Source organism: Salvelinus namaycush, chromosome 19 (assembly GCF_016432855.1).
Source record: "Salvelinus namaycush isolate Seneca chromosome 19, SaNama_1.0, whole genome shotgun sequence".
NCBI classification, from domain to species: domain Eukaryota; kingdom Metazoa; phylum Chordata; class Actinopteri; order Salmoniformes; family Salmonidae; genus Salvelinus; species Salvelinus namaycush.
Window position 1 is genome coordinate 23965066 of NC_052325.1, and position 143036 is coordinate 24108101.

Here is a 143036-nt window from a genome sequence, read left to right on the forward strand (position 1 = left end):
ACACAATCGTGTCTCGGAGCTCTACAGACAGCTTAGTGGAGTCTGCCACTAGCACAGTCAGTGTAGTCAGCTCAGCTATCCCCATTGAGACCATGTCTGTGCCTCGACCTAGGTTGGGCAAAACTAAACATGGCGGTGTTCGCCTTAGCAATCTCACTAGGATAAAGACCTCCTCCATTCCTGCCAATATTGAAAGAGATCGTGATACCTCAATTCTCAAAATAGGGCTACTTAATGTTAGATCCCTCACTTCAAAGGCAGTTATAGTCAATGAACTAATCACTGATCATAATCTTGATGTGATTGGCCTGACTGAAACGTGGCTTAAGCCTGATGAATTTACTGTGTTAAATGAGGCCTCACCTCCTGGTTACACTAGTGACCATATCCCCCGTGCATCCCGCAAAGGCGGAGGTGTTGCTAACATTTACGATAGCAAATTTCAATTTACAAAAACATTTTCGTCTTTTGAGCTTCTAGTCATGAAATCTATGCAGCCTACTCAATCACTTTTTATAGCTACTGTTTACAGGCCTCCTGGGCCATATATAGCGTTCCTCACTGAGTTCCCTGAATTCCTATCGGACCTTGTAGTCATAGCAGATAATATTCAAATTTTTGGTGATTTTAATATTCACATGGAAAAGTCCACAGACCCACTCCAAAAGGCTTTCGGAGCCATCATCGACTCAGTGGGTTTTGTCCAACATGTCTCTGGACCTACTCACTGTCACAGTCATACTCTGGACCTAGTTTTGTCCCATGGAATAAATGTTGTAGATCTTAATGTTTTTCCTCATAAACCTGGACTATCGGACCACCATTTTATTACGTTTGCAATCGCAACAAATAATCTGCTCAGACCCCAACCAAGGAGCATCAAAAGTCGTGCTATAAATTCTCAGACAACACAAAGATTCCTTGATGCCCTTCCAGACTCCCTCTGCCTACCCAAGGACATCAGAGGACAAAAATCAGTTAACCACCTAACTGAGGAACTCAATTTAACCTTGCGCAATACCCTAGATGCAGTTGCACCCCTAAAAACTAATCATTTGTCATAAGAAACTAGCTCCCTGGTATAAAGAAAATACCCAAGCTCTGAAGCAAGCTTCCAGAAAATTGGAACGGAAATGGCGCCACACCAAACTGGAAGTCTTCCGACTAGCTTGGAAAGACAGTACCGTGCAGTATCGAAGAGCCCTCACTGCTGCTCGATCATCCTATTTTTCCAACTTAATTGAGGAAAATAAGAACAATCCGAAATGTATTTTTGATACTGTCGCAAAGCTAACTAAAAAGCAGCATTCCCCAAGTGAGGATGGCTTTCACTTCAGCAGTAATAAATTCATGAACTTCTTTGAGGAAAAGATCATGATCATTAGAAAGCAAATTACGGACTCCTCTTTAAATCTGCGTATTCCTCCAAAGCTCAGCTGTCCTGAGTCTGCACAACTCTGCCAGGACCTAGGATCAAGAGAGACACTCAAGTGTTTTAGTACTATATCTCTTGACACAATGATGAAAATAATCATGGCCTCTAAACCTTCAAGCTGCATACTGGACCCTATTCCAACTAAACTACTGAAAGAGCTGCTTCCTGTGCTTGGCCGTCCTATGTTGAACATAATAAACGGCTCTCTATCCACCGCATGTGTACCAAACTCACTAAAAGTGGCAGTAATAAAGCCTCTCTTGAAAAAACCAAACCTTGACCCAGAAAATATAAAAAAACTATCGGCCTATATCGAATCTTCCATTCCTCTCAAAAATTTTAGAAAAAGCTGTTGCGCTGCAACTCACTGCCTTCCTGAAGACAAACAATGTATACGAAATGCTTCAGTCTGGTTTTAGACCCCATCATAGCACTGAGACTGCACTTGTGAAGGTGGTAAATGACCTTTTAATGGTGTCAGACCGAGGCTCTGCATCTGTCCTCGTGCTCCTAGACCTTAGTACTGCTTTTGATACCATCGATCACAACATTCTTTTGGAGAGATTGGAAACCCAAATTGGTCTACACGGACAAGTTCTGGCCTGGTTTAGATCTTATCTGTCGGAAAGATATCAGTTTGTGAATGGTTTGTCCTCTGACAAATCAACTGTACATTTCGGTGTTCCTCAAGGTTCCGTTTTAGGGCCACTATATATTTTAACTCTTGGGGATGTCATTCGAAAACATAATGTTAACTTTCACTGCTATGCGGATGACACACAGCTGTACATTTCAATGAAACATGGTGAAGCCCCAAAATTGCACTCGCTAGAAGCCTGTGTTTCAGACATAAGGAAGTGGATGGCTGCAAACGTTCTACTTTTAAACTCGAACAAAACAGAGATGCTTGTTCTAGGTCCCAAGAAACAAAGAGATCTTCTATTGAATCTGACAATTAATCTTGATGGATGTAAAGTCGTCTCAAATAAAACTGTGAAGGACCTCGGCGTTACTCTGGACCCTGATCTCTCTTTTGACGAACATATCAAGACTGTTTCATGGACAGCTTTTTTCCATCTACGTAACATTGCAAAAATCAGAAACTTTCTGTCCAAAAATGATGCAGAAAAATTAATCCATGCTTTTGTTACTTCTAGGTTAGACTACTGCAATGCTCTACTTTCCGGCTACCCAGATAAAGCACTAAATAAACTTCAGTTAGTGCTAAATACGGCTGCTAGAATCAAAAAATGTGATCATATTACTCCAGTGCTAGCCTCCCTACACTGGCTTCCTGTTAAGGCAAGGGCTGATTTCAAGGTTTTACTGCTAACCTACAAAGCATTACATGGGCTTGCTCCTACCTATCTTTCCGATTTGGTCCTGCCGTACATACCTACACGTACGCTACGGTCACAAGACGCAGGCCTCCTAATTGTCCCTAGAATTTCTAAGCAAACAGCTGGAGGCAGGGCTTTCTCCTATAGAGCTCCATTTTTATGGAATGGTCTGCCTACCCATGTGAGAGACGCAGACTCGGTCTCAACTTTTAAGTCTTTACTGAAGACTCATCTCTTCAGTGGGTCATATGATTGAGTGTAGTCTGGCCCAGGAGTGTGAAGGTGAACGGAAAGGCTCTGGAGCAATGAACCGCCCTTGCTGTCTCTGCCTGGCCGGTTCCCCTCTCTCCACTGGGATTCTCTGCCTCTAACCCTACTACAGGGGCTGAGTCACTGGCTTACTGGTGCTCTTTCATGCCGTCCCTAGGAGGGGTGCGTCACTTGAGTGGGTTGAGTCACTGACGTGGTCTTCCTATCTGGGTTGGCGCCCCCCCTTGGGTTGTGCCATGGCGGAGATCTTTGTGGGCTATACTCGGCCTTGTCTCAGGATGGTAAGTTGGTGGTTGAAGATATCCCTCTAGTGGTGTGGGGCCTGTGCTTTGGCAAAGTGGGTGGGGTTATATCCTTCCTGTTTGGCCCTGTCCGGGGGTATCATCGGATGGGGCCACAGTGTCTCCTGACCCCTCCTGTCTCAGCCTCCAGTATTTATGCTGCAGTAGTTTATGTGTCGGGGGGCTAGGGTCAGTTTGTTATATCTGGAGTACTTCTCCTGTCTTATCCGGTGTCCTGTGTGAATTTAAGTATGCTCTCTCTAATTCTCTCTTTCTCTCTTTCTTTCTCTCTCTCGGAGGACCTGAGCCCTAGGACCATGCCTCAGGACTACCTGGCATGATGACTCCTTGCTGTCCCCAGCCCACCTGGCCGTGCTGCTGCTCCAGTTTCAACTGTTCTGCCTGCGGCTATGGAACCCTGACCTGTTCACCGGACGTGCTACCTGTCCCAGACCTTCTGTTTTCAACTCTCTAGAGACCGCAGGAGCGGTAGAGATACTCTTAATGATCGGCTATGAAAAGCAAACTGACATTTACTCCTGAGGTGCTGACTTGCTGCACCCTCGACAACTACTGTGATTATTATTATTTGACCATGCTGGTCATTTATGAACATTTGAACATCTTGGCCATGTTCTGTTATAATCTCCACCCGGCACAGCCAGAAGAGGACTGGCCACCCCTCATAGCCTGGTTCCTCTCTAGGTTTCTTCCTAGGTTTTGGCCTTTCTAGGGAGTTTTTCCGAGCCACCATGCTTCTACACCTGCATTGCTTGCTGTTTAGGGTTTTACGCTGGGTTTCTGTACAGCACTTTGAGATATCAGCTGATGTAAGAAGGGCTATATAAATAAATTTGATTTGACCTGAGCTCAATTTTTGTGACAATGCGGAGGGCTCAGTATACAGTGCATTCAGAAGTATTCAGACCCCTTGACTTTTTCTCATTTTGTTACGTTACCACCTTATTCTAAAATTATTTATATGATGGGTCTCATAGCAAATGGTCTGAATACTTATGTAAATAAGGTATTTCTGTTGAATTTTTTTTTATACATTTGCTAAAATTTCTAAAAACCTGTTTTCGCTTTGTCATTATGGGGTAAATTGATGAGGGATCTTTTTTAGAATAAGGCAGTAACGTAACAAAATGTGGAAAAAGTCAAGGGGTCTGAATACTTTCCAAATGCACTATATACGGAGCCCTCCGCATTGTCACAAATTTGGGAGGTGCAAGGCGATGCAGCATGGAGGCTACGGAATTGCATTACACCCTCCATACGGAGCCTCCGACCATATTTTCAGATCGAGCATAAATGGGCTTTTATTAAAAAATGTCATCCTAACTGCTCTTGCATGTCAACTATGCATGTCTGCATAGCCAGGCGCTAAAATAAAACTTGGTTCTATTTGAGACACTTGAAGCACTGCCAGGCCTGCGTTTCCCATCTCCTCGTTGTTTTTATGACCATATACCAATGTGGGTGTTTGAAAGATGATTGAGGTTCACATTCCAGTCCAGTTGGTTGCAGTAATGCACCTTAAAGTTGGTTGCCAACCGCCATATAAAATCCACAGAAGAAGAAGAGGACAACTACGAGAGATTACTAGAAACTGACTAGGTGTGGATTAATTGTAGGAGTAGAGAATTCCAAAAAATGTCTTTTTAAATTTTAGGTAAAATAACAACCCAATTTTTATATTCAAGGACAAATTAGCTAGCGACATCAAGCTAGCTGGCTAAATGTCCATGAATGTTTCGACCTGTCCAAAATAATATAGCTGGTTCAGAGTTCGTGTTGATATTTCAACCTGTGTCCTGCGCGAGTCTGATGGAGATAGACAACGCGAGCTGGTGTGGTCATCATGTTAAGTCATCTGTGAAATGGTAAACAAAGAAAAGGGTTAACGGATACCCCCCCCCCCCCCCCATTTGGAAATGGGCGGAGACTCAACCCACCAGCGGCAAGTGGGCGGAGACCTCAACTGGCAACGCGTTGATCACAGCAGGGGACTGAAGAACAAACTTGTTAGGTAAGGGGTAAGCTATTCTAGTGAGCTGGAATTCTATTCTACATTTAGGCCAAACTTGTACCTACATTTAATTTTATCAAGGGAATTGTTACACACCAAATAAGGGTTTATAACGGATGGAAAAGTATTGGAAAACAAGAACCAAGGATGTCGGCTATGGGTGAACTACGGACAACATGATAGGCTGGCTCTGCATAACTATTTGCAAAAATCACAGCTCTTGACTCTGAACCCAGTATTTAAAAAATATTGTTTTGTTTCTGTTATGTGGAATACTTCTGAGGGACAATGAATTGTAATGTTTGTTTAGAGGCCGCGTAACATTATCGGCCCAATTCGCTTTGCTGGAGTTTAAATGTGACAAAGACTTGTTCACTACTCTGCACGGACGGGGAGGACAGAACGTGGATCTATCGAAAGGTTTGACTGTAGACTTTAGTGCCACAAACGTTCCAGAAAACTTATCGAAACGAGACTTTTGAATAACGTTCCAATACGAGGAAATGATGTGGAACCCGTGGCGGCAGTTGTACCGTACAGCTCTTGGCTGCATGATTCTGGAAATATTTATTCACAATGTTGCACAAGGTAAGAACGTTTTTATTAAATGCTTTGATACCCAGTTTTCGCGAAACTTGTCTTGTAATGGCCTATACTGGCAGTATTCCACGGGAAAGTGCTGACTAGTTTTCGTTTTAGAAGGCAATCGCACGATACGTGTATTAACATCTGGCCAGTTGTTACAGTAGCCGCAAATATCCTGCAACAATGTTGCCATATACACTACAAAACCACAAAAGGGTAACAACGTTATTTAGTTATCAGTCTTTCTCTTTGAAATGTTTGAGATTATTGTCATGTTGCATTGAAGTATAAATCATATGTATTTGAATTATATAGGCTATTTCTAAACGGAGGTCATCAGTTATAGTTATTTAATCGCTTCAAAGGTCTATGTTTCACTCTGACGTGTAAGAAATAATTCAAGACTAAATTGTGATTTGGCAAATCCTACCTGCGCGCTTTAGCACGAATCAAACTGAATGTAATGTGTCAAATAGTAGGCTATTGCATTACATCGTTTATTAGGATGTGACTGTATTACATATGTCCTGAGTTTCATTGGCTGGTAATCAAATGTCATGAATGATCAAATAGAATCTCTGGAACAATGTTGGTTACTTTGACTTTTTCTACTTTCAGGTCTGAATGTGTGTATGAGTGGCAGCGCTATGTCTTGTGAAGAATGCCTCATCATCCATCCAAGCTGTGCCTGGTGTGCGCAAGAGGTAGGGCACGTGCCACATTCCTCCAACTTGTTGGGTTTATGATGCACCACGTGGTGACAGTAGTAATCCTCACACTACATTTCTAAATGTGACATACTGAACCCAATAGCTGGCTGAGTGTGAGTGAGGTGAGGACTCTCATATGGTTGTGTAATATTCTATAAACTCAGGAGTGATGATGGCATGTTGTTTCAAAGAGGCAAAACATGTGTACCAGTGCAGTTCTGGAACCATTGTTGATCTCTGTTTATAGTGGAGTGTCTACATACCTCCTGTTATGAAGGACCTAGAACTAAAATAATAAGATAAAATATTCCCCCCTCCTCTATTTACCCTTACCATACTCAACTGAAGCCAGGGCTGAGTCAGACCAGTGTGTACAAACTCTACACTGGATGACAGGCGCTATTTGTTTTGTTCTTCCGTCAGAAGTTTGGCAGTGCGAGGACCCTGACGTCGCGGTGTGACCTGCGTCAGAACCTGCAGAAGAGGGGCTGTGAAGCCCATCATATGGAGAGTCCCAGTAGCAGCACCACGGTAGTGAAGAGCGAACCCCTCAGCTCCAAAGGCTCCGGGCCTACCCAGTATGATGTCATCCAGATCATGCCCCAGAAGATCTCCCTCAGTCTCCGACCAGGTAATCCTCCATTCCTAGCCTAGTAGTCCATTTGTTTGTTTCATGTATGGCATGAAAACAGTAGGAATTACCTACTTTACATGCAATATAAGGTAAGCCTAGTTCACCATCTCAGACCACAATGTGCTGCCAAGGCAACAGAGTTTGAACCTAAGGATTTGGAGAGTCCTGAGCTGTATGTAGAAGAAAATATCATATTAAAAACGTTAAAAGACAACCTAGCAGAACAGTTTGTGTGCTGATTGATTTGTCAGCCTACTAAAGCAATGACACGTTATCCATATCCCCTCCCACAAGGTGACCAGACATCGTTCAAAGTGCAGGTGCGTCAAGTGGAGGACTACCCAGTGGACCTGTACTACCTGATGGACCTGTCTCTGTCCATGAAGGATGACCTGGACACCATCAGGAACCTGGGCACCAAACTGGCTGATGAGATGAGGAAACTCACCAGCAACTTTAGACTGGGCTTCGGATCCTTTGTCGACAAGAACATGTCCCCCTTCTCCTACACGGCCCGCAAGTACCAGGACAACCCCTGCAATGGGTGAGGACTCAGAAAGGGCACTACTGCTACTGACTTACAGTAGCATGGTCATGGGTTTGGGTGTAGGATTGAGAATCAAAAATGAGGATTGCAGTTTAATTTTGGGTCCATGTTGTGACTGGTTTTTGCTGTGCAAGTGCAGATTTCTATTTTACTAAGAAACTGTCACCAACGGACACATAATGGACACTGTCCTCATACTGTAGGGTTAGTGATGCTGAGGCTTGTTGTGGATGATGATGGCAGGCTGAAAGGAAACAGAATAAAACATAGAGGTTGAAAAGCAGCCGCCCACACATCACACACACACCACATTTTCCCCAGAGGTGAGATACCGCTGCACTAACTTACTGACATCATCACACATCACTTCCCAGCTAGGTTATTCCCTGGGTCCTGCGTGTGGACTGTGTGTGTCGCAGTCAAAGAGCCAGTACTGCTGGAAAACATTAAAGGGGCAGAGGACAGATCATAACATCTGGGCCTCTCGTCCTTAACACAGCCCTGCCCTCTCCCCCTTGCAAAAACAAGCTATACAAATGACTCAAATTCAGGATCTGTGTTTCCTCCAGGATGAAGGGTGTGTTAGAATGTCCCCGAGGTCTTCCTCTTGGGGAAACTGTTTTATTTACATTACGTACACATCCTCAATGTAGCCAACAGACCTAGGTTGAAACAGTATTTCAAATAGTTTGCCTGAAGGAGAGCCTGTGTGGATGTGCCAGATGGGCAGGGTTGGCACTTTTGGGACCATTTCATTGGTTCCGTTTGGGACAGACGAGCTCAATCGAACGCAGAAAAACAATGCCAGGTCTGTTACATGCATAGCATCCTCTATGTAGTTAAACATTTTATTTAAACCTTTCTCTCTCCACAGATACAAACTGTTCCCCAGCTGTGTCCCCTCCTTCGGGTTTCGCCACCTCCTCTCCTTGACTGACAAAGTGGATCGCTTCAACGAGGAAGTGCAGAAACAGATGGTGTCTCGCAACAGAGACGCTCCGGAGGGAGGCTTCGATGCCATCCTGCAGGCTGCCGTCTGTAAGGTGAGCTGAGGCCATGGTGCGACTAAAGGGACGTGACTGACTGGCATGTCAACCTGTAACCCTAACCTTAACCCTGATCTAACCCTAACCAATCAGGACCAGGTCTGCTGTAAGTTAAGTCATTTTAGTTTTTTCCCTGTGAGCTGTCAGTCAGGCAGACATGATGGATTTAGGCCCCGGTAGTGTTCATTGGCACACACAATGGAAAACTAAAATGAGCATTTTTTATTGGGACAAGTCTAGGTAGCTCCTTCCTGTTCCTGGTTAGTTTTTTTTCACTGTTGGCCTAATAAACCCAAGTCACAAACACTATTGACCAGGGGGTTGAACAGGAATTGTAGTCTTGTGCAGCTGTTTAAATAAGGAGATAACTGACTCACTAACAGAGAAACAGGCCCAGTCATATCCCAGTGTTGGGCTGTTGTCTGAACAGGAGTTAATTGTTTTTACTGGAAGAGAATGTCTTCCCTCCCAGCTCTACCATGTAATTGGGTATAGCACCTTGGATTGGACAGTTTGGTGGTTGGTCAAAACTTTTTTGATATCTTTGTTTCACTTACTGTGAATGATGAATAATTTGAATTGTTGACCAATTGAAGAATATTCAGCTATATGTGCCTCTTTGTTCCCCTGTAAAAGGAACGTAAATAGCAAATGGGCATGGTAACATGTCCCACATGCTGAACTACAACTTAAGCCAAAACACATTCGAAGTATGGCATAGCTGAATATGACAGGAATGTATCTAGCATGCTAGCATGTTATTCAAAAAGACTCTGTATGCCAACTCACATCTCTTTCTATTGTATACTGTGGCACATAATGTATTGAGCTGGGCGTCACATGGGTGCCTTTATATACCTACACACTGGTGAAAGGTCAGGTTTGTTTAGTGTCATGCCATTACTCATCACTGTGTTGAGACTAATGCGCTCTCTGCTTCTGTACTCTTTTGTTGGCCTCTGCTTCCTGTTGACAATGGCCTTGTTCTGGATAAAACACTTGTGTTACTCTCCTTGTTTATCTGTGGGTCAGTGGATATCAAGCTGGTGGAAAGTGATAGGGTTTTCCTTTCCTGGTCTTAGTGAAGTGATATTGTTTTATAGGGTCTGGAACTGTTACTCTCTGTATAGCTGAGAGTTTGTGTTGTTGTGCCAAGGTCTTTTACAAACTCTTTATAGAACAGTTAATTCTCAAATAAATTCCATAAACAATTTCTCAATAACTGTCTAGGATCAGTTGAGGAACACGCCTCTTTTTTGTTATTAAGCCTGCATGTTCACATCTGTTTTGATCTCATGGACTTATCTCCTGTGCATTTATACATAGCCTACAATGGAGGGGACTAATTTAGACCCCAGTTAGGTGTCTCTAAGACTTTCAGTGATGTGACCATCTCTTTTCCCCTGTGCAGGAGAGGATAGGCTGGAGGAAGGAGGCCTTCCACCTGCTGGTGTTTGCCACAGACGATGTGCCTCACCTGGCCTTGGACGGTAAGCTGGGGGGGCTGGTCCAGCCCCATGATGGGGAGTGCCACATGAATGAGAAGAATGAGTACAGTGGCTCCACCAACATGGTAAGACAAGAGTCATGGTTACCATAGAGCTATAACATCACTGTCATTATAACGTGGTTACTATAGAGCTATAGCATCACTGACATCATTATAACATGGTTACTATAGAGATATAGCATCACTGACACCATAATAGTGTTACTATAGAGCAATAACATCACTGACATCATTATAACATGGTTACTCTCGAGCTGTAACATTACTGACATCATTATAACATGGTTACTCTCGAGCTGTAACATCACTGACATCATTATAACATGGTTACTCTCGAGCTGTAACATCACTGACATCATTATAACATGGTTACTCTCGAGCTGTAACATCACTGACATCATTATAACATGGTTACTCTATAGCTGTAACATCACTGACATTATAACATGGTTACTCTCGAGCTAGAACATCACTGACATCATTATAACATGGTTACTCTCGAGCTGTAACATCACTGACAGCATTATAACATGGTTACTCTAGAGCTGTAACATCACTGACATCATTATAACATGGTTACTCTCGAGCTGTAACATCACTGACATCATTATAACATGGTTACTCTAGAGCTGTAACATTACTGACATTATAACATGGTTACTCTCGAGCTAGAACATCATTGATGTCATTGTAACATGGTTACAATAGTGCTATAACACCACTGACATCATTATAACATGGTTACTCTCGAGCTATAACATTACTCACATCATTATAACATGGTTACTCTCGAGCTAGAACATCATTGACGTCATTGTAACATGGTTACTATAGTGCTATAACACCACTGACATCATTATAACATGCTTACTCTCGAACTATAACATTACTGACATCATTATAACATGGTTACTCTCGAGCTGTAACATCACTGACATCATTATAACATGGTTACTCTCGAGCTGTAACATCACTGACATCATTATAACATGGTTACTCTATAGCTGTAACATCACTGACATTATAACATGGTTACTCTCGAGCTAGAACATCACTGACATCATTATAACATGGTTACTCTCGAGCTGTAACATCACTGACAGCATTATAACATGGTTACTCTAGAGCTGTAACATTACTGACATTATAACATGGTTACTCTCGAGCTAGAACATCATTGATGTCATTGTAACATGGTTACAATAGTGATATAACACCACTGACATCATTATAACATGGTTACTCTCGAGCTATAACATTACTCACATCATTATAACATGGTTACTCTCGAGCTAGAACATCATTGACGTCATTGTAACATGGTTACTATAGTGCTATAACACCACTGACATCATTATAACATGGTTACTCTCGAACTATAACATTACTGACATCATTATAACATGGTTACTCTCGAGCTAGAAGATCATTGATGTCATTGTAACATGGTTACAATAGTGCTATAACACCACTGACATCATTATAACATGGTTACTATAGTGCTATAACATCACTGACATCATTATAACATGGTTACTCTCGAGCTGTAACATCACTGACATCATTATAACATGGTTATTATCCACATTGCCATTGTGATATATTGCTTGGGTTATTCAATGGATATTGAAATTCTCTACTCAAGTGGCACCTCTCAAGAATGGACTTTGGTTTGCTTTGCTATGAGGTAAAGATAACTTCTCAGGCACATTTTCGCTGCTGGTCTGATTCTTTGACGACCAGAGCCGAGCTATGTTTCTAAGAGGAAGAATGCAGTGTATTCTTTGAAGTATACTGGTTTGCTGAGTCTGCCTGGCTCTGCTTCCACTGGAGCTCCTGCTTACTTTATTGGGAACTCACTTCATGTCTTATTGCAGCTGCTTATCTCCTGACAGCCATAGGAAGTGCAAGTTAAAAGCTGTAATTATCTCAGGGAAAGGTCAATTTAGACAACAGTTAGGCTGAGAGCTCAGCAATGGTCCCATGTGGCTCAGTTGGTCGAGCATGGTGTGTTTCCTGTGTGGCTCAGTTGGTAGAGCATGGTGTGTTTCCTGTGTGGCTCAGTTGGTCGAGCATGGTGTGTTTCCTGTGTGGCTCAGTTGGTAGAGCATGGTGTGTTTCCTGTGTGGCTCAGTTGGTCGAGCATGGTGTGTTTCCTGTGTGGCTCAGTTGGTCGAGCATGGTGTGTTTCCTGTGTGGCTCAGTTGGTAGAGCATGGTGTGTTTCCTGTGTGGCTCAGTTGGTCGAGCATGGTGTGTTTCCTGTGTGGCTCAGTTGGTAGAGCATGGCAGTTGCAACGCCAGCGTTGTGGGTTCGATTCCCACAGGGGACAAGTACGATAATGCTGTGGATAAGAGCGTCTGCTAAATTACTATAATGTTAAATGTCTTGAGCGAGAACATAAAGAAATTCTACAAGCCATGCTAAGCAGATTATACTTTTTTTCATTTAGTTTAATTTAAACAAAGATATATTCATGCACACAGTTTGAGTTTACATAGCTATAGCTATTTGTCCAAAGAGCTAATGCAATGAAAACATAATTAACATCATGTGAATTTCAATCAATCCAACTCAATAATATGAAAATTGGCTAAGTGAATAAAAGTATTCTGATATTCTGGTGGTTTCTCCCGGAATCGCTAAATGTTTCTATAGTTATTTGCTCTGTGTCATTGGATGCTCTGGGCATTGTAGTCATGTTACATCTGATCGCATTAAGTTCAGTGGAGGTACTCCAACACAAATCCAAAGAATTCACCATCCGTGGATCCTCAGCAACAGGCTAAGTAGGTTTCTCCTCTCTCATCTGATTGTGGGACGAACGGAATACACACTTCCTAGAACAGAGCTCTGTTTTTCAGGGAAACCGTTGAACTGGAGAAGGTGCAGAGGCAAATGTTTGTCACGGTCCATTTCAAGTGTAAATCTCACTGTTGATTGATTTGGATGTACACAATGATAAAGACTTACTGAAGCCAAAAATCTCAAATCTGATTGTGAGAAAGTGATTATTTATTCAATGCTTAAACATTTTCACTCATTCATACCTTGACTATAGCGAACATATGACTTAAGTGGAAGTTAGGATTCACATTTAATGCACAACTCTAGTGTAAATTCATAGGTCTAAACCACTTCAGTGTTCTTTGTCCTTTCTGCTGGTGAGAAAGGAAATGTCAGGGGACTCTAACGTAAACACTACACTGGAATCAGGGGAGCAATCGCTTCTCTTCACTAACTTCCTGACGGGGTGAGATGGAAGCTAAACTATGGAGAACTTTAGAAATGCCTCTAACATAAGATGTTTCTATGTATCCATGTCTCTGTAGGACTACCCCTCTCTGGCTCTACTGGGAGAGAAGCTGGCTGCAAACAACATCTATCTCATCTTCGCTGTGACAAAAAGGCTCTATGTCATTTACAAGGTATATTTTTTTATTGAATTGTATGTTCAGTATTGAGATTAGCTGTGTGTTTGGTGTTTATGGTGTGTACTGTTTGGTGTGTACAGTTTGGTATGTATAGGGGCCTTTATTGTGTGAATTCCTGCAAATATTTGTTTATTTAATAACATTTCTCCTATCTTGTGTTTATGCAGAATTTTACAGCACTGATACCTGGAACCACAGTGGAGATTCTGGATCAGGACTCCAAGAACATCATACAACTCATCGTTAACGCCTACAATGTAAGTAAAGGAGGGTTCTCTTCCATTTGCAGCACAGATTGTGTGTGCTTTAGAAGAAAAGAGGGTTTCGGCTGTCCTCTTTTGAAACGGATGTTGGTTGAAAACATTTTGAAACTGAGGGAAAATGACAGGTATTCCCTGAACTTGTCGTTTTTCCTTTTTGTGCCCTACTGAACATGACCCTGGTCTCTAGAGGAGAAGAGGAAGTATTGAATGTTCATGTTTTAACATTAGAGATGGATACCCTCACCCAGCCCTTCTATTTAGTGTGGGGTTCTGGGGGTTTACTTCTGTCACACGCTACAGCCCTGTGTCTGTAACTCTGCACTAGTCTAGCACTTTATGGTCACAAAACAAGAAGCAGGTTTATGGCCCAAATCCCAAGACTGAGACCCTCCTGTTACTCCCCAGTCCACCACACAGGAAATAGATTCCAGCATTCCAGTACTTTGAAGGAAGGATTCTGGAAGGGGCTGAAAAGGGTTCTAGAAGGGCTGAAAGGCATCCACATTCTTGTGTATTTTTTAATTATTGTGTATTTTAATCCAAGGAGTCAATTTGAGGGACAGAAGAGAAACTCATTGTGCAGCAGGTTTAGTTTTTCATAAGGTTGATAAATATTTGTCCTGGCAACATTGCTGAGATGGTTCTAATTGAGGTCACTGCTATGCTGGAAAAACGGCAACAGACTGGTGTGCTAGGAGATGTGCATCTTGTCCTTGTTTAGAATTGTAATTTCATTTTCCCTTGTTTGTATGGAACAAGAAACGACACATTTATGGAAAAAATAAGACCAGAGATTTAAATCCCCACCACACTAATTGATGGGTCATGCTAAATCTATAATCTTCATTATACCAAAGTTAAGCCGGGGCCTCTAATGATCTTGAATTATAATTTGACGTTAATGTTTATGATTGTCATAGCAGACAATCTCCTAATCCATTCTCAAATCATCCATCCTCCTTCGATCTTGTATTATTGTGCTGTGGTCTGTTGACTAAAACCTGACTCTAGGTCACCGTATATCTACTTTGCCACGGTGGTTCCTGTTTGGCCATAGAAGGGATCTTAAAGCCAGTCTGATTTGAGTGGTTAAGCTACATTGCCCCAGCCCCATTTCTCAGCTTACCAAACAAAGTGGCATTCAGGCTGTTGAAATGACAGATTGTGTCTTTAATGTGCTGCAGGAAGGCAGTTACTGTAAATAATTCACTCTTTTGTACTAGTTGAGAGAAAACAACATTTAAGGGATGAAATAATGTCTTTCTCTGTGTATTTTGAATATTTTTTCTTGTTTTAGTCAAGTTTTCCTTAAAAACAATTCCAATCAAGCCGTGTCATTTTTGTCAGTCAAGCTTTTTTACTTTCTGTGATTGAGAGGAACAACTTGTTTTTGCATAGTTAAGTCCACAAGAGTTGATTCTAGAACTGGTAATTATGGCAAACAAAGTGTTGAGAATGTCAAATATGGATGACCACCAACGAGCAAAGTGTTGCCTATATTCTGTACATCTATTCACTTATCAAGATACCACAACATTGGCTTCGTAGCACGGTCTTTATTGAGGGTGGTGCGGTTTCAATGCAAAAGCAATTTAGCTATTTCAACACATTTTGTTATCAGAGAAGAAAAAGTCATTCTCAGTTCATTGTGTTCTTTTCCCAATATAGGCCAAAGCAAGGCAGAGATCAATCATGGCTATCTGTCTGTCAGTCAGGCATGGTTCAATCAGTCATGGGTATATGCCAGCCTGGCGTGGTTCTGATAACACTCCTGTCACAGTTCTGTAGCTGTGATGCGTTGGAGAGAACACATACTCTCGTAAAATACAGACACGGCTGGCACGTAGCGGAAAAGCCACGCTATTGTACACACACTCCGTATCCATGCCAACCGAACCACTGTGGGGTAGGATCATAAAAGACAGAATAAACCATTATAAACCTTGCTTAACCAAGGAATTTTATTCTCTCTCCTATTCTCCATGTTTCTCTCTTTTCCATCCCAACTGCTAACAGAAACAGATTGGATTACAGGCTCTTACTGGTTTCATTATAAAATGCTGAGTGGTGGTGTTTCTGAGTGGATCCAATGCCAGGGGCACTGGAAGAATGTAACTAGGGTTGCACATTTTGGGGAATATTCAGGGGTGGAAACTTCCCGTGGGAATTAACGGGAATATATGGGAATTAATATTAATACCATTTAAATGTTGTCACGTTCTGACCTTTATTTCCTTTGTTTTGTCTTTATTTAGTATGGTCAGGGCGTGAGTTGGGGTGGGCAGTCTATGTGTGTATTTCTGTGTTTTCCTATTTCTGTGTTTGGCCTGATATGGTTCTCAATCAGAGGCAGGTGTTTTGTGTTGTCTCTGATTGGGAACCATATTTAGGTAGCCTGTTTTGTGTTGGGTTTTGTGGGTGGTTGTCTTCAGTCTTCTTGTGTCTGCACCAGACAGAACTGTTTCGGTTTTTTCACATTTGTTGTTTTTTGTATTTTGAGTGTTCACTTTTATTAAATCAAGGTGAATAATTACCACGCTGCACATTGGTCCTCCGATCCTTCTAATTTCTCCTCCTCAGACGAGGAGGAAGACGAAAGCCGTTACAAATGTAGATGTTTTTTGCATTGGATATATTTACCATATCATATGAAGACAGAGACATAAACCTTTTACCTTATCATAAGTAGACATAATTGCAAATTATTAAATCCTTCCAATAGAAATAAAAAAAACTATTTAGTTACGAATTGAACTTTAATTAAATGAGTTGACTCTTCACATGGGATGATTTCACTGAACAACAAAGAAAGGGAATATTGAATGATCCCCAATGATCCATCGCATCTCCCAAAAAACATTTTCAACATGCATCTGTAAAATGATAGTCTAGAGACTAAGGCTTTGGTTGTTTTCCTCTCAGGCTTCCATGTCTTCACCCTGGACCTCCTCAATGTCCACCTCTTGAACATCAGACTCTGAGGCCTCATCTTCACTGTCACTTTCCAACCTTGTTGAGGATGGCTCGTTGTCAGGCTCAAAAAGCCTCAAATTTGCCCAGATGGCCACCAATTTTTCAACCCTTGTATTGGTCAGCCTATTGCGTGCTTTGGTGTGTGTGTGTGTTCCCAAACAAGGACGAGTTGCGCTCTGAGGCAGCTGATGTTGGTGGGATTTGGATGATGGAGGCAACAGGGGAAAGAGCCTCAGATCCACAAAGTCCCTTCCACCAGGTGGCTGATGCAATATGGCAGTCGTGCCAACATATCTCATCTCCATCCCAAAGCTCTTGCTTGGAAGTGCACTTCGCCAGACTGCCAAGAACCTTGCCCTCATCCAGGCCAAGGTGGTAAGACACGGTAGTGATGACACCATTGGCCTTGTTGATCTCTGCATCAGACAGGATGCTCTTGCCAGCATAATTGGGGTCCAACATGTACGCTGCGTCATGTATGGGCTTAAGGCAGAAGTCTTCACGCTTTTTGATGTATTTCAGAACTGCAGTTTCCTCTGCTTGGAGCAACAGTGAAGTGGGCAGGGCAATACGGATTTCTTCTCTTACATCTGCAAGGAGAGTATGAACATCAGACAGGATGGCATTGTCTCCCTCAATCCGTGCAATGGTTACTGCTATAGGTTTCAGGAGTTTCAGGCTGCTTACCACTCTCTCCCAAAATACATCATCCAGGAGGATCCTCTTGATGGGGCTGTCCATATCGGCAGGCTGTGATATGGCCATTTCTTGGAGAGACTCCTTCCCCTCCAAGAGACTGTCAAACATGATGACAACACCACCCCAATGGGTGTTGCTGGGCAGCTTCAATGTGGTGCTCTTATTCTTCTCACTTTGCTTGGTGAGGTAGATTGCTGCTATAACTTGATGACCCTTCACATACCTAACCATTTCCTTAGCTCTCTTGTAGAGTGTATCCATTGTGTCCAGTGCCATGATGTCCTTGAGGAGCAGATTCAATGCATGAGCAGCACAGCCAATGGGTGTGATATGAGGGTAGGACTCCTCCACTTTAGACCAAGCGGCCTTCATGTTCGCAGCATTGTCTGTCACCAGTGCAAATACCTGCTGTGGTCCAAGGTCATTGATGACTGCCTTCAGCTCATCTGCAATGTAGAGACCGGTGTGTCTGTTGTCCCTTGTGTCTGTGCTCTGGTTGAGGGGTGGAGATGATGTAGTTAGTTATTCCTTGCCCACAAACATTCGACCACCCATCAGAGATGTCTGCTTTCTCTATGATTTGCTTGACCTTCACTTGAACTCTGTTGAACTCTGCATCCAGCAAATGAGTAGATAAAGCATGTCTGGTTGGAGGGCTGTCTGGTTGGAGGGCTGTATGCTGGGCGAAGAACATCCAGAAATCTCTTCCAATACACATTGCCTGTGAGCATCAGGGGTGAACCAGTTGTATACACAGCTCGAGCAAGACATTCATCAGCATTTCTCTGACTACGTTCCTCCATTGAGTAAAAAAAACTTCTGATTCCAGGAGGACCATTAGCTGTTAATATCGATAAGGTGTCTGATTCCTAATTTTCACCTCGAATAGAAGTAGAGGGACTTTTGTCAGAGGTTGCTTGTTGTGAGCGCTGAGGGAACTTTATGCGCTTAGCCATATGATTCTGCATCTTTATTGCATTCTTCACATATGATTTGGCACAGTATTTGCAAATGTACACAGCTTTTCCTTCTACATTAGCTGGAGTGAAACGTCTCCACATATCAGATAGTGCCCGTGGCATTTTCCTGTAAAGATTAGAAAAACATTTGTAAAAAGAAATAAAAAATAATACAATTCCATGTACAGATAAATAGTTAAGCAGTTAGATTAAACAACTCCTTTGTAAGATAAATGTTTTAAAATGAAACATGTATGGAAACAGGTGAATTAACACTCCTCAGTTAGCAGGCTCAAGCAAGCTAAAATCCACAAGGTAGCAAAAACTAACTAGCAGAAATTGTTAACAAGTTAGAAATGATTTAAACACACTTTGCTGTAGGCTACTATTTACTAGTTAACAAAAAATAATGTATGTCATATAAAATACACTGTTCAAAAAAATAAAGGGAACACTTAAACAACACAATGTAACTCCAAGTCAATCACACTTCTGTGAAATCAAACTGTCCACTTAGGAAGCAACACTGATTGACAATAAATTTCACATGCTGTTGTGCAAATGGAATAGACAACAGGTGGAAATTATAGGCAATTAGCAAGACACCCCCAATAAAGGAGTGGTTCTGCAGGTGGTGACCACAGACCACTTATCCTATGCTTCCTGGCTGATGTTTTGGTCACTTTTGAATGCTAGCGGTGCTTTCACTCTAGTGGTAGCATGAGACGGAGTCTACAACCCACACAAGTGGCTCAGGTAGTGCAGCTCATCCAGGATGGCACATCAATGCGAGCTGTGGCAAGAAGGTTTGCTGTGTCTGTCAGCGTAGTGTCCAGAGCATGGAGGCGCTACCAGGAGACAGGCCAGTACATCAGGAGACGTGGAGGAGGCTGTAGGAGGGCAACAACCCAGCAGCAGGATTGCTACCTCCGCCTTTGTGCAAGGAGGAGCAGGAGGAGCACTGCCAGAGCCCTGCAAAATGACCTCCAGCAGGCCACAAATGTGCATGTGTCTGCTCAAACGGTCAGAAACAGACTCCATGAGGGTGGTATGAGGGCCCGACGTCCACAGGTGGGGGTTGTGCTTACAGCCCAACACCGTGCAGGACGTTTGGCATTTGCCAGAGAACACCAAGATTGGCAAATTCGCCACTGGCGCCCTGTGCTCTTCACAGATTAAAGCAGGTTCACACTGAGCACATGTGACAGACGTGACAGAGTCTGGAGACGCCGTGGAGAACGTTCTGCTGCCTGCAACATCCTCCAGCATGACCGGTTTGGCGGTGGGTCAGTCATGGTGTGGGGTGGCATTTCTTTGGGGGGCCGCACAGCCCTCCATGTGCTCGCCAGAGGTAGCCTGACTGCCATTAGGTACCGAGATGAGATCCTCAGACCCCTTGTGAGACCATATGCTGGTGCGGTTGGCCCTGGGTTCCTCCTAATGCAAGACAATGCTAGACCTCATGTGGCTGGAGTGTGTCAGCAGTTCCTGCAAGAGGAAGGCATTGATGCTATGGACTGGCCCGCCCGTTCCCCAGACCTGAATCCAATTGAGCACATCTGGGACATCATGTCTCGCTCCATCCACCAACGCCACGTTGCACCACAGACTGTCCAGGAGTTGGCGGATGCTTTAGTCCAGGTCTGGGAGGAGATCCCTCAGGAGACCATCCGCCACCTCATCAGGAGCATGCCCAGGCGTTGTAGGGAGGTCGTACAGGCACGTGGAGGCCACACACACTACTGAGCCTCATTTTGACTTGTTTTAAGGACATTACATCAAAGTTGGATCAGCCTGTAGTGTGGTTTTCCACTTGAATTTTGAGTGTGACTCCAAATCCAGACCTCCATGGGTTGATACATTTGATTTCCATTGATAATTTTTGTGTGATTTTGTTGTCAGCACATTCAACTATGTAAAGAAAAAAGTATTTAATAAGAATATTTCATTCATTCAGATCTAGGATGTATTATTTTAGTGTTCCCTTTATTTTTTTGAGCAGTGTATATTCACCACACCCAGTATTGTAATCAAAACTTACCAGAAAGCATGTAGTCCTTGGCTCAGACAGTGTAGTAGTGAGGACTCAATAGCATCTCATTAGTGTGCAAGATCTTGAGAAACAGCTGTACATGTGATGGAAGAGTGCACTGCGCATGTGATGGAAGAATGCACTGTACATGTGATGGAAGAATGCACTGTGCATGCAGAGGGTTGCAATTCCATTGAATTGGGGATATTTTAACCATAATATGCCACAAGACCTAGAATTGCCTTGTGTATATCCCACAAAAAAGCTTCACTGTTATCAGCTAACTTTTTTTATGAATTTAAGCAACATTCCCAAAATTCCCGGGCTTAACTTCCCATGGAACATTTCCTGAAATTCCAGAAATGTACCGGAAAGTTTCCGAACCTTTGCAACCCTAAATGTAACATTCAAATAGTATAGAAACCACCAGGGAACCTCTGTGCCAACTCTAATATACAGAGAAACTTTAACTCTCATGTGATCTATTGATTAGTCTTTGATCAGACTTGTGTTTGGATAGTTGACCAGTGGACCATCTGTCTTGTTTTCAAATAAATCAAACATTTACTACTTTGATGTAAAGGTCAAAAGTACTTATTCATAAGGGTCTGTGTTTTTGTGTTCAAGGCATATGCTTTTGTGAGTTTATTCAAGCCTCTCTCTGTCTGTGTCCTCCCTCCAGAACATCCGGTCCAAGGTGGAGCTGACCGTGTGGGATCAACCTGAAGACCTCAGTCTGTCCTTCACTGCCACCTGTCAGGACGGACAGCCTCTCCCAGGCCTCAGGAAGTGTGCCGACCTCAAGATTGGAGACACGGTGAGTCTTACATAGGCCTCCCGGCTTTCCATGGATTTTCGCTATGTGGCCAAGCTGGAAAGTCAAAATTGTCTGTATCTTAAAAATGTATACTGAACAAAAATATGAATGCAACATGTGAAGTGTTGGTCCCATTTTTCACGAGCTGAAATAAAATATCCCAGAAATGTTCCATATGCACAAAAAGCTTATTTCTCTAAAATGTTGTGTACAAATTTGTTTACATCCCTGTTGTGAGCATTTCTTCTTTGCCAAGATAATCCATCCACCTGACAGGTGTGGTATATCAAGAAGCTGATTAAACAGCATGATCATTACACAGGTGCACCTTGTGCTGGGGACAATAAAAGGCTACTTTAAAATGTGCAGTTTTGTCACAACACAATGCCACAGATGTCTCAAGTTTTAAGGGAGCATGAAATTAGCATGCTGACTACAGGAATGTCCAACAGAGTTGTTGCCAGATAATTTAATGTTAATTTCTCGATCAACGTCGTTTAAGATAATTTGGCAGTACATCCAACCAGCCTCACAACCGCAGACCACGTGTAACCACTCCAGCCCAGGACCTCCACATCCATCTTCTTCACCTGCGGGATTGTCTGAGGAGGGTGGGTGCTGAGGAGTATTTCTGTCTGCAATAATGCCCTTTTGTGGGGAAAAACTCATTCTGATTGGCTGGGCCTGGCTCCCCAGTGCGTGGACCTGGTTCCCAAGTGGGTGAGCCTATGTCTTCCCAGGCCCACCCATGGCTGCGCCCCTGCACAGTCATGTGAAATCCATTTCAATTGACTGATTTCCTTCTATGAATTGTAATTCAGTAAAATATTTGAAATTGTTTCATGTTGCGTTTTATATTTTTGTTCAGTATACATTACCAGTCAACAGTTTGGACACACCTACTCATTCAAGGGTTTTTCTTTATTTTTACTATTTTCTACATTGTAGAATAATAGTGAAGACATCAAAACTAGGAAATAACACATGTAGTAACCAAAAAGGTTTTAAACAAACAAACAAACAAATCCAAATATATTTTATATTTGGGTTAGCTTGGCCCCAGTGGTGTACTGGGCCGTATTCACTACCCTCTGTAGTGCCTTGCGGTCGGATGCCGAGCAGTTGCCATACCAGGCAGTGATGCAACCCATCAGGATGCTCTTGATGGTGCAGCTGTAGATCCTTTTGAGGATCTGAGGACCCATGCCAAATCTTTTCAGTCTCCTGGGGGAGAATAGGTTCTGTCGTGCCCTTTTCACGACTTTCTTGGTGTGCTTGGACAATGTTAGTTTGTTGGTGATGTGGACGCCAAGGAACTTGAAGCTCTCAACCTGCTCCACTACAGCCCCGTCGATGAGAATGGTGGCGTGCTCAGTCCTCCTTTTGCTGTAGTCCACAATCATCTCCTTTGTCTTGATAACATTTGGCCCATGGTGTGTTCTTGCCATTTTAGATGGAATGCATTCTTCTCTTCCTTTGTTTCAGAAAAACAATACTCTAAGAAACGTAAGGGGACGTGGGATCACTGCACATCTTAATCGCTTTGAATTCTGCACTGTTTAAATCCTCAGGCTTGTCTATATTGATAGAGGAGCCTGAGGATTTTCAAATCTTGAGGCTCCTCTAAAATCAGATTTTTAGGACAGAAATGTCAGGGCTTTTTTACTTCTTTGAAATCTCAAGTCACCAAAAATAAAGAATATTCTGCAACACCATGGGCCAAAACGTTATTGGTATGGCATTTTATTGTTAGTGCATTGTTGGTTAAGGGCTTGTAAGTAAGCGTTTCACCTCAAGGTCTACACCTGTTGTATTCGGCGCATGTGACAAATAACATTTTATTCGATATATTGGCCTCAATTAGAGATTTGTACAGGATCTATTGAAACTCTTAGCGTGGGGCTACACGCCAACACGCAGAGGTCCGACCCTGTGGAATTGTTCTTCCCAAAGCCCCAGTGTCTCCCTCACTCCCTTACTGATTCCTTATTTGTCTTAATTGAATGTAGGGACGGGGAGTCGGGGACTGGGGATTGAGGCTGAATGAATAATGGTAGTGAATGGGGGGAATCCCATCTCTCTATTGCCAGGGTGATGGGTCTTGTGGAATTGTTCTTCCCAAAGCCCCAGTGTCTCCCTCACTGATTCTTATTTGTCTTAATTGAATGTAGGGATGGGGAATGGGGATGGCGGCTGAATGAATAATGGTAGTGAATGGGGGGGAATCACATCTCTCTATGGCCAGGGTGATGGGTCTAACTCGGTCTTTTGTTCTGCAGCGGGGGATTTTGCTGTGCAGATCTCTGAGTGCCAATCTGTCCTCCTAAAGAGAACATGAAGCAGCTGAAAGCCCAGGGGCTCGTTACCAATGAATCTATCCTCGATTCCTTGCATCATCTCTCCTCGCCTCCTTCTCAAATCGCATTGGAGGAGATGATCTAGGCTCCCTCCCCTCTGACCTTGTCCTCCAATGCCTTTTGAGAAGGAGGTGAGGAAAGAGGACATGAGGAATCAAGGAAAAACCTATTGTGAAAGCATCCCAGGTGTCAGTCACATGGGATGTGTCCCAGATGGCACCCTATTCCCTATGTAGCGCACTACTTTTCACCACGGCCCATTGTGCTCTGGTTAAAAGTAGTGCCATTTATAGGTAATACGGTGCCATTTGGGACGTAACCAGGGTCTCTTGCTGCAGCCTCGCTGGGGGGCCTGATGCTGCATGTCAATGTCCTCACGACAAGAGTTTGTTGGTGAAACCAAAGGCGATGGAAGAACAAAGATCACATGGTAACAGACGTGTGTTAACTCCAGTGTAGAAAGTTAAGTCCATATTCTATTTAAGGCAACACTCTCTCAAACCCTGAAGAGTACTAAATATGTCCCATACGTACAAACAGATTAGGCTGTTAACTTCTAGTTCCTCCCAAACCCGGATCCGGGAGCACCCCCATCAGTAAAAAAGCTGACTAGCATAGCCTAGCATAGCGTCACAAGTAAATACTAGCATCTAAATATCATTAAATCACAAGTCCAAGACACCAGATGAAAGATACACTTCTTGTGAATCCAGCCATCATTTCTGATTTTTAAAATGTTTTACAGGGAAGACACAATATGTAAATCTATTAGCTAACCACGTTAGCAAAAGACACCACTTTTCTTACTCCACCATTTTTTTAATGCATCAGTAGCTATCACAAATTCGACCAAATAAAGATATAAATAGCCACTAACCAAGAAACAACTTTATCAGATGACAGTCTGATAACATATTTATTGTATAGCATATGTTTTGTTAGAAAAATGTGCATATTTCAGGTATAAATCATAGTTTACCATTGCAGCCACCATCACAACTCTCCCCAAAGCGACTAGAATAACTACAGAGAGCAACGTGTATTACCTAATTACTCATCATAAAACATTTCTTAAAAATACACAGCGTACAGCAATTGAAAGACACAGATCTTGTGAATCCAGACAATATTTCAGATTTTCTAAGGGTTTTACAGCGAAAACACAATATAGCGTTATATTAGCTTAGCACATGTGCAAACATCACCCCAGCATTGATTCAAGGCAAAAAGAGCGATAACGTATAAACCACCAAAAGATATTAATTTTTTCACTAACCTTCTCAGAATTCTTCAGATGACAGTCCTATAACATCATATTACACAATGCATATAGAGTTTGTTCGAAAATGTGCATATTTAGCGGCACAAATCGTGGTTATACAATGAGAAAAGTAGCAAAGCTGCCCAGAAAATGGCAGGAGAAATCTTTGAAGAGGCACCTAATCTAATCAGTAACTATTCCAAAACTTGACTAAAAAATACAGGTTGGACAGCAATTGAAAGACAAATTAGTTCTTAATGCAATCGCTGGGTTACATTTTTAAAATTAACGTTACTTCAAGCATACAGCGTGCGCTAAAGCGAGACCGCACCATAATTCATGGCGGAATTATTATCTGACATTTGTCAACATAAGTACGAATTAACAGCATAAAGACTGCTTACTATTAGCTGAGCTTCCATCAGAATCTTGGGCAAGGTGTCCTTTCTCCAGAACAATCGTCTTTGGGTTGAAAGATGTCCTCTTGTCCGGTCGAAATAGCCGCTAATGTTAGCCGCCAACTGGAGTGGTGTCCAACTCGTGAAAGCGCATGGCAAAGAAATCCCAGAAAATCGCAATAAACTGCTATAAACTGCTATAAGTCGGTTTAAATTAACTACCTTATGATGTCTTTAACACCTATAACGAATAAAAACATGACCGGAGATATAGAACTACTAAAACGAAAGCGTTTGCAGGACGCCATTGTGATGTCTTCATGCGTCAAGCGCACTGTTGAAAAGGACGGTCCTTCCGTTCCACGGTCCTATATAAGGTCCCAGATTGCGCAATCGACTCCATTCAAATTCTCACCGCTTACTGACATCTAGAGGAAGGCGTATGCAGTGCATGTAGCCCCATAGCTTGCATGGGGACTTATAAACTGACCCTAGAACAGGGACCTCGATTTCTGAAATCTCACTCCCTGACAGGAAATGTGCTGCAGAATGAGTTCTGTTTCACTCAGAGAAATAATTCAAACGGTTTTAGAAACTAGAGAGTGTTTTCTATCCAATAGTAATAATAATATGCATATTGTACGAGCAAGAATTGAGTACGAGGCAGTTTAATTTGGGAACTCATTTTTCCAAGATCGAAATATCACCCCCCATAGGCTCAAGAGGTTTTAAGACTACACCAACACACTCCCTGTCTATCAGGCTCTGTCTCTCAGGGAGTATGTTGTTGAATGCCACGGTGAAGGAGACAAAGTACAGTCTAAAGGCATTTTAATCGCATACTGCAGGACATTTCTCCTTGGTAACAATGAACAACTTCTTCAGGGTTAGGAGAATCTAATAGAATTTACCACATATAATTTTGTCTTGAAATTCACAGAGTACTATCAAATGTCATTGTCAAATATGAGAATAGTTTTCCCCTGAGTAAAGGAGATTGTCCTGCTGGGCTACCGTTTACAACATCTTCTTAAAATTAGTGTGTTTTGGCAGCCAGCGTATCACAGCTGTATCAACTTTTGCTCATGCACGCAAGCACACACACCGCATCTGCTACACCCCCCCCCCCCCCCCACACACTTAATTTCTCTCAACCTCTGAGCTAACAGGCCAACTGTGTAACGCAGTCAACTCTTTCATTGAGACAAACTGGTGAATCATCTGCTGCTCCCTCTACTCCACTTCTCTATTCCAGCCCTCTCTCCCAATCACAGCAGTGATGTCCTGTGATTTGCAGATGGATATGGCAGCTCTGCTTCTAGCTCCTAAGCAACTTTGCTTAGGAGCTATTTTATTTTTTGTGTGTTATTCCTTACATTATTATCCCAGAATTAGTTTTCTGTTATTACATACAGCCAGAAAGAACTTTTGGATATCATAGCGGCGGTAACTCACCAGCATTACGACCAGGAGTGCGACTTTCCTGAGTTGGATCCTTTGTTCGTACCCCGCAGGGCAATTGAACTTGTTCCAGAGGCTGCTCCGAAACACTGCCGGCGGGGAAGAGGTATTCGGAGTGGACTTCTAGTCCGACTCGGGAGGCGTGCACACCATCCACCGCTTTCGAATATATTACTTGCTGGTGTTGAGTCTCTGGATAATAAAGTGGATGAGCTCAGGGCGAGGATCTCTTTTCAGAGAGACATCAGGGATTGTGGCATACTCTGTTAGACGGGAACATGGCTCTCTCGGGATGTACTGTCCCCGTCCATACAGCCATCTGGGTTCTCAGTACATTGCGCAGACAGGAATAAAGAACTCTCCGGAAAGAAGAAAGGAGGGGGTGTATGTTTCATGATTAACTACTCATGGTGTGATTGTGCTACCGTACAGAAACTCAAGTCCTTCTGTTCACCTGCCCTATAATACCTCAAAATCAAATGCCGACCGTATTTCCTCCCAAGAGAATTCTCTTCGGTTATAGTCACAGCCGTGTATATTCCCCCTCAAGCCGATACCACGACGGCCCTCAAAGAACTACACTGGACTTTATGCAAACTGGCAACCACATATCCCGAGGCTGCATTTATTATAGCTGGGGATTTTAACAAAGCAAATTTGAGGAAAATGCTACCGAAGTTCTACCAACACCTTGACTGTAGTACTCACGCTGGTAAAACATTGGACCACTGCTACTCAACTTTTTGAAAATGCCTACAAGGCCCTCTCCCGCCCTCCCTTCAGCAAATCTGCTTTTCCCTTCCTATAGGCAGAAACTCAAACAGGAGGTACCTGTGCTAAGGTCTATTCAACGCTGGTCTGACCAATCGGAATCCATGCTTAAATATTGTTTTGATCACACACACTGGAATATGTTCCGGGTAGCCTCTAAGAATAACATCGACGGATACAGTGACTGAGTTCATCAGGAAATGTATAGGGGATGTTGTACCCACTGTGACTATTAAAACCTACCCAAACCAGAAACCGTGGATAGATGGCAGCATTCGCACAAAACTGAAAGTGCGAACCACTGCATTTAACCATGGCAAGGTGACTGGGAATATGGCCAAATACAAACAGTGTAGTTATTCCCTCCGTAAGGCAATCAAACAGACAAAACGTCAGTACAGAGACACAAAGTGGAGTCACAATTCAACAACATGAGACGTATGTGGCAGGGTCTACAGACAATCACGGACTACAAAGGGAAAACCAGCCACGTTGCGGACAGGTGTCTTGCTTCCGGACAAGCTAAACACCTTCTTCGTCCGCTTTGAGGATAACACAATGGACTGTGGGCTCTCCTTCTCTGTGGCCGACGTGAGTGAGACATTTAAGCGTGTTAACCCTCGCAAGCTGCCGGCCCAGACGGCATCCCTAGCTGCGTCCTCAGAGCATGCGCACACCAGCTGGCTGGTGTGTTTACGGATATATTCAATCAATCCCTATACCAGTGCTGTCCCCACATGCTTTAAGATAGGCACCATTGTTCCTGTTCCCAAGAAAGCCAATATAACTGAACTAAATGACTATCGCCCTGTAGCACTCACTTCTGTCATCATGAAGTGATTTGACAGACTAGTCAAGGATAATATTACCTCCACCCTAACTGTCACCCTTGACCCACTTCAATTTTCTTACCGCCCCAATAGGTCCACAGACGATACAATCGCCATCACACTGCCCTATCCCATCTGGACAAGAGGAATACCTATGTAAGAATGCTGTTCATTGACTACAGCTCAGCATTCAACACCATAGTACCCTCCAAACTCATCATTAAGCTGGAGTCCCTGGGTCTTGACCCCACCTTGTGCAACTGGGTCCTGGACTTCCTGACGGGTCGCCCCCAGGTGGCGAGGGTAGGAAGTAACATCTCCACTGCGCTGATTCTCAACACTGGGGCCCCACAAGGGTGCGTTCTCAGCCCCCCTCCTGTTCACCCACGACTGCGTGGCCATTCACACCTCCAACTCAGTCATCAAGTTTGCAGACGACACAACAGTGGTAGGCTTGATTGCCAACAGCAACGAGACAGCCTACATGGAGGAAGTGAGGGCCCTCGGAGTGTGGTGTCAGGAAAATAACCTCTCACTCAATGTCAGCAAAACAAAAGAGATGATCGTGGACTTCAGGGAACAGCAAAGGGAGCACCCCCCTATCAACATCAACGTGACAGCAGTGGAGAAGGTGGAAAGTTTTTCACAGTGCCCTATCCCATCTGGACAAGGGGAATACCTATGTACGAATGCTGTTCATTGACTATAGCTCAGCATTCAACACCATATTTCCCTCCAAGCTCATCATTAAGCTTGGGGCCTTGGGTCTGAACCCCGCCCTGTGCAACTGGGTCCTGGACTTCCTGACGGGTCGACCCCCAGGTGGTGAAGGTAGGAAACAACACCTCCACTTCGCTGATCCGCAACACTGGGGCCCCACAAGGGTGCGTGCCTAGCCCCCTCTTGTACTCCCTGTTCACCCATGACTGCATGGCCTGGCACGTCTCCAACACAACAGTAGTAGGCCTGATGACCAACAATGATGAGACAGCTTACAGGGAAGAGGGGAGTGCCCTGGGAGACTGGTGCCAGGAAAATAAATAATCTCTCACTCAACGTCAACAAAACAAAGGAGTTCATCGTGGACTTCAGGAAACAGCAGAGGGAGCATGCCCCTATCCACATCGATGGGACCGCAGTGGAGAAGGTGGAAAGCTTCAAGTTCCTTGGCGTACACATCACTGACGATCTGAAATGGTCCACCCACACAGACAGTGTGGTGAAGAAGGCACAACAGTGCCTCTTCAAACTCAGGAGGCTGAAGATATTTGGCTTGGCCCCTAAAACCCTCACAAACTTTTAGAGATGCACAATTGAGAGCATCCTGTCGGGCTATATCACCACCTAGTACGGCAACTGCACCGCCCGCAGCGGCAGGGCTCTCCATAGGGTGGTGTGGTCTGCCAAACGCATCACCGGGGGCAAACTACCTGCCCCCCAGGACTGAAAACAGCTCTTATCTCAAGGCCATCAGACCTGTTAAATAGCCATCACTAGCCGGCTTCCACCCAGTTAAGCAATCCTGCACCTTAGAGGCTGATGCCCTATATACAGTTGAAGTCAGAAGTTTCATACACCTTAGCCAAATACATTTAAACTCAGTTTTTCACAATTCCTGACATTTAATCCTAGTAAAAATTCCCTGTCTTAGGTCAGTTCGGATCACCACTTTATTTTAAGAATGTGAAATGTCAGAATAATAGTAGAGAGAATGATTTATTTCAGCTTTTATTTCTTTCATCACATTCCCAGTGGGTCAGAATTTTACATGCAATCAATTAGTATTTGGTAGCATTGCCTTTAAATTGTTTAACTTGGGTCAAACGTTTCGGGTAGCCTTCCACAAGCTTCCCACAACAAGTTGGGTGAATCTTGGCCCATTCCTATCAGAAGCTTCTAAAGCCATGAAATCATTTTCTGGAATTTTCCAAGCTGTTTAAAGGCACAGTCAACTTAGTGTATTTAAACTTCTGACCCACTGGAATTGTGATACAGTGAAATAATCTGTCTGTAAACAATTGTTGAAAAAAATACTTGTCATGCACAAAGTAGATGTCCTAACCGACTTGCCAAAACTATAGTTTGTTCACAAGAAATTTGTGGAGTGGTTGAAAAACAAGTTTTAATTACTCCAACCTAAGTGTATGTAAACTTCCGACTTCAACTGTACATAGACATGGAATCACTGGCCATTTTAATAATGGAACACTAGCCACTTTAATAATGTTTAAATAATGTTTACATACTGCTTTACTCACCTCATGTGTATATAGTGTATTCTATTCTACTGTATTTTAGTCAATGCCACGCCGACATTGCTCAATCTAATATTTATATATTTCCATTCTTTTACTTTTAGATGTGTGTGTATTGTGAATTGTTTTTAGATACTACTGCACTGTTGGAGCTAGGAACACAAGCATTTCGCTACACCCATAATAACATTTGCTAAATATGTGTATGTGACCAATAGACTTTATTTGATTTGGTTCCCCGTCTTTTTACTCCAGCAGCTTTATCTCATAGCTACTAGTTTCCCTAATGAGCCAGTGTTTGAATGAGCTAAGTTCCTCGTGACTCACATGTCCCTTAAATCTCATTACCTCGTTAGGAAGAGGACTAGCTGTAGTGAACAAGGAAGAGCGACGGTCGGACAGGCTTTCCATGTTTTACGCTGTAGTGAACAAGGAAGAGCGACGGTCGGACAGGCTTTCCATGTTTTACGCTGTAGTGAACAAGGAAGAGCGACGGTCGGACAGGCTTTCCATGTTTTACGCTGTAGTGAACAAGGAAGAGCGACGGTCGGACAGGCTTTCCATGTTTTACGCTGTAGTGAACAAGGAAGAGCGACGGTCAGACAGGCTTTCCATGTTTTACGCTGTAGTGAACAAGGAAGAGCGACGGTCGGACAGGCTTTCTATGTGTTGCGCTGTAGTGGACGAGATTGAGAGACTGGCTGACAGGTCTTCCATGTGTTATGCTGTAGTGGACGAGGTAGAGGGACTGCCCAGGAGAAACGTCCCACAATTCTGCAGTCATGTCCTCTACATATCACCAACTGGTGTGATAACTCCAGCATGGTGGAAGTGTCGACCCACTGTTCACCTGTCTTGGAATACCTGATGGTCAAATGCTGACCCTTCTACCTCACGAGGGAGTTTTCAGTTGTTATCATGACTTGCATACATTCCACCTCAGGACAAGAAAAATAACAAGCTGGCACTTAACGAACTGTACAAGGCTATAAACAAGCAACAAAATCTACATCCAGAGGCTGCCTTTCTGGTTGCCGGTGATTATTATTCCGCATCACTGAGACAAGTGATGCCCAACTTCCATCAATACGTCTCCAACGCCACTAGGGGCGATAAAGTCCTAAACCACTGTTATTCTACCCATAAACAAGCATACAAGGCCCTCCCTCGTCCGGCATTCGGCAATTCAGATCATGACTCCCTACTCCTGCTTGCTGTTTACAAGCAGAAACTCAAACAGGAAGTACCCGTGACTCGCTCCATTGAGAAATGATCACCAGAATCTGAGATTATTCTAAAGGACTGCTTTGCTACCGCTGATTGGAATATGTTTAGAGACTCTGCCGATAACATTGACGTGCCTACCACCTCAGTCACCAGCTTCATTAGAAAGTGTGTTGGCGATGTTGTCTCCACGGTGAGGGTTCGCTGCTTCCCCCATCAAAAAACCCTGGATTAACCCAGATGTTGGCGGTAAACTAAAGGACAGGGCTACCAGACACAGAGCTATTGTAGACAACCCTGAGGCTACGGCCGAGGACAGGAATAAGTACAAGAAGTCCTGTTATGACCTCCGCAAAGTCATCAAGTGTGAGAAAGGACAATATAGGAATAAGGTGGAATCATACTACACAGCCTCCGACGCCCACCGCATGTGGCAGGGGCTACAGTCCATTATGGATTACAAAGGAAGACGGCTGTATGCACGCGTTGACAACAACAACATCGTGCCGGGTGTGAGGGCCGTCACCGACTTAGAGGATTGGGTGATCTCGCTCTCTGTGGCTGACATGAGGAAGGTCTTTAAACAGGTCAACACTTGCGGGGCCCGATGGTATTCCAGGGCGCATTCTCAGAGCTTGTGCAGAACTGCTAGCAAGCATATTCATGGTGATTTTCAACCCGTTTATCTTATATCCTGTTGCCTAGTCACCTTATCCGTATACATATCTACCTCCATCACCCCTGAACATTGTAAATGTGGTATTGGAACTGACCCTGTATATAGTATACTTACCCCTATACATATCTACCTCCATCACTCCAGTATTCCTGCACATTGTAAATATGTATTGGAACTGACCCTGTATATACTATGCTTACTTACTTACTTACTGTGTTCTTCATATTTCTTCTTATTTCTTGTTTTTTTCCGGTCTTACAGTGTTGTTGATTGTTAGGTTTTGAGTTTGCAAGAAAGGCTTTTCACTGTACTTAAACGTTGAGTGAACCTTCTCAGACAAGTCATTGGACTTCTTCTAGTGCTGCATGTGTTACTCTCATATTGTTGGCCATATTGTGTCGATTCGTTTTCCTCCTTGCTGAACTTTGGTGATTAAAGGAACCATACTTCTCCAGAGATATGTTTGGTTGAACGTATTGAAAAGTCAACCACATTTCTTATGAGTTCTATTAGATGTTATTGAAGTCGATCCTTATGTTTTCTGCATTTCCCCATTTTTTTGTTTCGTCTGTTTGTTTCGTTTTGCCTCTGGCACTTTAGAATACACTCCAAGGTTTCATGGAAGGTAATGATATGAAACTGACATGTATTCTGTCGTTTTGTAGATTTATGGTAATATCTATTTAACTGGGGGAATTCACGCCAGTATCCCATCTAAATGGAGTGAAACCACAAAGATTAACATTGCCTCATCTACGACAGCCAGTGTGTGGATGGTTGCTGTGTTGTTCAGCTACACATTCACGGACACACACACACACACACACACACACACACACACACACACACACACACACACACACACACACACACACACACACACACACACACACACACACTGGAGATGGTTGCTGTGGCAGTTGAGGTACACACACACTGGAGATGGTTGCTGTGCAGTTGAGGTACAGAGAGACAAACACTAACCCTGCACAGTAACAGTTCATGTTGAGACAGGCCATGCTAAAGGGAGGGTGGTGTGTCTCTCTTGTTCAGACTTCCTTCCTAAGAGCAATCAAATGGGTGGAGGTCCTGTTCTTTCTGTGTCATCTGCTCAAATTGGCTGATTAATCAACTGACTGAGCCACATCAACTCTCCTCTGAACTCTATCCGCCCTCTCTTCTCTGAACTCTATCTCTTTATCTTGCTCTTCCCCTTTCCCTCTGAACTTGCTGTCTCTGTCTCAGTGTGTGTCTCTGTCTTGGTGTGTGTCTGAGTTAATTAAGTCCACATGTATAAAAAACAGCTTGCAGGTCATATGTAATACACAGTCCTGTCCCAGCCAAGCCTAATGAAAGCAGAATAGGTTCTGAGTCATATGGAGGAAGATAGTGAAAATGTAATGGTTCCAGGTCAAGGAGGCCATTTAAAAATCCACTTATGAATAATAGTCACTATGACATTGTTTTTTGTAAAGCCCAACTCCTTGATTGAGAAGTGTTCTCAAATTGTGGCACATTTGTTTTCTCTAGTCCAGTCCATATACTGACCCTGTTGTACTGTTCTTCTTTCTTCCAGGTGTCCTTCAACGTGAGTGTAGACGCCAGAGGCTGCCCCGCCCCAGGTACCCAGCAGAGCTTCACCATCAAGCCTGTGGGCTTCAAGGATCGTCTGGAGGTGTCTGTGGACTACCGCTGTGACTGTGGCTGCACCGACCAGACCCAGGCTAACAGTACCCACTGCAGCTCCATTGGACAGTACACTTGTGGTATCTGCCGCTGTGACCCGGGCTACCTGGGTGCCCGCTGTGAGTGCCAGGAGGGTGAGGCTGGCAGCATGTACCTGAGCGCCTGCAGGCAGGCTGAGGGGATGCAGATCTGTGGTGGGAGAGGGGAGTGCAGCTGTAACCAGTGCCTCTGCTATGATTCAGAGTTCGGGAAAATCTACGGGACCTTCTGCGAGTGTGACGACTTCTCCTGCGCCCGACACAAGGGCATCCTCTGCTCGGGTATGTGTATCCTGACAAACAGTAGTGCTTCATACAGTACTTGATATATGTGCAGAAAGAAACCTTGAACAAACCTTCCAAGAGCCTTACATGTGTGGTTATTTAGGGTGTTTCTAAGTTGGCTTGTGCTTTCATGATGATGCAAAGTTAATGTTTCACTATCTTATCTTTCTCTGGGCTGTGTTTTCTTGGCTTTAACGCTGAGTGCTCTAGAACCCAGGAGAGTTGTGGTGGGTGTGTGCAGGATTCAGGAATACTTTCTAGTACCAGAACCAGAGCTGAAAGATCCATTTTGTGTTCCGTTCTTAACAGAACTATTCTCCTCCGACCACCAACATTCTCCGCATCTTTCTTTCATTATTTTTGTTCCCCAGAGCATAAATGTACTCTTTTGATTTAAAGATGCACTGATGTCAACCACAAATGATGTCAACTTGTCTCCATCCTGAAGGCCCTGCTTTATGCCCATGCATTAGATGTCTGTTACGCTGGTCGGCAGGCAGGGTTGCTAGCTGGGCGTATAACTGACTTAGTGACACACTAAACAGGCTGTCCTATTAGATTCCCAGAACATCAGGTCCAGTGCAAGCAGCCTCTGTGCATTTTGGGTCGAAGACCTGCTGGATGTTGGCCCAGGCCCCCTGGTTCATACCCAAGCTAACAGCTGTTCCACCAAATCACAGAGAGAGCTTTGTAACAGAGGCCTCGCTCAGTGCTTTGTGTATTCCCAAATACTGTTGTGGTTATACCCAGTTAAAGTGCCTTGTTTAATTTATTCAGCAGAGGCGAATACACAATGGCCATTTGTTGTTTGTCGGTTGGACCTTAAGCTGGCCCTCTGGGTGGCATGTTAACTGGGATGGGAGGGGGGGGGGGGGGGGGGGGGGGGTAATTTAAATGTTAACAGTCCAGTACGCTCTGTGGCCCCCCGCACTCTCTCTGTCACTCTCACACACACACACACACACACACACACACACACACACACACACACACACACACACACACACACACACACACACACACACACACACACACACACACACACACACACACACACACACACACACACACACACACACACATACACTTCTCCTCTCTGTTCATGGTTCTCAGTCTATAATGAGTTCCTAATGATTCAGAATGATAGTCCTCTCCCACACTTCTCTGGCATGGTTACTTAATCGCTGAGGAGTATAAACACTAAACGATGTTGTAAAAATATTCTGTGTACCAGCACTGGTCTCCTAAACCCACAGATGGTTATGGGAAGGTTCTGCCTGCTCTGTAGCGAGACCAGTTCTCCTCCTGTTAAATGCTTTAAAACAGCATTGTACACGGTTTAGATTTGTTCCGCTGCGCTGATAAAAGCTAATTTGCTAAGCTGTGTTGTGTTGAGAAGAGCACGCTGGTTTGGATTGAACTGCAGTCGGATCCAGACTGATTAACTGCTGAAAGGCATTCGGCTTGAGGAAATACATTGGTGCGGTGTCCTGGATGGGTTCTCTTTTCTAGCTCAAAGCATTTTCATTCTGCCAGCCTTTACATCATTACAGCGAGGTCTGGAAGTCATCTGGAAGGGAATCTTGTTGTTTTTGAAACAGTACTGCACCACCTTATCAGTATAAAGGAGCAGTAGGTACCAGCCTTACTGATCTGACACCGCTATTTGGGCAGAACTCACCCGTGTCGGTATTGAACATTAAATAGGTATTTGTAGGAACCACTGTTAGTATTTTTTAAAAAGCGGCAGGTAGCCTAGTGGTTAGAGTGTTGTGCCGGTAACCGAAAGGTTGCTAGATCAAATCCCTGAGCTGACAAGGTAAAAATCTGTTGTTCTGCCCCTGAACAAGGCAGTTAACCCACTGTTCCTAGGCTGTCATTGTAAATAATAATTTGTTCTTAACTGACTTGCCTAGTTAAATAAAATGAGCGTTCGCAGGTGACGGGCTCGATCTTAAAATCTCTCAAATCAAATTTTATTTATCACATGTGCCGAATACAACAGATGTAGATCTTATCGTGAAATGCTTATTTAGAAGCCCTTGCAGTTCAAGAAATAGAGTTATGCATTTACTAAATAAACAAAAGTTTTTCAAAATCGTAAAATCAAAAAGTAACACAAGAAAATTACATAACAATAACGAGGCTAAGTGCAGGGGGTACCGGTACCGAGTCAATGTGCGGGAGTACAGGTTAGTCCATGTCATTTGTAAAGTGACTATGCATAGATAATTAACAGCGAGTAGCAGCAGTGTAAAAACAAACGGGGTGGGGTGTCAATGTAAATAGTGGCCATTTTCCAGGTGGCCATTTTATTAATTGTACAGCAGTCTTATGGCTTGGGGGTAGAAGCTGTTAAGGAGTCTTTTGGTCCTAGACTTGGTGCTCCAGTAGCAGAGAGAACAGTCTATGACTTGGGTGACTGGAGTGTTTGACAATTTTTTGAGCCTTCCTCTGACCCTACCTAGTATATAGGTCCTAGATGTCAGGAAGCTTGGCCCCAGTGATGCACTGGGCCGCACACAACACTCTGTTTGCGGCCCTTACGGTCAGATGCCAAGCAGTTGCCATACCAGGCGGTGATGCAACTGATCAGGATGCTCTCGATGGTGCAGCTATAGGATCTGGGGACCCATGCCAAATCTTCTCAGTCTCCTGAACGCAGTCGTGGGTGAACAGGGAGTACAGGAGGGGCCTAAGCACGCACCCCTGAGGGGCCCCAGTGTTGAGACACATCGTGGCAGATGTGTTGTTGCCTACCATTCATTCAATCAATCAATCAAATTTATTTATAAAGCCCTTCTTACATCAGCTGATGTAACAAAGTGCTGTACAAAAACCCAGCCTGAAACCCCAAACAGCAAGCAATGCAGGTGTAGAAGCACGGTGGCTAGGGAAAAACTCCCTAGAAAGGCCGGAACCTAGGAAGAAACCCAGAGAGGAGAGAGAGGAGAGAGAGGAGAGAGAGAGAGGAGAGAGAGAGGAGAGAGAGAGAGAGAGAGAGAGAGAGAGAGAGAGAGAGAGAGAGAGAGAGAGAGAGAGAGAGAGAGAGAGAGAGAGAGAGAGAGAGAGAGAGAGAGAGAGAGAGAGAGAGAGAGAGAGAGACCCACCCCGGACAGGAAGATCACGTCAGTGACTCAACCCACTCAAGTGACGTACCCTCTCAACCCACTCAAGTTTTTTTCCCTCTGGTTGCATGTGACATGATGGTAGAAAATTAGGTAAAACAGATTTAAGGTTGCCTGCAATAAAGTCCCCGGCCACTAGGAACGCCGCTTCTGGATGAGCATTTTCTTGTTTGCTTATGGCCTTGTACAGCTCGGTAAGTGCTGTCTTAGTGCCAGCATCGGTTTGTGGTGGTAAATAGATGGCTACGAATAATACAAATGAGAACTCTCTTGGTAGAGAGTGTGGTCTACAGCTTATCATAAGCTACTCTACCTCAGGCGAGCAATACCTCGAGACTTCTTTAGTATTAGACATTGCGCACCAGCAGTTATTGACAAATAGACACACACCCCCGCCCCTCGTCTTATCAGATTTAGCTGCTCTGTCCTGCCGATGCACCGAGGAGCCAGCCAGCGTCGTTTAGCCATGTCTCTGTGAAACATAACATATTACACTTTTTAATGTCCCGTTGGTAGGATAGTCTTAATCGTAGATCGTCCAATTTGTTTTCCAATGATTGCACGTTGGCCAATAATACGGAGGGTAGTGGTGGTTTACCTACTCATCTTCAAATTCTTACAATGCACCCCGCCCTCCTCCCCCTTTTTCTCTGTCTTTCGCTATTCTGATTTGCAGAAGCTATTTTCGGTCATAAGAGACTGTACTGTAGCAGCAACAGTATGTACAAAATGAGTTACAAACAATGCGAAATAATAGCACATTTGGTTAGGAGCCCGTAAAACGGCAGCCCCCCCCCTCAGCGCCTCTCCAATTCTTTGAGATTAGTGCAATGAAGGCGAGGAAATTAGGAAAGGACAGAGTGTTTAGACCATTGAGAAAGGGCGAATGACACCAGCATACTTGCCCTCCTCAGGGTTTAGACCTACAGGAGGACCTACAGGAGGCTGTTGGGGTCAGGGGTTAGAGAGCAGACCTACAGGAGGATGTGGGGGTCAGGGTTTAGAGAGCAGACCTACAGGAGGATGTGGGGGTCAGGGTTTAGAGAGCAGACCTACAGGAGGATGTGGGGGTCAGGGTTTAGAGAGCAGACCTACAGGAGGATGTGGGGGTCAGGGTTTAGAGAGCAGACCTACAGGAAGATGTGGGGGTCAGGGTTTAGAGAGCAGACCTACAGGAGGATGTGGGGGTCAGGGTTTAGAGAGCAGACCTACAGGAGGATGTGGGGGTCAGGGTTTAGAGAGCAGACCTACAGGAGGCTGTTGGGATCAGGGTTTAGAGAGCAGACCTACAGGAGGATGTGGGGGTCAGGGGTTAGAGAGCAGACCTACAGGAGGATGTGGGGGTCAGGGTTTAGAGAGCAGACTTACAGGAGGATGTGGGGGTCAGGGTTTAGAGAGCAGACCTACAGGAGGATGTGGGGGTCAGGGTTTAGAGAGCAGACCTACAGGAGGCTGTTGGGGTCAGGGGTTAGAGAGCAGACCTACAGGAGGATGTGGGGGTCAGGGGTTAGAGAGCAGACCTACAGGAGGATGTGGGGGTCAGGGTTTAGAGAGCAGACCTACAGGAGGATGTGGGGGTCAGGGTTTAGAGAGCAGACCTACAGGAGGATGTGGGGGTCAGGGTTTAGAGAGCAGACCTACAGGAGGATGTGGGGGTCAGGGTTTAGAGAGCAGACCTACAGGAGGATGTGGGGGTCAGGGTTTAGAGAGCAGACCTACAGGAGGATGTGGGGGTCAGGGTTTAGAGAGCAGACCTACAGGAAGATGTGGGGGTCAGGGTTTAGAGAGCAGACCTACAGGAGGATGTGGGGGTCAGGGTTTAGAGAGCAGACCTACAGGAGGCTGTTGGGGTCAGGGGTTAGAGAGCAGACCTACAGGAGGATGTGGGGGTCAGGGTTTAGAGAGCAGAACTACAGGAGGATGTGGGGGTCAGGGGTTAGAGAGCAGAACTACAGGAGGATGTGGAGGTCAGGGTTTAGAGAGCAGAACTACAGGAGGATGTGGGGGTCAGGGGTTAGAGAGCAGAACTACAGGAGGATGTGGAGGTCAGGGTTTAGAGAGCAGAACTACAGGAGGATGTGGGGGTCAGGGGTTAGAGAGCAGAACTACAGGAGGATGTGGAGGTCAGGGTTTAGAGAGCAGAACTACAGGAGGATGTGGGGGTCAGGGGTTAGAGAGCAGAACTACAGGAGGATGTGGAGGTCAGGGTTTAGAGAGCAGAACTACAGGAGGATGTGGGGGTCAGGGGTTAGAGAGCAGAACTACAGGAGGATGTGGAGGTCAGGGGTTAGAGAGCAGAACTACAGGAGGATGTGGAGGTCAGGGTTTAGAGAGCAGAACTACAGGAGGATGTGGGGGTCAGGGTTTAGAGAGCAGACCTACAGGAGGATGTGGGGGTCAGGGTTTAGAGCAGACTTACAGGTGGCCAAGCGGATCGAGTTAGCAGCCAGGACAACATTAGGAAGGGGAAGCAGCTCCTCCTCTCTAGGGCCTAGACCATCTTCCCTCTCTTTGACTCTTCCCCCCTTCACTCCCTCCGTTTGATGTGACTACTGTGTCACTGGGCCAAAAGGCATGCCAGGACCAGGCCAGAACCCTTCCTGCAAGGGGATTGGTTCCTGCTTACGCAATAAAAGACAGCTGTGGAGTGAGACAGAAGTGGACCCAGCTCTGAGGTTGTACCGTAGTAGTTTTTTAAACAGAAATGTTTTACTGCAATTTTAAAAACAAAGATACCTGACTCTGCCAACCTGTACCATCTTCTATTTGTGTTTCTGGAATGTTGTTATAAACAGTAATTGAGCTTTTACCTACACTATTTCATTATCTATTGTCACTGTAAAGTGACTTTTCATGATCCTGGTTTATGTTTTTGGATATGTTGTTTCTTTCTGCTCCTGGATAGCCTCTTGATCTTGTTTGCCCTGGCCGTCTCTGAGTAGAGTGTGAGTGAGGATGACAGACTGGCGGAGGCCAGGCGCGCTCCACACCCAGCGGTTGCTGTTGTCATGTCTGTGCTGCCTGGTGCTGGTGCTTTGGGGATGCAAGGTAGTGCCAAGCCAACCCTCCATAGTGCCTAGCCGCCTACACAGTTGTGCTTTCTGGCCAGTGACTGTCAGCTCTAAAACCCTGAACCAATTTCACCCACATAAAACCCATTATTCAATCAACTGGTGTATGTAATGTAGTTGGCAATGGTTCAATGCAATATTTCAAGGACTTTGCTTGAATGGAAGATTTGAGTTGGTAGGGGTGGTTCAGGTGAGGTGTGTGGAGATGTTTATTCACAAAGTTCCACCTTACCCTCTGATAGGATAGAGGGAATTTTCACAATATTTATGTACGGAACTAACGGTAAGTTCCTAGAGCGTAAGAAGCTAGGGGTTGGACAAGGTACTGATACTGAGCACACATTGAAAGAATATCTTATGACTGTGCAAGGACAGCCCTGTTCTTTGTGACTTTGTGAGTGGCCTGTAGAACGGGGTCAGGTCAGGGGCATTAATCTGCCTCTAAAGTTACTTTGACTGACAGGAGCAACGATGGGGCAGGGGTGGTGTCAGTACCCTCTTATGGGGCCGCACTGTGTTGTGTGTGTGTTGGTTCTGCTGATCTGTGCTCTCGAGACTAATGGTCTATGTATTTCTCTGTATTCACATGCAATCTAACCTTGGTGTCTTCTGAGGCCTGTGCTGAGTCTGTCAGGATAATGAAGTGTAGACAGATGGGTACGGTATGGATATAATTAGTCTCTGTACTGTATCACTTACAGTAAAGCGACAACCAACGGGGGGGGGGGGGGGGGGGGTGTAAAATAGACGCCAAGAGGGAGTTAAAAGATGTTCATTGAGGCAATGGTAGACTTTCTTAGCTTCTTTCTGTGCATGCATGGATCAGCTAAGTCTGTGTGTGAAAGCCATTGGCTGCCTTTGACAAGGCCTGTCTCAGTAAACCTAGACGCTGTAGTCTTCTGCTCTGTCACATCTACAGCAGGTTCTCAGTAACAATCTAACTGCTCAATAGCACCAAATGCCAGGAATAGCTTGGCTTCGTTTCCAGACTTTCCAGACCGCAAACCCTTTCTCTCCATAAATCGGCAGCCTCGGATTCTTGTAGAAGCTGTGTAGAGATGGAGGACAAACAGTAAATGGGAACATGTGTTTATTTGTGTGTGTGCGAGTGCGCCTGTGTGTGACCCTCTGCCTGGCACGACCGTGACTGTGCCTTACTGAAATGAGAGCATCTGGCCAACTTCCAATCCCTCTCTGACATGGTTAGCCTATTTGAAAAAATAGTTATCCTAGCTTGTAACTAGTCCAATGTTTGCAAAACATTTAGCACACGCAAGCACTTTGGTTTTATTGCTTGACGTGTCAAAATTATCCTTTATCCTACAGCTTCTCCTATTCTCCTCCTCAGCCAGACACTTCCAGAGCTTTGTGCGAAGGAACTATCTGCAAAGACAGGATTCTGAGATCAAATTGTATTTGTCACATGCGCCGAATACAACAGGTGTAGTAGACCTTACCATTAAATGCTGAATACAACAGGTGTAGTAGACCTTACCGTGAAATGCCGAATACAACAGGTGTAGTAGACCTTACCGTGAAATGCTGAATACAACAGGTGTAGTAGACCTTACCGTGAAATGCTGAATACAACAGGTGTAGTAGACCTTACCGTGAAATGCTGAATACAACAGGTGTAGTAGACCTTACCGTGAAATGCCGAATACAACAGGTGTAGTAGACCTTACCGTGAAATGCTGAATACAACAGGTGTAGTAGACCTTACCGTGAAATGCTGAATATAACAGGTGTAGTAGACCTTACCGTGAAATGCCGAATACAACAGGTGTAGTAGACCTTACCGTGAAATGCTGAATACAACAGGTGTAGTAGACCTTACCGTGAAATGCTGAATACAACAGGTGTAGTAGACATTACCGTGAAATACTTACTTACAAGCCCTTAACCAACAATGCAGTTTTAAGAAAATAGAGTTAAGAAAATATTTACTAAATAAAGTAAATGATTTGCTTTAAAGTTCCGAATCCTCATTGTTTTGAATGGTGTCAACAATTAGTATGTTGTATTGTTTTGAACTTAACAACATGAATTGGGGTATTTAGAGTACTATACAAGTAGAGAACATTCAACTGAACAAGGCAATCAGTAACTACATTTCAACAAAAATGCAGATAGTTGTCTAGTTAAATAAAAAATAAAAGAACCTTATAGTCCCAAGCTCTATCAAAAAGACTACAGACATGCTAAACACCATCTGTGGGGTGGTGCCAGAGGCATAAGGGGTACAGTAAGATCCAGTAACCCATAAGCAGAGAGGTAGTAGTTTGGGTTTTATCTACCTGCCTAGGGACTACTGTTGAAAATTAGCTGGCTGGCTAAATCCGGCACATTCACAGAAAGTATTAATATGTATTGTCGTAATGCTGTCTGATCTAGTCTGTATGAAAAGCATTCAGCGATATACAGTGGGATTAGTGTGGTAGTCCAAAAAGAACAGGCCTAACTAGAACAAAGCTAATACCAGTACTCAAGATGTCCCAATCACCATCATGATTTTTAACTCCTGCTAATACCAACTGTAGCACCTACTCTTTCTGTAGTAGTAGTCGTCTGATTTCATTCAATCACTTTTGTTTTTGATTGGAACATAGTTTGAGCAGGATCTGAGTTTCTACAAGGCTAAAGCAGAAGTTCATTAAACATTTTGGCACAGCTGTGGAGTCAATTAGTGCTTTATTTGTTGTAAATTGAACACACAGCAATTAGTAGTCAATCTGTTTTGGGTTAATGCTTGACAACATGTAAACTACAGAGCTCAGCAAAGAGCTGTGAGCACAAACGTGCCTAACATATTGCTGTACGTATGTGTGTGTTTGATCGTTTTGTCCCTTACCCAGTGTCTCCCTCCCCTCTCCCTTGCTAGGCCCCTGAAACTCCCTCATCCCCTCCCAACCCCCCTCAAACCTGACTGAACCTGACCAGGATAAAGAGCCATACTCCCTCAGGATTGTTGTTTCTCCACTCTCTCCTTTAACTATAGATACAATAGAAGCCACTCTCCTCCCGTGCCTGCTGTGTTTGGGGCTGGTCTTGCCTCTTAGAAATACTTAAAATACAAGGATCTCCCTCTCAACCCCCCATGCCTGTCATGTAGTAAAGAACCCCAAAAGCACTGCAGGTGTTGCTGCTGGAAACCTACAGCTCTCTCTCTCTCTGCACCATCTGGGTGTATTTGATGAGTGGTACTCCAAGACTTGCATCCCAAATGACACTGTATTCCCTATGTAGTACACTACTTTTGACCAGGGCCCGGACACACCCCACGAAACGTGTGCTGCTTAGAGGAGAGTCTCTCTAAAATATGCAGTGAAATGTGACACAGGAAAAGGGGCCAGATCTCTTCTCAGAGCTTCTCTTTAGTCCATTGTTCTGCTTTAGTAGGTAGAGGGTTAACCGCTGCTGCTGCTGCAGGCCCTCTCTGTACACATCAAACACTGTGGCCCACAGGGCATGTAGGCTACTTCCACGTCACGGCAAGGATCTGAGGTTACTGCCCCTAGGCCAGACAGAAAGCAGAATAGTGGTTTTTGGACCGACAGGTAGCAGAATAGTGTAGTTATAGGACAGACCGGAAGCAGAATAGTGTATTTATATCAACCCAAACCATCACACTCCTCCTTTTCTCTGGATATATGTAATTGTACAACAAATGGCTGTCATGACTACCTCTTTGTAGATACATGTATGCAGCTGTGATTACCTTGGCTATCAAAGGGCATTGTTATTATCATATTCATGATATCGGCTGTTCCTACTGTACATTATTTGTTAGATAGATTGACAATAACTTTTAATAAGTGTGTACACTGAGTGTACAAAACATTAGGAACACCTTCCTATTATTGAGTAGCACTCCCTTTTGCCTTCATAACAGCCTCAATTTGTCGGGGCATGGACTCTACAAGTTTTCGAAAGCATTCAACAGGGATGCTGGCCGATGTTGACTCCAGTGCTTCCCACAGTTGTGTTAAGTTGGCTGGACGGCCTTTGTGTGGTGGACCATTCTTGATACACATGGGAAACTGTTGAGTGTTAAAAACCCAGCAGCGTTGCAGTTCTTGACACAAACCGGTGTGCCTGGCACCTACTACCATACCCGTTCAAAGTCACTTAAATCTGTTGTCTTGCCCATTCACCCTCTGAATGACACACACACACAATCAATGTATCAGTTGTCTCAAGGCTTAAACATCCTTATTTAACCCGTCTCCTCCCCTTCATCTACACTAAAGTTGATTTTAACAAGTGACATCAATAAGGATTCATAGCTTTCACCTGGATTCACCTGGTCAGTCTGTCATGGAAAGAGCAGGTGTTCCTAATGTTTTGTACACTCGGTGTATACGTCATCTGAGGGATTTTTGTGATAATTCTAGTTGCTTGTGGTGGACTTCAAATTATGATTTCAGCCCTTTCTTAGACAAGGTTATTTCACGAGAGGAATTATCTTGTCACGACTTCCGCTGAAATCGGCTCCTCTCCTTGTTCGGGCGGTGTTCGGCGATCGACGTCACCGGCTTTCTAGCCATCGCCGCTCCCTTTTTCATACTTCCATTTGTTTTGTCTTGTTCCATACACACCTGGTTTTCAGTCCCTAATCACACTGCATGTATTTAGTCCTCTGTTCCCCTCCATGTCTTTGTGTGAAATTGTTTGATGTATGTGGGTTTTGTCACGCGCTATACTTTTGGTTTATGTTCTGTGTTTTGGGCACGTTTATGTTCTTATGTGCTTTCATTTGGACCGGAATAAAAAGAGAGCCTATTAACCACACTCTGCTCTCCTGCACCTGACTTCGCCTCCCGTAGACACGTAACATATCTCCTATGGCATGTCACTAAACTGTCATTTGTAATACAGTATAACAGGTCACTGTTATACAGGTCACTGTTATATCACAACAATTCACAAAACATTTCCACCTGAGCAAAGTCAGTAACTTTACGTTCTCCCCGAACCTCAGGTGGGAAGAGTTCACAGTATTTGCTTTTCATTTTGTGGGCTCAACGCATGTTTTGAAAACGTATTCTAAACTCTACTGTCTTTATGACGTGGCAGTATTCTGGGTGGTGCCTCAGCCCTCATAAGTCGTCGCAGGTCACAGGTTCAACCCATGGATCTGGACTCTTAAATAGAACTCTATTGCTTGGAAGAAGATGAAAAACCACAGCTTTGTAAATGGTACTCTTGGAGTTCTATGGCACCTCAGATCCACAGACCCTCAGATCCACAGACCCTCAGATCCACAGACCCTCAGACCTCAGATCCACAGACCCTCAGATCCACAGACCCTCAGATCCACAGACCCTCAGATCCACAGACCCTCAGACCCTCAGATCCACAGATCTACAGACCATCAGATCCTCAGATCAGGGTGCTAGAGAAAGAAGTAAATAGAGGAATGGGAAGGAAAGCCTGCTTTCAGTCTCTATTATTTATCCAGATACCAGTCACTTTCTCCTAATCCCCGCTTATATGTACATATCTAAGTCAAATACTCCACTATCCCTACACATTGGAAACGTGGTATTGGCACTGACCCAGTATATAGCTTTCTCTTATTTATTGTGTTTGATGTGTTGTACCTGCCCATTCATGATCCTTCTGTGTTTCGGTAGATAGGGGTTCATATTTGGAGTGATGTATTGGAACTGCACAATTAATCAAATTCACATCAAAATCACAATATTGACAATATGCAATATTCATATTGCAAGAGATCCATATCGCATGCAATATTGTGAAAGGCATCTCAGCCACTTGTAACGTCAGCTTTTATAGTTTATAATTGTTTTTCTTCTTCTTGCGGCTGCTTCCCTCACACACCAATCTCCGCCCCCCGTGACTCAAGCAGCGCAGTTCCTCCTCTACGCAACTCCCTAGCATACAGGTAGGCCGTATGATCCTGCAACTCCCTAGCATACAGGTAGGCCGTATGATCCTGCAACTCCCTAGCATACAGGTAGGCCGTATGATCCTGCAACTCCCTAGCATACAGGTAGGCCGTATGATCCTGCAACTCCCTAGCATACAGGTAGGCTGTATGATCCTGCAACTCCCTAGCATACAGGTAGGCCGTATGATCCTGCAACTCCCTAGCATACAGGTAGGCCGTATGATCCTGCAACTCCCTAGCATACAGGTAGGCCGTATGATCCTGCAACTCCCTAGCATACAGGTAGGCCGTATGATCCTGCAACTCCCTAGCATACAGGTAGGCCGTATGATCCTGCAACTCCCTAGCATACAGGTAGGCCGTATGATCCTGCAACTCCCTAGCATACAGGTAGGCCGTATGATCCTGCAACTCCCTAGCATACAGGTAGGCCGTATGATCCTGCAACTCCCTAGCATACAGGTAGGCCGTATGATCCTGCAACTCCCTAGCATACAGGTAGGCTGTATGATCCTGCAACTCCCTAGCATACAGGTAGGCTGTATGATCCTGCAACTCCCTAGCATACAGGTAGGCTGTATGATCCTGCAACTCCCTAGCATACAGGTAGGCTGTATGATCCTGCAACTCCCTAGCATACAGGTAGGCTGTATGATCCTGCAACTCCCTAGCATACAGGTAGGCCGTATGATCCTGCAACTCCCTAGCATACAGGTAGGCCGTATGATCCTGCAACTCCCTAGCATACAGGTAGGCTGTATGATCCTGCAACTCCCTAGCATACAGGTAGGCTGTATGATCCTGCATGATCTGAACTCCAGAGAAGTGACAGTGTGACATGATATCCCTAGTTGATATTGACTACTAACATGAATGACTTTCAGCTCAAAATGCAGGTCTAAAACGCTATTTATTTCTCTTTTATTTTTGAAAATGCATCACAATTTATGGCTTTAATGACATGCTACATTTGTGCAGAGATTGTAGACACATATTCGTCCTGTGCGCGTGTTCATGCAAGCTTTGAACAACACCTGTTTTAGATGTTGCGGGTTAAAATGTTTGTGAACCACTGCGCTTGCATACAGATTGCTGATTTTCTGTACAGCTATAACATCGGGTGCAGCGCAAATGTCAAGTCGTAGGGAGAGAGAGGATTGCCATCAATAAATGTATAATTCATAAATATTTATTACATATTCCAGAAATCTAGTGACTATATTTTCTGAAGTTTTTGCTGATGAGCACCAAAGCTTGGCTCAGCATACAAGAGGCAGCTTGTCGTGGCCTGCATACTTGCTTAACACACATTTTTCTGTTGAAGTCTGTGTTAGTGTTATCCTCTGAGAGAGAAGAGGGGCGCAGATGTTCCAGTTGTCTTCATTTATCTCTGGAAGTCCAATAACTCGTTGTACTGGTGTAGCAGGTAGTCTTGCGGTTAAGAGCGTTGTGCCAGTAACCGAAAAGTCTCTGGTTCTCCGAGCTGACAAGGTGAGAAATCTGTCAATGTGAGAAATCTGTCGGTACCCTTGAGCAAGGCATTTAACCCAAATTGCTCTGGATAAGAGCGTCTGCTAAATGACTGAAATGTAAAACATGCAAATGTACTGAACAAACGTCGGAGCAGAGTCAAATACATCAATACATTGGAGCTCAGTCTGCAGCATATGGGAGGAATTTGGAAGGTAGCTAGGCTATATAAAGCAGGTGTATTGAGCCAACTGTGTGGTAGGGAACAGTCCCTAACCACCACCACAGTACTCTGCCTCTAGTCTAGTGTGTCACAGCTGGATCCACACCCAGTGTCCTTGGTAACTGAGAAAGTTAGGTCCCCCTATAGCTCCTTCCTGGGCCCTTGATTAGGGATATTTCAGACATTGTTTACATTTGAGCCTGTGTGTGTTTCTATGAGGATCATCGGTCGACCTTGGCAGTGCCTCTTCTGCCTCTTCTGGTTTCAGGCAGTGAGCTGTTGAAGATGCATTGCCCTATGTTGCGCAGTTGAAGAAGCGTTGGCCTATGTTACGCTTTTGAAGAAGCGTTGCCCTATGTTACGCTTTTGAAGAAGCGTTGCCCTATGTTACGCTTTTGAAGAAGCGTTGGCCTATGTTGCGCAGTTGAAGAAGCGTTGCCCTATGTTGCGCAGTTGAAGAAGCGTTGCCCTATGTTGCGCAGTTGAAGAAGCGTTGCCCTATGTTGCGCAGTTGAAGAAGCGTTGCCCTATGTTGCGCAGTTGAAGAAGCGTTGCCCTATGTTGCGCAGTTAAAGAAGCGTTGCCCTATGTTGCGCAGTTGAAGAAGCGTTGCCCTATGTTGCGCAGTTGAAGAAGCGTTGCCCTATGTTGCGCAGTTGAAGAAGCGTTTCCCTATGTTGCGCAGTTGAAGAAGCGTTGCCCTATGTTGCGCAGTTGAAGAAGCGTTGCCCTATGTTGCGCAGTTGAAGAAGCGTTGCCCTATGTTGCGCAGTTAAAGAAGCGTTGGCCTATGTTACGCTTTTGAAGAAGCGTTGCCCTATGTTTATGTTAGTTAAAGAAGCGTTGGCCTATGTTACGCAGTTGAAGAAGCGTTGCCCTATGTTGCGCAGTTGAAGAAGCGTTTCCCTATGTTGTGCAGTTGAAGAAGCGTTGGCCTATGTTACGCAGTTGAAGAAGCGTTGCCCTATGTTGCGCAGTTAAAGAAGCGTTGCCCTATGTTGCGCAGTTGAAGAAGCGTTACCCTATGTTACGCTTTTGAAGAAGCGTTGCCCTATGTTGCGCAGTTGAAGAAGCGTTGCCCTATGTTGCGCAGTTAAAGAAGCGTTGCCCTATGTTGCGCAGTTGAAGAAGCGTTTCCCTATGTTGCGCAGTTGAAGAAGCGTTGCCCTATGTTGCGCAGTTGAAGAAGCGTTTCCCTATGTTGCGCAGTTGAAGAAGCGTTGCCCTATGTTGCGCAGTTAAAGAAGCGTTGCCCTATGTTGCGCAGTTGAAGAAGCGTTGGCCTATGTTACGCTTTTGAAGAAGCGTTGCCCTATGTTGCGCAGTTGAAGAAGCGTTGCCCTATGTTGCGCAGTTGAAGAAGCGTTGCCCTATGTTGCGCAGTTGAAGAAGCGTTTCCCTATGTTGCGCAGTTGAAGAAGCGTTGCCCTATGTTGCGCAGTTGAAGAAGCGTTGCCCTATGTTGCGCAGTTGAAGAAGCGTTGCCCTATGTTGCGCAGTTAAAGAAGCGTTGGCCTATGTTACGCTTTTGAAGAAGCGTTGCCCTATGTTGCGCAGTTGAAGAAGCGTTGGCCTATGTTACGCAGTTGAAGAAGCGTTGCCCTATGTTGCGCAGTTAAAGAAGCGTTGCCCTATGTTGCGCAGTTGAAGAAGCGTTGGCCTATGTTACGCTTTTGAAGAAGCGTTGCCCTATGTTGCGCAGTTGAAGAAGCGTTGCCCTATGTTGCGCAGTTAAAGAAGCGTTGCCCTATGTTGCGCAGTTGAAGAAGCGTTGGCCTATGTTACGCTTTTGAAGAAGCGTTGCCCTATGTTGCGCAGTTGAAGAAGCGTTGCCCTATGTTGCGCAGTTGAAGAAGCGTTGCTTTATGTTACGCAGTTGAAGAAGCGTTGCTTTATGTTGCGCAGTTGAAGAAGCGTTGCTTTATGTTACGCAGTTGAAGAAGCGTTGCTTTATGTTACGCAGTTGAAGAAGCGTTGCTTTATGTTGCGCAGTTGAAGAAGCGCTGCCCTATGTTGCGCAGTTGAAGAAGCGTTGTCCTATGTTACGCAGTTGAAGAAGCGTTGCCCTATGTTACGCAGTTGAAGAAGCGTTGCCCTATGTTACGCAGTTGAAGAAGCGTTGCCCTATGTTGCGCAGTTGAAGAAGCGTTTCCCTATGTTACGCAGTTGAAGAAGCGTTGCCCTATGTTACGCAGTTGAAGAAGCGTTGCCCTATGTTACGCAGTTGAAGAAGCGTTGCCCTATGTTGCGCAGTTGAAGAAGCGTTGCCCTATGTTGCGCAGTTGAAGAAGCGTTGGCCTATGTTACGCAGTTGAAGAAGCGTTTCCCTATGTTGCGCAGTTGAAGAAGCGTTTCCCTATGTTGCGCAGTTGAAGAAGCGTTGCCCTATATTGCGCAGTTGAAGAAGCGTTGGCCTATGTTACGCAGTTGAAGAAGCGTTGGCCTATGTTGCGCAGTTGAAGAAGCGTTGCCCTATGTTGCGCAGTTGAAGAAGCGTTGGCCTATGTTGCGCAGTTGAAGAAGCGTTGCTTTATGTTACGCAGTTGAAGAAGCGTTGCCCTATGTTACGCAGTTGAAGAAGCGTTTCCCTATGTTGCGCAGTTGAAGAAGTGTTGGCCTATGTTACGCAGTTGAAGAAGCGTTGGCCTATGTTGCGCAGTTGAAGAAGCGTTGGCCTATGTTACGCAGTTGAAGAAGCGTTTCCCTATGTTGCGCAGTTGAAGAAGCGTTTCCCTATGTTGCGCAGTTGAAGAAGTGTTGGCCTATGTTGCGCAGTTGAAGAAGCGTTGGCCTATGTTACGCAGTTGAAGAAGCGTTGGCCTATGTTACGCAGTTGAAGAAGCGTTGCCCTATGTTGCGCAGTTGAAGAAGCGTTGGCCTATGTTGCGCAGTTGAAGAAGCGTTGCCCTATGTTGCGCAGTTGAAGAAGTGTTGCCCTATGTTACGCAGTTGAAGAAGCGCTGCCCTATGTTGCGCAGTTGAAGAAGCGTTGGCCTATGTTGCGCAGTTGAAGAAGCGTTGCTTTATGTTACGCAGTTGAAGAAGCGTTGCCCTATGTTGCGCAGTTGAAGAAGCGTTGCCCTATGTTGCGCAGTTGAAGAAGCGTTGCCCTATGTTGCGCAGTTGAAGAAACGTTGCCCTATGTTGCGCAGTTGAAGAAGCGTTGCCCTATGTTGCGCAGTTGAAGAAGCGTTGGCCTATGTTGCGCAGTTGAAGAAGCGTTGGCCTATGTTGCGCAGTTGAAGAAGCGTTGCTTTATGTTACGCAGTTGAAGAAGCGTTGCCCTATGTTGCGCAGTTGAAGAAGCGTTGCCCTATGTTGCGCAGTTGAAGAAGCGTTGCGCTGTTGAAGAAACGGATGCTGACAGTAGAGCAGATGTTGTGCTGTTGACAACACCTGGCTGACTATCTCACAGACACACACACACACAGTCTTGTACAGCTAACCTTGTGGGGACACACAATTCAGTCCCATTCAAAATCCTATTTTCCCTAACCCCTAAATTGTACCCTAACCCTAAAACTAGCCCTAGCTCCTAACCCTAAAACTAGCCCTAGCTCCTAACCCTAACCCTAAAAGTAGCCCTAGCTCCTAACCCTAACCCTAAAAGTAGCCCTAGCTCCTAACCCTAGCTCCTAACCCTAGCCCTTAACGTAATTCTAACACTAATTCTAACCTTAACCATAAACCCCCTAGAAATAGCATTTGACCTCGTGGGCACTAACAAAATGTCCCCAGTTGGTCAAATTTTTGTTTGCTTATTATTTATGTGGGGACTTCTGGTCCCCACAAGAATAGATAAACAAGTACACACACACACACACACACACACACACACACACATACACACACACACACACACACACACACACACACACACACACACACACACACACACACACACACACACACACACACACACACACACACACACACTCCTGGCAGTGCCTCAAGTCTGGTGTAACAGACAGACACACTGCTGCCTTCCCTCTCACTGACGGAGAGCATTAGCTTCTCCCAGGCCCAGCCATAGTCCTCTCTGTTAAACTAGGCTATAGCAACACGCTGGATCACCCACTCACAGCCCTGTCATAACACAGTGGACATCACACATTCCTCTCAACTCGGTCTGTGTTTTCCTTTGTCTCCAAGTCACACCATCCACAGATTCTACTTATTTCCCACAGCTGTCTGTCTCAGAGCATGAGTATAAGTACTTTTTTTATTTCTGTGATGTTTAAGATGTTCCACTTCGTGTCATAGGACACAGCAAGGAGGATTTGACCTCAAAAACAGTTAATCTCATTTGGTATTTTCCCTATGCTGAAACTGGATGTCATTTATTACCATTCCCCCTCTCCCCAAGTTAGCTTTTTCTCTCCCAATGTAGCAACATCAAATATGAGCAGCACTGACCTTGAGGCGTTGGGAGACAGACGGTACAAATACTCCCTGTGTGTTATCTCTGACTGTGTAATCTAGGGCACTGCTGCCTGCCTGCTACACTGCTGCCTGCCTGCTACACTGCTGCCTGCCTGCTCAAGTAGCAGGGGGGTTGGCAACTGGCTACACAGAAGGAGCCGTTAGACTGTATACAGACTGTATCGTGCCTTATTCAGAACAGACTCACTTTCTAGTAAAATGTTAACATTTCTCTCTGACTTTGACTTCTAATTAAACTGAAGGCCGAGGAGCTGTAGCTGGAGCCGTAGCAGAGACTCCACTCTATAAAATATGTTAGTAATGCCACTATAACCCCCTTCTTGGGGTACAACGTGTGCTGAGTTTCATTATCTATCTGGGGTTTGTATCTTGTCCAACTGAAACCTTTGGGAATTGATGTATGATGTGAAGGATTATTGGATTGATTGCATAGGCCTGTCTTGACTTGCAAGCTTTAGTTGAAATTGACAAGTCTCACAGTACAGTTTCCTTCACTGAAGTGGAAAAGAGCTGGCTGATATGTTTACAGAAGCCACCGTCACGTTGTTGAGACATTGCAGTGCTCAGTGCTTACAATCTGTCTGCTTCTCAGTTTTTTTGTGTGGCTTTTCTCCCTCATCGTGAAACCAACTCAGTACTCGTTGGCAGCGTGCTGACTGTCCGGGAGTGCAGTGTTTCGATGTGGTGTCATAATGGGGAATTGAGAATGTCCCTACAGATCAGCCTCATGGTAAATCTAAATTCTCTTTTGATGGCTTTTGTATGGTGCGTGTGTAGAGCAGCCAGAACCCCAAAGCCGGCAGACAGTAAAAATAAGCTATCTCCTCCCATTGCTCTAAACAAGATTTGTAGAAAGGCAGATTGTTTGTGTATCCACAGCAGGGTCCTTATAAATGAACACAGACGCAATGTATTCTGGTTTGAAGCCTTGTTTACCTTTGTTCTACTTCGCTATTGGATAACAAAATGAATCGCTTACTCATCACAAGCCAGTTCTTTATAAGCCAGCTCTTTATGGGGATAGCCAGCTCTTTATGGGGATAGCCAACTCTTTATGGGGATAGCTAGCTCTTTATGGGGATAGCCAGCTCTTTATGGGGATAGACAGCTCTTTATGGGGATAGACAGCTCTTTATGGGGATAGCCAGCTCTTTATGGGGATAGCCAGCTCTTTATGGGGATAGCCAGCTCTTTATGGGGATAGCCAGCTCTTTATGGGGATAGCCAGCTCTTTGTGGGGATAGCCAGCTCTTTATGGGGATAGCCAACTCTTTATGGGGATAGCCAGCTCTTTATGGGGATAGCCAGCTCTTTATGGGGATAGCCAGCTCTTTATGGGGATAGCCAGCTCTTTATGGGGATAGCCAGCTCTTTATGGGGATAGCCAGTTCTTTATAAGCCAGCTCTTTATGGGGATAGCCAGCTCTTTATGGGGATAGCCAGCTCTTTATGGGGATAGCCAGCTCTTTATGGGGATAGCCAGCTCTTTATGGGGATAGCCAGCTCTTTATGGGGATAGCCAGCTCTTTGTGGGGATAGCCAGCTCTTTATGGGGATAGCCAACTCTTTATGGGGATAGACAGCTCTTTATGGGGATAGCCAGCTCTTTATGGGGATAGCCAGCTCTTTATGGGGATAGCCAGCTCTTTATGGGGATAGCCAGCTCTTTATGGGGATAGCCAGCTCTTTGTGGGGATAGCCAGCTCTTTGTACTGTAGAGACCTAAGTACTCTGCGACTGCGAGACATATCTAATTTGAAAACAAATAATTAAGTTGGGTGGTTATGGCGGTATTGTTCTGCTGTCAAAGCCTTCATTAGAGGCAGTATTTTGAAAATACTTCCCATACAAAGGGAGTGGCCCAGTGCAATAATAGATGTATCTAGCCCTTTGAAGATAGTTTTAAAGCATGCTACGACAGTAGTCCTCATTTTGTCTTTCAACATTTCAAAATAGCATGATTGACTCGGACTCCACGCGTACTTTAAATACATTTCAGAATATATTTTTTCTGTACATCAAAATGCTCCTCCCAATAATATCAATGACAAGGCCTTTTCCCATATCTCGTAAACGGATCATAAAGGAGGCGTGTCTTTAAACAGGCACCTACGTCTCCAGTCTGTGACACTGTGTAGCGCAGCAAGGCCCCGTTGTAGGTAGGTAGGGGTAAAGTGACTATGCATAGATAATAAACAGCGAGTAGCAGAAGTGTAAAAACAAAGGGGGGTCAATGCAAATAGTCAGCCCTACTACTGGAGTGCAGAAGGGCCCAGCTTCCATCCTGACCTATTGACTTACTTGATAATATTATGTTACTTACCTACTTCCTCTACACAATATCTCCCCATCTCATCTCAGCCCTACCATGAATCAGCCCTACTTCCCTGGGCCGAGGTTTGACATCATCCAAAGATGTTTATTTTTCTCCCTTAGTGACTATCCTCGTTCATCACACCACTGTGCTCAACTGAGAGCAGGAACTTCAGGAAGTGTATTTCCTGCTGCTACACACGAGTCGTGGTAGGGGCACTGCGGTATATATGAACTAGAGACGGCGTCCAAGATGGACAGCCGTTGTTTTCAATGTAATCTACTCACGTTCACATATGCCGTTTCGTGGTTGTCTAGATCCGATTTTAAAGAGCCCATAATGCCTGCATAGTAGCACTCAGTGCGCACTGGAGATGTCATGATGTCATCCAGAAAAATGACAGACATTGGATGAATATAAAATGTTAAAATAGTCTGTGAGTGATGGAAAAAATTGTCCTCAAAGACAATTACTTGAATAATTTAATGGGTGTTTTGTATACAAAGGTGATGACTAATGTGTCTTATTGGGACGAAGAACATGGCTGACGTTTTACATTCTCCCAACCAATTGTGATATTTTGTCATTTTTTTGCGTAATGTTGCTGCTACCGTCTCATATGACGGTAAAAATAACTTCTGGACATCAGAATAGCGATTACTCACCACGGACTGGAATAAACTTTTTCCTTTAACGAGTCCGACGAGAATGATATCCTGATTTCACTGGAACAGGCCCAGATCCACACCTTTTGCATGAAGAAAAGATGCCGGAAAAGGGGCCGCAGATCAGGGATACTTCTGAGAATCCGGAGGCGAGCAAGTAAACTCCCACTGCCTTCCATTCTTCTGGCTAACGTGCAATCATTGGAAAATAAAATTGATGACCTACGATTAAGATTATCCTACCAACGGGACATTAAAAACCATAACATCTTATGTTTCACCGAGACGTGGCTGAACGAAGATACGGACAATATAGAGCTGGCGGGATTTTCAATGCACCGCTAGAACAGAGACGCTAACTCTGGTAAGACGAGGGGTGGGGGTGTGTGTCTTTTTGTCAATAACAGCTGGTGCGCAATGTCTAATATTAAAGAAGTCTCTAGGTATTGCTCGCCTGAAGTAGAGTACCTTATGATAAGCTGTAGACCACACTATCTACCAAGAGAGTTCTCATCTGTACTATTCGTAGCCGTCTATTTACCACCACAAAACGAAGCTGGCACTAAGATCGCTTTCAACCAACTCTATAAGGCCATAAGCAAAGCCATGAAGTGCTTTGAAAGGCTGGTCATGGCTCACATCAAATCATTGTGGACTGATTGTGATTGTGGACTACAGGAAAAGGCTACAGGAAAAGGACTACAGGAAAAGGCGGGCCGAACAGGCCCCCATTAACATCGACGGGGTTGTAGTGGAGAGGGCACGAAGAAACATTTTCCCCCTCAAGAGACTGAAAAGATTTGGTAGGAGTTCCCAGATCCTCAAAAAGTTTGACAGCTGTGCCATCGAGAGCATCCTGACCGGTTGCATCACCGCCTGGTTTGGCAGGCGGTGATGCAGAGGGTAGTGCGAACGGCCCAGTACATCACGGGGGCCAAGCTTCCTGCCATCCAGACCTATATAATAGGCAGTGTCATAAAATTGTCAGAAACTCCAGTCACCCAAGTTATTGACTGTTTTCTCTGCTGCCGCACGGCAATCAGTACCGGAGCGCCGGGTCTTGGACCAAGAGGCTCCTCAACAGCTTCTACCCCCAAGCCATAAGACTGCTGAACAATTCATAAAATCAATTTACATTGACTCCCCCCTCCCTCACTTTTGTACACTGCTGCTACTCGCTGTTTGTTTGTTACCTATGCATAGTCACTTCGCCCCCACCTACATGTACAGATTACCTCAACTAGCCTGTACCCCCGCACACTGACTCGGTACCGGTGCCCCCTGTATATAGCCTTGTTATTGTTAATCTTATTGTATTACTTTTTATGACTACTTTTTATTTTAGTCTACTTGGTAACTATTTTCTTCTTCTTGAACTGCGCTTTTGGTTAAGGGCGTGTAAGTAAGCATTTCACGGTGAAGTCTATACTTGTTGTATTCGGCATGTGACAAATAAAGTTTGATTTAGATTTATTTGCAATTTTCTGATTTGACTTCTTTATGGGGGCCGTCTATTGGATTTGTATTTTTTGCTTAATACCAAATGTTTCCTCTGGGTTCTTCTAGACCGGAACCCTGGGGCATTGGGTTGGGGAGTGCAGAGGCCATGTTTTCACTAGGAATGGAAGTAAGTCATGGGTCCTCAGATCGGTCCTCAGATCCTCAAAAGGTTTTATAGCTGCACCATCGAGAGCATCCTGACGGGTTGCATCACTGCCTGGTATGGCAACTGCTCGGCCGGTGACCGCAAGGGACTACAGAGGATAGTGCGTACGGCCCAGTACATCACCGGGGCCAAGCTTCCTGCCATCCAGGACCTCTGTACCAGGCGGTGTCAGAGGAGGGCCCTGAAAATGGTCAGACTCCAGCCACCGTAGTCATAGACTGTTCTCTCTGCTACCGCACGGCAAGCGGTACCGGAGCGCCAAGTCTAGGTCCAAGAGGCTTCTAAACAGCTTCTACCCCCAAGCCATAAGAACAGCTAATCAAATGGCTACCCAGACTATTTGCATTCCCCCCCTTTCCCCTTATATGCTGCTGCTACTCTCTGTTATCATCTATGCATAGTCACTTTAATAACTCTACCTACATGTACATATTACCTCTACACCGGTGCCCCCGCACATTGACTCTGTACCGGTACCCCCTGTATATAGCCCCGGTATTGTTATTTACAGCTGCTCTTTAATTATTTGTTATTCTTATCTCATACTTTTTTGGGGGGGGGGGTATTTTCTTAAAACTGCATTGTTGGTTAAGGGCTTGTAAGTAAGCATTTCACTGTAAGGTCTACTACACCTGTTGTATTCGGCACATGTGACAAATAAGATTTGATTTGAAGTTACTGTCTCTGGAGGAAGTCTGGCTGACTATCAGCATGGAGAGCTTCTAGTATCCCTGTATGGCCACGGCAACACCATGTAGGGGTGATGTATTCTGGGTTATAATCAGGGGTGAAAGTAAGCCGGTCTGATACCGTCAAATTAAATTGTGGGGGTACAACGTCCTGGTAAAACATGAGACTATCACAATAATTAAAACAACGTTTCCAAGACAACGTTTCCATTACACCCATTATCATTACCGCATGTCAGACTTGTCAAAGATGAGCGAATAGACTCAAATGCAGTGTGGGTCTATGACAGCACTGAAATGTTGCCAAGGCAGAGATGAGTGACCAAGAGGCACGCGCGCAGCAGTGTGTATGCATCAATTCAGGTTACAAGACTTGTGTAGGCCTAATGAAGGACAATCACTGAATGTCATTCATTAAAGTGTTTGGTGTTTTGTAAGTGATGTCTCTTTGCATTTATCAAATTGCACTGTATGGATGCCGGCATTATTTTAGAGTGGAGTAGCCTACAAGTTGGACACTGAATGTGGGTCTCACATATAGCCTATTATAATGTTAACTCCTGCAGAATGAAGTGTTCCTCGCAGTAAAATGATAGACCTAATGTTAATTTCTCAGAAACAGGAGTGTGGAAATATGATTTCTTTCTTTCAGCCATTTGAGAGAATGCGAATGTGCTCTTAGGGATATGTTGTGTAGCCTAAACGTGCAATTTCTTTCAGTAACATAACAGCTGACAGTATTTCATTTTCAACCACATAACATATGCATCCAAGATGAACTGAAATACTATCAAAAACATGTTCTATCTTTTTCACAGCTTTTCATTTTCTTCAAACTGGTCGAACTGCCTGGTCCCTAAACGTCCTAAACGACATTATTCTGGTGAGCAAGGCTTTTAGTATTCTAGACAAGCATCAAGCTATGACGAGAAGCTGCATGTATCTAATTATAGACAAGTTGACTAACGAATAGCCTACCAAATGTTGTCAAATATAAGCAGAAAAAATATCTAAATGAGGCTATACTTGTATTCCTGCAACATCTGTTTTTCCGCCGTTCCTGAGTAACGTAGCCTACATGGCCATTTTGAAGTAATTGTTTGACAATCAGATGAAAACATTATGACTGGTTGTGTTTTTTGCCACATTATAAGGTAGGCTAATACATTTTAAAAGTTAAGCGACAAATCTTTACTATTAGGCCCATAGAGATCCTATTAATTTAATATAGATTCTATATGTCATTCTATGATTAGGCCCATAGAGATCCTATTAATTTAATATAGATTCTATATGCCATTCTATGATTAGGCCCATAGAGATCCTATTAAATTAATAGAGATTCTATATGTCATTCTATGATTAGGCCCATAGAGATCCTATTAAATTAATAGAGATTCTATATGTCATTCTATGATTAGGCCCATAGAGATCCTATTAAATTAATAGAGATTCTATATGTCGTTCTATGATTAGGCCCATTAAAAAGAACGTGTGCGAACATAGGAGGTCCCCGTACCAGGAAGACATTACATCTACTTTCACCCATGGTTGTAATTGGGGTTACTGAGTTATTTAGGGTCATCCTACAGAGCAGGCTTTCTACAGGGTAGGTCTTAAAGCTGATGATACTCTAAAAAAATTTGGGGGCAATATTGCCTAACAGTGTTGCTGGCAACGGAGTGGGGTATGAGACACTAGAGCACTGATGAGCAATGAGCAACATGAATAATACATTTCATATGAAGCATATTTCAACTTAACTTGATTTCCTCCATTTAGTCATCTCCTATAGCTTGTTCCCAATTGACTGCCACATCTGTACTGGAATTTATCAGCTAACTAACAAGGCATAAAGAAGTGGGCATCAACTCAACCTACTGCCAGTCAAGTCAATGGTGACATAAGGATAACTAGACATTTTACTTTACAATTCTAAGCTGGGAAGTTTAAATGGTATTCATCCAGCTAGCCAGCTAGTTAAACGTACAATTTTTTTAAATCTAAAACGAAATGTAAAATCTACATGGCTAGCTAGCTGGATAAGAGCATCTGCTAAATTACTAAAATGTATACAGTACCAGTCAAACGTTTGGACACACCTATTCATTCAAGGGTTTTTCTTTATTTTTTACTATTTTCTACATTGTAGAATTATAGTGAAGACATCAAAACTATGAAATCACACATGGAATCATGTAGTAACTGAAAAAGTGTTAAACAAATCCAAATATATTTTAGATTCTTCAAAGTAGCCACCCTTTGACTTGATGACAGCTTTGCACACTCTTGGCATTCTCTCAACCAGCTTCATGAAGTAGTCACCTGGAATGCATTTCAATTAACAGGTGTGCCTTGTTAATTTGTGGAATTTATTTCCTTAATGCTTTTGAGACAATCAGTTGTGTTGTGACAAGATAGGGGTGTTATACAGAAGATTTCCCTATTTGGTAAAATACCAAGTCAGTTAAGAACAAATTCTTATTTACAATGATGGTCTACCCCTGCCAAACCCTAACCTGGACAACGCTGGGCCAACAGATGATGTTTGAAATCTTTCTACCCTTTTAAAAGCTAGAATCCTTAATGGTGAAACGGCTACGTCCGTTTGCGATATTACAACAACAAGGAAGTTACAGCAAACAACGAACACAGTTTTTTCCCCTCGGACATCATTGCATGCATGATAGAAGAGCACAAAATGTACCTTATTTATTATTATATTTTTAATTTATTTTTATGTACCATGCTGCGCGACGCTCCTCAATAACAATGGTGGTGGGGCCAGTGGCACTGTTTCCCTCTACTGCAGATTCCATCTTTAATGGAGGGCTTAACATTTCACTGACACGTTATTATTTTTAGCTGTAATGTTTTCCTTAAAATAATATTTAGGTCCATAAATGAGCAACAGAATGAAAAGCAGCAAAGAGGGCTAAAGTTGATGCTTTCAACGAGGCTCACACCAGTTCTAAAGCAGCTGTTAACTGATGTGGGTCTTCTGACAGAAAAGCCAGCTGAGCACAATCAATTGAATGACTGCTGCCCTCCCATTTATGATTTCTCATTCTTTCTCTCTCTCATTCTTTCTCTTAATCCCCCGCTCTCTCTCTCTCTCTCTCTCTCTCTCTCTCTCTCTCTCTCTCTCTCTCTCTCTCTCTCTCTCTCTCTCTCTCTCTCTCTCTCTCTCTCTCTCTCTCTCTCTCTCTCTCTCTCTCTCTCTCTCTCTCTCTCTCTCTCTCTCTCTCTCTCTCTCTCTCTCTCTCTTAGAAATCTCTCTTAGAAATCTCTCTTTTTTCCCTCCTCTCTCGCCCTCTCTCTTTCTCTGTGTCATGAGAAGACACCAGAGCAGTGAGTCAAGCAGGTGTATGGACACTCAGGCAGCAGACAGTAAATATTTGGAAAAGCACAGCAGTTGGTCCAGAAACGGCCTGCAAAATGTTTCTACCATTTGTTTTAAAGCAGAATCTCTCCACTCCTTCAAACTTAGACATCCATAGGCTCTCTCTCTTGCATCGACCATTCTCTACTCCACACTTACCAGCCTCTCTAACATTTCTTAGAAATCAGCCAACCTAATACTCAATGCATTCAAACCCTATACTTCATCCTACACTATATATACATTAGTATGTGGACACCTCTTCAAATTAGAGGATTTGGCTATTTCAGCCATAGCTGTTGCTGACAGGTGTATAAAATCGAGCACACAGTCATGCAATCTCTGTAGATAAACATTGTCAGTAGAATGGCCTTACTGAAGAGCTCAGTGACTTTCAATGTAGACCATCATAGGGACCGCTGAAGCTCGTAGCACATTAAAATCATATGTCCTCGGTTGCAACACTAACTACCGAGTTCCAAACTGGATCAGAAAGCCACGTCAGGACAAGAACCGTTTGTGGGGAGCTTCAGGAAATGGGTTTCTGTGGCCGAGCAGCCGCACACAAGCATAAGATCATGCGCAATGCCAAGCATTGGGGTGTAAAGCTCGCTGCCATTGGACTCTGGAGCAGTGGAAACACGTTCTCTGTAGTGATGAAACGCGCTTCACCATCTGGCAGTCCAACGCTACCTGCCCCAATGCATAGTGCCAACTGTAAAGGAGGAGGAATAATGGTCTGGGACTGTTTTTCATGGTTCGGGCCCCTTAGTTCCCGCAAAGGGAAATCTTAATGCTACAGCATACAATGGCATTCTAGACAATTCTGTGCTTCCAACTTTGTGGCAACAGTTTGGGGAAGGCCATTTCCTGTTTCAGCCTGACAATGCCCCCGTGCACAAAGCGAGGTGCATACGGAAATGGTTTGTCGAGATCGGTGTGGAAGAACTTGACTGGCCTACACAGAACCCTGACCTCAACCCCATCGAACACCTTTGGGATGAATTAGAACGCTGACTGCGAGCTAGGCCTAATCGCTCAACCTCAGTGCCCGACCTCACTAATGGTCTTGTGGCTGAATGGAAGCAAGTCCCCGCCGCAATGTTCCAACATCTAGTGGAAAGCCTTCTCAGAAGAGTGGAGGCTGTTATAGCAGCAAAGGGGGCACCAACTCCATATTAATGCCTATGATTTTGGAATGAAATGTTCGACGAGCAGTTGTCCACATACTTTTGTGTATATATTATCCCATATTCCAGCCCTATATTTTCAGTGCTATTAAACCCCAGCAATGAAGGAAGCAACACTCTCCTCTCAGCCCAACCTGCCACTTTACACTTTACTTCTGTTTTAGTTACTCTCTTGTTGTCTTTCCCTCTCTCTCTCTCCCTCTCTGTGGGTGGATCTGCACTCCCCCATGTGTGATTTGGTTGCTTTGCCTTGGCCTAGGGCCCTGGACTGAACTAAGCTGAGCTTGGCTTTGGCTGTGAAAGGGATAGGCTGCTAGATGTTAGTTGATCCTTTCATGCATGTCCCTTCTCTGTCACGAGAGGTTGTTGCTGGGCTTTGGCTGTGAAAGGGATAGACAACACGTTGGTTGGTACTTTTCTGCCCTTCTCTCTCTCCATGGCGCTCAGTCAGAGAGGGCATTAATGCGAGGTGTGCATTAAGTTAATTAACTCACTGACCTGCAACCTGCCAGGGAGAGAGAGCATGCAGAGCTGGGATAGAAGGAGAAAAAATGGCTGCGGATAGCTGCTGCAGCGTGCCAAGCTTGTCTGCCTGAGATTAAGTGGGCTGGCGCTCCCCTCACTACGGCTCTGTTTATCTGGGGCTATGTCTGATCTCTCAGACACATTAATACTGGCCTGGTGTCAGGATGACCAGGTCATTAGTAAGGGGGAAAATGTATATATAATGCTGATGAATAACAACAACACAAGACTATTGCTGAAGTCCCAAATGGCACCCTATTCCCTGTATAATGCACTACTTCTGACCAGAGCCCCATGGTCTCTGGTCAAAAGTAGTGCACTAAATAGGGAATTGGGTGCCACTTGAGACGTATACTATGATGATTAACAGCACCAGAGCAGTACCCATGCATTACGCCAAACATGCATCTGGTTCAGGGTGTGAGAAGAATTTATTGATGATTTTAGAATGTGTGCTAGTTGGTGTTTCTATTCTTTATTTCTACCCCAGTAACACCACACTACGCTATGCTTTTTCACTGCATGTCTGTTGGTGACCCATGCCCAATGGAGAATCTCCGATATCCATTGTAAGTGGGGATTTTTGTCCATAAATCCAGAAAATGACCCATAGCATTGTAGCACCTGATGTTATACCTACAGTAATCTCGGAGACCGAGAACTAAAATCTTGCTTAATTGCGTCAGATGCTCGATTAAATTCTGGGGGGAGTTGTGTTAGAAAAGATACTAGAATGAGGAGCAGAAGCAGTGCAGTACACTCTCAGGGGGAAAAAGCTATGTAGAGCCATTTGTCCCTGTAGGTGAACCCTCCTATAAAGGTTCCAGATGGAACCCTTTCGGGTCCGATAAAACCCTTTTTGATTAGAAATAGCACCCTTTGAATGGTTCTATTTGGAACCAGAGGTTCTATGTGGAACTAAAAGGGATTCAAAATGATTCGGGGTATTTGGAAATAGCCACGGGATGGTTTTTCAGTACTGCTTTGCTTGGTAACAGCAGAGAATCCCCTCCTGGACCAAGAGCCTTGCTGTCTAATATTTGTTCTGTGCGTGTAGCAAACTGTGACTAGCAGTTTTTAGTCACTTGTATAACTGTATGAGCTGGGATGTCTCTCCTACAAATACTTTAGGTCAGAGGCTGTATAAAATGTTCGCAATGCGCTTGTTAGCATATATTTTTCTATGGGATTTGACATGATTTTGTTAGCATTGCTACCCTTCGTTTTACAGGCTCAGCGGGGTTTGAAAATATTGGCCCTTGATTTGAGTGCCAGTATTACCGAATATCCCAGGATGGCACAAGAAGGTATGACAATCTGGAGACCGTCCAAGCTTAGTAAAGGCGAGAACAACTATGAAATCGTGATTTGTCTAAATTATCAGTGACAGAAAAACGTTGTACCAAACAAAGTTCCTTGTTAGTGGTTACATCCCACAGTCTGTTGACAAACACTACCATACCATTTATGTTACATGTGTCTATCTACAAAATAATATTCAGTTCCAGTCAACAGTTTGGATACACCTACTCATTCAAGGGTTGTTCTTTATTTGTACTATTTTCTACAGTGTAGAATAATAGTGAAGACATCAAAACTCTAAAATAATACATATGGAATCATGTAGTAACCAAAAAAGTGTTAAACAAAAAAATATATATTTATATTTTAGATTCTTCAAAGTAGCCACCCTTTTCCTTGATGACAGCTTTGCACACTCTTGGCATTCTCTCAACCAGCTTCACCTGGAATGCTTTTCCAAAAGTCTTCAGTTCCCACATATGCTGAGAACCTGATGGCTGCATTTTCTTCACTCTGCGGTCCAACTCATCCCAAACCATCTCAATTGGGTTGAGGTCGGGTGATTGTGGAGGCCAGGTCATCTGATGCAGCACTCCATCACTCTCCTTGGTCAAATAGCCCTTACACATTCTGGAGGTGTGTTGGGTCAGTGTCCGGTTGAAAAACAAATGATAGTCCCACTAAGCGCAAACCAGATGGGATGGCGTATAGCTGCAGAATGCTGTGGTAGCCATGTTGGTTAAGTGTGCCTTGAATTCTAAATAAATCACAGACAGTGTCACCAGCAAAGCACCATCACACCACCTCCTCCATGCTTCACTGTGGGAACCACATATGCAGAGATCATCCGTTCACGTACTCTGCGTCTCACAAAGACACGGCAGTTGGAACCACAAATCTCACATTTGGACTCATCCGACCAAAGGGCAGATTTCTACCCGTCTAATGTCCATTGCTTGTGTTTCTTGGCCCAAGCAAGTCTCTTCTTCTTAATGGTGTCCTTTAGTAGTGGTTTCTTTGCAGCAATTCGACCATGAAGGCCTGATTCACACAGTCTTCTCTGAACAGTTGATGTTGAGATGTGTCTGTTACTTGAACTCTGTAAAGCATTTATTTGGGCTGCAATTTCTGAGGCTGGTAACTCTAATGAACCTGTCCTCTGCAGCAGAGTTAACTCTGGCTCTTCCTTTCCTGTGGCGGCCCTCATGAGAGCCAGTTTCATCATAGCGCTTGATGGTTTTTGCGACGGCACTTGAAGAAACGTTAGAAGTTCTTGACATTTTCCGGGTTGACTGACCTTCATGTCGTAAAGTAATGATGGACTGTAATTTTTCTTTGCGTATTTGAACTGTTCTTGCCATTTGGTAAAATACTTGGTCTTTTGTCAAATGGGGCTATCTTCTGTATACCACCCCTACCTTGTCACAACACAACTGATTGGCTCAAACGCATTAAGAAGAATAAAAATTCCAAAAGTGAACATTTAACACCTGTTAAAATTGAAATGCATTCCAGGTGACTACCTCATGAAGCTGGTCGGGAGAATGCCTTGTTGACAGCTTTTTGCACACTTTTGGCAAAGGGTGTCTACTTTGAAGAATCTCAAATATAAAATATACTTTGATTAATGTAACACTTTTTTGCTTACTACATGATTCCATATGTGTTATTTCATAGTTTTGATGTCTTCACTATTATTCTACAATGTAGAAAATAGTGAAAAAATAAAGGGACTGGTACTGTACCTACAACCCAAGTGAATTCAGGCATTGTGAGGTAGATGATTAATGTTCCTCTCTATCTACATTCTGTAGCTAGCTGGTCCTATGATGTAAATGGTCACAAAGGGACAAGAGTTAGTTAGTAGGGCTCTGTGAGCATGAGTCAACCACTGCTGATCTTACAAAGGAAGTCCTCAAATGGTATCAAAGATCCTGATGCTATCAGATGAAGTACTTGATATCCCTGACTGGGGTGTTAAATACAGGATTACACAGCATTAAACCAGCTCTACTGATCCTCATCTAGATGTTCTGGGAACCACACACACACATTTAATAATGAGCAGCAGAGCAGAGAGCGATGGAAGAAACAGCTGTGATGGCAGCGCGTCAGGACTTGCCTCTTACCGTAGAAGCCGTAACATTGAGACAGTAGTGTGCCAGGTAGACAGTCAAGTGGGCATTACCTCCAAGATTAATCTACTGTAATCTGTCTGTGTCCTAAATGGTACACTATTCCCTTTAAAGTGCACTACGTTTCTACCATAGACCTGGGTCCAGGTCAAAAATAGTGCACTATAAAGGGAGCTTCAGTCTCTACCTATGAACTTTCCAGAGGTGCAGTGCTCTCTCCTAAGGACATGTTCCCAGGCCTCAGCCACCAGACTCAGGAGGCACCCATACCTCATGGTTGTGTGCACACACACACAGTTTTGTATTGCTATCCTTGTGGGAACCAAATAATTGATTCCCATCTAAAAATCCTATTTTCCCTAATCCTAAATCTAAATCTAACCCTTAACCTAACCATAACCCTAATCAACCGTAAGTCTAACCTTAACCCCTAACCCTAAAACTATACCTAACCCTAACTCCAAACCTAACTTTAACCTCTAACCCTAACCCCAACCTTAATACTAACCCTAACCGTAACCCTAAACCTAACCCCTGAGCCCAAAATAGCATTTTTTTCACATGGGACCGGGACAATGTTCCATGTTTTACTATCCTTGTGAGGACCTCTGGTACCCACAAGGATAGTAAAACAAAAACACACACACACACACCCATCATGGTTGTGCTTCTGGCCACCACCAGTGACCAACAGTCATTGAGCGCGGCGACGTGACCGTAAACCACAGGAACAATTTAATCTGACCAGACTCAACTTTTCCACCTCTTAAAATATGGTCCTTATTAACAATAGTACACGCCCTTTAAACAGGCCCTGGTGTAAATGTCTTAAGTTACTACTCACTCAGGGCAATTTGGGGCAAATATGAATAAAGAAAAGCAAATTCCACTTACTAGAAACTTCTTACACACGTCATACAGTGCCTTCAGAAAGTATTCACCCCCTTGACTTTTTCCACATTGTTGCGTTACAGCCTGAATTTAAAATGGACTAAATTGAGATTCTGTGTCACTGGTTTACACACAATACCCCATCATTTCAAAGTGGAATTATGTTGTTGTTTTTTTATATTACAAATTCATTAAAAATGTAAAGCTGAAATGTCTTGAGTCAATAAGTATTCAACCCCTTTGTTATGGTAAGCCTAAATACGTTCAGGAGTAACAATGTGCTGAACAAGTCACTTAAGTTGCATTCGCTCTGTGTGCAATAATAGTGTTTAACATGATTTTTAAATTACTACCTTATCTCTGCACCCCACACAATTATCTGTAAAATCCCTCAGTTGAGTAGTGATTTTCAAAAACATATTCAACCACAAAGACCAGGGAGGTTTTCCAATGCCTCGCAAAGAAGGGTACCTATTGGTAAATGGGTAAGACAATCAACTAAGCAGACATTGAATATCCCTTTGAGCATGGTGAAGTTATTAATTACACTTTGGATGGTGTATCAATACACCCAGTCACTACAAAGATACAGTCGTCCTTTCTAACTCAGTTGCTAGAGGAATAAAACCGATCAGGGATTTCACCATAAGGCCAATGGTGACTTTAAAACAGTTAGAGTTTATTGGCTGTGATAGGAGAAAACTGCAGATGGATCAACAACATTGTAGTTACTCCGCAATACTAACCTAATTGACAGAGTGAAAAGAAGGAAGCCTATACCGAATAAAAATATTTCAAAACATTCGGCCTGTTTGCAACAAGACACTAAGGTAATACTGTAAAAGCAATTCACTTTTTGTCCTGAATACAAAGTGTTATGTTTGGGGCAAATCCAATACAACACATTACTGAGTAATTTTGAAGCATAGTGGTGGCTGCATCAAGTTATGGGTATGCTTGTAATTGTTAAGAACTGGGGAGTTTTTCAGGATAAAAAAAAACAAACAAAATGGAACTAAGCACAGGTAAAATCCTAGAGGAAAGCCCGGTTGTCTGCTGTCCACCAGATACTGGGAGATGAATTCACCTTTCAGTAGGACAATAACCTAAAACAAAAGGCCACATCTACACTGGAGTTGCTTACCAAGAAGTCAGTGAATGTTCCCGAATGGCTGAGTTACAGTGTTGACTTAAATCTACTTGAAAATCTATGGCAAGACCTGAATATGGTTGTCTAACAATGATCAACAACCAATTTGACAGAGCTTGAAGAATTTTGAGAAGAATAATGGGCAAAGTTTGCACAATACAATTGTGAAATCTCTTGAAGACTTACCCAGAAAGACTCACAGCTGTAATCGCTGCCAAAGGTGTGTTTCATTTTCAATACATGTTTTCACTTTGTCATTATGGGGTATTGTGTGGAGATGGGTAAGAAAAAATCTATTTAATCCATTTTGAATTCAGGCTGTAACACAGCAAGATATGGAATAAGTCAAGGGGTATGAATAGTTTCTGAAGGCACTGTATATGTTTACGATCAAATTGAAAGGGCTTTACCGACTGTCCTCTTTCATTTTGAAAAGCGTATTTTAGGCTTTGTCTTTTTATTGCTTTTAGGCACCATCTTTCCGAGGGGCACTTCAAGCTGGAACTCATTACCCATGATTGAGATGTATGCCCTTAAACCAAAGTATCCTACTCCAATAGACAGCACAAATTTAATTAGTTAGGCGACCTACATTCTCTGGGCCCTGTCTGTCAGTCTGCATACATCTCTACCAACCCACAACAGAATGGAATCCTTCTATAGATTCTAGAACAACTTTAACAAAATAACCCTAATAGGTGTTCTATAGATGAGGCAGCACTCTGTGTACTAGCAGTGCAGCACTGTTGTTGTGCTGTAATGTTCAGACTGGTTAGTTTGCCCCCTGTTGTCCAGTCTGTAAAGTTTATTATAAGTCAAATGAAGTAAGCCTCTTCTAATACCTAATCTCAGTGGAATTATCCTGCTATTAGAGGAGAGGGAGAAGTAGGCTAAAACACATGGATTGCATTAGGAGAGCATTCTTGGAAGATCAGACCAGACTTGGCTTTTTCTCTGTTAGAAAGGGCCTGAGAAAGCTCTGTCTCACACAATTGAGGCCTAAGTCCAAGTGTCCCCTTACTTCCCAGGTCTAAATAGATGAGTATTGCAGGTGGAGATTCTTAAGAACCTTAGAGGTCACTCTGTTCCATAAAGAAGACATCCTGCTTTTTACTAGAGCTCACAGGGTTGAACAGGGTTGAGGTCTGTAGGAACAGATCCTGGAGCAGATCAGTTCAACCTCCTGTCCTCTCCTACAGCAGTAGACTCCCACCTCAGACAGTAACCTCCAGCTACCAGCTGTGGTGTGGTGGGGCTCAGTTCAACAGCAGTGCTGTTAGACTTCCAGGTCAGACTAACCCCCCTGGCTAGTGCCTCTGTCCCAAACAGGGCCTTTTTTAAGTTGCTTTATTTCAGATTTGCCAAGTTGATAGTTTTTTTAGTTTTTTTATTTGCAAGGCCTTTGGTCATCAGATGTAGACTAATTGTGTAACATTGAGGCTTGCCATCTCTTTGCTTCTGTGCTGGTTGTCTTTTGCTTTTTTTCAACTGCCTAATATGAATGCTCTCGTTGTGGGGCCTTGTGGGAACAACTGGCTTAAAGTCAGCGTGGAAGCACAGCAGTTAGGACTTAATTACAGCTGTTCTTGTCTGAAGAGCCCAGCCTTCCCATCTCACACACACACACACACACACACTGACACAGGGCCGCTACTAAAACAAGTCAGTGTTTGAACAGGGATTATTTCCACTGTGACATCACACCCTTGGGCTGCCTCTGGGTTGACCTCTGGTCCCTAGCTTCCGATGTCGATAAGGCTTGTTCCATTAAAGGCCCAATGCAGCCATTTTTATATCAATATCAAATCATTTCTGGGTAACAATTAAGTACCTTACTGTGATAGAGTTCCATTCAAATTGGCAAAAAATAGCTTTATAGCAAAAAACTTTCTCAAGCAAGAATTTTGCTAGGACTGTCTGGGAGTGGTCTGAGTGTGGAGGGGAAAACTCTCTTTTTTTATTGTTCTTTTAACCAATTTACGCATGGTAATGTCACCATGGAAAGCCGAAACTCCCGTCCATGCAAACCTGCTGATTAGAAGGTCCTATGTAGATTGTATTTTCAGTCAGCAACTACAATGTCAGGAAATAGCACTGATCAAATGTTTTCACACTTTTACGGTGTTAGTTTCATCAGCTGTTGTACAATATGATATAAAACGGGGGGAAATGCATTTGGACTCCACTGGGCCTTTTAAAGACTGTTAGTGTTTCATGGCTTGTTGCCGGCATTAGACGCCCAAGCTCTCCCCCGACTGAAATAACTGTGATCCAGTCTAGTTGTTCATCACTGGAGACACATTTCTGGCCAGGAAAGAGCTTTTCACAGATTTTGTGATCAATAACAGATGATGAAGTGTGTGATTGGCTGTATTGTCTATAAATGCTTTGTTAATGTTTGGAAATCATTCCTTGCTAGATAATGGCCTATTGTAGGAATTTGAACGTGGATGTGGTTTTTTTTCAAATCACTTTGTTTCAGAAATGATTTTATCTGTGTTTTTTGTTTTCTTGTGTAAAGCTAATTGGTGCTAACATATTGACTTGTTTTTATACCATTTGAAACTCTGTTTGAAGAACTGTCCTCACTGTTAAGTTCATGTTTTATGTATCCCTATATTTCTGTTATTACGGGGCTATCACTCAGTCAAGAGTGCGCATGCGCAGGAAGTCTTGTGGTTGTTGGACCTGGCCTTGAGAGTAATGGCTACCTTGTAGTGTGTTCATATAGTAGAGTAAACTTTGTTAAACTGGAACCTTGTCGTTGTGTCATTTCGAGTTAACATTGGTAGCAGAGGATGGTTTCTAACTACAACGTGCCACCTCGCTTCGACGAGAAGAGGTCGTACGAAAGTTGGAAAAATGAACTGGGAATCTGGACACGCATTACTAATCTGGACGTGAAAAAGCAAGCACTTGCGGTGGTATTATCGCTCGAGGGAAGAGCGAGAGATACAGCACTGGAAATATCCGTTGAGGATTTGAACAAGGATGACGGTATGGGAACTTTGATCACAGCACTGGATTCTGTATTTCTTAAAGAAGAGAAAGACCGTGCCTACGAGGCATATTCAAAGTTTGACAGTGTTACGAGAGATATTTTGGTTGCAATGTCGGACTACCTCATTGATTTTGAACAGAGGTACAATAGGATGCGCAAGTACGACATGGTTCTCCCGGATGCGGTGTTAGCTTTCAAGTTGCTAGATACTGCCTGTCTAGATGGTAGGGAGAAACAGTTGGCTTTGACTGCTTGTACTGTGCTGACTTTTGCATCTATGAAGTCGGCACTAAAAAGAATATTTGGTGAAAAGACGTCTGTCGCGCCAATAACAGATGGAATGCAAGTGAGTGACGCAGCATATTACACCGAGCAGCACAGAAAAGGCGCCAACAAGTCACGTTCTCAAGACAACCAGAAGAGGGCGCCATTTCCCGGCACAAATCCACTGGACAAATATGGAAGGAGATCGAAATGTGCTATTTGTCAAAGCACTTACCATTGGGTTAAAGACTGTCCTCATAAAAATGAACAAGTTAAACTAACAGAGGAAAATGTAAACACAGAGGTAGAGCAGTGTAACATTACACTGTTTTCAAATGAATCTGATACTGAGATTTTTATAGTTGAATCCTTAGGATCTGCTGTGATTGATACTGCATGTACACGGACAGTGTGTGGTGAAAAATGGTTTGATAGCTATGTCAGTGAACTAAATATGAAGGAAGTACAAAATATGATTGACACACCAAGCAACAGAGCTTTCAAATTTGGAGATGGGAGAATTGAGATGGGAGTTAAGATACCAGCAAAAATTGGTCAGACTAAGTGTCACATTGAAACAGAGGTGGTCCCTACAGATATCCCCTTACTATTAAGCAAAGCTTCCCTCAAGAAGGCAGAGGCTGTACTAGACATAAAAAATGACAAGGCAGTGATGTTTAAACAACCAGTGACTCTTGAACTTACTACCTCAGGCCACTATTGTGTAAACATTTTGGACAAAGACATCTCACAGAGTCCATGCAAAAATGAGATTCTGACTGACACAGAGCACATGGAGATTCTGACAGTCACAGAGAACATGAGCACTAAAGAAAAACACAAAGTATTGTTAAAGCTTTACAAATAGTTTGCACATGATACAGTTGACAGACTTCAGAAGTTACTCAGCAGTTCAGGGAATAATGATGATGAGAAGTACGAAACTGGAAACAAAGTGTACTACAAACGAGTTGACTGTCAAGAGTGGAAAGGACCGGGAGTAGTCATTGGTCAAGATGGTGTGGTGATATTTGTGAGGCACGAAGGCATGATTGTCAGGGTGCATCACTCAAGATTGCGGAAAGTAAATGATCAACAAGATAGAGGGGCTGTAGCTGAGAATCAGTCTCCTAATGAAAATTACAAAAAGGACACAGTAACAGACACAAACCTACCAGATGTCGCATCCAATGATATGGACACTGAAACTGGCACAGGAAATGGAGCAGAGACCTTTAACCATGCCACAGGTAATACTGTTGAGCGTTCAAATGAGGAAAACATTCAACAACAGCCATATGTGTTAAGAGAACATGGTTGTTCCAATCTGAAAACTGGACAAACTGTTAAATACATGGACAGAGAAAGTGGTATTCCACATACAGCAACCGTCATTGGACGAGCAGGAAAAGCAAAACACAAGAACTGGTACAACTTGCAGTACTCTGAACCAGCTACACTTTCTGGTACAACAGGGTCAGCTGACCTGTCACTTGTAGATAATATCAGAATTGAACCAATGGAAAATCGAGAAAAACAGAATGACATTCAAAATGATGATGTACTTGAAACAAAGGACGTGTCATTTGACTCAGCTAAGCTAGATGAGCTCAGTAATTAGCATTAGGCCTCCCGGGTGGCGCAGTGGTCTAGGGCACTGCATCGCAGTGCTAGCTGCGCCACCAGAGTCTCTGGGTTCACGCCCAGGCTCTGTCGCAGCCGGCCGCAACCGGGAGGTCCGTGGGGCGACGCACAATTGGCATAGCGTCGTCCGGGTTAGGGAGGGTTTGGCCGGTAGGGATATCCTTGTCTCAGTATGTAAATGTAATAAAAATGTATGCACTCTACTGTAAGTCGCTCTGGATAAGAGCGTCTGCTAAATGACTAAAATGTAATGTAAATGTAATTGGAGGAAAAATGGAGTGTTTGAGGAAGTCAAAGACATTGGCCAAAAATGCGTCTCAACAAGGTGGGTGTGTACCCTTAAAGAATCCTTAACTGGAATAGTGCCTAAAGCACGTCTAGTGGCTAGAGGTTTTGAGGAGCTGGCTGCTAAAGAACTCCCAAAAGACTCACCGACATGCGCCTCAGAGTCACTCCGATTGCTGATGTCAGTGATCTGCCAGAAAAAATGGAAACTTAATTCCATAGACATCAAATCTGGATTTTTGCAGGGAACAGAGCTGTCAAGGGACATTCACATCCGACCTCCGCCTGAAGCTAAAAGCGAAGGAACACTGTGGAAACTAAAAAAGTGTGTGTATGGACTGGCAGATGGATCACTCTACTGGTACAACAAAGCCAAGGCAACAATGTGGAAACATGTCAGGTGGAAAAATGTCACAAGTGGATCCTGCAGTCTTCTATTGGCTTGATCAAGACTGCAATGTGACTGGAGTACTTGCCTGTCATGTTGATGCCTTTATCTGGGGTGGCTCAGAGACCTTTGCTTCAACTGTGATTCCACACCTCAAAGCTGTTTTCTAGGTTGGCCATGAGGAGCATGATCATACATTTTTGTTATGTTGGCATAGAGTTTATTACAGTTGATGGCAAAATACTGATGCAACAGGAGAGCTATATCAAGAATCTTCAACCCATCCACATGGATTCTTCAAGAGCCGTACAAAGGAATTCCCCTCTATGTGGAATTGAAGCTAATAAATTGAGGTCAAAGATAGGACAAATTTTATGGGTTGATAGACAGAGTAGACCTGATGTAATGTTTGATGTTTGCAACTTGGCATCTAACACAAAACACGCCACTGTACAAACCATTCATGAGGCAAACAAAGTTGTTCGTAATCTGAAATCACAACACGTGATTTTAAAGTTTCAGCATGTTGGATAAGATGACTCTTTGAAACTAGTTGTCTTCAGAGATGCTTCGCTAGGGAACCTTACAGATGGAGGCACACAAGGTGGACATCTAATCGTGTTAATGGGTGAAGGAGGAAGATTCTCACCTATCTGTTGGCAGTCAAAAAAGGATCACAAGGGTTGTCCGAAGCGGACTTGCTGGAGAAACCCTTGGTCTTGGGGATGGAATTGACAATGCGATCTTTCTTGCAACTCTGTTCTCAGAGCTTACCACTGGTGAGACAAAACAGAACTTTCTACCTGTAGTTTATGTCACTGACAACTACTTATTAGTTGATGCTGTGAAGTCAACCAAGTCTGTCACAGAGAAAAGACTCAGCATCAAGGAACTTATTCAAGCACAGAGAATCCAGCGGATTCTGTGGTCAACCACAAAGGAACAGCTTGCTGACTGTCTGACTAAAAAGGAGCATTCGGTCTTGTGCTCCTACAGGCTCTCAGTAATGGAAAGTGGCAGCTTGAGTAATACAAACTTGATTAATACTTGGACATTTAATTATGTTGTTGATGTTTTATTTGTCTTTAAAGAAAAGGGGGAGATTGTTAAGTTCATGTTTTATGTATCCCTATATTTCTGTTATTACGGGGCTATCACTCAGTCAAGAGTGCGCATGCGCAGGAAGTCTAGTCGTTGATGGACCTGGCCTTGAGTGTAATGGCTACTTGTAGTGTGTTCATATAGTATAGTAAACTTTGTTAAACTGGAACCTTGTCGTTGTGTCATTTCGAGTTAACACTCACAATCTCCCTCATCTATCCTCTCTTCCTCAGGTCACGGAGAGTGCCACTGTGGAGAGTGTAAGTGCCATGCGGGCTATATCGGGGACAACTGTAACTGTTCCACTGACACCTCATCCTGTGTGTCTGATGACGGGCAGATCTGCAGCGGGCGGGGCAGCTGTGCGTGCGGGCGCTGCCAGTGCACTGAACCAGGGGCCTTCGGGGACACCTGCGAGAAATGCCCCACCTGCCCTGATGCCTGTGGCACCAAGAGGTATGGGACAGGGAGGAGAGAGGGAAGGGAGAGAGGCAGAGGAGAGGGGGAGAGCGAGAAGGGAGAGAAGGGGAGGGGCAGAGAGATGGAGGGAGAGATACGAGGCAAGAAGAGGGAAGGAGAGAGAGAGGGAGGGAGAGATACGGGGCAAGAAGAGAAGGAAGGAAAGAGAGGGGAGGGAGAGATATGGGGCAGGAAGAGAGGGAAGGGGAGAGAGGGGGGTGAAGAGATATGGGGCAAGAAGAGGGAGAGATACGGGGCAAAAAGAGGGAAGGAGAGAGAGAGAGATATGGGGCAAGAAGAGGGAGGGAGAGAGAGATATGGGGCAAGAAGAGATGGGAGGATGGAGAGATACGGGGCAAAAAAAGAGGGAGGGAGGGAGAGCGAGATATGGGGCAAGAATAAAGGGAGAAAGGGAGAGCAGGGTCAGCCATGCCCTAAGTGTCCAGGGATTTCTAATGTGCAACTGATGGTGATATTTGACCCATCATGATAGGACCCATATCATCGATGACCATGCATTAAGATACAAATAGGATTTAAGACGGATATAACTCACACTAGATTAGTTCTAAATTAGTTCTGTAAGACAAGACACATAAGAAACATGTTAACATCCCTTTCCATTGGTGACCCCCAAAGAAACTAATGGTTCTGACTCCTCCTGTATCAGGCTCCGTGTGTATAAGAAGGCTATCCCGGGGATGATGGCTCCGACAGACACGGTCGCCCTGTTTCTAGCTCCTAGCCAACTTAGCATTTATTTATTTTTTGTTCAGTGTGTGGCAGACGGCAGGGAGAGGTGAGGGGAGTGGTTATTGGGGGAAGAGATCTTGCAGCCTGCTGGCTCCACCCCCAAGCCTTATATGGACTTCCTGCCTCAACGAGGAGAGGCTGTGGATCATTAAGCCAGGGAGTGCTTGAAGATAAAAGAGGAAGCGGTCTGCACAAAGAGGAAGAGAATGGAGAGAAAAACGTGCGTTATGAAGAGTGGGAGAAGAGAGAACAATATCTGTGTGATTACCCATTGTGACCTGGACTGTCTGATTACGCCTCTTGTATACCGAACCGGATTGGCTGAGGACCCAAGTTTTAGGATTACCCCTGGTGAACGGAACGGACAACGAGAGCGGCTTGTGGACTGTGAGGTAATTGGTGAATTCCCCCTTCTTCCCCAGTATACAAAAATCCCTAATAAACTCCCCATTTGCATTCTAGTTGTGCTACTGGTGCATGTTTTGTTATTGAACTTGGTGATGTTGTAATGCTCGTCTGAAGAAGAGGACCAAGGTGCAGCGTGGTATGTGTTCATGATTCTTTATTAAATCCCAACTTCAAACAAAACAACAAAAGAACAACGAACGTCACGTTCCGTAGGCTACGCAGAGCTAACAAAAAACAACATCCCACAACCTAGGGTGGCAAAACAGGCTGCCTAAGTATGATTCCCAATCAGAGACAACGATAGACAGCTGTCCCTGATTGAGAACCATACCCGGCCAAAACATAGAAACACAAAACCTAGAAATAAAGAACATAGAATGCCCACCCAAATCACACCCTGACCAAACCAAATAGAGACATAAAAAGGCTCTCTAAGGTCAGGGCGAGACAGATGTGAAACCCCACACCCTTGAGCCTTCTACATATGGTGGAGAATGCGGGCACCCCAAACCAAGCTCAATAACAAAAAGACACGGAGCACAATGGAAGCATTGGTGAAACAGCTGGTGGAGGTGAACATAGCACAGCAGGCTATGCATCAGGAGCTGCTGGAGGAACAGTGTCAGCAGAAATGGCCCCATGAGCAATGGGCCAGCCTGCTAGCACCCTTCCTGTCAGGCGTGGCACAAAAGACCTATCAGGGTCTGTCGGTTGACCAGGTGACGCATTACGAGGTGCTGAAAAAGGAAATCCTGCGCCGGTATGGTTACACCCTGATTAGCAGGTCACAAAGATTCCATGATTGGGCGTATGATCCTACAGCCCCCCCCCCCGATCGCAAATGCATGATCTAATTAGGCTGGCCAAGAGCTGGCTAACTGCTGAACCCCTGACGCTCACGCCCATTGAGAAAGTGGGCATAGATCAATTTATACACTCTCTTCCGGTCGAAGCTAAACCGTTAGCCAGCCAAGCTAACCTGCAGGGCGCAGATCAGCTGGTGGAACTGGTGTAAGGACAACAGGTGGCTTTGGAGGCTCTGCGCAGAGGACAACCATGGAAGGCGGACCCTCCACTCGCCCAAAGGAGCGAAAAAGGGAGGAGGACCATGCCGGGACCCCGGCCAAGGATAGGGGGACACCCACAGTCAGCTCCCCGAGACGACACGCCTTCCTGAACCTGGACAGCAGGAAATGTGTGTGGTGAGCCGGGAGACATCGCCTGGAACTGTTTAAACCGCTATGTCCCGATCCCTTTAGCTTCAGCCAGTGAGGTAGCCAACGGGCGGCCCTGCGGCTTGCTGATGGCATGCTGGCCTAGGGAGAGTGGTCCTTCCCCTGTCACCCCGGTAAGAGCCAATGGGAAGGACACCACGGCACTTGTGGACTCCGGGAGTATGGTGACCCTGGTCCGAGCTGATGTCGCCCAGTCCTCGAACCTGGCGGAGACCGTGGCCATTATGTGCATACACGGTGAGACCAAGGACTACCCTACTACACTCTTCCACCTACAGACCACAAAGGGACAACACATGGGACCAGTGGGAGTCGTCCCAAACCTGCCTGTCTCGGTCCTTATCAGGAGGGATTTCCCGATGTTCCGCCAATTGTGGACCAGTATGTCCGGAGACGTGGGGAACCGAGGGAACCAGAAGGGAGGAGGAAGGCGGAGAGGTGGGAGAGACGCCAGGAGAGGGATGCCCGGATGTGTGGATTCCAGGAAGTGGACCCCCAGGCGTCAACTGACCCCCTCTCAGAGGGGGACTCTGTTGAAGCCAGACTGGAGAGAGAGGTGGCGAGTCGGAAGACATGTTCCCGATTGACCATGAGGTGGCGCCAGAGCCCGCCTCTCTAGCGGGCCGGTTTGGCACAACCCAACTGGAGGATTCCAACTTGGCCAGCGCTCTCCAGCAGGTGACCATGGTGGACGGAAAGCCCGTGGATGGGTAAGTCAAATCGCCTACCCCCATTTTTCTATAAAGAAGAAGTTCCTATATCAGGTCGTGAAGAAGAATGACGAATGTATGGAGTTGTTGTTGGTGTCCCGTCCCTTTGTACCGTCTGTCCTGCATTTGGCGCACTCCCACCTTCTTGGGGCTCACCTAGGGGTGAAGAAGACCTTAGACAGGATCAAGGCACGGTTTTAAGGACCGGGGGTGAAGAGAGCAGTGAAAGAATACTGCCGCAGTTGCCCGGAGTTCCAGCAGGTGGTGCCAAAACCCCATTATCGCAGTCCCTTAATTCTCCTACCATTATTTCAGTCCCTTTCAGCAGGATTGCGATGGACCTGGTGGGACCTCTACCAAAGAGCAACCGAGGCCACCTATACATTCTGGTGATTCTGGATTATGTCATCAGGTACCCAGAAGCCATTCCCCTGTGCACCATGGCCACCAAGGGAATCGCACGTGAGTTGGTCATCCTGTTCTCCCGAGTAGGCATCCCCAACAAGATATTGACCGACCAGGTTACCCCATTCATGTCGCGAATCATGAAGGATCTATGCAAGCTAATGAAAATAACCCAGTTGCACACCTCAGTGTTTTTCCCGCAGACCGATAGGTTGGTGGAAAGGTTTAATCGAACCCTGAAGCAGATGATAAAGAAGGTGATGGAGGCTGATGGAATTAATTGGGACCAGCTGCTACCTTACCTGATGTTCTCGATCCGAGTAGTGCCCCAAGCTTCAACAGGATTCTCTCCCTTCGAACTCCTGTACGGGAGGCGACCCCGAGGACTGCTGGATGTGGATAAAGAAGCCTGGGAACAAAAACTGTCTTGGCGGCATACATCGACGATATTGTGGTACATGGGAGCGAGTGGGAGACACATCTAAACCAGGGGAGCGCAGTACTGCAGGCCTTACGGGAGGCGGGGCTAACAGCGAATCCAAAGAAATGTCGGCTCAGCCTGCGGGAGGCTGAGTACCTGGGGTACACGATCGGGAGGTGATGTGTCAAACCCCAGGTGAAGAAAGTCGAGGCGATTTGGGACTGGCACCGCCCCCTCACCAAGAAGCAGGTACGCACATTTGGGGGGTTGGCTAGTTACTACCGGAGATTTATTCCCCACTTTGCCTACCTAGCCAGCCACCTGACAGATCTGACCAGGAGCCGTCTGCCCGCCCAGGTGACATGGACCAAGGAGACGGAGAAAGCCTTCCAGGACCTAAAGGGAGCACTGTGTTCTGGACCTGTGCTGCTGACCCCGGACATCTCCAAACCATTGGTGGTACCGACCGATGCGTTCGAAACCGTGGTAGATGCCGTCCTATCACAGCTACAAGAAGGTGAGGAACACCCAGTCATGTACATTAGCCGGAAGCCGTTGCCACGGGAACAAAGATATTCCACTGTGGAGAAAGAATGTCTAGCAATAAAGTGGGCGCTGAAAACGCTGAAACCACTGGTTTGGATGTCACGGAATAAGGACAGTAACGCCCGGGTCACCCACTGGTTCCTATCCTTACAGCCCTTCGCTTTCTCTGTCGTCCACAGATCAGGTGCAGCCCATGAAAATGCCAACGCTCTCTCCAGGAGGGATGCTCTAGGGAGCTGGACTGAAGGCGGGGGGTGTGTGGCAGACGGCCGGGAGAGGTGAGGGGAGTGGTTATTGAGGGGAGATATCTTGCATCCCGCTGGCTCAACCCCCAAGCCTTCAATGGACTTCCTGTCCCAACGAGGCGAGGCTCTGGATCATTAAGCCAGGGAGTGCTTGAAGATAAAAGAGGAAGCGGTCTGCACAAAGAGGAAGAGAATGGAGAGAAAGACATGCGTAATGAAGAGTGGGAGAAGAGAGAAAAATATCTGTGTGATTACTCGTTGTGACCTGGACTGTCTGATTACCCCCCTTGTGTACCGGATTGGCTGAGGACCCGAGTTTTAGGATTACCCCTGGAGAATGGAACGGACAACGGGAACGACTTGTGGACTGTGAGGTAATTGGTGAATTCCCCCTTCTTCCCCAGTATACAAAAATCCCTAATAAACTCCCCATTTGCATTCTAGTTGTGCTACTGGTGCATGTTTTGTTATTGAACTTGGTGACTTGGAAACCCCACACCCTTGAGCCTGCTACAAGTGTTATTTCTTACATTATTTGCTCAGAAAGTTTATTGTATTGTCTAGACAGAAATAACTTTTGGATATTCGATCGGCGGTCACTCACCAGAAATTCGACTTCCCTGACCTGGATCCTTTATTTGAACATCCCGAGGTAACTCTGTTCATCCCGGGAGCAGCACCAAAATGCAGATGCCGAAGAAGAGGTAGAAGGAGTGAGGTCCTAGTCAGACTCAGGCGGAGTGCATACCATCCACCGCTTCCGAGTATATTACTTGCTAACGTTCAGTCCTTGGACAATAAAGTAGACAAGCTCAGGGCAAGGATCTCCTTCCAGAGAGACATCAGGGACTGTAATATACACTGTTTTACGGAATCATGGCTTTCTCTGGATACATTGCCCCCATCAATTCAGCCACCGGATTTCTCTGCCCATCGCGCGGACAGGAAGAAAGAACTCTCCGGGAAAAAGAAAGCGGAAGGGTATGTTTCATGATTAACAACTCATGGTGTGATTGTGGTAACGTACAGGAACTCAAGTCCATTTGTTCTTCCGATCTGGAATATCTCACCATCAAAAGCAGACCGCATTACCACCCGAGATAATTTTCTTCAGTCATCGTCACCGCCGTGCATATATTCCCCCTAAAGCAAACACCGCTACGGCTCTCAAGGAACTAAACTGGACTATGTGCAAACTGGAAACTACATATCCTGAGGCCGCATTTATTGAAGCTGTGGACTTAAATATTAGCACAAACTCGAAAAAGTTCTGTGACACTGTAAAGTCCAGGGAGAATAAGAGCACCTCCTCCCAGCTGCCCACTGCATTGAGGCTAGGAAACACTGTCACCACCGATAAATACATGATAATTGAGAATTTCAATAAGCATTTTTATACGGCTGGCCATGCTTTCCACCTGGCTACCCCTAACCCGGTCAACAGCCCTTCACCCCCCACAGCAACTTGCCCAAGCCTCCCCCATTTCTCCTTCACCCAAATCCAGATAGCTGATGTTCTGAAAGAGCTGCAAAATCTGGACCCCTACAAATTAGCCGGGCTAGACAATCTGGATCCTCTCTTTCTAAAATTATCCGCCAAAATTGTTGCAACCCCTATTACTAGCCTGTTCAACCTCTCTTTCGTATCGTCTGAGATCCCCAAAGAACGGAAAGCTGCCGCTGTCATCCCCCTCTTCGAAAGCCAAGTTAACAAACAGATCACCGACCATTTCGAATACCACCGTACCTTCTCCGCTATGCAATCTGGTTTCAGAGCTGTAAAAGCCTCAAACAAGTTTCTAAAGACGGTTGACATATAGTGGAAGCCTTAGGAAGTGCAACATGACCAATATCCCACTGTATCTTCAATAGGGGCTGAGTTGAAAATCGACCAACCTCAGATTTCCCACTTCCTGGTTGGATTTCTTCTCAGGTTTTTGCCTGCCATATGAGTTCTGTTATACTCACAGGCATCATTCAAACAGTTTTAGAAACTTCAGAGTGTTTTCTGTCCAATTGTACTAATAATATGCATATATTAGCAACTGGGACTGAGGAGCAGGCAGTTTACTCTGGGCACCTCTGGGCACCTTATTCATCCAAGCTACTCAATACTGCCCCCAGCCATAAGAAGTTTTTAAGACCCTCACAAACGTCTACAGATGCACCATGGAGAGCATCTTGTCAGGCTGTAGCACCGCCTGGTACGGCAACTGCACCGCCAGCAACCGCAGGGTTCTCCAAAGGGTGGTGCGGTCAGCCCAATGCATCACCAGGGGCACGCTACCATCTAGAAGGCGTACAGGTGCTTCAAAGCTTGGACCGAGAGACTGAGAAAAAACTTCTATCTCCAGGCCATCAGACTGTTAAACAGTCACCACTAGCCGGCCTCCGCCCAGTACCCTGCCCTGAACCTTAGTCACTGTTTTAGCTGGCTACCACCCGGTACTCTACCCAGCACCTTAGAGACTGCTGCCCTATGTACAGCGTCATTGAACACTGGGGCGACAGGTAGCCTAGTGGTAGAGAGTTGGACTAGTAACCGAAAGGTTGCAAGATCGAATCCCCGAACTGACAAGGTAAAAGTCTGTCGTTCTGCCCCTGAACAAGGCAGTTGTTTCTAGGCCGTCATTGAAAATAAGATTTTGTTCTTAACTGATATGCCAAGTTAAATAAAGGTAAAATAAAAAAATTTGACATACTGTTTTTCCCACTATATACTGTATGTATATACAGTATTCTAGTCATGGCTCTACCTATATAACTGTTGTGCTCTACACATCTCTTATATACTGTCCATGCTGTCTTTGCACACCATTTTATATATTTATATATGTGTGTGTGTATGTATGTATGTGTATATAATATATATATATATATATACAGTTGAAGTCGGAAGTTTACATACACCTTAGCCAAATACATTTAAACTCAGTTTTTCCACAATTCCTGACATTTAATCCTAGTAAAAATTCCCTGTCTTAGGTCAGTTAGGATACGTTGCTCAATTGGTATCAAGAGACCTAATGTGTGCCAGGAAAACATTCCCCCCACCACCGCCACCAGCCTGTACCGTTGACACCAGTCAGAATGGGGCCATGGACTCAAATTAAATTTTATTTGTCCATGCGCCAAATACAACAAGTGTAGACCTTACAGTGAAATGCTTACTTACAAGCCCTTAACTCGTACTGCTTACGCAAAATCCTGACTCTGCCTTCAGTATGACGCAACAGGAACCAGGATTCAGCAATGGCAGCAATGGCCCATCCGTGACAAGGACCAACGAGTTGTGCGTTCCAAGATGCCGTTCTGCACACCGCTGTTGTACTGCGTCTGTTTGTGGCCCGCCTGTTAGCTTGCACTATCCTTGCCATCCTTGCCTGTTTTCACCCACAGGGCTGCCGCTGACTGAATGTTTTTTTGTTTGTCGCACCATTCTGGGTTAACCCTAGTCACTGTCATTAACCCTAGTCACTGGCACCAACGATCATACCACGCTCAAAGTCACTTAGGTCACTTATTTTGCCCATTCTTACGTTCAATCAAACAGTAACTGGATGCCTGTCTGCCTGCTTTATATAGCAAGCCACGGCAACGTAGCAATTGGCCACTGTGTATATTTATATACCGGTTTCTGACATTGCTCATTATGATATTTCTATTTATTTTTGGGGGGTGTTATGTGTGTATTGTTTAGTATTTTGTTGCTAGGTATTATTGCAATGTTGGAGCTAGAAACATAAGCATTTCGCTGCACCTGCGATACCATATGCAAATCTGTATCATATGCAAACAATAAACCTTGATTTGAATTTGTTGCTATCAGTCAGGAGTCAGGACTGGGGTACCCTCACAACATGCTCCTATCATCACACATGGATCTTATTTGAGAGAGGTAAAAGGTGACCTTTTAGTGCGTGACCATTGACCCTAACCTGACCTTAACCTCAATGCCTGTTTACACACAGTCTGTTCACCTCTGTGCTCCTGTGAACACGCCACGTGTATGATGCATGTCATTATGCCACGCTTACAGTCTCTCTCTCTGTCTCTCTCTATCCATCCCTCCCTCCCGCCATCTCTCTCTCTCCGCTCCAGGGAATGCATCGAATGCCGGCTTTTCAGCTCTGGAAGACTGTCCGACAACCAGACCTGCCAGCGGCTATGCAAGGATGAGATCATCACCGTGGAAACGCTTAGTGAGTAAACAACACACTGACTGTGGTTCCTTTAACATCAGCTAGCCTGCAGACACACATATCAATGTCTGTGGTTAGCGTCTGCAACACTTTCAGTTGTGTCAATGCATTACATACTGTACCTCTTCCCTTGTCCATGTCTGTTAGCTGTCCCCTACTCTTACTGGGCACAGCCTCGCGAAAACATGCCATACATACAATTGTTACAGCTCTTTTAGATAATGTGACATGACCCAGCTGCTCTGACAGGGTAGCTTCAGACCAAAGTAAAGCACACTCATGAACACACACAGTGTCTGGCCATCTCTGTGCTAATACAGCCCCCACGTCACATGTATGTATTTAAGCCGGCACCATCTCTACAGCAAAGCATGGTGGTGGCAGCATCATGCTGTGGGAATGTTTTTCAGCGACAGGGACTGGGATACTAGTCAGGAATGGAGCAAAGTACAGAGAGATCCTTAAAGAAAACCTGCTCTCAGGACCTCAGACTGGGGCCAAGGTTCACCTTCCAACAGGACTACGACCCTAAGCACACAGCCAAGACAACACAGGAGTGGCTTCAGGACAAGTCTCTGGATGTCCTTGAGTGGCCCAATCAGAGCCCGGACTTGAACCCGATTGAACATTTCTGAAAAGACCTGAAAATAGCTGTGCAGCTCCCCATCCAACCTGACAGAGCTTGAGAGGATCTGCAGAGAAGAATGGGAGAAACTCCCCAAATACAGGTGTGCCAGGCTTGTCGCGTCATACCCAAGAAGACTCGATGCTGTAATTGCTGCCAAAGGTGCTTCAACAAAGTACTGAGTAAAGGGTCTGAATACTTGTGTAAATGATATTTCAGTTTTTGAATTTTTAAAAAATGTGCATGTATTTCTGAAAACCTGTTTTTGCTTTGTCATTATGGGGTATTGTGTGTAGATTGATGAGGGGGGGAAAAAACAATTTAATACATTTTAGAATAAAGCTGTAACATAACAAAATGTGGAAAAATCAAGGGGTCTGAATACTTTCCGAATGCACTGTATGCGCAAACTGTTTTGACTGGGAAGCATGCCACAGGTTTAGATGCAGCCCTGCCTACATCCTCCCTACCGCGCCCTCAAAACAAACATGTAACTTTACCTGCAACCATAAAGCTAAACTGTCATCGCGTGATGTCTTTTAAAAGCATGGCCCGTAAGTGGAACAGAGTCCCAGGGCTTTTAAACGTAAAAAAAGCTTTTCACTCCACCTCAGCATTGTGGGATATATTTGACTTGTGCCTAGGAATGTATTAATAAGTTAATGGTAGTTGTCTGGGAATTATCATGATGGCATGCCTGGCGGAGACGTAGACACTTTGGCTCATGATTTGAAGGGCTTGTTAAACTATTTTAAGGCCCTTCCCTCTGTGTCGCCCGGCCCAGCTCTGCCCTCCCTGTTCCAGGGCTGCTCTGTTTTACTGCATTCTCTCTCTGCTATTCCAACCATCTGACTTCCCCTAATGGACTCCTCATGTACATTCCGGGAACTTATCTTTCGCCAAAAGCGAAGGGGATAAGGAAGGGCTGGAGGTGGCTATGGGGGAAAAGCAAGGGGGAAAGGCTGGAGGTAGTCTGTCTCCTCAGTCAATCCCCAAGGCAGTTAGAATATTTGAATAATAAAGAGTTCGCAAAAACAAGGACAAGAAAGCAAAGCAAATCTCTGTCCTTACCGTGGAGTGCAATCATTCACTATCCAAGAGTGCTTTCCCAATAAAATAATACATGTTGATCTGTTTTTGCACAATGTTGTGCTGTTGGATATCTCCCCATTCTCTTGTTTTCTTTCTTCTCTCTCTCTCCTCCCTCTCTCCCTGAAGCAGTACGTTTAGCCAGCTGTTTTATTGCATGTGTCTCAGCAGCGCCTCCCTCTCTCTGTGAAGCTGTACGTTTAGCCAGCTGTTTTATTGCTTGTGTCTCAGCAGCGCCTCCCTCTCTCTCTTTTCTCCCCTCTCACAGAAACAGACGACCCCAACGCTGTCCTCTGCCTGTACAAGACGGAGAACGAATGTGTGATGAAGTTCACGTACTCTGAACACACCAACGGCATGTCAGTCCTCACAGCTCTCAAAGAGCCAGGTCAGTACTGGTCAAAGACTATCCTCTGCTACAGAAAACATGGACATAACCCATCAGCCAACCGCTTCTCCTCATACATTCATTTTCACAGAAATGGAGGAAGAAAACACAAACACAGAAGGCCATGTGTTGCTGATGTACGAAAATAGACCCTATCTGTTTATTATTATGAGTCTGTGCTGGGCCTCTTGTGCACATGCATTCTATTGGACAGTGTGAGGATGATATTAGATTTATATGTCATCGTGTAAACAAAGGCCTGTTTTTTAAGAGCCATTGTTTATATTTGTTTGTGACTTTCCTGTGTATATATCCCTTCCTGTCTTTGTATCCTGTCCATGCCCTTTTCTATGTTTCTGGTCTGTCTCTTGCCTATATCGGTCTGTTTCTATGTTCCTGTCTATATATATCTCTTTCTATATTTGTCTTGTCGATCTGTCTATTTCTATGTTCTGAAGTGGACCAGGTTGAGAGCTCCTTGGTGTCCACATCACCAACAAACTATCATGGTCCAAACACACCAAGTCAGTCGTGAAGAGGGCCCGACAAAACCTATTCCCCCTCAGGAGACTGGAAAGATTTGGCATGGGTCCTCAGATCCTCAAAAAAGTCTACAGCTGCACCATCGAGAGCATCCTGACTGGTTGCATCACTGCCTGGTATGGCAACTGCTCGGCTTCCAACTGCAAGGCACTACAGAGGGTAGTGCGTACGGCCCAGTACACCACTAGTGCCAAGCTTCCTGCCGTTCAGGACCTCTATACCAGGCGGTGTCAGAGGAAGGCCCTAAAAATTGTCAAAGACTCCAGCCACCCTAGTCATAGACTGTTCTCTCTGCTACCGCACGGCAAGCAGTACCGGCGCTCGCCAAGTCTAGGTCCAAGAGGCTTCTAAACAGCTTCTACCCCCAAGCCATAAGACTCCTGAACAGCTAATCAAATGGCTACCCAGACTATTTGCATCCCCCCCCCCCCCCCCCCCACACTTTTACACTGCTGCTGCTCCTCCTCTGTTTATTATCTATGCGTAGTCACTTTAATAGCTCTACCTACATGTACATATTACCTCGACTAACTGGTGCCCCCGCACATTGACTCTGTACCGGGACCTCCTGTATATAGCCTCGCTACTGTTATTTTACTGCTGCTCTTTAATTATTTGTTACTTTCATTTTTTACATACCTATTTTTTACTTAACACTTATTTTTCTTAATACTGCATTGTTGGTTAAGGGCTTGTAATTAAGCATTTCACTGTAAAGTCTACACCTGTTGTATTCGGCGCATGTGACAAATACAATTTTATTTGAAATATCTCTATTTTGGGGCCTCCCGGGTGGCGCAGTGGTCTAGGGCACTGCATCGCAGTGCTAACTGCGCCACCAGAGTCTCTGGGTTCGCGCCCAGGCTCTGTCGCAGCCGGCCGCGACCGGGAGGTCCGTGGGGCGACGCACAATTGGCATAGCGTCGTCCGGGTTAGGGAGGGTTTGGCCGGTAGGGATATCCTTGTCTCATCGCGCTCCAGCGACTCCTGTGGCGGGCCGGGCGCAGTGCGCGCTAACCAAGGGGGCCAGGTACACGGTGTTTCCTCCGACACATTGGTGCGGCTGGCTTCCGGGTTGGAGGCGCGCTGTGTTAAGAAGCAGTGCAGCTTGGTTGGGTTGTGCTTCGGAGGACGCATGGCTTTCGACCTTCGTCTCTCCCGAGCCCGTACGGGAGTTGTAGCGATGAGACAAGATAGTAATTACTAGCGATTGGATACCACGAAAATTGGGGAGAAAATGGGATAAAATTTTTAAAAAAGAAATTTAAAAATTTAAAAAAATAAATATCTCTATTTTTCCTGTCTGTCTGTCTATTTCAATGTTCCTGTCTATATCTCTTGTTCTATATTTGTCTTAATCTTTGAGTATTTTCTTTGTTCCTGTGTATATCAGATTTTTTATAACCTTTGTTTTATGTTTGTTTGTTTGCCTCTCCTCCCGTCTCCAGAGTGTGGCGCAGCGCCGGACGCCATGACGGTCCTCCTGGCGGTGGTGGGCAGTATCCTACTGGTGGGCATCGTGCTGCTAGCCATCTGGAAGCTGGTCATCACCGTGCACGACCGCAGAGAGTTCGCCCGCTTCCAAAGCGCACGCTCCCGCGCACGATATGAGATGGTGAGGAAGGGGTATAACCTGCCTACTTCAGTGATTTACATATGAAATACATTTTTTGCCAAATAGTGTAAGTTATGGGAATCATTGAGAAGGATAACTGTCCTATCTATTACTGACTACAGTATCTATCAAATGAAAAGCTGTGAATTACTGTTACTGACTGTTTTGGGCCAGAGTAAATCTATAGAAGTAATGAGACACTTGCATGTCTGAGAAGGATAGGATATATGCACATTCCATTTTAAATGTTGAGATGTAATGTAGACGTCTGACAGTTGTGGAATTTCAAGGTCATTGAATCTTATTGTGGTGTATGTTTGGAACAGTTTCCATATATCATAACACTCCAGCTAACTGAAGACATATGTAGAATCTGGGATGGGAACATAGTTGTGTATGATACAATCGGTATGACCACTTAAATGTGATCAGTGTGAACAGCCTAAGTTGAAGCATCCGCAGGAGAAAAAACATATGTTGATTGAAACCATCAGATGTCTTCATGGACAACAGAGCTGTCACTTAGGTGGAGAGCTGTTTGGAAAACTGACTGTTCCAAAGTTCAGAGGCTGCACCTCAAATGTCCACCCTGCCTCGATATGTGCATTTTAATCAACTGACTGACCCATTTTTCTCCCCCCCCTCAGGCCTCCAACCCCGTGTACAAGCAGCCCATCTCCAACGACTATGTAGAAACCGATTTCACTATGTACAGCAAGTCTTACAACGGAGCAGCCCACTGACCTCCTCCACACGGGGTGTTGGTGTGGCGGGGGGCACGGCAGGACCGGTCCAAGTAGAGAACCAAGAGGGTTGGGAAATGAAGAAATGAACTCAACCATCTATCTGATCTGCCAAAGACTTATGACGGACTGAAACAGAAGTGAAAATAGTAGTCTGGATTGTTTCTGGGGAACCTGTGGCCTTTTCTCTCCCTGACTGAGAAGGGAAATTACCCACTGCCATGACGTGATGAGATGTGAGTGAAAGCTCTGGTCTGCCCTGTGTGCTTTACTGAGCTCTGGTCTGCCCTGTGTGCTTTACTGAGCTCTGGTCTGCCCTGTGTGATTTACTGATGTCAGTAGAATACAGCCCAGAGGACGAGCAACAACATTCATGGACTCTTGGTCTGGAACTTGTTTAAAGAAGACAAAGATAATAATATGTGCTCCTCCGAGTCTTTTCTCCAACTAACAAGCAGATGTTATATAAACAAAATGGACTTCGTAGACAGAACAATGAAACCATGTCTGTCACTGACAATATGAGTGAATTTACCAACTTTTAAGTACATAAACCATAACTCCTCCTTCACATAAGCAGCAATATATACATTGTACAGACAGACAAGGCATCAACTTATATATTATTATTTTTTACTCTGAAAAATGCCTTTCCTGACAGTCAACTATGCATCCTCCTTCATAACAAGTGGAAATATTCAATAATGTAACGTTACATCAGCAGGAGTCGTTCAGGTTCATGACATAAAAAGAGCACATATTTTTGGATGACGTTGACATCATGGTACTAAACATTAAAAGAGCACTAGTTTTCTTATCCTTGTTTTACACGACAGATGATGATGTTATTAGGAGAGTCTCATAAAGTGACTAAGAATCTCTATTCTCATTGTGTTGTTGTTACACGCCATTTGCACTCTAGTCTTGATCTGTTTAGTTAGCCTGGACCCAGATCTGTTTGGGCTGTATCCAACCCCTATGGTCATTGTCATTGCCAAACAAATAGATACATTTGGATACAGCACTAAGAGATTTGGCCCCAGGCTACTATTAAGTATGGCTGCAGTAACCCTGCTGTCATGATGTGAGGGTGGGTGGATTGGTGGAGAGGCTGGTGAAGGACTCTTAGCTGTGTTGCCATTGGACATAACTCTCTCTCACCCGTTTCCACAGGAAGAGGCAGGACTTTAACATGGCACTGGAGTAATGAAAGTGCTTCAGTATGAGTTGGGAGGGATGACCCCTCGTCAAATGTGTTCTGTGACCTTTTTTGTGATGGTGAGCAGTGTGTGTGAGAGACAGACAAAGGGCGGAGAGAAGGAGTGTGTGCGTGCCAGCGTGAGTGCGTGTGAGAGTGTTTGAGACAAAGGGGGGAGAGAGAGAGAGTGTTTGAGACGGGGAGAGAGTGAGTTTGAGACGGGGAGAGAGTGAGTTTGAGACGGGGAGAGCGAGAGAGAGAAAGAGAGTGTGTTTGAGAGAGGGAGAGAGTGTTGAGACGGGGAGAGAGAGAGTGTGTTTGAGACAAAGGGAGAGAGAGAGTGTGTTTGAGACAAAGGGAGAGAGAGAGTGTGTTTGAGACAAAGGGAGAGAGAGAGTGGGTTTGAGACAAAGGGAGAGAGAGCGTGTGTTTGAGACAAAGGGAGAGAGAGCGTGTGTTTGAGACAAAGGGAGAGAGAGCGTGTGTTTGAGACAAAGGGAGAGAGAGAGTGTGTTTGAGACAAAGGGAGAGAGAGCGTGTGTTTGAGACAAAGGGAGAGAGAGCGTGTGTTTGAGACAAAGGGAGAGAGAGCGTGTGTTTGAGACAAAGGGAGAGAGAGCGTGTGTTTGAGACAAAGGGAGAGAGAGCGTGTGTTTGAGACAAAGGGAGAGAGAGCGTGTGTTTGAGACAAAGGGAGAGAGAGAGTGTGTTTGAGACAAAGGGAGAGAGAGCGTGTGTTTGAGACAAAGGGAGAGAGAGCGTGTGTTTGAGACAAAGGGAGAGAGAGCGTGTGTTTGAGACAAAGGGAGAGAGAGCGTGTGTTTGAGACAAAGGGAGAGAGAGCGTGTGTTTGAGACAAAGGGAGAGAGAGCGTGTGTTTGAGACAAAGGGAGAGAGAGCGTGTGGATGCGCCAAATGTAATAAGAGTCACATAATAACTGTCTCACAGTTGCTTTGTGCTTACTTGTGTCTTGGCACCCTGTGGGGAAATGCATTAGCCCAGACCTTTGTGAGTTCAACAGTAAAATGTACATTCTCCAGCATCCTTCCTATACAGCATTGATAATTCACCAATAGAGACCAGTAGATTTACAACACTACTACATGTACACGTCATTCTGCACACAGAGCAGGAATACAGAAGACAGCAATAAATGGATGACATAAAAGCAAACGTATAGCCCACTTATTTGACGTTTACTCCCTGTGGTGACCCTCTTGCAATTTTTTGCCTGTGCAGTTTCACCTGTGCAGCAATCGTGAAATTATACATTTTGAAATAACAAAAATGAACAGCCAACATGTAGTTGTTGTTGAAGGAAATTAACTGTAAGTGGTGGAGGGTGACACCAAACATTAACTAAGAAAGGCATGAATTAATTGGGGGTGTTGCACTGAACCTCAGGTGACAGGGCTGCTGTGTCTGTGTGTGGCTCTGAATCTCAGGTGACAGGGCTGCTGTGTCTGTGTGGCTCTGAACCTCAGGTGCCAGGGCAGCTGTGTCTATGTGTGTGTGTGTTCAAACATCTGTTCTGCTTCATAACCAATAAGCAGAAGTCCATCATCCTCGTGTATGGTCCTCTGATCATATAGAAACAGATGAAAGGTGGTCTGGTCTCTCTTTGATTCTGTCATTTCCACCTCCCTAACGTAGCTCATCTACACCTCCCTAACGTAGCTCATCTACACCTCCCTAACGTAGCTCATCTCCACCTCCCTAACGTAGCTCATCTACACCTCCCTAATGTAGCTCATCTACACCTCCCTAACGTAGCTCATCTACACCTCCCTAACGTAGCTCATCTCCACCTCCCTAACGTAGCTCATCTACACCTCCCTAACGTAGCTCATCTACACCTCCCTAACGTAGCTCATCTACACCTCCCTAACGTAGCTCATCTACACCTCCCTAACGTAGCTCATCTACACCTCCCTAACGTAGCTCATCTACACCTCCCTAACGTAGCACATCTCCACCTCCCTAACGTAGCTCATCTACACCTCCCTAACGTAGCTCATCTACACCTCCCTAACGTAGCTCATCTACACCTCCCTAACGTAGCTCATCTACACCTCCCTAACGTAGCTCATCTACACCTCCCTAACGTAGCTCATCTCCACCTCCCTAACGTAGCACATCTACACCTCCCTAACGTAGCTCATCTCCACCTCCCTAACGTAGCTCATCTACACCTCCCTAACATAGCACATCTCCACCTCCCTAACGTAGCTCATCTACACCTCCCTAACGTAGCTCATCTCCACCTCCCTAACGTAGCTCATCTCCACCTCCCTAACGTAGCACATCTACACCTCCCTAACGTAGCTCATCTACACCTCCCTAACGTAGCTCATCTACACCTCCCTAACGTAGCTCATCTACACCTCCCTAACGTAGCTCATCTCCACCTCCCTAACGTAGCACATCTACACCTCCCTAATGTAGCTCATCTCCACCTCCCTAACGTAGCTCATCTCCACCTCCCTAACGTAGCTCATCTACACCTCCCTAACGTAGCACATCTACACCTCCCTAACGTAGCACATCTCCACCTCCCTAACGTAGCTCATCTCCACCTCCCTAACATAGCACATCTACACCTCCCTAACGTAGCTCATCTCTACCTCCCTAATGTAGCTCATTTCCACCTCCCTAACGTAGCTCATCTACACCTCCCTAACGTAGCTCATCTCCACCTCCCTAACATAGCACATCTACACCTCCCTAATGTAGCTCATCTCCACCTCCCTAACGTAGCTCATCTCCACCTCCCTAACATAGCACATCTACACCTCCCTAACGTAGCACATCTACACCTCCCTAACGTAGCACATCTACACCTCCCTAACGTAGCTCATCTACACCTCCCTAACGTAGCTCATCTACACCTCCCTAACGTAGCTCATCTCCACCTCCCTAACGTAGCTCATCTCCACCTCCCTAACGTAGCTCATCTACACCTCCCTAACGTAGCACATCTACACCTCCCTAACGTAGCTCATCTCCACCTCCCTAATGTAGCTCATCTACACCTCCCTAACGTAGCTCATCTCCACCTCCCTAACGTAGCTCATCTCCACCTCCCTAACGTAGCTCATCTACACCTCCCTAACGTAGCACATCTACACCTCCCTAACGTAGCTCATCTACACCTCCCTAACGTAGCTCATCTACACCTCCCTAACGTAGCTCATCTACACCTCCCTAACGTAGCACATCTCCACCTCCCTAACGTAGCTCATCTACACCTCCCTAACGTAGCTCATCTACACCTCCCTAACGTAGCTCATCTACACCTCCCTAACGTAGCTCATCTCCACCTCCCTAACGTAGCTCATCTACACCTCCCTAATGTAGCTCATCTCCACCTCCCTAACGTAGCTCATCTCCACCTCCCTAACGTAGCTCATCTCCACCTCCCTAACGTAGCACATCTACACCTCCCTAACGTAGCTCATCTCCACCTCCCTAACGTAGCTCATCTACACCTCCCTAACGTAGCACATCTACACCTCCCTAACGTAGCTCATCTACACCTCCCTAACGTAGCTCATCTACACCTCCCTAACGTAGCTCATCTCCACCTCCCTAACGTAGCTCATCTCCACCTCCCTAACGTAGCACATCTACACCTCCCTAACGTAGCTCATCTACACCTCCCTAACGTAGCTCATCTACACCTCCCTAACGTAGCTCATCTACACCTCCCTAACGTAGCTCATCTACACCTCCCTAACGTAGCACATCTACACCTCCCTAACGTAGCACATCTACACCTCCCTAATGTAGCTCATCTACACCTCCCTAACGTAGCACATCTACACCTCCCTAACGTAGCACATCTACACCTCCCTAACGTAGCACATCTACACCTCCCTAATGTAGCTCATCTACACCTCCCTAATGTAGCTCATCTACACCTCCCTAACGTAGCACATCTACACCTCCCTAACGTAGCTCATCTACACCTCCCTAACGTAGCTCATCTCCACCTCCCTAACGTAGCTCATCTCCACCTCCCTAACGTAGCTCATCTCCACCTCCCTAATGTAGCTCATCTCCACCTCCCTAACGTAGCTCATCTCCACCTCCCTAACGTAGCTCATCTCCACCTCCCTAATGTAGCTCATCTCCACCTCCCTAACGTAGCTCATCTCCACCTCCCTAACGTAGCACATCTACACCTCCCTAATGTAGCTCATCTACACCTCCCTAACGTAGCACATCTACACCTCCCTAACGTAGCTCATCTACACCTCCCTAATGTAGCTCATCTCCACCTCCCTAACGTAGCTCATCTCCACCTCCCTAACGTAGCTCATCTCCACCTCCCTAACGTAGCTCATCTCCACCTCCCTAACGTAGCTCATCTCCACCTCCCTAACGTAGCTCATCTCCACCTCCCTAACGTAGCTCATCTCCACCTCCCTAACGTAGCTCATCTCCACCTCCCTAACGTAGCTCATCTACACCTCCCTAATGTAGCTCATCTCCACCTCCCTAACGTAGCTCATCTCCACCTCCCTAACGTAGCTCATCTACACCTCCCTAACGTAGCTCATCTACACCTCCCTAACGTAGCTCATCTCCACCTCCCTAACGTAGCTCATCTACACCTCCCTAACGTAGCTCATCTACACCTCCCTAACGTAGCTCATCTCCACCTCCCTAACGTAGCTCATCTCCACCTCCCTAACGTAGCTCATCTCCACCTCCCTAACGTAGCTCATCTCCACCTCCCTAACGTAGCTCATCTCCACCTCCCTAACGTAGCACATCTACACCTCCCTAACGTAGCTCATCTCCACCTCCCTAACGTAGCTCATCTCCACCTCCCTAACGTAGCTCATCTCCACCTCCCTAACGTAGCTCATCTCCACCTCCCTAACGTAGCTCATCTACACCTCCCTAATGTAGCTCATCTACACCTCCCTAACGTAGCACATCTACACCTCCCTAACGTAGCTCATCTCCACCTCCCTAACGTAGCTCATCTCCACCTCCCTAACGTAGCTCATCTACACCTCCCTAACGTAGCACATCTACACCTCCCTAACGTAGCTCATCTACACCTCCCTAACGTAGCTCATCTACACCTCCCTAACGTAGCTCATCTCCACCTCCCTAACGTAGCTCATCTCCACCTCCCTAACGTAGCTCATCTCCACCTCCCTAACGTAGCTCATCTCCACCTCCCTAACGTAGCTCATCTCCACCTCCCTAACGTAGCTCATCTCCACCTCCCTAACGTAGCTCATCTCCACCTCCCTAACGTAGCACATCTACACCTCCCTAACGTAGCTCATCTACACCTCCCTAACGTAGCTCATCTCCACCTCCCTAACGTAGCTCATCTCCACCTCCCTAACGTAGCTCATCTCCACCTCCCTAACGTAGCTCATCTCCACCTCCCTAACGTAGCTCATCTCCACCTCCCTAACGTAGCTCATCTCCACCTCCCTAACGTAGCTCATCTCCACCTCCCTAACGTAGCTCATCTCCACCTCCCTAACGTAGCTCATCTCCACCTCCCTAACGTAGCACATCTACACCTCCCTAACGTAGCACATCTACACCTCCCTAACGTAGCTCATCTCCACCTCCCTAACGTAGCTCATCTCCACCTCCCTAACGTAGCTCATCTCCACCTCCCTAACGTAGCTCATCTCCACCTCCCTAACGTAGCTCATCTCCACCTCCCTAACGTAGCTCATCTCCACCTCCCTAACGTAGCTCATCTCCACCTCCCTAACGTAGCTCATCTACACCTCCCTAACGTAGCTCATCTACACCTCCCTAACGTAGCTCATCTCCACCTCCCTAACGTAGCTCATCTCCACCTCCCTAACGTAGCTCATCTCCACCTCCCTAACGTAGCTCATCTCCACCTCCCTAACGTAGCTCATCTCCACCTCCCTAACGTAGCTCATCTCCACCTCCCTAACGTAGCTCATCTCCACCTCCCTAACGTAGCTCATCTCCACCTCCCTAACGTAGCTCATCTCCACCTCCCTAACGTAGCACATCTACACCTCCCTAACGTAGCTCATCTCCACCTCCCTAACGTAGCTCATCTACACCTCCCTAACGTAGCTCATCTCCACCTCCCTAACGTAGCTCATCTCCACCTCCCTAACGTAGCTCATCTCCACCTCCCTAACGTAGCTCATCTCCACCTCCCTAACGTAGCTCATCTCCACCTCCTTAACGTAGCTCATCTCCACCTCCCTAACGTAGCACATCTACACCTCCCTAACGTAGCACATCTACACCTCCCTAACGTAGCTCATCTCCACCTCCCTAACGTAGCACATCTACACCTCCCTAACGTAGCACATCTACACCTCCCTAACGTAGCTCATCTACACCTCCCTAACGTAGCTCATCTACACCTCCCTAACGTAGCTCATCTACACCTCCCTAACGTAGCTCATCTACACCTCCCTAACGTAGCTCATCTCCACCTCCCTAACGTAGCTCATCTACACCTCCCTAACGTAGCTCATCTACACCTCCCTAACGTAGCACATCTACACCTCCCTAACGTAGCTCATCTCCACCTCCCTAACGTAGCTCATCTCCACCTCCCTAACGTAGCACATCTACACCTCCCTAACGTAGCACATCTACACCTCCCTAACGTAGCTCATCTACACCTCCCTAACGTAGCTCATCTACACCTCCCTAACGTAGCTCATCTACACCTCCCTAACGTAGCTCATCTCCACCTCCCTAACGTAGCTCATCTCCACCTCCCTAACGTAGCTCATCTCCACCTCCCTAACGTAGCTCATCTCCACCTCCCTAACGTAGCTCATCTACACCTCCCTAACGTAGCACATCTACACCTCCCTAACGTAGCTCATCTCCACCTCCCTAACGTAGCTCATCTCCACCTCCCTAACGTAGCTCATCTCCACCTCCCTAACGTAGCTCATCTACACCTCCCTAACGTAGCTCATCTACACCTCCCTAACGTAGCTCATCTCCACCTCCCTAACGTAGCTCATCTCCACCTCCCTAACGTAGCTCATCTCCACCTCCCTAACGTAGCTCATCTACACCTCCCTAACGTAGAAACATCTTCCTAACATAGCAGGCGTTAAAGAAACATCTTCCTAACCTAACATAGCAGGCGTTAAAGAAACACCTTCCTAACGTAGCAGGTGTTAAAGAAACACCTCCCTGGTTTCCCAGCACTCTGCTGTCGACCATGACGACCCTCACCATGTGCTTCTCTCCTCAGCTAAACCAGTTATGTATTAGTTGCATAAATTCAGCATATTTTTCCGAGTTCAAATGACCTGCAAATAAGACTCATAGAATAAGTAACAACCCAAATTAATGTCAATAAACACATGGAAATATTTGTTTGTTATTCAGTTTTCAGAGAGCTTGATGGTTCACATAAACTGGAAAATGCATACTATTTTCTTGCTGCTAACTGCATAGTTTTGCAAGACACCAAGTATAGAGGGAAGGGGGAACTAATACTGGGATATGGAACATGTCTATGGGACTGGATGGGACTGTTATTTCAGCCTGAAGTGAGGCCATAAATCTCCTGCAATCCCCCGCCAGTGTATACAGACACACACACATCCATCTAGCAAGCCAGCACACTCCAATGTGAAGTCATTCTCCCAGAGCAGTCGGGGCCCAACCTCAGTCCAGGTTTCAGTTGTAGGGGGAAAAGTAGGTTAGCTTGTTAGTTTAGTCTCTTTGTCGGACGAACAGGGACTTACAGAGAGGACTGTTAAAATAGAGGCTACAGGGACTTCCAGTAAGGTCAGTGAAACATTTACTATGGGCTAACTCTGCAAATAGCACTGATCTGAAAAGTCAATCGATCAATACTATAATAATACTCTTAGCAAAAATGTTTACCTTTAATTTACAATCTGTAAAATATAGATGTGAGTGGTTGAGGGTAGCTGAAGGCTGGGACTAAAAACAAACAAACGATAACTAATGTAAAATATACTGTGCCTGTAAAATGTATATAGTATGTATAAGCTGGAAGTAGAAGCCTAAGTGTTATTGTCCATTAATTTTGCTACAATTAGGGGAGGAGTGGTAAGGTTAGGGGAAAATAATAAAGAAGGAAAATATATTTTAAAAATCTATTTCAAATAATATATCTATTTACAAAACAATATACAGTGTCTTCGGGAAGTATTCAGACCTCAGTCTTAGGTCAGTTAGGATCACCACTTTATTTTAAGAATGTGAAATGTCAGAATAATAGTACAGAGAATTATATATTTCAGCTTTTATTTCTCATCACATTCCCAGTGGGTCAGAAGTTTACATACACTCAATTAGTATTTGGTAGCATTGCCTTAAACAATTTAAACTCTGGTCAAGCGTTTCAGGTAGCCTTCCACAAACTTCCCACAATAAGTTGGGTGAATTTTGTGCCCATTCCTCCTGACAGAGCTGGTGTAACTGAGTCAGGTTTGTAGGCCTCCTTGCTCGCACATGCTTTCTCAGTTCTGCCCACACATTTTGTATGGGATTGAGGTCAGGGCTTTGTGATGGCCACTCCAATACCTTGACATTGTTGTCCTTAAGCCATTTTGCCACAACTTTGGAAGTATGCTTGGGGTCATTGTCCATTTGGAAGACCCATTTGCGACCAAGCTTGAACTTCCTGACTGATGTCTTGAGATGTTGCTTCAATATATCCACATAATTTCCCCTCATGATGCCATCTATATTGTGAAGTGAACCAGTCCCTCCTGCAACAAAGCACCCCCACAACATGATGCTGCCACCCCCGTGCTTCATTATGGCCAAACAGTTCTATTTTTGTTTCATCAGACCAGAGGACATTTCTCCAAAAGTACAATATTTGTCCCCATATGCAGTTGCAAACCGTAGTCTGGCTTTTTTATGGAGGTTTGGAGCAGTGGCTTCTTCCTTGCTGAGCGGCCTTTCAGGTTATGTTAATATAGGACTAGTTTTACTGTGGATATAGATACGTTTGTACCTGTTTCCTCCAGCATCTTCACAGGGTTCTTTGCTGTTGTTCTGGGATTGATTTGCACTTTTCGCACCAAAGTACGTTAATCTCTAGGAGACAGAACGCGTCTCCTTCCTGAGCGGTATGACGGCTGCGTGGTCCCATGGTGTTTATACTTGCGTACTATTGTTTATACAGATGAAAGTGGTACCTTCAGGCGTTTGGAAATTGCTCCCAAGGATGAACCAGACTTGTGGAGGTCTACAATTTTTTTTCTGAGGTCTTGGCTGATTTATTTTGATTTTCCCATGATGTCAAGCAAAGAGGCACTGAGTTTGAAGGTAGGCCTTGAAATACATCCACAGGTACACCTCCAATTGACTCCAATTATGTCAATTAGCCTATCAGAAGCTTCTAAAGCCATGACATCATTTCTGGAATTTTCCAAGCTGTTTAAAGGCATGGTCAATTTAGTGTATGTAAACTTCTGACCCACTGGAATTGTGATACAGTGAATTATAAGAGAAATAATCTGTCTGTAAACAATTGTTGGAAAAATTACTTGTGTCATGCACAAAGTAGATGTCCTAACCGACTTGCCAAAACTATAGTTTGTTAACAAGAAATTTGTGGAGTGGTTGAAAACTAGTTTTAATGACTCCAACCTAAGTGTATGTAAACTTCCGACTTTAACTGTATATAATACTGTACGCTTTCTTGAATTTGTTCTGGATTTGGGGACTGTGAAAAGACCCCTGGTGGCATGTCTGGTGGGGTAAGTGTGTGTGTCAGAGCTGTGTGTAAGTTGACTATGCAAACAATTTGGGATTTTCAACACATGAATGTTTCTTATTAGAGGAAGTGATACAATTAGTCTCTCCTCAACTCTTAGCCAAGACAGACTGACATGCATAGTATGTATATCATCCCTCTGATTACTATGAAGAGTAAGACATGCAGCTCTGTTCTGGGCCAGCTGCAGCTTAACTAGGTCTTTCCTTGCAGCACTTGACCACATGACTGGACAATTATCTAGTCCCTGCAGGACTTGCTTTTTGGAATGTGGTGTCAAAAAAGCAGATCATCTCTTTATTACGGACAGACCTCACCCCATCTTTACAACCATTGAATCTATATGTTTTGATCATGATAGTTTACAATCTAAGGTAACAGCAAGTAATTTAGTCTCCTCAACTTTTTCAACAGCCACACCATTCATTACCAGATTCAGCTGAGGTCTATGATTTGTACCAAATACAATGCTCTTTGTTTTAGATATGTTCAGCACCAGTTTATTACTGGCCACCCATTCCAAAACAGACTGCAACTCTTTGTTAAGGGTTTTAGTGACTTCATTAGCTGTGGTTGCTGATGTATATATGGTTAAGTCATCAGCATACAGTACATGGACACACACACTTTGTTTAAATACCGTAGTAGGTCATTGGTAACAAATTCAAAGAGTAGTGGGCCTAGAGAGCTGCCCTGCGGTACACCACACTTTACATGTTTGACATTAGAGAAGCTTCCATTAAAGAAAACCCTTTGAGTTCTATTAGATAGCTCTGAATCCATGATATGGCAGATGTTGAAAAGCCATAACACATACATTTTTTCAACAACAGTTTATGGTCTGTCACGTTCTGACCTTAGTTTCTTTTTATGTCTTTGTGTTAGGTTGGTCAGGGCGTGAGTTGGGGTGGGTAGTCTATGTTCTGTTTTCTATGTTGTTGTATTTCTATGTCTGGCCTGATATGGTTCTCAATCAGAGGCAGCTGTCGTTTGTTGTCTCTGATTGAGAATCATATTTAGGTAGCCTGTTTTCCCCATTTTGGTTGTGGGTGGTTGTTTCCTGTTTTGTGTTTGCACCTTTCGGGACTGTTTCGATTTTCGTTTGTATCATTCACTTTGTTATTTTGTATTTTTTTGTGTTCAGTTTTAATAAATTAAAATGGACACTTACCACGCTGCACATTGGTCCAATCCTTCATACTCCTCGTCTGAAGAGGAGGAAAATCGTTACAGAACCACCCACCAGAAAAGGACCAAGCAGCGTGGTAACCAGGAGTAGAGGGTTCTGGACTCCTGGACATGGGAGGAAATTTTGGACGGCAAAGGACCCTGGGCACAGCCGGGGGAGTATCGCCGTCCAAAAGAGGAGCTGGAGGCAGCTAGAGCGGCGCGGCGCCACTACGAGGAATTGGCGCGAGGTAACGGGCACGAGGGGCAGCCCCAGAATAGTTTTTGGGGGGGGCACACGGGTAGATTGGCGGAGTCATGTAGGAGACCTGAGCCAACTCCCCGTGCTTACCGTGGCGAGAGAGTGACTGGGCAGGCACCGTGTTATGCGGGGGAGCGCACGATGTCCCCAGTGCGCACGCATAGCCCGGTGCGTTACATCGCAGCTCCTCGAATCGGCCGGGCTAGAGTGGGCATCGAGCCAGGAGGGATGATGCCGGCTCAGCGCATCTGGTCTCCAGTGTGTCTCCTCGGCCCGGGGTATACTGCACCAGCCCTACGCACGGTGTCTCCAGTTCGCCAGCACAGCCCAGTGCGGCCTGTTCCAACTCCCCGCACTTGCCAGGCTACAGGGGGAATCCAGCCAGGACGAGTGGTGCTGGCTCTACGCTCGAGACCGCCAGTGCGCCTCCACGGTCCAGTGCATCCGGTGCCTCGGCCGAGGACAAGGCCTCCTGCATGTCTCCCCAGCCTAGTGAGTTCTGTGCCTGTGTTAAACACTAACCCTCCTGCATGTCTCCCCAGCCTGGTGAGTCCTGTGCCTTCTCCCAGAGCCAGGACTCCTGTGTGTCTCTCCACTCCAGTGATAATCCATGGCAAGAAGCCTCCAGTGATGATCCATGGCAAGAGGCCTCCAGTGATAATCCATGGCACGAAGCCTCCAGTGATAATCCATGGCACGAAGCCTCCAGTGATGATCCATGGCACGAAGCCTCCAGTGATGATCCATGGCACGAAGCCTCCAGTGATAATCCATGGCAAGAAGCCTCCAGTGATGATCCATGGCACGAAGCCTCCAGTGATTATCCATGGCAAGAAGCCTCCAGTGATGATCCATGGCAAGAGGCCTCCAGTGATAATCCATGGCACGAAGCCTCCAGTGATGATCCATGGCACGAAGCCTCCAGTGATGATCCATGGCACGAAGCCTCCAGTGATGATCCATGGCAAGAAGCCTCCAGTGATGATCCATGGCACGAAGCCTCCAGTGATTATCCATGGCACGAAGCCTCCAGTGATAATCCATGGCACGAAGCCTCCAGTGATAATCCATGGCACGAAGCCTCCAGTGATGATCCATGGCACGAAGCCTCCAGTGATAATCCATGGCACGAAGCCTCCGGTGATGATCCATGGCACGAAGCCTCCGGTGATGGTCCATGGCACGAAGCCTCCGGTGAGGATCCATGGCACGAAGCCTCCGGTGAGGATCCATGGCACGAAGCCTCCGGTGAGGATCCATGGCACGAAGCCTCCGGTGAGGATCCATGGCACGAAGCCTCCGGTGAGGATCCATGGCACGAAGCCTCCGGTGATGATCCATGGCACCAAGCCTCCGGTGATGATCCATGGCACCAAGCCTCCGGTGATGATCCATGGCGCGAAGCCTCCGGTGAGGATCCATGGCGCGAAGCCTCCGGTGATGATCCATGGCGCGAAGCCTCCGGTGAGGATCCATGGCATGAGGCCTCCAACGAAGGACGTCAGTCCGGAGCCTCCAGCGACGCCCTCTAGTCCTGAGCTGCCGGAGCCGCCCGTCAGTCGGAAGCTGCCAGGGCCGCCCGTCAGTCGGGAGCTGCCGGAGCCGCCCGTCAGTCGGGAGCTGCCGGAGCCGCCCGTCAGTCGGGAGCTGCCGGAGCCGCCCGTCAGTCGGGAGCTGCCGGAACCGTCCGTCAGTCGGGAGCTGCCGGAACCGTCCGTCAGTCGGGAGCTGCCGGAACCGTCCGTCAGTCGGGAGCTGCCGGAGCCGCCCGTCAGTCGGGAGCTGCCGGAGTCGCCCGTCTATTCGGGGCCCGCTGTAAGGGTCCCCAGTCCAAGGTCGGCGGCGAGGGTCTCCACTCCAAAGGCGCCACTTAAGCGGGCTAAGACTATGGTGGAGTGGGGTCCACGTCCCGCGCCAGAGCCAGAGCCGCCACCGCGGACAGACGCCCACCCAGACCCTCCCCTATAGGTTCAGGTTTTGTGGCCGGAGTCTGAACCTTTGGGGGGGGGTACTGTCACGTTCTGACCTTAGTTTCTTTTTATGTCTTTGTGTTAGGTTGGTCAGGGCGTGAGTTGGGGTGGGTAGTCTATGTTCTGTTTTCTATGTTGTTGTATTTCTATGTCTGGCCTGATATGGTTCTCAATCAGAGGCAGCTGTCGTTCGTTGTCTCTGATTGAGAATCATATTTAGGTAGCCTGTTTTCCCCATTTTGGTTGTGGGTGGTTGTTTCCTGTTTTGTGTTTGCACCTTTCGGGACTGTTTCGATTTTCGTTTGTATCATTCACTTTGTTATTTTGTATTTTTTAGTGTTCAGTTTTAATAAATTAAAATGGACACTTACCACGCTGCACATTGGTCCGATCCTTCATACTCCTCGTCTGAAGAGGAGGAAAATCGTTACATGGTCAGTAATATCAAAGGCTGTGCTGAAATCTAACAGCTTCCACAATCTTTTTATTATCAATTTCTTTCAACCAATTATCAGTCATTTTTGTCAGTATAGTACATGTTGAGTGCCCTTCTCTATAAGCATGCTGAAAGGCTGTTAATTTGTTTACAGAGAAATAACATTGTATTTGGTGAAACACAATTCTTTCCAGTAGTTTGCTAAGAGCTGGCAGCAAGCTTATAGGTCTGGCGTTAGAACCAGTAAAGGCTGCTTTACCACTCTTGGGTAGCAAAATTACTTTGGCTTCCCCCCAGGCCTGAGGCAAATACTTTCCTCTAGGCTCAGATTAAAGATATGACATATAGGAGTGGCTATGGAGTCAGCTACCATCCTCAGTAGCTTGCCATCTAAGTTGTCAATGCCAGGAGGTGTGTCATTTATTGATCGTTAACAATAATTTTTTCACCTCTCCCACACTAACTTTACAAAATTCAAACTTGCAATGCTTTTCTTTCATTATTCGTTCTTTTTATGCCTGAATACGATGGCTCACTGTTCCTGCCTAAGTTTGCCCACTTTGCAAATGCAGTAATCATTAAAATAATTGGCAACATCAATGGTTTTGTGATGAATTAGCCATCTGATTCGATAAAAGATGGAGTTGAATTTTTCTTCCTGACCATAATTTAATTTAAAGTACTTTTTTAAATCATTCTTTATATCATTGATCTTGGCTTCATTTTTTTTGGTTTAGTCACATAATTACTCAATTTGCAGTAAGTCAGCCAGTCAGATGTGCAACCAGACGTATTTGTTTCTTAACAGGTGCATGTTTATCAATAATTGTAAGAAGCAATTTCATAAATTCATCAAGTGCAGCGTCTGGATGATCCTTATTAATCACATCAGACCAACAAATATTTTTAACGTCATCCACATATGAGTCAACGCAAAATATTTTGTGTGATCTCTTATACACTATTTTAGGCCCAGCTTTTGGAACTTTGGCTTTCCTGGATATAGCCACAATATTGTGATCACTGTGTCCAATGGATACGGATACAACTTTAGAACAAAGTTCTACAGTATTAGTAAAAATGTGAACGATACATGTAGTGTTTGTAAAGACCCTGGTAGGTTGATTAAAAACCTGAACCAGATTACAGGCACTGGTTACAGTGAGAAGTTTCCTCTTGAGTGGAAAACTTGATGAAAACCAGTCAATATTCAGGTCCCCAAGAAAGTAGACATCTCTGTTTACATCACATACACTATCAAGCATTTCACACATATTATTTAGATACTGACAGTTAGCACTTGCAACACCCCAAAAGAAAAGGCTTTAGATGTGCCAAGTGAATCTGCAACCACAACACTTCAATTACACATGACATAAGATATTTTCTTAGCATTACAGGGATATGGCTCTGAATATGTACAGTAACACCTCCCCCATAAGAATGTATTTCTCTTCTATAGATGTTATATCCTTGTATTGCTACTGCCGTATCATCAAATTAATTATCTAAGCGAGTCTCAGAAATTGCTAATATATGAATGTAATCTGATGTTAGGAAGTTATTGATTTCATGAACCTTATTTCTAAGGCTACATATATTCATATGGGCTGTTTTCAGCCCTTTCCTGGGTAGCTTCTCTGAGATAGACATAATACTGAAAAGAGCAAACAAAGCAAGATAAAAAAATATATACATTCAGCACTCCATTAATCAATTTGTGTGTGTGTGTGTGTGTGTGTGTGTGTGTGTGTGTGTGTGTGTGCTGCGGGGTTGAAGCTATGAACCCATAGGCTTGGCTCTCTCATCCCTTCCAGGCTTCTGGGAGGGAGGGTGGACAATGAGCCTGTCATAGCGGATGTAAGCAATGTCCCCACGCGCTCTGGCAGCTTTCATGGCTGGGATAAGTTCTTTCCTCTTCTGGCCTACAGCTTTAGGATAATCCTCGTTGAAGAAAATATACATTCCTCTAAGGTTCTTGGCTCTTTCCAGAACAGCTAGTTTGTCCTTGAACCTCAGGAACTTGACCACTATCGGCCTTGGCCTATCACCTGGGCCGGTGGTGGGTTTTCCAGTCCTGTGGGCAGGCTCCACCTCAATATTCCGGTCGTCCATCTTCAATTTCTCTTAGATAATTTCCCTCACTTTGTTCTCAGACTCCGTCTAGGTCTCGTGGGGATTCTGCAATTCCGTCCACAACCATGTTGTTCTGCCTTGATTGTCCCTCGATCTGATTTATCCGTCATTGTTATCAGGGATTCACACACAGAACTGATGTCCTCTCTCAATGACTTACAGATTGCTGTCATCTTGCCGTTCTCCTGTTTCTCCTCATCGAGCTGACCCTGGGAGAACTGCAAACTGTTCTTCAGGTCCTGGACCTCTCTGGTCAGGTTGTCCATTCTTCTATTAGTTGAATCGACCAGTATTTGGACGAAACACTTAAACTATTTTCTTGTTGTTGTACCATCTACTTGTAGAACTATTTCTGTTAGTTTAACAAACACTTCACATGTGATAGAGAGACACCACTGTGCTCAACGGTACTCCCGCCGACTTTGGTCTTTGTTATGGTAGCTAGCAACGTAGGTTACGCTGATACTCCTTGCCGTTCCAGACAGGGCAGGTCACAGGGAAGATTGAACACAACAAACAGCAGGGATCTATACAGCCACAAACCCGGGACAATCTACGGTCCTAGTCACAATGGCTAACTGGCCCTCGAGAAACCCAGCGACCTTGATAGGCAGCTAGGCTAGCTGCTACGCCAAATAGCTCCTCAAACCCGGCCTTGGTCGGCAAGATCACTGGACAGAGAGTAGCAGTCCCAGCAACTGATGCCAAATGCGTCGCGGGATCCAATGGCCGATGAGCACCGATATGTTTTATCTATAATTTCTCTTCATTATTTCTCTTCACATGACAAGGATTTAAAAGGATTTGCCAGTAGACTGTCGACTTGATTCATGATGATGACTGCTAGCTAAGATTTTGAAGGTATGATGTTGACATGACCAATCAAATCTACTGTAGATATAACGTGATTTGACGTCATTTTATCTGTGGCCAATGACCTTGAGCCTTCTTGGATGAGCACTTCTAATATATCTCTATGGCAGCTCCCAAGGGGCTTGAATTTTTTAGGTCTACCCTTAGACTTGGCGGTGACATACTGTCCCCACGAGTGACAGCACACTGAGCTAATCATGGCGCAACTAGAGAACATTACCAACACATACGCTCCGTATTTTCCACTGGCTGTTCCACCACCACAGAAAGCACTGAGCTCGGCTGAAACACCTGCATTTTGGAGCTGCCTTACTCAAGAAAGCAAAAAAGAGACCATGTTTGTATGCGACTTTCAATGTTGTTTTTTTTACATTGTTTGCAAACGGATATATTTAATTTTTTTGCTAAAATTTTGAGGCTCCAAACAGGCCTAGCTTCCCTGAACGACGGGTCACAACTGGGTCTGAATACTTTCAGACCCAGGCACTGTATATGGGGGATTAGAAATTATGCAGACAATTATATTGATAGAATCCACAATCTATGTGCAAGCTGATCTACCACCCCCCCTAAGGTCAGTGCACTAGTGTGTTGAACAGTAAAGGACAACTACTGAGGCCTATGCAATGTGTCCAGCAGTGACGGAAACAACCCCCAAGGCTTCTGAATGATCCGGCCCAATCAGCTGTGAGGATTAGATGTCTAGCCTTTTTAACACAATCAATACTTTAATTAAGCTTCATCGACTGCACTGGAGAGTAATGTAGACTAGCTGACTGTGGGTCTGGAGAGTGATGTAGACTAGCTGACTGTGGGGCTGGAGAGTGATGTAGACTAGCTGACTGTGGGGCTGCAGAGTGATGTAGACTAGCTGACTGTGGGTCTGGAGTGTAATGTAGACTAGCTGACTGTGGGTCTGGAGTGTAATGTAGACTAGCTGACTGTGGGTCTGGAGTGTAATGTAGACTAGCTGACTGTGGGGCTGGAGTGTAATGTAGACTAGCTGACTGTGGGGCTGGAGAGTGATGTAGACTAGCTGACTGTGGGTCTGGAGTGTAATGTAGACTAGCTGACTGTGGGTCTGGAGTGTGATGTAGACTAGCTGACTGTGGGGCTGGAGAGTGATGTAGACTAGCTGACTGTGGGTCTGGAGTGTGATGTAGACTAGCTGACTGTGGGTCTGGAGTGTGATGTAGACTAGCTGACTGTGGGTCTGGAGTGTGATGTAGTGTGATGTAGACTAGCTGACTGTGGGGCTGGAGTGTGATGTATACTAGCTGACTGTGGGTCTGGAGTGTGATGTAGACTAGCTGACTGTGGGGCTGGAGAGTGATGTAGACTAGCTGACTGTGGGGCTGGAGTGTGATGTAGACTAGCTGACTGTGGGTCTGGAGTGTGATGTAGACTAGCTGACTGTGGGTCTGGAGTGTAATGTAGACTAGCTGACTGTGGGTCTGGAGTGTGATGTAGACTAGCTGACTGTGGGGCTGGAGAGTGATGTAGACTAGCTGACTGTGGGGCTGGAGTGTGATGAGGGGGATTGAAAGGGCTGATGTTAATAGTATAAGTAATTTTGTGCAGGGAGGGAACTGAACTGCTACTTTATAACCTTGAGGCTGATCAGACCGGCATGTTTCATCTTTGTCTTTGCATAGTGGATAAGGAAGAGGAAGAGAAGCTTGAGAGTGAGAGCGAGAGTGTGTGTGTGTGTGTGTGTGTGTGTGTGTGTGTGTGTGTGTGTGTGTGTGTGTGTGTGTGTGTGTGTGTGTGTGTGTGTGTGTGTGTGTGTGTGTGTGTGTGTGTGTGTGTGTGTGTGTGTGTGTGGTGGTTTGGTTATTCTATCCTAATGTCCCTACAAGGATAGTAAAATAAGGAAAATTCTCCATTGTGGGGACATCCCACGTCCCCATGAGGACAAAGGCTATTTTAAGCTGATGTGTTAGGTTTAGGGTTACAATTAGGGTAAGGGTTTATGGTTAGGGAAAATAGGATTTTGAATGGAAATTCATTTTAGGTCCCCACGAGGATAGAAGAACATAACCTGTGTGTGTGTGTGTGTGTGGCAGTAGCAGGCTGGTGTGAAAGTGTGTCCTCTCTGGACCTTGACATCTCACCTCTCATCACACTCCTCTGAGAAACCTGCTCCCATTGGACACCTGACCTCACTTCTACCCTGTTTCTATTCTTCATTCCTACATCCCCTTTTTGTTTTAACTTCTCTGCTGTCTAATAGGCTATTGCTTAATTTCCTCTTTCTCCTCTGTCCACTCTCTACACATCCTCTTTCCATTCCTACACTCTTTCAGCTCTGTTCAACTTCTTCACTTCCCATCTCTCACCTCAGAAGTCTCATGATGGCTCAGTCCAGTCGTAATCCCCTACATCCTGAGGGAGAGCACTGGCCAACTACTACCACCCTACATCCTGAGGGAGAGCACTGGCCAACTACTACCACCCTACATCCTGAGCACTGACCAACAACTACCACCCTACATCCTGAGCACTGACCAACAGCTACCACCCTACATCCTGAGGGAAAACACTAACCAACAACTACCACCCTACATCCTGAGGGAGAGCACTAACCAACAACTACCACCTTACACCCTGAGGGAGAGCACTAACCAACAACTACCACCCTACATCCTGAGCACTGACCAACGACTACCACCCTACATCCTGAGCACTGGCCAACAACTACCACCCAACATCCTGAGGGAGAGCACTGGCCAACTACTACCACCCTACATCCTGAGCACTGACCAACGACTACCACCCTACATCCTGAGCACTGGCCAACAACTACCACCCAACATCCTGAGGGAGAGGACTAACCAACAACTACCACCCTACATCCTGAGCACTGACCAACGACTACCACCCTACATCCTGAGCACTGGCCAACAACTACCACCCAACATCCTGAGGGAGAGCACTGACCAACGACTACCACCCTACATCCTGAGCATTGACCAACGACTACCACCCTACATCCTGAGCACTGGCCAACAACTACCACCCAACATCCTGAGGGAGAGCACTGGCCAACTACTACCACCCTACATCCTGAGGGAGAGCACTGACCAACAACTACCACTCTACATCCTGAGCACTGACCAACGACTACCACCCTACATCCTGAGCACTGACCAACGACTACCACCCTACATCCTGAGCACTGACCAACAACTACCACTCTACATCCTGAGCATTGACCAACGACTACCACTCTACATCCTGAGGGAGAGCACTGACCAACAACTACCACCCTACATCCTGAGCAGTGACCAACAACTACCACCCTACATCCTGAGCACTGACCAACAACTACCACTCTACATCCTGAGGGAGAGCACTGACCAACGACTACCACCCTACATCCTGAGCACTGACCAACAACTACCACTCTACATCCTGCGGGAGAGCACTGACCAACGACTACCACTCTATATCCTGAGGGAGAGCACTGACCAACAACTACCACCCTACATCCTGAGCACTGACCAACAACTACCACTCTACATCCTGAGGGAGAGCACTGACCAACGACTACCACTCTACATCCTGAGCACTGACCAACAACTACCACCCTACATCCTGAGCACTGACCAACAACTACCACCCTACATCCTGAGCACTGACCAACGACTACCACCCTACATCCTGAGCACTGACCAACGACTACCACTCTACATCCTGAGGGAGAACACTGACCAACGACTACCACTCTACATCCTGAGGGAGAGCACTGACCAACAACTACCACCCTACATCCTGAGCACTGACCAACAACTACCACCCTACATCCTGAGGGAGAGCACTGACCAACAACTACCACCCTACATCCTGAGCACTGACCAACAACTACCACCCTACATCCTGAGGGAGAGCACTAACCAACAACTACCACCCTACATCCTGAGCACTGACCAACAACTACCACCCTACATCCTGAGCACTGACCAACAACTACCACCCTACATCCTGAGCACTGACCAATGACTACCACCCTACATCCTGAGGGAGAGCACTGACCAACAACTACCACCCTACATCCTGAGCATTGACCAACGACTACCACCCTACATCCTGAGGGAGAGCACTGACCAACAACTACCACCCTACATCCTGAGGGAGAGCACTGACCAACAACTACCACCCTACATCCTGAGCACTGACCAATGACTACCACCCTACATCCTGAGGGAGAGCACTGACCAATGACTACCACCCTACATCCTGAGGGAGAGCACTGACCAATGACTACCACCCTACATCCTGAGGGAGAGCACTGACCAACAACTACCACCTTACATCCTGAGGGAGAGCACTGACCAACGACTACCACCCTACATCCTGAGCACTGACCAACAACTACCACCCTACATCCTGAGGGAGAGCACTGACCAACGACTACCACCCTACATCCTGAGCACTGACCAACAACTACCACCCTACATCCTGAGCACTGACCAACAACTACCACCCTACATCCTGAGCACTGACCAACGACTACCACCCTACATCCTGAGGGAGAGCACTGACCAACAACTACCACCCTACATCCTGAGCATTGACCAACGACTACCACCCTACATCCTGAGGGAGAGCACTGACCAACAACTACCACCCTACATCCTGAGCACTGACCAATGACTACCACCCTACATCCTGAGGGAGAGCACTGACCAATGACTACCACCCTACATCCTGAGGGAGAGCACTGACCAATGACTACCACCCTACATCCTGAGGGAGAGCACTGACCAACAACTACCACCTTACATCCTGAGGGAGAGCACTGACCAACGACTACCACCCTACATCCTGAGCACTGACCAACAACTACCACCCTACATCCTGAGGGAGAGCACTGACCAACAACTACCACCCTACATCCTGAGGGAGAGCACTGACCAACAACTACCACCCTACATCCTGAGGGAGAGCACTGACCAATGACTACCACCCTACATCCTGAGGGAGAGCACTGACCAATGACTACCACCCTACATCCTGAGGGAGAGCACTGACCAACAACTACCACCTTACATCCTGAGGGAGAGCACTAACCAACAACTACCACCCTACATCCTGAGCACTGACCAACAACTACCACCCTACATCCTGAGGGAGAGCACTGACCAACGACTACCACCCTACATCCTGAGCACTGACCAACAACTACCACCCTACATCCTGAGCACTGACCAACGACTACCACCCTACATCCTGAGGGAGAGCACTGACCAACAACTACCACCCTACATCCTGAGGGAGAGCACTGACCAACAACTACCACCCTACATCCTGAGCACTGACCAACGACTACCACCCTACATCCTGAGGGAGAGCACTGACCAACAACTACCACCCTACATCCTGAGCACTGACCAACAACTACCACCCTACATCCTGAGCACTGACCAACGACTACCACCCTACATCCTGAGGGAGAACACTGACCAACAACTACCACCCTACATCCTGAGCATTGACCAACGACTACCACCCTACATCCTGAGGGAGAGCACTGACCAACAACTACCACCCTACATCCTGAGCACTGACCAATGACTACCACCCTACATCCTGAGGGAGAGCACTGACCAATGACTACCACCCTACATCCTGAGGGAGAGCACTGACCAATGACTACCACCCTACATCCTGAGGGAGAGCACTGACCAACAACTACCACTCTACATCCTGAGGGAGAGCACTGACCAACGACTACCACCCTACATCCTGAGCACTGACCAACAACTACCACCCTACATCCTGAGGGAGAGCACTGACCAACAACTACCACCCTACATCCTGAGGGAGAGCACTGACCAACAACTACCACCCTACATCCTGAGGGAGAGCACTGACCAACAACTACCACCCTACATCCTGAGGGAGAGCACTGACCAACAACTACCACCCTACATCCTGAGGGAGAGCACTGACCAACTACTACCACCCTACATCCTGAGCACTGACCAACAACTACCACTCTACATCCTGAGCATTGGCCAACAACTACCACCCTACATCCTGAGCACTGACCAACAACTACCACCCTACATCCTGAGGGAGAGCACTGACCAACAACTACCACTCTACATCCTGAGCACTGGCCAACAACTACCACCCTACATCCTGAGCACTGACCAACAACTACCACCCTACATCCTGAGGGAGAGCACTGACCAACGACTACCACCCTACATCCTGAGCACTGACCAACGACTACCACCCTACATCCTGAGGGAGAGCACTGACCAACAACTACCACCCTACATCCTGAGCACTGACCAACGACTCACAGCGTCAGCAGGTCACCATCTGGATGTGTCTGCTATTTTTAATACTGTTTCTAGCTGTACTTATAGTCCCGGACCTCGACCACGCAGTACAACGAGAGCTTATGCGTTTGGTTGGGGCCAGGCAAACTGTACTCCCGCTCCCAAGAAGAAATTCAATAACTGACAATCACTAACATGACTGGAATTAGAGGAATGTTAAATGAGCTTCTCAAAGCGAGACACTATCATTTGATTCCTCGGAGGGAAATTCCACATAACAACTCACTCATCACTCAATGGTCTGTCTGTCCTAATGTTACTCTACCCAATCCCATCTCCTCGAAAAAGAGGAAAGCACACACGCAAAGTCAACACTCACATTTCAACATGCTTTTTTTTAGCTTATCCTTACCCAAGGAGGTGGGCAGAACAAGCAAGGAGGTGGGCAGAGCCAAGCACGCGCTAGCGAGATCCTATTGGCGCGTTCTAGTAAACATCTGCATATTTTCGTTAGGGAACGCCTACTCTGTGAAGTGCTCGTGTGCAATAACTCAATTTGCCTTGGCACTCCTTCTAAACAACGCCATTTAAAAAAAATAACTTTTGCAAAGGGTGAAGTCTACAAAACTTAGTCCGTTCTGTTCATAACAGATTTTAGTTTTGGGAACAGAAAACTGTTTTGAGATCAAATGTTTAATTAATGAAAAAATTTGCAGAGTGTCCGCCAAAATCCATCTTGTTCAATCTTCTCCCACTGCCCCCCAGTGGGCATCCTCTATGGTAGTGAGTGGAAATGCCAACCGGATGTTTCCCATGTATACATCCAGTGAGATATCTGCCTCATTGTTCTATCTGTGGTTTAATGTTGACGTTTCAGAAGCACAAAGGCCTTTCTCTAGACCAGTCACATTGAACAATGCTGTGTCACTAAAGTGCGTGTGTGTGTGTCAGTGCGTGTGTGTGTGTCAGTGCGTGTGTGTGTGTAAGTGTGCGTGTGTTAGTGCGTGTGTGTCTTAGTGCGTGTGTGGGTGTTATTGTGTGTGTATCTGTGTGTGTGTATCTGTGCCCCCATCATAACCAGGCCCTTGGCCCCACAATTGGCATCCACACGCTTCCATGCATATCCCTCTGCGCTTCCATGCCGGCGCCCATTGTGCCAACTATGTTGTAGTGTTCAACAGAGCATGTTACAAATCTCTTTCACAAAAGCCCTGTGAGCCATAACAAGCCCATTAGTTTACCAGAACGTCATGCTTCTGTGACTGAATTGTCCCTCTGTTTTTGAATGCTTGTATTGTCTACCTGCATCAATCCAGATGTGAAAGGTCCATCACACAAATTACATCTACCTTTGTAAATGTTGACGCACATGCATACACACACACACACACACACACACACACACACACACACACACACACACACACACACAAACAGGTCCTGTTAAACTAACACAGAGACAAGTCAAAGATTATGAGTTGGGTTGCATTAACCTTGACCTTTTGTCTCTTAATTCATATCACATTCACTTATATGTCCTTGGATGGCAAAGACAGAGTTAGATCGACCTAACAGATAATATAGAGAGAATAGATGGAGAACAATCCATGCAAAAAGCCATGTTGTTGCTCTCTCCTTTTATTAGGCAGGATGATATCTGTTATCATTTGGCTCCACAAGCTGAACATTATGGGACATGACATCTCTGGAGTAACAATGGCCGATGACGTACGCTAACCACATACAGTATCAAATCTAATCTAATTGTATTGGTCACGTACACATGGTTAGCAGATATTAATGCGAGTGTAGCGAAATTCTTATGCTTCTAGTTCTAACAGTGCAGTAATATCCAACAAGTAATCTAACAATTCCACAACAACTACCTAATACACACAAATCTAAGTAAAGGGATGGAATAAGAATATGTACATATAAATATATGGATGAGCGATGACCGGGCGGCAATGGCAAGATGCAATAGATGGTATAGAATACAATATATACATATGAGATGAGTAATGCAAGATATGCCATTATTAAAGTGACTAGTGATCCATTTATTTAAGTGGCCAATATTCTGTGTCTATGTAGGCAGCAGCCCCTCTGTGTCAGTGATGGTTGCTTAACAGCGGCAGGTAGCCTAGTGGTTAGAGCGTTGGGCCAGTAACCGAAAGGTTGCTAGATCAAATCCCTGAGCTGACAAGGTAAAAATCTGTCATTCTGCCCCTGAACAAGGCAGTTAACCCACTGTTCCTAGGCTGTCATTGTAAATAAGAATTTGTTCTTAACTGACTTGCATAGTTAAATAAAGGGTAAATCAAAAAACAGTCTGATGGCCTTGAGATAGAAACTGTTTTTCCCTCTCTGTGTCCCAGTACATTGTCTTTTATCACCATCTGCTGGATGGAGAGAGTATCAAGCAGTACATTTTTTATTTTTTATTTTTTATTTTTTTTATTTTTTTATTTAACTAGGCAAGTCAGTTAAAGAACAAATTCTCATTTACAGTGACGGCCAAACATGGACCATGCTGGGCCCATTGTGCACCGCCCTATGGGACTCTCAATCACAGCCGGATGTGATACAGCCTGGATTTGAAGCAGGGACTGTAGTGATGCATCTTGCACTGAGATGCAGTGCCTTAGACCACTGCACCACTCGGGGGCCCTTCATACACTTCATACTTTTAATGTACATCATGTACAGATCTGGCACTGACAGGGTGTTACAGATGGACAAAATAAACCTCTGACAAGTTTGAGGGGAACCACATGTGCACCCATTGCCCTGTGTTACAGTTTAGGAAATGCATTTACATCATATGACCAAGGATCTTTTAAAAAAATAAGTAAAGTGATACACGTGTTGAAGTTGCTATTGACTTTATGTTGACCTCCTCTCTAGGAGAGACACACTATGGCAGTTAGTCTACTATCAGCATGATCTCAGCAGGGATGGAAAACCCAGAGGGACCCGCCTTGAGATAGAGAAAAAACATTACGTTTGACACAATGTCTCCATGCCATGTTGTCTTCGTACCTAGGTTCAAGTAATATTTGTTTTCATTCGAATACTTAAAGTTTTTCATATGTTTTATATCATATTGTACAACAGCTGATGAAACTAACACTGTAAAATTGTGAACAAATTTGATAAGTGTTATTTCCTGATAGATGCTGGTTGAAAACACAATCTACACAGGACTTTTAAACAGCAGGTTTGCATTACTATTACAGTAAGGTACAGTTGAAGTTGGAAGTTTACATACACTTAGGTTGGAGTCATTAAAACAAATTTTTCAACCAGTCCACAAATTTCTTGTTAACAAATTATAGTTTAGGCAAGTCGGTTAGGACATCTACTTTGTGCATGACACAAGTAATTTTTCCAACAATTGTTTGCAGATTATTTCACTTATAATTCACTGTATCACAATTCCAGTGGGTCAGAAATTTACATTCACTAAGTTGACTGTGCCCTTAAACAGCTTGGAACATTCCAGAAAATTATCATAGCTTTAGAAGCTTCTGATAGGCTAATTGACATCATTTGAGTCAATTGGATGTGTACCCGTGGATGTATGTCAAGGCCTACCTTCAAACTCAGTGCCTCTTTGCTTGACATCATGGGAAAAATAAAAGAAATCAGCCAAGATCTCAGAAAAACATTTGTAGACCTCCACAATTCTGGTTCATCCTTGGGAGCAATTTCCAAACGCCTGAAGGTACCACGTTCATCTCTACAAACAGTAGTACGCAAGTATAAAAACCGTGGGACCACGCAGCCGTCATACCGCTCAGGGAGGAGATGCATTCTGTCTCCTAGAGATGAACGTACTTTGGTGCAAAAAGTGAAAATCAATCACAGAACAACAGCAAAGAACCCTGTGAAGATGCTGGAGGAAACAGGTACAAAAGTATCTATATCCACAGTAAAACGAGTCCTATATCGACATAACCTGAAAGGCCGCTCAGCAAGGAAGAAGCCACTGCTCCAAAACCGCCATAAGAAAGCCAGACAACGGTTTGCAACTGCACATGGGGACAAAGATCGTACTTTTTGGAGAAATGTCCTCCGGTCTGATGAAACAAAAATAGAACTGTTTGGCCATAATGGCCATCGTTATGTTTGGAGGAAAAAGGGGGAGGCTTGCAAGCCGAAGTACACAATCCCAACCGTGAAGCACGGGGGTGGCAGCATCATGTTGTGGGGGTGCTTTGCTGCAGGAGGGACTGGTGCACTTCACAAAATAGATGGCATCATGAGGTAGGAACATTATGTGGATATATTGAAGCAACATCTCAAGTTCAAGCTTGGTCGCAAATGGGTCTTCCAAATGGACAATGACCCCAAGCATACTTCTAAAGTTGTGGCAAAATGGCTTAAGGACAACAAAGTCAAGGTATTGGAGTGGCCATCACAAAGCCCTGACTTCAAACCTATAGAAGATATGTGGGCAGAACTGAAAAAGCGTGTGCGAGTAAGGAGGCCTACAAATCTGACTCAGTTACACCAGCTCTGTCAGGTGGAATGGGCCAAAATTTACCCAACTTGTGGGAAGCTTGTGGAAGGCTACCTGAAATGTTTGACCCAAGTTAAACAATTTAAAGGCAATGCTACCAAATACTAATTGAGTGTATGTAAACTTCTGACACACTGGGAATGTGATGCAATAAATAAAAGCTGAAATATATTATTTCCTCTCTGCTATTATTCTGACATTTCACATTATTAAAATAAAGTGGTGATCCTAACTGACCTAAAACAGACCAATTTTTTTTTTACTAGGATTAAATGTCAGGAATTGTGAAAAGCTGAGTTTAACTGTATTTGGCTAAGGTGTATGTAAACTTCCGACTTCAACTGTACTTAATTGTTACCAGTGGCGGTTTTAGAATGTAAGACTTAGTGGGGCAAACTCAACAACAACAAAACATCGATTCATGCCAGCAAAGGCACTACACAACACAACACTAAACATTATTGCACTATAACGGTGACAAACGGTGCCCACAAACTGTTGGGGCCTACATAAAGTTGTCCCAATAGCAGAGCTTTCTTTTCAGCACCATGGAGTGAATCCTCACCACTACTACACCTGGCTATCAGCAGAGCCTTGTCTGGCAGCGAAACAGTTCATTCAGCCTCATTTAATGCCTTTTTTTTTTTAAACATACACTACCGGTCAAAAGTTTTAGAACATCTACTCATTCAAGGGTTTTTCTTTATTTTTACTATTTTCTACATAATAATAGTGAAGACATCAAAACTATGAAATCACACATGGAATCATGTAATTACCAAAAAAGTGTTAAACAAATCAAAATATATTTTATCTTTGAGATTCTTCAAATAGCAACACTTTGCCTTGATGACAGCTAAAGAAAAACCCTTGAATGAGTAGGTGTTCTACAACTTTTGACCGGTAGTGTAGCTGATGTGGCTGACTAACTTAATTAAACAAATGTGGTTTCTACTGACAATTGAGATATACAAACTATGGCATAAGGGGACGACGAGCAGATAAGAGGCAATCCGTAACTTCGATAAAGCCATGAATGAGCGAGCTTGGACAAATGTAGTCAATATAACTATTTGTTCAGCACTTTTGAAATGTACAGCGATAGAATTCAGAACATGGGCCGTTCTTTCAGTATTCTCCCTGTACACCAAGTCAGAACTGTAAGATAAATAAAGGGGGCATATAAGCAGACAATGAAAGCTCTTACGCTTCAAACACACTGACAGCGTTATTGCACAAAATAGTACGCAGCGTCATCTGGATATGTGTGCAACAAAAGTTCAACATTCACCTTGGGCCTTTAACTTCTTATGGCTGCAGGGGCAGTATTGAGTAGCTTGGATGAAAGGTGCACAGAGGTACCCAGAGTAAACGTCCTGCTCCTCAGTCATAGTTGCTAATATATGCATATTATTAGTAGTATTGGATAGAAAACACTCTGAAGTTTCTAAAACTGTTTGAATTATGTCTGTGAGTATAACAGAACTCATATGGCAGGCAAAAACCTGAGAAGTTCCACTTCCTGTTTGGATTTTTTCTGAGGCTGGTAGATTTTCAACCAAGCTCCCATTGAAATTACAGCAAGATATGGATGAGTTTTCACTTCCTACAGCTTCCACTAGATGTCAACAGTCAGTAGAACTTTGTCTGATGACTCTAATGTGAAGGGGGGCCGAAGGAGACAGGAATGATTCACCACTGCCATGAGGTGACCACGCATTGAACACGCGCGTTCACGTGAGAGGCAGCTCCGTTCCATCGCTCAACTGAAGTCAATGTAATTCTCCGGATGGAACGTTATTCAAGATGTATGTTAACAACATTCTAAAGATTGATTCAATACATCATTTGACATGTTTCTACTGACTGTTACGGAACTTTTGGACATTTCGTCACGTTATAGTGGACGCGCTTTGTGACTTTGGAATTGTTTACCAAACGCGCTAACCAAAGTAGCTAATTGGACATAAATAACGGACATTATCGAACAAATCAAGCATTTATTGTGGACCTGGGATTCCTAGGACTGCATTCTGATGAAGTTCATCAAAGGTAAGGAAACATTTATCATGTATTTTCTGGTTTCTGTTGACTCCAACATGGCGGCTAATTTCAGATTATTGCATGGTTTGCTTTTTCCGTAAAGTTTTTTTGAAATCTGACACAGCGGTTGCATTAAGGAGAGGTATATCTATAATTCCATGTGTATAACTTGTATTATCATTTACATTTATGATGAGTATTTCTGTTGAAACGATGTGGCTATGCACTATCACTGGATGTTTTTGGAACTAGTGAATGTAACGTGCCAATGTAAACTCAGATTTTCTTATATATATATATATATATATATATGAACTTTATTTATATAAAGTTAGCGGGATTGCAGCCATAAGAAGTTTTAAGCTGTGCTCGATTGAGCTTGGCGGGCACAATGAAACAATGGGATAGTCCCAAAAGTGCATACCCCACCCACCTGGCACCTGTGGTAGTATTTATTTTCTTTAAACAAAATCTGAGAGAGAGAGAGAGAGAGAGAGAGAGAGAGAGAGAGAGAGAGAGAGAGAGAGAGAGAGAGAGAGAGAGAGAGAGAGAGAGAGAGGAGAGAGAGAGAGAGAGAGAGAGAGAGAGAGAGAGAGAGAGAGAGAGAGAGAGAGAGAGAGAGAGAGAGAGAGAGAGAGAGAGAGAGAGAGAGAGAGAGAGAGAGAGAGAGAGAGAGAGAGAGAGAGAGAGAGAGAAAACTGCCACCTCCAGTTTGGCACACAAAGATGGCAGGATGTTAGTCATCACAGTTAAAACAGCCTGGAAACAAAGACTCCCTTATCCCTCTCTCCTCTACACCCAACCTCCTGTGTTTCATGTTGTAGTGCGTTTACTGGGCTGTAGTTCACAATGACCACACAGGCCCATGCAGTGGGACTCTGGACAGTGTAAAGAACACACGCCTAGAATGTAGGCAGATCTTATTGTTGGACAGTATAACTGTGACTTTCAACGTGGCACCGTCTTGGATGCTACCTTTCCAACGAGTCAGTTAGTCAAATTTCTGCCCTGCTGGAGATGCCCCGGTCAACTGTAAGTTCTGTTATTGGAAATATTATAATATCTACAGTACCAGTAAAAAGGTTGGACACAACTATTCATTCAAGGGTTTTTCTTTATTTTACTATTTTCTACATTGTAGAATAATAGTGAAATACATAAAAACTATGAAGTAACACATATGGAATCATGTAGTAACCAAAAAAGTGTTAAACAAATCAATATATATATTTTATATTTGAGATTCTTCAAAGTAGCCACCCTTTGCCTTGATGACAGCTTTGGACACTTGGCATTCTCTCAACCAGCTTCATGAGGTGGTCACCTGGAATGCATTTCAGTTAACAGGTGTGCCTTCTTAATAGTTCATTTGTGGAATTTCTTTCCTTCTTAATGCGTTTGAGCCAATCAGTTGTGTTGTGACAAGGTACAGTAGGGGTGGTATGTACAGAAGATAGCCCTATTTGGTTAAAGATCAAGTCCATATTAGGGCAAGAACAGATCAAATAAGCAAAGAGAAAAGACATCATTACTTTTATCACGTTTAAAAGTATGACAAGTGCAGACAGTGTTGAAGAAAACAAAAGTTTATTCCTTGAACAGGGGCTGACAAACGGCAGGTCAAGGCAGGCAGTGGTCAATAATCCAGAAAAGGTGTAAGGTACAGGACAGCATGCAGGCTCAGAGTCAGGTTAGGCAGAGGTCGGTAATCCAGAGTAGTGGGGCAAAGGTACAGGACGACAGGCAGGCTCAGAGTCAGGGCAGGCGAAATGGTCAGAACCGGGATATTAGACAACAGGTGCAGGAAAACAGGCAGGAGCAGGGAAACAAAACGCTGGTAGGTTCTACAAACAAAATGAACTGGCAACAGCCAAAAGAGAACACAGGTATAAATACACAAGGGATAATAGAGAAGATGGGCGACACCTGGAGGATGGTGGAGAGAATCACAAAGACAGGTGAAGCAGATTAGGGCATGACAACTTTAAGACATGAAGGTCAGTCAATCTGGAAAATTTCAAGAACTTGGAAAGATTCTTCAAGTGCAGTTGCAAAAACCATCAAGCACTATGATGAAACTGGCTCTCATGAGGACCACCACGGTAAAGGGAGTTACCTCTGCTACTTTATTGTTATTTTATTGAGTTACTTTTTATTTTATTGTTTACTTTAGTTTATTTAGTAAATATTTTCTTAATTCTATTTCTTGAACTGCATTGTTGGTTAAGGGCTAATAAGTAAGCATTTCATGGTAAGGTCTACTTACACCTGTTGTATTCAATGCATGTGACAAATATAATTTGAATTGATTTGAGATATGCCCAAAGAGTGAGTATCTGGTGAGTATGCAGGCCATGGAATAATAACGGACATTTTCAGCGTCCAGGAATTGTGTACAGATCCTTGGGACATTGGGCCGTGCATTATCATGCTGAAACAGAAGGTGATGTTGCAACACAGCTGGGTTAAATTTGAGAGGTGCACGCGAGTCAATTTGGCTTCTACATGCCTCCAGAGGTTCCGCAATTGCGTCACACCATCCACACGGCGCCTCTGACCACATTTCGGACCAAGCATAAATTGGCTCTAACATTTTAAAATGCCAGTTGTCAGATGAGCAGCGAGCACAGCGCGAACGGTAGCAGCTGGCCAGAGGACATCAAAGCGCAGCGCACAGCTCTGATCTGTACAAGAGGAGGATGCGAGTCTTCGCTATCATCTGGGCCATTGGGTTCCTCTTGAAGGAAGCGCAAGCCTGGGGCTTCAGAAATGGAATATTTCATAACTCCATATGGCTGGGTAAATCACGCTTTCTTTGTTACTTTGGGAGCCTTAAATCATTAGGCTGCTTTTCAACAAGGATTCATTTCAGAAGTAACTTTTATGCATGCCAACAATTGCAAACATTGTCATTCTGTAGGACGTTCTCCTGAAAGTTTTCTGTGTTTGTATTTTACAAGATGGTTGTGGAATGTTCAGTTGTAATATTTAGAACCACTATGCCACATTGGATCTTTCAAAAAGTTGGGTCGCTTGGACAAAGACCTACAAGAGGCACCGGTTTCCCTTTGATGTGTCCAAATGGGAACGATAATTAGCCTACATATGTCAGAAAAGTATTATTTTATGTTCACTTTTCTAACAGCTCTTTATCTTCAACATACTCTCACAATCCTGCACAACATAGGCTATTGACAAGGTTGTAAACATTTAGCATTTTCCCTGATAAATCTTTGCCTACATAATCTTTACAGTTATGTAACATTATTAAATGGCACATAGCACTGTGATGTGTGTTCAGGTAAGGGGTAGAGTTGGAGACCGGCATATTTATGACTGAACACTGCATGAGGTTGACTTGCAAACACACTACTTCATTTTGTCCGAGGGACAATAAACACACATGAACAAGAAAGCTGTGCAAACTTCAGAACATTATTTCAGTGTTCAGTTTAGGGCGTAGCATTGCAGTGGTGGAAAACGTACCAAAATGTCATACTTGATTAAAAGTAAAGCTACCTATGTAGAAAATGACTCAAGTAAAAGTCAACCAGAAAAATACTACTTCAGTAAAAGTATTTGGTTTTAAATATACTTAAGTTTCAAAAATCTATCTAATTGCAAAATATACTTAAGTAAAAGTATGAATAATTTCAAATTACTTATAAGAAAATCAGATGGCACAATGTTAGAGGCACAATAGCTAGAGGCACACTTCAACACTCAGACATCATTTACAGATAGCTAGAGGCACACTTCAACACTCAGACATCATTTACAGATAGCTAGAGGCACACTACACTCAGACATCATTTACAGATAGCTAGAGGCACACTATAACACTGACATCATTTACAGATAGCTAGAGTCACACTACAACACTCAGACATCATTTACAGATAGCTAGAGTCACACTCCAACACTCAGACATCATTTACAGATAGCTAGAGGCACACTACAACACTCAGACATCATTTACAAATGAAGCATTTGTGTTTAGTGAGTCCTCCAGATCAGTGGCAGTGGGGATGACCAGGGATGTTCTCTTGATAACTGAGTGAATTGGACCACTTTCTTGTGATGCTAAGCATTGCAAATGTAACGAGTACTTTTGGGTGTCAGGGAAAGTGTATGAAGTAAAAAGTACATTATTTTCTTTAGGAGTGAAGTAAAAGTCGTCAAAAATATATATAGTAAAGTACAGATACCAAAAAAAACTACTTAAGTAGTACTTTAAAGTATTTTTACTGAAGTACTTTACACCACTGTAGCAATGAAAGAACAAGGACAGAGTGTTATATCAGTTTGAAGACTCTGCACATTTCTTTTGTAACACAGAGACTGCTATAACATCTGCCCTTGAACACTCAGTTTATAGACCAGTGTGTTTATTGTCTAATAATGTTATAGTGCCCCAACCCATTTTAATGGAATATGTCGTAAAGGCTTCTTCAGATAAGAGTTAATGAGCTCGACTTGCCTGCCAGACCTACACCCATCTGGAACACACAAACTTAACTGCATGTTTACAGTAATATGTCATGTGACCCAAACCTCCTATATCATTTGGTTCTGGTAATAGTGAGATACACCACACTCTGGGCTTATAATGAGAACGAGGCACCACCTCACAAGGCACCTTGGAGGGACAGTTTGACTAGTAGGTGAAAACATTAGTTCATAGCTAATTTGGAGTTCACTCCAAGTCCTACAAGGTCATGCATGCGTGATATCAAAACAGCCTCAAAGGAGGACTCCCCATAGGGAATGGCCACTTCCAACAGGGAGATTACAAACACTAAGCTTCTGTCCTAAGGGTTTCTATCCAGTCACAACATGTTAGAGTTGAAAGATTTTGGCCTATCCACCGTGTGTGTTTCATGTTTCTTTTCTTCCGCTTTGGACTTAGTCTGAAGCCACTTTGCTTGCCTCCAATCTTGTAAAACAGAATCTTTTCTGCTTGTTTTCTGTTGCCTGGATACGTATTGTTGTAGTTGTGTCTCACTGTAGTGCTGAATGGAATATGAATGACAGTCATCCAATAAAATGACTACCTCCCCGTAGTACTCACTTCTGTCATCATGAAGTGCTTTGAGAGGCTAGTTACGGAACATATTCCCTACACCTTACCCGACACCCATATCGGCCCTACAGATCACCATTGCACTGCACACTTCCCTATCGTGTCTGGACAAGAGGAATATCTATGTAAGGATGCTGTTCATCAACTACAGCTCAGTCTTCAACTCCATAGTGTCCTCCAAGCTCATCGCTAAGCTTGGGGCCCTGGGTCTGAACCCTGCCCTGTGCAACTGGGTCCTGGACTTCCTGACGGGCTAACCCAGGTGGTGAAGGTAGGCAATAACACCTCCGCTACGCTGATCCTCAATACGGGGGCCCCTCAAGGGTGGGTGCTCAGCCCCCTGCTGTACTCCCTGTTCACCCATGACTGCATAGTCACACACGTCTCCAACTCAATCATCAAGTTTGCAGATGATACAACGATAGTAGGCCTGATTACTAACAACGACGAGACAGTCTACAGGGAGGAGGTAAGGATTCTGGCGGAGTGGTGCCAGGAAAATAACCTCTCCCTTAACGTCAACAAAACGAAGGAGCTGATCGTGGACTTCAGAAGACAGCAGAGAGAGCACGCACCCATTGACGGGGAGTGGAGAGGGTGAAAATCTTCAAGTTCCTCAGCGTGCACATCACTGACAACATGAAATGGTCCACCCACACAGACAGTGTGGTGAAGAAGGCGCAAGGAGGCTGAAGAAATTCCTAAGGGACCCTAAGACCCTCACAAACTTCTACAAATGCACTATTGAGAGCATCCTGTCAGGCTGTATCACCACCTGGTATGGCAATTGCACCATCCGCAACCACAGTGCTCTCCAGAGGGTGGTGCAGTCAGCCCAATGCATCAACAGGGGCACACTGCTTGCCCTCCAGGACATCTACAGCACCCAGTGTCACAGGAAGGCCAAGAATATCATCAAGGACCTCAGCCACCCGAGCCACGGCCTGTTCACCCCGCGACCATCTACAAGGCGGAGACGGTACAGGTGCATCAAAGCTGGGACCGAGAGACTGGAAAAACAGCTTCTATCTCCAGGCCATCAGACTGTTAAGTAGTCACCACTAACCATCCTCCGCCCAGTACCCTGCCCTGAACCTAGTCACTGTTACTAGCCATCTACCACCTGGTACTCTACCCTGCACCTAGAGACTACTGCTCGATGTACATAGTCATTGAACATTGGTCACTTTAATAATGTTTACATGCTGTTTTACCCACTTCATATGTATATACTGTATTCTAGTCGAGGCTCATTCTATATATTATTACTGCTGTACACACATTTTCTATTCATATACTGTCTAAACATATACAGTATATTTAAATTCCAGACTCTGACATTGCTCGTTCTGATATTTCTTAGTTCCTTAATTGTTTTATTTTTATTTGTGCGTGTTTTGTATTGTTAGGTATTACTGCACTCTTGGAGCAAACATAAGCATTTTGATGCACCTGCGATAACATCTGCAAACTATGTGTCCACGACCAATAAAATTTGATTTGAGTTGCTTTTTCCTGGACAGAGCAAGCCGCCGGAGTCTACCACAGGGAATCGCGTAAAGGGAGATACCAGCTGACTTATAAGGAAGCCAAGGCCGTGTGCAAATACGAAGGAGGGACACTGGCCACTTACGATCAACTGGAGGCTGCTCGTCAGATAGGTTTGCAATGCAATAACTCCCCTATACCCATCCCCTCCAAACTGGAGGTGGTGGTGCTCTCTCTATCTCTCTGTCTCTCTCTCTCCTTCTCTCTGAATTTACCAGACAAAGAGTCTGGAGGAACATAACTCACAAGCAGCACAATGTTGCCAATTATATTCTATCAATGTCAATGACTTTCAACATAAGCACTGGCAGTTCATGAGTGGCCCCTGAGCCCTGAGTTTACAAAATGCCATTACCACTGTTGATTAACGATGCCTCAAAGTTTACCTAAGCACACATGTACCCAGTTTATATTAGCCAAACATGTGGTCACTAGTATCACTGGTCAAGCAATGGCAGGAAGAGGTGTGTTTATCTTGCCTTTCTCCCATGAAATCAATCAAAGACATCTTGCAACTACAGCTCCTACAGCCCGTTGCTCTGTGGAACTGCAGCCGGTCCCAATTCGCTCCCTATCCCTTCCCCTTGGGCCTAACCCTTTGATGTTTGCAGATCTGAAGGGTAAATAAGCAGTGTAAGGGCGTGGCCCTTCCACCATATTCCCTGCACTTTACAGCTCTACAAACATTGAAGGGTTAGGACCAAGGGGTGGAGAGGGAATTGGTCCGGCTGTGATCAGAGGCCTCTCAAGTATTATAAGAACGATAACACCTGCCTAGCTGGGTAACGATGCTGTTCCCATGGATGGCAGACAGATTGAAGCCTGATCAGGCCCTGGAACTCAGGATCTGGCATTTGGAAACCACTACTCGTCTGTCTGTGGTTAGAGCTGAGCTGCCCTATGGCCAATCAACCTAGGAGCCCTGAGTGTATCTCTCTTGCCTTTCCTGACTGACTGTGGTCCGCTGATTGTGACTGGAGGCTTTTAAGATACATTGGAGTTCATTATGCTTTACCCCCACCGTCCACCAACCATCCCCATCCACATCCCCCACATCAATGGACTGCTTTTAATTGCAGATGCAAAGTCCCTGGAAAACACATTTTTGACAGGGACAATAGCATTTCCAAAGACTTGGTTTTGTTTTAAGGATATGGCCAAGCCGAATGGCTGGTGATAATCCAATATTCCCTTGATCTTCTGTTAGAGTGTTTTATCTGTGGTACTAAGACGGGGATGGATGCTAGCTCTATAAACCAAGCTCTCTTATGGTTTTATCAGTGACACTCTTTCTTAGCATGGAAACAACGTGAAACTTTCAGATTGGTTACCAGGCTAACTTTTTGCCCCTCTTTCTTAGGTTTACATGTGTGTGCGGCTGGATGGTATGACAAAGGACGTGTGGGCTACCCTATCGTCAAAGCCGGTGCCAACTGTGGTTTCGGCAGGGTTGGCGTCATCAACTATGGGTACAGGTTGAACAAGAGTGAGAGATGGGACGTCTACTGCTACAACCCCAACTGTGAGTAGTAAAAACATGACAAATGGGAGGTTTATGCAATCCTCTGTGTTGGTTTAATGGACCATGATGGTCCACCATATGAGTTAAGTGTCTGGTGTGGTTTCCAATGGGCGAGGCTAGGGCACACACGGTCAGAGTTGTAAAGTTGCTTCTGGTTCATGACATGTCGCCTTATGTACCAGGGGAGCTATTGACTGTACGTGGGCAGGGGGTTGTGGTCCCTGAATCTGGGTGAGGGCTCCTCCAAAGGGCCATTGGCAGGGTCCAGGGGGGTTGTGGTTTCTGGATAAGGACTCACCCCATCACTAGTAAGGCGGGATACTGGCGATAGTCTGACCTATGAGCGATGGGGTGGCGTACGGCTGTTAACCTCTACACTCCAGATGATTCACCAAAGCCTTGCAGATGGAGCGAGACCTAAACGCCTTTGGGCTGTCATGATCTAGGACAGGAAGCAAAATAACACCAACAGCCAACTAAACATTGATTCATTTCCCTAACTCGGCTCATAGATGGAGATGAAGATTGTTTTCTTGTTAATTACATTCCTTTTCCTCTCAGTATATCTGGAAAGGGTTGCAAAAGCAAAATTATTCATATAAACACCCGGGTAGCTGCCTGTGAAATTTGTACGAAGGTTTGGTTGGTTAAGTTTCTGGAGTGGCTCTAAAGTGGTGCATCCTTGCTGACATGCTACTGGAGAGAGCCCCAGCTAGCACATTTGGTTCCTTGGAAGTTGTGGGAACGTATATTTTTGGTTTCACATTGGTTGTGGGAATGAAGCCATACGTTTCCTGACTGGTAAAACTGAACGTTAAACTTTCTGAGAACAGACGTGAACATTTAGCCTGTTCTGGGAACGTTTATTTTTAGGTTGCAGGGAGGTTCTGAGAACATTTTACTCTGGTTCCTTGAAAATGTTCCCGGATGGTTTTATTAACGCTCTGAGAATGGAAATTATAGGTACATACAGTGCCTTCAGAAAGTATTCACATTTTCAGGAGTAAAAATTCGCATAATAAGTTGCATGGACTCACTCTGTGTTCAATAATAGTGTTTAACTATTTTTGAATGACTACCTCATCTCTGTACCCCACACATACAATTATCTGCAAGGTCCCTCAGTCAAGCAGTGAATTTCAAACACAGATTCAACCACAAAGACCAGGGAGGTTTTCAAATGCCTCGCAAAGAAAGGCACCTATTGATGGGTTTAAAAAAAGCAGATATTGAATATTCCTTTGAGCATTATTAATTACACTTTGGATGGTGTATCAATACACCCAGTCACTACGAACATACAGGCGTCCTTCCTAACTCAGTTGCTGGAGGCCAATGGGGACTTTAAAACAGTTACTGAGTTTAATGGCTGTGAGTTTCGTCTAAGGCACTGCATCTCAGTGCTAGAGGCGTCACTACAGACATTCTGGTTTGAATCCAGGCTGTATCGCAACCGGCCATGACTGGGAGTCCCATAGGGTGTCGCACAATCGGCCCCGCGTTGTCCAGGTTTTGCCTGTGTAGGCCGTCATTGTAAATAAGAATTTGTTCTTAACTGACTTGCCTAGTTAAATAAAGGATAAATAAAAAATTGGAGAAAACAGGATGGATCAACAACATTGTAGTTACTTCACAATACTAGCCTAAATGACAACCTGTACAGAATACAAATATTCCGCACAGCCCTCCATGTGCTCGCCAGAGGTAGCCTGACTGCCAATAGGTACCGAGATGAGATCCTCAGACCCCTTGTGAGACCATATGCTGACACATGCACATTTGTGGCCTGCTGGAGGTCATTTTGCAGGGCGCTGGCAGTGCACCTCCTTGCACAAAGGCGGAGGTAGCGGTCCTGCTGCTGGGTTGTTGCCCTCCTACGGCCTCCTCCACGTCTCCTGATGTACTGGCCTGTCTCCTGGTAGCGCCTCCATGCTCTGGACACTACGCTGACAGACACAGCAAACCTTTTTGCCACAGCTCGCATTGATGTGCCATCCTGGATGAACTGCACTACCTGAGCCACTTGTGTGGGTTGTAGACTCCGTCTCATGCTACCACTAGAGTGAAAGCACCGCCAGCATTCAAAAGTGACCAAAACATCAGCCAGGAAGCATAGGAACTGAGAAGTGGTCTGTGGTCACCACCTGCAGAACCATTCCTTTTTTGGGGGTGTCTTGCTAATTGCCTATAATTTCCACCTTTTGTCTATTCCATTTGCACAACAGCATGTGAAATTTATTGTCAATCCGTGTTGCTTCCTAAGTGGACAGTTTGATTTCACAGAAGTGTGATTGACTTGGAGTTACATTGTGTTGTTTAAGTGTTCCCTTTATTTTTTTGAGCAGTGTATGATTTAATCCAGGTGTGCAAAGCTCTTATAGACGTACCCAGAAAGATTCACAGCTGTAATCGCTGCCAGGTGATTCTAACATGTTTTGACACAGGGGTGTGAATACTTAAGTAAATTAGATATTTCTGTGTTTTATTATCAATACATTTGCAAAAATGTTATACAGTATATATTTTTTCACTTTGTCATTACACAACAAAATGTGGAATAAGTCAAGGGGTATGAAACAGTGCCTTCAGAAAGTTATCTACCTAATACCACTGCACATGACTCTGTATTGGTATCCCGTGTACTGTATATAGCCAAGTTATCGTTCCGCATTGTGTATTTATTCCTCGCGTTATTATCTTTTTCTATTATTATTATAAAAATAAAATAAATCTGAATTGTTGGGAAGGGCCAATAAGTAAGCATTTCATTTGTCTACACCTGGTGTTTACAAAGCATGGGACAAATAAAAATGTGATTTGATTTGGAGTTTTTTGAATAACTACCTTAAAATGTTCAATTAATGTTTTAACAATACTTTTAATAACACTACTTGCAGATAGGACACATGGACGTTAATTTCCTTAGGCATTAATCATGCAAACACATTTTTTTTTTAATGAGATTCGAACATATAATTCTCTGTTCTCTGTCCATGGAATTAGTTCACTGCGCCACCAGGATGGAGCTAGCATGCCATGTTTTTTAACTGACACAAAGCTGTTCATTTTAGTCTATTCAAACAGACCCCATTTCAAAGGAAACAAGCATTCATTAAGATCAGGTGTTGCCATTTAGTGGGCGTGGCCAACACACCTGAACACACTTAACAAGATAGAGGCTCGAGAGTTTTGTTGACGCTGAGAACGGAATGTATATGTTTTTAAACACAAATCTTAGAACTTTCTCTGAACATTAATAAAGTAGAACGTTTCCTTTAAAATTCGCAGAACAATTTAAGAACATGACTTTAAATAGAACCATGAGGAATCCTGTAGGAAACATTATGCTGAAGTACTGAAATTCCCACAGAAGAATGTTGTTTCTTAACATTCTCTGAACTATTTGAGAACATTCCCAACATTTTTGGAAATATTCTGTTAAAGTAATGCATAACCAAGAAAATAATGTTATTTTGTCAAGTTCCTTAAATGTGCAGAGAATTTCCCAAAGCCAATCAACTATCCTGCACCATTCCCAGAAAGTTGTGGGAAGGTTGTACGCTCTCACCAAGCTCTAAGAAACATTTGGTTCTCAGAACTAGCTGGGACTGGACTGTTTAATGGTGTGTCAGTCTTATAGAATGGTGAGGCCGAGGCAAATAATTATACAAGTCTGTGGGTAAGGCAAAGAAACACTTCAAGATGTAAAGCCTATTAGGGACAAACTGAAACCCAAATGGCCGAACATCTCTAGATTGTATGTAAATCTAGTACATTATAGATTGGAGCGGCAAAGCAACACTTTGAGGTGTAAAGCCAGCAAGGAACACAGTCACTTAATATCCAATGACTGTTATTTGTCTCGATATGATATTAAAAAATGTAACTTTAAGTAATGTAGTAAAAATCCAGTCTTTAAACTATCCAATGGTTGCACAGCCTCCCCCCTCTTGCAGGGGCGCCTCATGCTCTGACTTTTCAGGGGGCCCTGTGAATCTGCGTTATGCCACTGACGGCAATCAAATACATTAAGTCTTTATAGAATAAAGTAGCAAAGCAACACGTTGAGGTGTAAATCCAAAGAGGAACACACTGAACTCTTAATGGTCTGACTCTAGATAATACCAAAATCAAATCTGTGGTAAGAACCCAGTCTTTAAACTCTAGGGGCCTTATGTGATAAGAACTCAGTATTTATCCAGTCATTATAACTATTAAGGATGTATTTACAACACTTTTACAACATTTAATTAATCATGACAAAACAGCTGTATTGGGGCCTGTTTTTATGTTTTCATGGTGGAGAATGGTACATGATAGTTGGCACCACGTGACGACTGTACTCAACATGGAAGAGGTTGCCTCATTGGATGAGATAGCTGCCTTGAGTGATACTGCCTGTGGCCCTGGTCATAAAGTAGTACACTACAAAGGGAATAGGGTGTCATTTGAGAAACCGGCACAAATTTTCTCCCTAATTCCCTGTGACGTTGAGGATGTATGGTTCACATTTGATAAATTACGGTTGAATTGCATTAAAAAAAAACTCTTAATTACATTAATTTTCCCTCTACAAATCCTGGGGTTCTAGGGGAGCTTTTGATTTAATTTTCACCCAACTGCACATGTGGAGGGAATTGTGTTCATTCAGAAGACAAAGGAGTCTCTTTTCTAACTATATATATATATTTTTTGTATTTTACTCCCCTTTTTCTCCCCAACTTTGTGAAATCTAATTGCGATCCAATTACGATATTGTCTCATTGCTGCAACCCCCCAATGGGCTTGGGAGAGGCGAAGGTCGAGTCATGCGTCCTATGAAACATGACCCTTTAAACCGCGCTCCTTAACCCGGATGCCAGCTGCACCAATGTGTCGGAGGAAAGACTGTTCAAATGATGACTGAATTCAGACTGTAGGAGCCCAGCCCACCACAAGCAATTGCTAGAGTGCGATGAGCCAAGTAAAGCCCCACCGGCCAGGCCAAACCTTCCCCTAACCCGGACGACATGGGCCAAATAATACGCCGCCCTACGGGACTCTCGGTCACGCACAGTTATGACACTGCCTGGGATGGAACCGGGTCTGTAGTGATGCCTCAAGCACTGCAATGCAGTGCCTTAGACTGCTGCGCCACTCAGGAGGCCCCTAACTTTATTTCTATCTTCATTCAGTGGTCACATCAGAGAGAACAACATAAACAAAACATCATTCCCATATTTTAATTTATCGTAATGCATTTACTTATGATGACAGCAAATGTAATACACTGATGTAGTAATACATAATGATAGTTTTTGCTGAAATGTTTTGCTTATATGATATCATTACTCTAGAGTCTAAAGCAACAGCTAGTGTGCAGAATATTCGCTTAACTTTTATCTATGGACATTACCCATTACAAAGTCTTATTTAATCTGCTAAACTATTCATCTATCTCATCTAATATATAAAGTTAGCTTTTATCGCTTCAGTATATTTCCTCATCCTATCTCCTCCATCTGTCTCCTGGTCCACAGCGAAGGAGTGTGGAGGTACTCTGACAGATCAGCAAAGGATCATCCAGTCACCCGGTTACCCAGAGGAGTACCAGGATGAGCAGATCTGCTACTGGCACATCCGCGTGCGCTACGGACAGAGGATACGCCTGCACTTCCTGGAGTTCGACGTGGAGGAGGACACGGCCTGTCTAGCAGACTACCTGGAGATCTATGACAGTTATGACGACATCTCTGGCTTTGCCGGGAGGTGAGGATCTAGGTTTTGATTGAATGTTCCTTTACATTTAGTTTTAGTTTGTTGCGTTCACGTTGTAATGGTTTATCTGGGTTGTTAGTCTTATCCAAGATGATAGAAAGTTGCATTGTACTAAATGTATTGATACTCACATAGACTCGTAAGACTCATGTCTTTTCCCACAACATACTGTCATAACATAGGCTACTGTCTGACCATGTTGATCTACTATCAAGTAAATATATTTATTATTTCCAGGTACTGTGGAGATTATTTACCAGATGACCTCATAAGCACAGGTATGCACAAACACATTCCTATTTTATTACCATATTAAATGCTATTATTATAGATCAAAAAGCTACAGTAAATGTCTGGCATTGATAACCTTTTTTTAATCATCAATTGTTTATTGATTTCCAATTATAGGTGTTTTCATTGATAACCCTGTCACCTTTCCCCGTTTCTCTCTCCCACAGGGAATGTGATGACACTAAAGTTCCTGTCCGATGCATCTGTAGTCGCAGGAGGCTTCCAGATGGAGTACATTGCTGTGAACGCTTCTCTCCTCCACTTCCAGAATGACACCAGCTGTTGTTTCACCTGACCAATGTTTATTTATTTTTTCAGTATGATATGAGTTTCCATAAGCCACATCACTTGCACTATGCAGTATAACAAAAATAATTACTGACAAATTTGAATTACAAAAATCAACAATACAATATACTGCGCTAGGCAGTAGGCACTGCGAGCCCCGGGAGTGACGCGGTGCCTGGTGTGATTGGTTGAGATTTCACAACGCAGTGGACCGCTCACGTCCCCCACCCCTACAGCACTGGTTGTGCCGTGTTCAAAACAACTGGGAACTCGGAAAAAACTCGGAAAAATCTTTTTTTTTTTAAGTTCCCAGTTGTCTTGAAAAGCACCAATAGATGTCATTTGCGTCACTAAGCAAAACCCCTGTCACTCAGTCAGAGAGTCTGGATGTTTGGAACGAGCAGGTTGAGGCAATAGGGAATGAGGTGGATAGGGCAGAACAACCAGAAAGTCAGTCTAGCAGCAGAAAAGTTAGCCACAGGTTTGTGGAGGGTTGGTGGTAGCTAACTACACTGAACAAAAATATAAACTCCACATCAAATCAAATTGTTTCACCTTACAGTGAAATGCTTACTTACAAGCCCTTAACCAACAATGCAACAAATAACAATAGCGAGGCTATATACAGGGGGTATTGGTACAGAGTCAATGTGCGGGGGCACCGGTTAGTCGAGGTAATATGTACATGTAGGTAGAGTTATTAAAGTGACTATGCATAGATAATAACAGAGTAGCAGCGGCGTAAAAGGGGGGGGGGGGGGGGGGGGGGGGCAATGCAAATAGTCTGGGTAGCCATTTGATTAGATGTTCAGGAGTCTTATGGCCTGGGGGTAGAAGCTGTTTAGAAGCCTCTTGGACCTAGACTTGGCACTCCGGTACCGCTTGCCGTGCAGTAGCAGAGAGAACAGTCTATGACTAGGGTGGCTGGAGTCTTTGACAATTCTTAGGGCCTTCCTCTGACACCGCCTGGTATAGAGGTCCTGGATGGCAGGAAGCTTGGCCCCGGTGATGTACTGGGCCGTATTCACTACCCTCTGTAGTGCCTTGTGGCCGGAGGCAGAGCAGTTGCCATACCATGCAGTGATGCAACCTGTCAGGATGCTCTCGATGGTGCAGCTGTAGAACCTTTTGAGGATCTGAGGACCCATGCCAAATCTTTTCAGTCTCCTGAGAGGGAATAGGTTTTAGGACGGTCTTGGTCTAGGACTGTCTTGGTGTGCTTGGACCATGTTAGTTTGTTGGGGATGTGGACACAAGGAACTTGAAGCTCTCAAACTGCTCCACTACAGCCCCGTCGTTGAGAATGGGGCACGTGCTCAGTCCTGCTTTTCCTGAAGTCCACAATCATCTCCTTTGTCTTGATCACATTGAGGGAGAGGTTGTTGTCCTTGCACCACACGGCCAAGTCTCTGACCTCCTCCCTATAGGCTGTCTTGTCGGTGATCATGTCTACCACTGTTTTGTCATCGGAAAACTTAATGGTGGTGTTGGAGTTGTGCCTGGCTGTGCAGTCATGCGTGAACAGGGAGTACAGGAGGGGACTGAGCACACACCCCTGAGGGGCCCCCGTGTTGAGGATCAGCGTGGTGGATGTGTTGTTACCTACCCTTACCACCTGGGGGCGGCCCGTCAGGAAGTCCAGGATCCAGTTGCAGAGGGAGTTGTTTAGTCCCAGGGTCCTTAGCTTAGTGATGAGCTTTGAGGGCACGATGGTGTTAAACGCTGAGCTGTAGTTGAAGAATAGCATTCTCACAAGTGTTCCTTTTGTCCATGTGTGAAAGGACCATGTGCAGTGCAATAGAGATTGCATCATCTGTGGATCTGTTTGGGCGGTATGCAAATTGAGTGGATCTAGGGTTTCTGGGATAATGGTGTTGATGTGAGCTCATGGCTCATGGCTACAGACGTGAGTGCTACGTGTTGGTAGTCATTTAGGCAGGTTACCTTAGTGTTCTTGGGCACAGGGACTATGGTGGTCTGCTTGAAACATGTTGGTATTACAGACTTCGACAGGGAGAGGTTGAAAATGTCAGTGAAGACACTTGCCAGCTGGTCAGCACATGCTCGGAGTACACGTCCTGGTAATCCATCTGGCCCTGCATCCTTGTGAATATTGACCTGTTTAAATGTCTTACTCACATCAGCTGCGGAGAGTGTGATCACACAGTCGTCCTGAACAGCTGATGCTGTCCTGCATGTTTCAGTGTTACTTGCCTCGAAACGAGAAGTAATTTAGCTCGTCTGGTAGGCTCGTGTCACTGGGCAGCTCGTGTAGTACAATTCAATCTTAGTCCTGTATTGATGCTTTGCCTGTTTAATGGTTCGTCGGAGGGCATTTTACTGAGCTACAGTTCATATAAAGAAATCAGTCAATTGAAATAAATTAATTTGGCCCTTATCTATGTATTTGACATGACTGGGAATACAGATATGCATCTGTTGGTCACAGATACCTTTAAAAAAAGTAGGGGCATGGATCAGAAAACCAATCAGTATCTGGTGTGACCACCATTTATCTCATGCAGCACGACACATCTCTTTCGCATAGAGTTGATCAGGCTGTTGATTGTAACCTGTGGAATGTTGTTCCACTCCTCTCCAATGGCTGTGCGAAGTTGCTTGATATTGGCGGGAACTGGAACACTCTGTCTACATATCGATCCAGAGCATCCCAAATATGCTCAATGGGTAACATGTCTGGGGAGTCAGCAGGGGACATTTTCAGCTCGCAGGAATTGTGTACAAATCCTTTCGACGTGCTGAAACATGAGGTGATGGCGGCGGATGAATGGCACGACAATGAGCCTCAGGATCTCGTCCCAGTATCTCTGTGCATTCAAATTGCCATTGATAAAATGCAATTGTGTTCATTGTCTGTAGCTTATGCCTGCCCAGATCATGCTGTTTAATCAGCTTCTTGATATGCCACACCTGTCAGGTGGATGGATTACCTTGGCAATGGAGAAATGCTCACTTACAGGAATGTAAACAAATTTGTGCACAAAATTTTTAAGAAAGCTTTTTGTGCGTACGGAATATTTCTGGGATCTTTTATTTCAGCTCATGAAACATCGGACCAACACTTTACATGTGGCATTGATATTTTTGTTCAATATAGCTAGTCTCCCGGCCTCAGCATAAGGGTTGGCAAATGCTAATAAGCTAGCGTTAGCGCTCAGCATCCTTAAGCTATTGGGTATCGGTCAGAGTTATTTAATAGTATATTTGGTGAATGGGAAAGCTAAGGATGTTGATATATGTCATGTTATTAGGAAAAGTGTTTATATCCAGCGAGTGTATTTGATGGGTTTCTGTAGGTAGCGTTTAATGAATTATAGAGGTTTTATAACCTATTCAATTGTACAGGTAAAAATGGTTGGCTCATGTCTGTTATTTCCATATAGTCTTTATAACAATTAATAAACTGTCCATTATTAAATTGGTGAAATTATTTCATTGAGCTTTTATTTGTATTACTCTTGTTGCATTGTCAACCTGCAAGGAAGCATTTCATTGCACTGTGCACTCCATTGATATATTGTGTAAATGACAAATAAACAAACTTGTTACGCAGACTCTTGTGTTTTTCTTGACAGTTGAGTTGCCATGGTCATGTTGGTATACAGTAACTTTAAAGATCAACTAAAAAAACTTAAACCAACTTCTCATTTAGAAAACAGCTTATGTGGCATCGATATGAGTCAGACACATTTATTCTAGTGTCAAAATTGACTACAAAGTGTAAATAGCATAATTTTGGTCATAAAGTCAGTCTCGTCCAAAATGCAGTTTTGTGTGACTTCTGGTCATGACAGCATAACAATGTACAGTAAATGAAGGTTGGGTTTGTTTCAATCCTGTCCATATGCCCACAGCTGGCAGCACACAAGTAATCATACATTTGGAGTGCAGCTGCATGTAACCCGATCGTAATGCCTGTGGTAAATTTGGGTGAACATTGGATATCCCTATGGGGCTAGTTTTAGGAACCATCGGTAAATTACACAATGCACATGGGACAATATGTTAAAATTCCAATAGCTCCAAATGTCAATTACTTAAAAACCTTAAACCAACTATAAATTGTAGAAATTCATATACAAATATTGAAAGCATTTAATGAGAACTAAAAGGTGTGCAACATAAAAATATTGTCTTATTTACATTGTGTAATTTATTAACGTTCCCTAACTAGCCCCAGAGATAGGCTATCCAAAGTCAAAAGTCAAGTCGCACACCAGCCTGCTGAAGCTAATTGGCTAAATAATTTGTCTAATTCTTCCCACCTGCGAATATACACACGAGACACCCACATCAAACCACACCCCGAAACCAACTCACATTTGAATTCAGTCATGGTCGCTAGCGTTTCTTAATTAACAAAATCTAAAACGATGCCCAATCAGGAAGTGCAGTCACCCTTTAAAACTAACTAAAGACGTAGCACCTCTTCCTTGCTACCTTTCATATGAACCAAGGAGGAGGGCAGATGAGAACAGCAGGCCAGCGGAGCACTTAGAACAGCAGCAGTCAGGGGCAAATGGTAGGAAGAGGATGATTTAGGTGAACCCAGACACAGACCCAAAACAATTTAAGTTACCCCAGTATCCCCTTGACCGTTTTGGATTGCAAAACTAGAGACACACCAGACAAGCCACAGAGACAGCAATCGAAGAGTAGATGATGGAGAGACACACCAGACAAAACACAAAGACAGCAACAGAAAAATAGGGGATGGAGAGTGACACCAGAAGAACAGAACAGGCCATAACAGAAGAGGATAGACAAAGGAGACAGTAACAAATAAGAACCTGAGACAGCAACAGACACGACACAGACAGCAACAGACAAGACACATAGAAAGTGATAGAAGAGGGCAGATGGAGAGAGAAGAGGTGGATTGAGCACACCGTAGACTGTATCACATCAAGCTGCTGTATAGATTCTAATTAGTTGTATTTATTTGCACAAATTATAAGAGGTGAAAAACATACTGTTAAAAAGTAAAACATGGTTTGCAAAGAATTTGCAGGTGAGTTGAAAAAGCCTGTGACAATTACTATTAAAACAATTTTTTACTTTTACACTTTTTACAATTAGGACAGGACGAGAGAGGAGGGTAGACAAGCAACAGCAACATAGAATACTAAGAGATGGGGCCTCCCGAGAGGCGCAGTAGCCTGCGCCACTAGAGATTCTAGGTTCGAGTCCAGGTTCTGTTGCAACCAGGAGACCCATGGGGCGGTGCACAATTGGCCCAGCGTCGTCCGGGTTAGGGGAGGGTTTGGCCGGCAGGGATGTCCTTATCCCATCACGCACTAGTGACTCCTGTGGTGGGCTGGGAGCAGTGCACACTGACACCGTCTCCAAGTGTACAGTGTTTCCTCCGACACGTTGGTGCAGCTGGCTACCGGGTTAAGTGGGCATTGTGTCAAGAAGCAGTGCAGCTTGGTTGGGTTGTGTTTAGGAGGTTGCATGGCTATCGACCTCTCCCGAGTCCGTACGGGAGTTGCAGCGATGAGACAAGACTGTAACTACCAATTGGATACCACGAAATTGGGGAGAAAGAAAGAGCTAAAAAATATGTTTTTAAAGAATACTAAGAGACAGCAAGAGAAGAGGGCAGACAAGGGAGACAGGAACAGAAATAGAGAAAGCGATGGAGAGAGGCAGAGGTGGGGTGAGCTACTCTATGGATTCTAATTACTGCACAGTGTGTGTTTGTGTGAGAGATGGAGGGTGTTTGGGTATTGTGGGATTCTTTAATCAGTTTGGCTCATTGGACAGGTCACGGTCTATATTTAAAGAGCAGAGAGTGTTCCAGAGTAGAGAAACCCACAGTAGCAACTGTAATTGAGTATTGGCAGTGTCTGCTGTGGAAGGTGGGAAGGTGCAAGTTACCTGAAAAATATCTAATCTCTCAATGTTCATCTCAAAGTGCACCAAATTCATGCATTAGCTGTTGAAATTCCTTATTTATTTTTTCGGGGGGGAATGCCCCCAGACCCCCCTAATGACTTTGGGCTAAGTCCCAATGTCTGCAAATCCTAGAACCCCAGATTTGTATTTATTTATTTTTATGTGAGTGTTGTTGAGTACTTCACTACTGTACTTCACTCTGTCACATGTCCCTTCCTACCCTTATCATTGTTCGGATGATCATCAAGGTGTGAATGGAGTCAAGGTGTGAATGGAGGTGACAGATTCTAATACGAATATTTTCCCACCAGAGATGTGTTTCCATCAAATTGACTTGTTGCTGACACAAGGCTGTGCGTGATGATGTAGTGCACATGTGATTAAATTCCCATGTACCAAATAAAAAATGCAAGTTAAATGGGTTTCCATCGCATTTTCAAATCTACTGATGGTTTGTTTTCTGACAAAAATGTTTGCGTTATAAATTTTGGCTAGAGTGCACGTAGGCCTATGTATAGCCTAAATGAGATTATTATAGACAAGAGAGCAAGATTTAATTTAATTTGTCAAAAGGCAGCCAAACATCGATTATCATGTCACCAGAATAAGATCCTCAATATGTATTGGAAAGGAGCATCAAGCTCATCACCTTGCACTTTCACCACCCTGTGAAGTTCATCATAATTTATTTCATCTGTAGCCTAATAAACTTCATGCTTTCCTGGACGAGTTGTAGTGGGAGGACCACACACCATATCTTTGCGTGACTCCAAGTTCACTTCGATATGATGGTTATTACACCAAACAAAAATATAAACGCAACATGTAAAGTGTTGGTCCTATGTTTCATGAGCTGAAATAAAATATCCCAGAAATGTTGCATATGCACAAAAAGCTTATTTCTCTAAAATGTTGTGCACAAACTTGTTTACATCCCTGTTAGTGAGCATTTCTCCTTTGCCAAGATAATTCATCCACCTGACAGGTGTGGCATATCAAGAAGCTGATTAAACAGCATGATAAGTTCACAGGTACAAATTGTGCTGGGGACAATTAATGTAATGACCACTCTAAAATGTGCAGTTTTGTCACACAACACAATGCCTCAAGTTTTGAGGGAGCGTGCAATTGGCATGCTGACTGCAGAAATGTCCACCAGAACTTTTGACAGAGAATTGAATGTAAATTTCTCTACCATAAGCTGCCTAGAAAGTTGTGTAACCAAGCCAGCCCAGGACCTCCACATCCGGCTTCTTCATCTGCGGGATCATCTGCAACCAGCCACCCGGACAACCGATGAAACTGGATTTGCACAACCAAAGACTTTCTGCACAAACTGTCAGAGACCGTCTCAGGAAGCTCATCTGAGTACTCGTCGTACTCACCAGGGTCTTGATCTGACTGCAGTTCAGCATCATAACCGACTTCAGTGAGCAAATGCTCAACTTTGATGGTCACTGGCACGCTGGAGAAGTGTGCTCTTTGTGGATGAATCCTGGTTTCAACTGTACCGGGCAGATGGCAGACCTTCTTGTGGGGGAGCAGTTTGCTGATGTCAAGGTTGTGAACAGAGTGCCCCATGGTGGCGGTGGTGTCATTGTATGGGGAGGCATAAGCTAATGACAATGAACATAATTGCATTTTATGGATGGCAATTTGAATGCACAGAGATATGGTGACAAGATCCTAAGGCCCATTGATGTGCCATTCATCCACCGCCATCACCTCATGTTTCAGCATAATAAATCATGGCCCCATGTCGCTAGGATCTTTACACAATTCCTGGAAGCTGAAAATGTCCCAGTTATTCAATGGCCTGCTGACTCACCAGACATGTCACCCATTGAGCATGTTTGGAATGCTCTGGAGCAACATGTAAGACAGCGTGTTCCAGTTCCCGCCAATATCCAGCAACTTCGCACAGCCG

The 143036-nt window shown here is 44.7% G+C and overlaps 2 protein-coding genes across 2 annotated transcripts; both read left to right on the forward strand.

Annotated features, from left to right (window-relative positions):
* Window positions 1-5331: 5331 nt before the first annotated feature.
* On the forward strand, window positions 5332-90921 carry LOC120064251 (integrin beta-5-like). The gene is made up of 15 exons (XM_039014687.1): window positions 5332-5946; window positions 6562-6647; window positions 7077-7284; window positions 7582-7831; window positions 8709-8877; window positions 10292-10453; window positions 13723-13818; window positions 13992-14081; window positions 21433-21567; window positions 34380-34809; window positions 75887-76109; window positions 84937-85037; window positions 87020-87139; window positions 89131-89297; window positions 89945-90921. Exons 1-15 carry the CDS (start codon window positions 5862-5864, stop codon window positions 90038-90040), a joined length of 2418 nt encoding a protein of 805 aa, XP_038870615.1. The 5' UTR covers window positions 5332-5861; the 3' UTR covers window positions 90041-90921.
* Window positions 90922-123400: 32479 nt separating this feature from the next.
* LOC120063887 (tumor necrosis factor-inducible gene 6 protein-like) lies at window positions 123401-135197 on the forward strand. Its single transcript, XM_039014205.1, has 6 exons — window positions 123401-123500; window positions 127308-127445; window positions 128693-128854; window positions 134374-134602; window positions 134849-134889; window positions 135070-135197. Exons 1-6 carry the CDS (start codon window positions 123401-123403, stop codon window positions 135195-135197), a joined length of 798 nt encoding a protein of 265 aa, XP_038870133.1.
* The last annotated feature ends 7839 nt before the right edge of the window (window positions 135198-143036 follow it).

Coding starts and splice junctions, on each gene's coding strand:
- LOC120063887 (XM_039014205.1), top strand. CDS start 123,401: ATGCGAGTCTTCGCTATCATCTGGGCCATTGGGTTCCTCTTGAAGGAA. Junction 123,501..127,307: donor TCATAACTCCATATGGCTGG/GTAAATCACGCT, acceptor TTTCCTGGACAG/AGCAAGCCGCCGGAGTCTAC. Junction 128,855..134,373: donor CTACTGCTACAACCCCAACT/GTGAGTAGTAAA, acceptor CCTGGTCCACAG/CGAAGGAGTGTGGAGGTACT.
- LOC120064251 (XM_039014687.1), top strand. CDS start 5,862: ATGATGTGGAACCCGTGGCGGCAGTTGTACCGTACAGCTCTTGGCTGC. Junction 7,832..8,708: donor CAGGACAACCCCTGCAATGG/GTGAGGACTCAG, acceptor CTCTCTCCACAG/ATACAAACTGTTCCCCAGCT. Junction 85,038..87,019: donor CATCACCGTGGAAACGCTTA/GTGAGTAAACAA, acceptor CCCCTCTCACAG/AAACAGACGACCCCAACGCT.